General features: G+C 37.7%; 2 protein-coding genes across 2 annotated transcripts; one reads left to right on the top strand and one right to left on the bottom strand.

Annotated features, from left to right (window-relative positions):
- Window positions 1–24,755: 24,755 nt before the first annotated feature.
- LOC117341019 lies at window positions 24,756–44,007 on the bottom strand. Its single transcript, XM_033902823.1, has 9 exons — window positions 43,899–44,007; window positions 42,250–42,456; window positions 40,637–40,805; window positions 40,220–40,347; window positions 35,560–36,341; window positions 34,103–34,249; window positions 30,904–31,082; window positions 30,246–30,392; window positions 24,756–28,461 (listed from the first exon to the last, which is right to left on the bottom strand). The coding sequence occupies exons 2-9, from the start codon at window positions 42,445–42,447 to the stop codon at window positions 27,518–27,520; spliced, it is 2,694 nt and encodes an 897-aa protein (XP_033758714.1). The 5' UTR covers window positions 42,448–42,456; window positions 43,899–44,007; the 3' UTR covers window positions 24,756–27,517.
- A 17,771-nt stretch (window positions 44,008–61,778) lies between these two features.
- Window positions 61,779–127,082, top strand: LOC117341022. The gene is made up of 13 exons (XM_033902829.1): window positions 61,779–61,909; window positions 80,813–81,357; window positions 84,181–84,389; window positions 106,828–106,993; window positions 107,339–107,565; window positions 108,401–108,582; window positions 110,447–110,543; window positions 110,836–111,019; window positions 111,235–111,360; window positions 116,937–117,091; window positions 120,323–121,037; window positions 122,388–122,553; window positions 123,055–127,082. The coding sequence occupies exons 2-13, from the start codon at window positions 80,817–80,819 to the stop codon at window positions 123,203–123,205; spliced, it is 2,919 nt and encodes a 972-aa protein (XP_033758720.1). The 5' UTR covers window positions 61,779–61,909; window positions 80,813–80,816; the 3' UTR covers window positions 123,206–127,082.
- The last annotated feature ends 17,097 nt before the right edge of the window (window positions 127,083–144,179 follow it).

The raw sequence follows: 144,179 nt of genomic DNA, 5'->3' as shown, positions 1-144,179 counted from the left end.
GGGTGATATCACACATTCTGTACCCGGAGTGTTATCTCACATTCTGTACCCGGGGTGTTATCACACATTCTGTACCCGGGGTGTTATCACACATTCTGTCCCCGGGGTGTTATCACACATTCTGTCCCCGGGAGTTTTATCACACATTCTGTACCCGGAGTGTTATCTCACATTCTGTACCCGGGGTGTTATCACACATTCTGTCCCCGGGGTGTTATCACACATTCTGTCCCCGGGGTGTTATCACACATTCTGTACCCGGAGTGTTATCACACATTCTGTACCCGGGGTGTTATCACACATTCTGTACCCGGGGTGTTATCACACATTCAGTACCCAGGGTGTTATCACACATTCTGTACCCGGGGTGTTATCACACATTCTGTACCCGGGGTGTTATCACACATTCTGTACCCGGGGTGTTATCACACATTCTGTACCCGGGGTGTTATCACACATTCTGTACCCGGAGTGTTATCACACATTCTGTACCCGCGGTGTTATCACACATTCTGTACCCGGGGTGTTATCACACATTCAGTACCCTGGGGTGTTATCACACATTCTGTACCCTGGGGTGTTATCACACATTCTGTACCCGGGGTGTTATCACACATTATGTACCCGGGGTGTGTAATGAACAGTCCCTCGATAAGTTAAAGTAATATACTAATAGGACGTTAAACAAAAGCAAACAAACAAACAAATAACGCGGTGTGTGTTTTGAACAGTCCCTTGAGAAGGTAGATTTATATACGTATAACCCCTGACAATATCAAAATCTGTTTATGTTATAAAGGATCAAATAACACCAGACAATACACGAGGTCTTGTTTTATGAGTTTGAATACATACGTCTGTATTACTGAAGGTGAGAGTAGACATGTTCCGTGACGGATTCGGTCTGATTAAGTCACTTTATACTATCAACCTGCCATGTCACCGTCCCAGGATATCACTGTCAAGTCTGTTGTCACCGTCCCAGGATATCACTGTCAAGTCTATTGTCACCGTCCCAGGATATCACTGTCAAGTCTATTGTCACCGTCCCAGGATATCACTGTCAAGTCTATTGTCACCGTCCCAGGATATCACTGTCAAGTCTATTGTCACCGTCCCAGGATATCACTGTCAAGTCTATTGTCACCGTCCCAGGATATCACTGTCAAGTCTATTGTCACCGTCCCAGGATATCACTGTCAAGTCTATTGTCACCGTCCCAGGATATCACTGTCAAGTCTATTGTCACCGTCCCAGGATATCACTGTCAAGTCTATTGTCACCGTCCCAGGATATCACTGTCAAGTCTATTGTCACCGTCCCAGGATATCACTGTCAAGTCTATTGTCACCGTCCCAGGATATCACTGTCAAGTCTATTGTCACCGTCCCAGGATATCACTGTCAAGTCTATTGTCACCGTCCCAGGATATCACTGTCAAGTCTATTGTCACCGTCCCAGGATATCACTGTCAAGTCTATTGTCACCGTCCCAGGATATCACTGTCAAGTCTATTGTAATCCTGGGCAGAGTAGTGAACCGGGCAGCAATTTAAATGGTGTTTGACTTGAAAATTGATTTTTATAATTGAAATTAAACTAAATAAGAGACAAACGAAAATAATTCCCTGCATTAAGCGACTTTATCTAACAGTTTACAATGACAGTTGATATCTCCCAAGATCGAAACACATCATACAATTTTGGAGTAGAACAGATTCCGTGAAATGAATGTTTTTATCCTCTGTCTTAAGATGGAAGGGTTAGTCTGAAGCCTAGTTGTAACTTTCGTGTAATGTCGACTTCTCTACCGTGAACACCAACAGTTCGATGAGCACTTTAGGAGGATTTTATCTGATCAATCATTTCACGTTACAGCCATTCAAAGTATACGTAATTAAATAACTGTTCCACACCAGACATCACTCTGTAGGTAGTCAGATGTTCACATACATAGCGTACCATTTCATATATTCGTCAGATTCCAATGAAAATTATGGAAAAAACAAATTCTGAATACTAGAGTTAATATTACTAAATTATCATAGTGGTAGAATGATTGCAAACATTATCTTGATAAACATCATTAAACACGTTCTCTAGGTTGGGAAGTATAAATGTAGATAATTATTGACTGATTGAGGGGGTGGGGTGGGGGAGGGGCACTCGTAAGCTGAAAGGCCACAGGGCCTTGATAGCGGAGGTAAATTTAGATAATAACGAAATATAGGTGACAGTGTGGTTACCAAAACCTCACAATCAAACACTACACTGGTTGTGATATACCAAAGTCTTTTACTGGTCAATTTTCTGATGAAGGTGACAGTGTAGTCACCAAAACGTCATACTCAAATCAGACACTGGTTGTCATATACCAAAGTCCATTCACATTACTGTTTTTGTAGCATTATAATTAAGCGCTTACATATCAAAAGAAGATTGTCGATAATTGCTTACTTTTCGCGTTCGAACAGTAGATATTTAATTAGTTTTAAACGTTGTGACAAGAGACATATCACAATATGTATATCTGTACTGTATTGACCACCTGATTTTAGTGTAGAGTCACGGAACGTGTTATTACCGGGAACATACTTAATGACAAACTGGAATTTACTCCAGCCTTATTTGATGTATGAGAATGATAGAGAAAGTTATTATACAAATGTAAGCTAGGAGGGCATTGTTTATCGTAAAGTATAAAGTTGTGTCGCGTGCGGACAACTCGTTTCTGTGACAATCGCCTCAATCGTCCAATAGAGTTGACTTCTGTGTCTATGTCAAATGTCAGGCGACACAAACAAACTAAGACACATCACATGACCTCTCTCATCCTAACAAACTAAGACACATCACATGACCTCTCTCATCCTAACAAACTAAGACACATCACATGACCTCTCTCATCCTAACAAACTAAGACACATCACATGACCTCTCTCATCCTTAGTCATTCTCTGTCTCCACGAAGGTGACAGTGATAATGTCGGACAGTGTGTTGTTTCATTAACTTTGGCGAGACGGCTAGATACCAAATCACCAAGTCTAGAAGTGGCGTTACGTAGAAATATCACGAATGTAAATTTATTAATAGATATACAAGATAATTCGTCAGGTACTAACCGTACTCGTCTCTATTGTCGTTGTACTCTTCTGAAATTCAGAAAAGGGCAGAGGGGCACAGTAATCTTACTGAGAATAACCAGAAAACTTTACTTTGACATCAAATCATCACAAAATATCATTCACTATCACAATACATTGTATCAAATTTGACTATACAATAGAAAATGTAATGAAATCATACTTTAAAATGTCTTCAGGTAAGACTGTTAATTTACAGCTGGAAGAGAACAAACATCACCGGACATTACACAAGTAAACATCTCGTGAAGAAGAGGCTGATAATAGGTATAATAGAGGAACAGGCGATAATGTTTTTCATGTTTGATTTCTGAATAATGAAACTGATCCGTAAAGAGGACTACAGCATGATGTGATACATAACACTCGAGGATGGTTATAATGGCGGCGGGAATAACCCTGTATAATCACGGATGTGTTCTATAATAACCCTGTATAATACTGGATGTGTTCTATAATAACCCTGTATAATACTGAATGTGTTCTATAATAACCCTGTATAATACTGAATGTGTTCTATAATAACCCTGTATAATACTGGATGTGTTCTATAATAACCCTGTATAATCATGGATGTGTTCTATAGAAACCCTGTATAATACTGAATGTGTTTATAATAACCCTGTATAATACTGGATGTGTTCTATAATAACCCTGTATAATCATGGATGTGTACTATAATAACCCTGTATAATACTGGATGTGTTCTATAATAACCCTGAATAGTCATGGATGTGTTCTATAATAACCCTGTATAATCATGGATGTGTTCTATAATAACCATGTATAATGCTGAATGTGTTCTATAATAACCCTGTATAATCATGAATGTGTTCTATAATAACCCTGTATAATACTGGATGTGTTCTATAATAACCCTGTATAATACTGAATGTGTTCTATAATAACCCTGTATAATACTGAATGTGTTCTATAATAACCCTGTATAATACTGAATGTGTTCTATAATAACCCTGTAAAATACTGAATGTGTTCTATAATAACCCTGTATAATTATGGATGTGTTCTATAATAACCCTGTATAATACTGAATGTGTTCTATAATAACCCTGTATAATACTGAATGTGTTCTATAATAACCCTGTATAATACTGAATGTGTTCTATAATAACCCTGTATAATACTGAATGTGTTCTATAATAACCCTGAATAATCATGGATGTGTTCTATAATAACCCTGTATAATACTGAATGTGTTCTATAATAACCCTGTATAATACTGAATGTGTTCTATAATAACCCTGTATAATCATGGATGTGTTCTATGATAACCCTGTATAATACTGAATGTGTTCTATAATAACCCTGTATAATACTGAATGTGTTCTATAATAACCCTGTATAATACTGAATGTGTTCTATAATAACCCTGTATAATCATGGATGTGTTCTATAATAATCCTTTATACTACTGAATGTGTTCTATAATAACCCTGTATAATACTGAATGTGTTCTATAATAACCCTGTATAATCATGGATGTGTTCTATAATAACCCTGTATAATACTGAATGTGTTCTATAATAACCCTGTATAACCATGGATGTGTTCTATAATAACCCTGTATAATACTGGATGTGTTCTATAATAACCCTGTATAATACTGAATGTGTTCTATAATAACCCTGTATAATACTGGATGTGTTATATAATAACCCTGTATAATACTGAATGTGTTCTATTATAACCCTGTATAATACTGAATGTGTTCTATAATAACCCTGTATAATACTGGATGTGTTCTATAATAACCCTGTATAATACTGGATGTGTTCTATAATAACCCTGTATAATACTGGATGTGTTCTATAATAACCCTGTATAATACTGGATGTGTTCTATAATAACCCTGTATAATACTGAATGTGTTCTATAATAACCCTGTATAATACTGAATGTGTTCTATAATAACCCTGTATAATACTGAATGTGTTCTATAATAACCCTGTATAATACTGAATGTGTTCTATAACAACCCTGTATAATACTGGATGTGTTCTATAATAACCCTGTATAATACTGGATGTGTTCTATAATAACCCTGTATAATACTGAATGTGTTCTATAATAGCCCTGTATAATCATGGATGTGTTCTTTAATAGCCCTGTATAATACTGAATGTGTTCTATAACAACCCTGTATAATACTGGTGTGTTCTATAATAACCCTGTATAATCATGGATGTGTTCTATAATAACCCTGTATAATACTGGATGTGTTCTATAATAACCCTGTATAATCATGGATGTGTTCTATAATAACCCTGTATAACCATGGATGTGTTCTATAATAACCCTGTATAATCATGTATGTGTTCTATAATAACCCTGTATAATACTGAATGTGTTCTATAATAACCCTGTATAATACTGGATGTGTTATATAATAACCCTGTATAATACTGGATGTGTTCTATAATAACCCTGTATAATACTGGATGTGTTCTATAATAACCCTGTATAATACTGAATGTGTTCTATAATAGCCATGCAGGTACCCGTAAGTGGCCAACAGAGTTTGGTTTCTATACTTTATTTTATTCGTTTCTAACTCTCTGAAATCGTACTTACTTATATATGTATAAACAAAATATATCATTGTTATTGGAGAGCCAATACCAATACTTTGTCATCATTATAAAGTCAGTCAGTCATATAATGACATCATGACAAGTCAATAAGTCAGTGATTAATTGGTGCTGTTTAATTGGAAATACACAGATATTAATTATATCTCGGGGTTTTAACATTAGACTCCCTCAACACCTGACATTTTATTGAAGTAATACATAATGATTTGAACGGATTAAAATGATAAAAAAAAAATAACATACACAAAACGTATTTTTGTTCTATTTTGATTTCTCGTACTATTAAGAAGATCCCTAAAGTCCAGTTGTATTGTCGTGGTACACACTCTTATTGTAAGTGAAGCTGGATCAGCTATATTAACAGTAAAACAATGAGTCACGTTGAATATGCTCCCAGTTTAAGAAGTTTACCTTATACCTTATAAATGACACTTATAAACAAAAATAGTTAAATACATTGGGCCAGATACACATCCTAACACGTAAATTATGTCAGCTGAGAAATTAATCTCTGCTTGTAAATAGAAAAAAATCATTTGACATGATTTTTATTTGCGTACACCACGGGTGTTTTGTCCATCTGTACTGTATATCAACTAAAGAAATCCGGGTATATTTAACTCCACTTAGGTACGTTACGCAATAAGTTTAAATTCTTATTTGTAAAATAAATAAGAACATAAAAGGTTTGAACACTGGCCCAGATTTACTGATAAACACTCACTGTATACAATACATTGGTACCCTGACACGCCAATGAGTCAGCATAGTAATTGATTCAAATTTAAAAAGGAAATCCAAATGTCTACATGAATTCCATCTAGACACCACTTTCAGTTTCAGCTTCATGTTTATATTCTATCCTGAGTTATTCTGTCAACTACACACAAAAAAATGTGTCAACTATTGACATGGCAGTTAATCTTAAAATGTTACTTATTTCTTAGTGTTATTAAAAAATACCTTTTGCAGTTTTTTGAAGGTATCAAATGTGATGTTACTTACTAATAATAAAATGATAAAAATGTACATTTGGTTGAATTAAAATGTTCTCATTAATAATACACACACATACATATCTCGTCCTAAACAAGTATTTGAGACCAGCACTGATGTCTTGTATGACTCCCCTCCCCTTATCCAAATTTCGACATTCATCTTGACCGGTTTTAACATCCTCGGTCGGCTTCACGGCATCATCGCCATAGGCCATTAATATCTAGTTGGACGAAGCAGCTGTTGATTGTAGTTAATTGTTTTGGTTTAACAGTAACTTTGTGTGACTTATTCTCCCTCATTTTGTCGATTTTTAATTTGACCATTTCGTTTACCTGTCAGTTCCGTTTTAATACATCAATGACAATACGTCACTGACAATACATCACTGACAATACATCAATGACAATACATCAATGACAATACGTCACTGACAATACATCACTGACAATACGTCACTGACAATACATCAATGACAATACGTCACTGACAATACATCACTGACAATACATCACTGACAATACGTCACTGACAATACATCTCGTGTACAGAAATGTCTTCTGCTTTCATACCACATTCAGTTTATATAACTATTTATATGTCCGATGTCACCGTCATAGCCGTGTTACTGTAAATACCCGATATTAGTTGGACTACATTAATGAATGCAATTTAATATGATTAGGTGTCAGACTGTCATTCTATGGTAAGATTCAATTAATGTTAAGAATATTTGTATACAAAAAAAAAACTGTACATGAATGAGATATATCAGGAGGCTGATCTCAAATCACAAACATTCCTTTCTCCTTTGACGACGTATAAATTGAATTCGTCATCCCAATATATAGAACACACAGTTACAGGAATGTGTGAAATAAATTATATAGAAAATGATTCTGATTCGTTCGTTGCATTTTTAGATAGCAAGAAAGATTTGATACTGTTTGACACAAAGGGTTACTACTAAAAAAAGTTATAAATTAGGATCTACGGGCAAATCTGGACTATATTCAAAACATATATACCTGTTTTGTAAGTCATGTCACCTTTAAGAGTTTCTTATGTTCTTATGAGGAGAGGGGGTCCTTAACTGATGTACCTGGTTTTTATTAACGATTTACTAAATGATGTCGAATCGTCAGGAAAGGGCCTTTTATTACTGATACTAAGGTTAATATCCCCATATCTACAATATTACGGAATGGTTCACACTAAAGAGTTATACAATATTACGGGATGGTTCACAATAAAGTGTTCTACAATATTACGGGATGGTTCACAATAAAGTGTTCTACAATATTACGGAATGGTTCACAATTAAGTGTTCTACAATATTACGGGATGGTTCACAATAAAGGGTTATACAATATTACGGAATGGTTCACAATAAAGGGTTATACAATATTACGGAATGGTTCACAATAAAGTGTTCTACAATATTACGGAATGGTTTACAATAAAGTGTTCTACAATATTACGGGATGGTTCACAATAAAGTGTTATACAATATTACGGAATGGTTCACAATAAAGGGTTATACAATATTACGGAATGGTTCACAATAAAGGGTTATACAATATTACGTAATGGTTCACAATAAAGAGTTATACAATATTACGTAATGGTTCACAATAAAGAGTTATACAATATTACGGGATGGTTCACAATAAAGGGTTATACAATATTACGTAATGGTTCACAATAAAGTGTTGTACAATATTACGGAATGGTTCACAATAAAGGGTTATACAATATTACGGAATGGTTCACAATAAAGGGTTATACAATATTACGGGATGGTTCACAATAAAGTGTTCTACAATATTACGGGATGGTTCACAATAAAGAGTTCTATAATATTACGGAATGGTTCACAATAAAGGGTTATACAATATTACGGGATGGTTCACAATAAAGGGTTATACAATATTACGTAATGGTTCACAATAAAGAGTTCTACAATATTACGGAATGGTTCACAATAAAGTGTTCTATAATATTACGGGATGGTTTACAATAAAGGGTTATACAATATTACGGAATGGTTCACAATAAAGAGTTATACAATATTACGGGATGGTTCACAATAAAGTGTTATACAATATTACGGGATGGTTCACAATAAAGTGTTCTACAATATTACGGGATGGTTCACAATAAAGTGTTCTACAATATTACGGAATGGTTCACAATAAAGTGTTCTACAATATTACGGAATGGTTTACAATAAAGTGTTCTACAATATTACGGGATGGTTCACAATGAAGTGTTATACAATATTACGGAATGGTTCACAATAAAGTGTTCTATAATATTACGGAATGGTTCACAATAAAGTGTTATACAATATTACGGGATGGTTTACAATAAAGGGTTATACAATATTACGTAATGGTTCACAACAAAGAGTTATACAATATTACGGAATGGTTCACAATAAAGAGTTATACAATATTACGGGATGGTTCACAATAAAGGGTTATACAATATTACGTAATGGTTCACAATAAAGAGTTATACAATATTACGGGATGGTTCACAATAAAGAGTTCTACAATATTACGTAATGGTTCACAATAAAGAGTTCTATAATATTACGGAATAGTTCACGATAAAGAGTTCTATAATATTACGGAATGGTTCACAATAAAGAGTTCTACAATATTACGGAATGGTTCACAATAGAGAGTTCTATAATATTACGGAATAGTTCACGATAAAGAGTTCTATAATATTACGGAATGGTTCACAATAAAGTGTTCTACAATATTACGGGATGGTTCACAATAAAGTGTTCTACAATATTACGGAATTGTTCACGATAAAGAGTTCTATAATATTACGGAATGGTTCACGATAGAGAGTTCTATAATATTACGTAATTGTTCACAATAAAGGGTTATACAATATTACGGAATAGTTCACGATAAAGAGTTCTATAATATTACGGAATGGTTCACGATAAAGAGTTCTATAATATTACGGGATGGTTCACAATAAAGGGTTATACAATATTACGGAATGGTTCACAATAATACATTTTACAACAAAACGGGATGGTTCCCAATTATAATATAACTCCTAATAAATGGCAAACGAATCTACAATATAACCGAATGGTTAACAATTGAAAAATACCTTCAATAAAATGCTTACCGAGTCTATAATATTATCGATTGGTTTACAATTAAACTATCTCCCAGAAAATGGTAAATGATTCTACATATTACCGAATGGTTTACAATAAAACGTCGAGAACAATGGTGGACGATCCCTCTATTGATATTTATATACATTTGTATATACTGTTTTGTTTTGATGACTGGATACTCCGGGTAATTTATTTGACCGGCGTTAAAGATTCAATATCAAATTTAAATGGCATTCACCCCAAGTTTGAAAATGAAGTAATAATAATTTTAAACAATCAATGCCCAAGAATTAAATTTAAAAACATTAACTGAATAATTACTGATTAACTGAAACACCGCAGAAATATATTAAGGTGCTTTGTCTTACCTTGTACGTCGTTGAAAGTGAGGACTGTCAGCAGCAGGTACACTGCAGGCACACAGCTTCGCCACGGAGGCCCCATCGTGTCAAATGTCTCTATCGAAACTGATCGTTATCGTATCTACCTCCCCTAGTCAACCTCTGTATAAAGACACGGTGACTAGCTACCCGATAAATAGTGTTTAAAATGATAAAAAAGTATTGTCCAATATTTAGGCGTGCTGTGCTCCGCTGGTCAGGTTAATAGGCATGTTCGGTAGTATTTTATACATAATGGGATAACTAGGTAAGGCTGGGTAAATTCCCCGCCATGTTCAATAAACCCTGACTTGTTAGACTTCGTGTGAGTGGTGTATAAATAAAGATATATCTATTACAATGGAAATATAGGATATCACGGTATAGTTAACGTAAAATCTCAGCTTCACATGAAGTCATTTTATATTGCGGACGCTACAATGCATAATTTTTTTTTTAGTTTTATTTAATGTCAACTTCACAAGAATACTTTATTTAGTTGCGATGTTAAATAAACATAGAAATCTGTTGAGAACAGATTACAGCTAGAAACAGCATCAATAAAAGTAATGAGAATATGATGAAGTGAACAATGGTTTATGACTTGATTAGACTTGGTCCGTCTGAGAGTACCATTTGAGGTTACATTTTGTTTTTATATCCATTTTTTGGTTTGTTTTTGTTTAACGTCCTATTAACAGCCAGTGTCATTTAAGTACGTGCCAGGTTTGGAGGTAGAGGAAAGCCGGAGAACCCGGAGAAAAACCACCGGCCTACGGTCAGTACCTGGCAACTGTCCCACGTAGGTTTCGAACTCGCAACCCAGAGGTGGAGGGCTAGTGATACAGTGTCGGGACACCTTAACCACTCGGCCACCGCGGCCCCTTTTTATATCCAACATAACATATTAAGGTAACATAGTTCAGTCATATTTCCTTGTAGAATTCAGTTAGATATGGGTTGGTATAAGTTATATCTTAAAGCACAAAAACTTACATTCAATGGCGGTGTCTACGTGTGACGAACGCTATTTATATAGTTGAATATTATAATGTAACTAAAATGATCAGAAAGGCAGCAATCAAACATGTGAAGCTAACAATGCTTTGTGGTAGTTGATGTCACTTTATCCGGGTATAAACACCTTGGAAAGGTATATTTGACATTTTGTTAACTATCTAAATATGATGTCTAAATCTGCTGCTGATTTGAAATAATATATAGAGGATATCTAACAGTGTCCTCAGTAATACCTAATATATTTCACGAGTGGGGCTAATATTTTGATATTTTTCACGAGTGCGCAGCACGAGTGAAAAATATCAAAATATTAGCCGCACGAGTGAAATATATTTGGTTTTTCTGAAGACACTGTTAGATATTCTGTTTATTACATTTTTTATCAACGAAAACCCTACCCCGTATGCTAACTAGGACTACAGCGATAATTTGTAAACAAAAAAAAAGCAGTTTCCCCTGTCCAGGTGCTGACATATATGTCGGGCTTTCTGATTGGTCAATTATTTTGGTATTTTCTAATCATTAGTTTGATTGGTCAAATCAGCAAAAGTGATATTTTTCACTAGTGAAAAATATGATATTCTTCACTAGTGAAAAATATCACTTTTATAGAATGAATAATTTTTGATATTTCACTGGTAAAAATGTAATAAAAAACGTCTTTAATTAACTGTTCTTCATGGCATGCATAGTCGTTTGATTCCGATATAAAACAGTCCAACACTGCATTCGGTAAACAACATCTGATGTCTACACGTTTGATGGCGACTTGTAAAATATCTATCTAGAGATATAAACAACCTGACAGTGTTTCGTGACATAGGAAACATAATTTGATCCTGGTAAAAACACAATCCAGCGTCACAGTTTGTTCCAATCTCAAGATATGATGTCTATGTCTGATGGTGATGTTTTCCATATCTCCGATAGTATTTAACAAAGCGAGTTAAATACTAGCCCGCACGGAGTTCGGCTCCCTAGTGTGGTAGTATTGTTAGTCTCAGACCCTGTAAATTAGAGTCAGATAAAGTTCACTGACCATACAACTTAATACCAGCATGATATTTAATAACACATATATCCATCCCAATAAACAAATCATAAACAAATCCTGTCAAGGTTGTATTTTTTGACAGACATTCCAAGGTGTACAGAGTAAATAAGGACGCAGATTTCATGGTAATTATTGAATGGGTCAGAATCAACATTGCTAGTTGAATGCAAGACCTCTCCTGGAATTGAACATCCCTGGGTTAATGTTGGATCAGGATATTCTCTGGGACTCCCTTGATAGTTCGATTATAATGTGGGTATTCTTTGTTATAATGATGGTTTGGTTATTATGTCGGTATTCTTTGTTATAATGATGGTTTGGTTATTATGTGGGTATTCTTTGTTATAATGGTTTGGTTATTATGTCGGTATTCTTTGTTAGAATGGTTTGGTTATTATGTCGGTATTCTTTGTTATAATGATGGTTTGGTTATTATGTCGGTATTCTTTGTTGGAATGGTTTGGTTATTATGACGGTATTCTTTGTTATAATGGTTTGGTTATTATGTCGGTATTCTTTGTTATAACGATGGTTTGGTTATTATGTCAGTATTCTTTGTTATAATGGTTTGGTTATTATGTCGGTATTCTATGTTAGAATGGTTTGGTTATTATGTCGGTATTCTTTGTTATAATGGTTTGGTTATTATGTCGGTATTCTTTGTTAGAATGGTTTGGTATTATGTCGGTATTCTTTGTTATAATGATGGTTTGGTTATTATGTCGGTATTCTTTGTTATAATGGTGGTTTGGTTATTATGTCGGTATTCTTTGTTATAATGGTTTGGTTATTATGTCGGTATTCTATGTTAGAATGGTTTGGTTATTATGTCGGTATTCTTTGTTAGAATGTTTGGTTATTATGTCGGTATTCTTTGTTAGAATGGTTTGGTTATTATGTCGGTATTCTTTGTTAGAATGGTTTGGTTATTATGTCGGTATTCTTTGTTAGAATGGTTTGGTTATTATGTCGGTATTCTTTGTTATAATGGTTTGGTTATTATGTCGGTATTCTTTGTTAGAATGGTTTGGTTATTATGTCGGTATTCTTTGTTAGAATGGTGGTTATTATGTCGGTATTCTTTGTTAGAATGGTTTGGTTATGTCTTTGTTAGAATGGTTTGGTTATTATGTCGGTATTCTTTGTTAAATGATGGTTTGGTTATTATGTCGGTATTCTTTGTTAGAATGGTTTGGTTATTATGTCGGTATTCTTTGTTATAATGGTGGTTTGGTTATTATGTCGGTATTCTTTATTGTTAGAATGGTTTGGTTATTATGTCGGTATTCTATGTTAGAATGGTTTGGTTTATTATGTCGGTATTCTATGTTAGAATGGTTTGGTTATTATGTCGGTATTCTTTGTTAGAATGGTTTGGTTATTATGTCGGTATTCTATGTTAGAATGGTTTGGTTATTATGTCGGTATTCTTTGTTATAATGGTTTGGTTATTATGTCGGTATTCTTTGTTATAATGGTTTGGTTATTATGTCGGTATTCTTTGTTATAATGATGGTTTGGTTATTATGTCGGTATTCTTTGTTAGAATGGTTTGGTTATTATGTCGGTATTCTATGTTAGAATGGTTTGGTTATTATGTCGGTATTCTTTGTTAGAATGGTTTGGTTATTATGTCGGTATTCTTTGTTAGAATGGTTTGGTTATTATGTCGGTATTCTTTGTTAGAATGGTTTGGTTATTATGTCGGTATTCTTTGTTAGAATGGTTTGGTTATTATGTCGGTATTCTTTGTTAGAATGGTTTGGTTATTATGTCGGTATTCTTTGTTAGAATGGTTTGGTTATTATGTCGGTATTCTTTGTTAGAATGGTTTGGTTATTATGTCGGTATTCTTTGTTATAATGGTTTGGTTATTATGTCGGTATTCTTTGTTAGAATGGTTTGGTTATTATGTCGGGTATTCTTTGTTAGAATGGTTTGGTTATTATGTCGGTATTCTTTGTTAGAATGGTTTGGTTATTATGTCGGTATTCTTTGTTATAATGATGGTTTGGTTATTATGTCGGTATTCTTTGTTATAATGGTTTGGTTATTATGTCGGTATTCTTTGTTATAATGATGGTTTGGTTATTATGTCGGTATTCTTTGTTAGAATGGTTTGGTTATTATGTCGGTATTCTTTGTTAGAATGGTTTGGTTATTATGTCGGTATTCTTTGTTAGAATGGTTTGGTTATTATGTCGGTATTCTTTGTTATAATGGTTTGGTTATTATGTCGGTATTCTTTGTTAGAATGGTTTGGTTATTATGTCGGTATTCTTTGTTAGAATGATGGTTTGGTTATTATGTCGGTATTCTTTGTTAGAATGGTTTGGTTATTATGTCGGTATTCTTTGTTATAATGGTTTGGTTATTATGTCGGTATTCTTTGTTAGAATGGTTTGGTTATTATGTCGGTATTCTTTGTTATAATGATGGTTTGGTTATTATGTCGGTATTCTTTGTTAGAATGGTTTGGTTATTATGTCGGTATTCTTTGTTAGAATGGTTTGGTTATTATGTCGGTATTCTTTGTTAGAATGGTTTGGTTATTATGTCGGTATTCTTTGTTATAATGGTTTGGTTATTATGTCGGTATTCTTTGTTAGAATGGTTTGGTTATTATGTCGGTATTCTTTGTTAGAATGGTTTGGTTATTATGTCGGTATTCTTTGTTATAATGGTTTGGTTATTATGTCGGTATTCTTTGTTATAATGATGGTTTGGTTATTATGTCGGTATTCTTTGTTAGAATGGTTTGGTTATTATGTCGGTATTCTTTGTTAGAATGGTTTGGTTATTATGTCGGTATTCTTTGTTAGAATGATGGTTTGGTTATTATGTCGGTATTCTTTGTTATAATGATGGTTTGGTTATTATGTCGGTATTCTTTGTTAGAATGGTTTGGTTATTATGTCGGTATTCTTTGTTATAATGATGGTTTGGTTATTATGTCGGTATTCTTTGTTAGAATGGTTTGGTTATTATGTCGGTATTCTTTGTTAGAATGGGTTGGTTATTATGTCGGTATTCTTTGTTAGAATGGTTTGGTTATTATGTCGGTATTCTTTGTTAGAATGGTTTGGTTATTATGTCGGTATTCTTTGTTATAATGATGGTTTGGTTATTATGTCAGGTATTCTTTGTTAGAATGGTTTGGTTATTATGTCGGTATTCTTTGTTAGAATGGTTTGGTTATTATGTCGGTATTCTTGTTAGAATGGTTTGGTTATTATGTCGGTATTCTTTGTTATAATGATGGTTTGGTTATTATGTCGGTATTCTTTGTTATAATGGTTTGGTTATTATGTCGGTATTCTTTGTTATAATGATGGTTTGGTTATTATGTCGGTATTCTTTGTTAGAATGGTTTGGTTATTATGTCGGTATTCTTTGTTAGAATGGTTTGGTTATTATGTCGGTATTCTTTGTTAGAATGGTTTGGTTATTATGTCGGTATTCTTTGTTAGAATGGTTTGGTTATTATGTCGGTATTCTTTGTTATAATGGTTTGGTTATTATGTCGGTATTCTTTGTTAGAATGGTTGGTTATTATGTCGGTATTCTTTGTTAGAATGGTTTGGTTATTATGTCGGTATTCTTTGTTAGAATGGTTTGGTTATTATGTCGGTATTCTTTGTTATAATGGTTTGGTTATTATGTCGGTATTCTTTGTTATAATGATGGTTTGGTTATTATGTCGGTATTCTTTGTTATAATGGTTTGGTTATTATGTCGGTATTCTTTGTTATAATGGTTTGGTTATTATGTCGGTATTCTTTGTTAGAATGGTTTGGTTATTATGTCGGTATTCTTTGTTATAATGATGGTTTGGTTATTATGTCGGTATTCTTTGTTATAATGGTTTGGTTATTATGTCGGTATTCTTTGTTAGAATGGTTTGGTTATTATGTCGGTATTCTTTGTTATAATGATGGTTTGGTTATTATGTCGGTATTCTTTGTTAGAATGGTTTGGTTATTATGTCGGTATTCTTTGTTATAATGGTTTGGTTATTATGTCGGTATTCTTTGTTAGAATGGTTTGGTTATTATGTCGGTATTCTTTGTTATAATGATGGTTTGGTTATTATGTCGGTATTCTTTGTTATAATGGTTTGGTTATTATGTCGGTATTCTTTGTTAGAATGGTTTGGTTATTATGTCGGTATTCTATGTTATAATGATGGTTTGGTTATTATGTCGGTATTCTTTGTTAGAATGGTTTGGTTATTATGTCGGTATTCTTTGTTAGAATGGTTTGGTTATTATGTCGGTATTCTATGTTAGAATGGTTTGGTTATTATGTCGGTATTCTTTGTTAGAATGGTTTGGTTATTATGTCGGTATTCTTTGTTAGAATGGTTTGGTTATTATGTCGGTATTCTTTGTTAGAATGGTTTGGTTATTATGTCGGTATTCTTTGTTAGAATGGTTTGGTTATTATGTCGGTATTCTTTGTTATAATGATGGTTTGGTTATTATGTCGGTATTCTTTGTTATAATGATGGTTTGGTTATTATGTCGGTATTCTTTGTTATAATGATGGTTTGGTTATTATGTCGGTATTCTATGTTAGAATGGTTTGGTTATTATGTCGGTATTCTTTGTTAGAATGGTTTGGTTATTATGTCGGTATTCTTTGTTAGAATGGTTTGGTTATTATGTCGGTATTCTTTGTTAGAATGGTTTGGTTATTATGTCGGTATTCTTTGTTAGAATGGTTTGGTTATTATGTCGGTATTCTTTGTTAGAATGGTTTGGTTATTATGTCGGTATTCTTTGTTAGAATGGTTTGGTTATTATGTCGGTATTCTTTGTTAGAATGGTTTGGTTATTATGTCGGTATTCTTTGTTAGAATGGTTTGGTTATTATGTCGGTATTCTTTGTTAGAATGGTTTGGTTATTATGTCGGTATTCTTTGTTAGAATGGTTTGGTTATTATGTCGGTATTCTTTGTTAGAATGATGGTTTGGTTATTATGTCGGTATTCTTTGTTAGAATGGTTTGGTTATTATGTCGGTATTCTTTGTTAGAATGGTTTGGTTATTATGTCGGTATTCTTTGTTAGAATGGTTTGGTTATTATGTCGGTATTCTTTGTTAGAATGGTTTGGTTATTATGTCGGTATTCTTTGTTAGAATGGTTTGGTTATTATGTCGGTAGTCTTGTTAGAATGGTTTGGTTATTATGTCGGTATTCTTTGTTAGAATGGTGGTTTTGGTTATTATGTCGGTATTCTTTGTTAGAATGGTGGTTTGGTTATTATGTCGGTATTCTTTGTTATAATGGTTTGGTTATTATGTCGGTATTCTTTGTTATAATGATGGTTTGGTTATTATGTCGGTATTCTTTGTTAGAATGGTTTGGTTATTATGGTCGGTATTCTTTGTTTATGAATGGTTTGGTTATTATGTCGGTATTCTTTGTTAGAATGGTTTGGTTATTATGTCGGTATTCTTTGTTAAATGATGGTTTGGTTATTATGTCGGTATTCTTTGTTAGAATGGTTTGGTTATTATGTCGGTATTCTTTGTTATAATGATGGTTTGGTTATTATGTCGGTATTCTTTGTTATAATGGGTTTGGTTATTATGTCGGTATTCTTTGTTAGAATGGTTTGGTTATTATGTCGGTATTCTTTGTTATAATGGTTTGGTTATTATGTCGGTATTCTTAGTTAGAATGGTTTGGTTATTATGTCGGTATTCTTTGTTAGAATGGTTTGGTTATTATGTCGGTATTCTATGTTAGAATGGTTTGGTTATTATGTCGGTATTCTTTGTTAGAATGGTTTGGTTATTATGTCGGTATTCTTTGTTAGAATGGTTTGGTTATTATGTCGGTATTCTTTGTTAGAATGGTTTGGTTATTATGTCGGTATTCTTTGTTAGAATGGTTTGGTTATTATGTCGGTATTCTTTGTTAGAATGGTTTGGTTATTATGTCAGTATTCTTTGTTAGAATGGTTTGGTTATTATGTCGGTATTCTTTGTTATAATGGTTTGGTTATTATGTCGGTATTCTTTGTTATAATGATGGTTTGGTTATTATGTCAGTATTCTTTGTTAGAATGGTTTGGTTATTATGTCGGTATTCTTTGTTAGAATGGTTTGGTTATTATGTCGGTATTCTTTGTTGTTTTTTATACACTTTATTGCTTTTCTGAAGGCAGACGTTACATAGGTCTGTATCATTTACAAATAAGAAAAATGGTTACTTTGATAAAAAGAGTTTATTTCTCAGTTGTCTCTCACAGCGTAACAAATCAGAGACTACATAAGTAACAGTACTAGGTGTACCTCACATTCTCAGTACACGTGCACCTGTTGATAACAATATCTCATCTACAATCTACAATCATGGGCAACACGCCCATCAACAAATCTCGTGAGTTCAACTTCCGATATTACGTAGTAAACAAAACCATTTTAATGGTCATTTGCATATTTACATCACAATATATAAAATGCTTGATTTGTACATAAACTTAATAATGTTTAGTAGCAAGTGGGCACTCATTATAACCACAAGTGTGTTTCACTAACCCTAAATACTCATTAGTCCAAGTCGTCAATTCGTAAAGTTACAAAGCTGATTGTGAACTATCTAATTGTTATATTGATATTTGTGCCAAATTTAAAGTTTCTGGTTATATTAGCAGTCATTCTTCAGTAAGTCCATACTTCGGAAAATCACTTTCGGACAAGATTTTAAAATTTGATAAAATACACTAAAACCGTCTCCGTAAAAAATGTCAAGTTATCAGAGGGTATATAACTCCCAAGGATACATCACATTATTATATATAGTAACTCCCGTTGTGTTATATCTCCATAGAGTACACCACCTGTTGTGTTATATCTCCATACATAGAGTACACCACCTGTTGTGTTATATCTCCATACATAGAGTACACCGCCTGTTGTGTTATATCTCCATAGAGTACACCACCTGTTGTGTTATATCTCCATAGAGTACACCACCTGTTGTGTTATATCTCCATACATAGAGTACACCGCCTGTTGTGTTATATCTCCATAGAGTACACCACCTGTTGTGTTATATCTCCATAGAGTACACCACCTGTTGTGTTATATCTCCATACATAGAGTACACCGCCTGTTGTGTTATATCTCCATTGAGTACACCACCTGTTGTGTTATATCTCCATAGAGTACACCACCTGTTGTGTTATATCTCCATAGAGTACACCACCTGTTGTGTTATATCTCCATAGAGTACACCACCTGTTGTGTTATATCTCCATACATAGAGTACACCACCTGTTGTGTTATATCTCCATAGAGTACACCACCTGTTGTGTTATATCTCCATAGAGTACACCACCTGTTGTGTTATATCTCCATACATATAGTACACCACCTGCTGTGTTATATCTCCATACATAGAGTACACCACCTGTTGTGTTATATCTCCATAGAGTACACCACCTGTTGTGTTATATCTCCATACATAGAGTACACCACCTGTTGTGTTATATCTCCATAGAGTACACCACCTGTTGTGTTATATCTCCATACATAGAGTACACCACCTGTTGTGTTATATCTCCATACATAGAGTACACCACCTGTTGTGTTATATCTCCATAGAGTACACCACCTGTTGTGTTATATCTCCATACATAGAGTACACCACCTGTTGTGTTATATCTCCACACATAGAGTACACCACCTGTTGTGTTATATCTCCATACATAGAGTACACCACCTGTTGTGTTATATCTCCATAGAGTACACCACCTGTTGTGTTATATCTCCATACATAGAGTACACCACCTGTTGTGTTATATCTCCATACATAGAGTACACCACCTGTTGTGTTATATCTCCATACATAGAGTACACCACCTGTTGTGTTATATCTCCATACATAGAGTACACCACCTGTTGTGTTATATCTCCATACATAGAGTACACCACCTGTTGTGTTATATCTCCATAGAGTACACCACCTGTTGTGTTATATCTCCATACATAGAGTACACCACCTGTTGTGTTATATCTCAATACATATAGTACACCACCTGTTGTGTTATATCTCCATACATAGAGTACACCACCTGTTGTGTTATATCTCCATACATAGAGTACACCACCTGTTGTTATATCTCCATACATAGAGTACACCACATGTTGTGTTATATCTCCATACATAGAGTACACCACCTGTTGTGTTATATCTCCATAGAGTACACCACCTGTTGTGTTATATCTCCATAGAGTACACCACCTGTTGTGTTATATCTCCATACATAGAGTACACCACCTGTTGTGTTATATCTCCATAGAGTACACCACCTGTTGTGTTATATCTCCATACATATAGTATACCACCTGTTGTGTTATATCTCCATACATAGAGTACACCACCTGTTGTGTTATATCTCCATAGAGTACACCACCTGTTGTGTTATATCTCCATAGAGTACACCACCTGTTGTGTTATATCTCCATACATAGAGTACACCACCTGTTGTGTTATATCTCCATAGAGTACACCACCTGTTGTGTTATATCTCCATAGAGTACACCACCTGTTGTGTTATATCTCCATACATAGAGTACACCACCTGTTGTGTTATATCTCCATACATAGAGTACACCACCTGTTGTGTTATATCTCCATAGAGTACACCACCTGTTGTGTTATATCTCCATAGAGTACACCACCTGTTGTGTTATATCTCCATACATAGAGTACACCACCTGTTGTGTAATATCTCCATAGAGTACACCACCTGTTGTGTTATATCTCCATACATATAGTATACCACCTGTTGTGTTATATCTCCATACATAGAGTACACCACCTGTTGTGTTATATCTCCATAGAGTACACCACCTGTTGTGTTATATCTCCATAGAGTACACCACCTGTTGTGTTATATCTCCATACATAGAGTACACCACCTGTTGTGTTATATCTCCATAGAGTACACCACCTGTTGTGTTATATCTCCATAGAGTACACCACCTGTTGTGTTATATCTCCATACATAGAGTACACCACCTGTTGTGTTATATCTCCATACATAGAGTACACCACCTGTTGTGTTATATCTCCATAGAGTACACCACCTGTTGTGTTATATCTCCATAGAGTACACCACCTGTTGTGTTATATCTCCATACATAGAGTACACCACCTGTTGTGTTATATCTCCATAGAGTACACCACCTGTTGTGTTATATCTCCATACATATAGTATACCACCTGTTGTGTTATATCTCCATACATAGAGTACACCACCTGTTGTGTTATATCTCCATAGAGTACACCACCTGTTGTGTTATATCTCCATAGAGTACACCACCTGTTGTGTTATATCTCCATACATAGAGTACACCACCTGTTGTGTTATATCTCCATACATAGAGTACACCACCTGTTGTTATATCTCCATACATAGAGTACACCACCTGTTGTGTTATATCTCCATACATAGAGTACACCACCTGTTGTTATATCTCCATACATAGAGTACACCACCTGTTGTGTTATATCTCCATAGAGTACACCACCTGTTGTGTTATATCTCCATAGAGTACACCACCTGTTGTGTTATATCTCCATACATAGAGTACACCACCTGTTGTGTTATATCTCCATACATAGAGTACACCACCTGTTGTGTTATATCTCCATACATAGAGTACACCACCTGTTGTGTTATATCTCCATAGAGTACACCACCTGTTGTGATATATCTCCATAGAGTACACCACCTGTTGTGTTATATCTCCATACATAGAGTACACCACCTGTTGTTATATCTCCATACATAGAGTACACCACCTGTTGTTATATCTCCATAGAGTACACCACCTGTTGTGTTATATCTCCATACATAGAGTACACCACCTGTTGTTATATCTCCATACATAGAGTACACCACCTGTTGTTATATCTCCATACATAGAGTACACCACCTGTTGTTATATCTCCATACATAGAGTACACCACCTGTTGTGTTATATCTCCATACATAGAGTACACCACCTGTTGTGTTATATCTCCATAGAGTACACCACCTGTTGTGTTATATCTCCATACATAGAGTACACCACCTGTTGTGTTATATCTCCATAGAGTACACCACCTGTTGTGTTATATCTCCATAGAGTACACCACCTGTTGTGTTATATCTCCATAGAGTACACCACCTGTTGTGTTATATCTCCATACATAGAGTACACCACCTGTTGTGATATATCTCCATAGAGTACACCACCTGTTGTGTTATATCTCCATAGAGTACACCACCTGTTGTGTTATATCTCCACAGAGTACACCACCTGTTGTGTTATATCTCCATAGAGTACACCACCTGTTGTGTTATATCTCCATACATATAGTATACCACCTGTTGTGTTATATCTCCATAGAGTACACCACCTGTTGTGTTATATCTCCATACATAGAGTACACCACCTGTTGTGATATATCTCCATAGAGTACACCACCTGTTGTGTTATATCTCCATAGAGTACACCACCTGTTGTGTTATATCTCCATAGAGTACACCACCTGTTGTGTTATATCTCCATACATATAGTATACCACCTGTTGTGTTATATCTCCATAGAGTACACCACCTGTTGTGTTATATCTCCATAGAGTACACCACCTGTTGTGTTATATCTCCATACATATAGTACACCACCTGTTGTGAGATATCTCCATACATAGAGTACACCACCTGTTGTGTTATATCTCCATAGAGTACACCACCTGTTGTGTTATATCTCCATAGAGTACACCACCTGTTGTGTTATATCTCCATACATAGAGTACACCACCTGTTGTGTTATATCTCCATAGAGTACACCACCTGTTGTGTTATATCTCCATAGAGTACACCACCTGTTGTGTTATATCTCCATACATATAGTATACCACCTGTTGTGTTATATCTCCATAGAGTACACCACCTGTTGTGTTATATCTCCATACATAGAGTACACCACCTGTTGTGATATATCTCCATAGAGTACACCACCTGTTGTGTTATATCTCCATAGAGTACACCACCTGTTGTGTTATATCTCCATAGAGTACACCACCTGTTGTGTTATATCTCCATACATATAGTATACCACCTGTTGTGTTATATCTCCATAGAGTACACCACCTGTTGTGTTATATCTCCATAGAGTACACCACCTGTTGTGTTATATCTCCATACATAGAGTACACCACCTGTTGTGTTATATCTCCATAGAGTACACCACCTGTTGTGTTATATCTCCATAGAGTACACCACCTGTTGTGATATATCTCCATAGAGTACACCACCTGTTGTGTTATATCTCCATAGAGTACACCACCTGTTGTGTTATATCTCCATAGAGTACACCACCTGTTGTGTTATATCTCCATACATAGAGTACACCACCTGTTGTGTTATATCTCCATAGAGTACACCACCTGTTGTGTTATATCTCCATAGAGTACACCACCTGTTGTTATATCTCCATACATAGAGTACACCACCTGTTGTGTTATATCTCCATACATAGAGTACACCACCTGTTGTTATATCTCCATAGAGTACACCACCTGTTGTTATATCTCCATACATAGAGTACACCGCCTGTTGTGTTATATCTCCATAGAGTACACCACCTGTTGTGTTATATCTCCATAGAGTACACCACCTGTTGTGTTATATCTCCATAGAGTACACCACCTGTTGTGTTATATCTCCATACATAGAGTACACCACCTGTTGTGATATATCTCATACATAGAGTACACCACCTGTTGTGTTATATCTCCATACATAGAGTACATCACCTGTTGTGTTATATCTCCATAGAGTACACCACCTGTTGTGTTATATCTCCATAGAGTACACCACCTGTTGTGATATATCTCCACAACATATAACAAACCAAAATATATTACAAGTTACTTTGGAAAATGATCCCTTTATGTGACTGAATGTCCTAAACAAACCTATTTGAGGATTTTAAAGTTCTTTCAAATTTTTATGATATACTCAAATTCAATTTACCATACACAATGTGATCCTAATACAATTTAATGATGAACTCCTTCCTCACAGTAATGATCACACACTGCTGTATCAGCCCGTCAGGAGAGACATGTTTTATGGGGCGATGACATAAATTTTAAGCCAATAAAAAAATGCTTGTTACAAGCAACATTAAATTATCCTTAACAAACATAATGTCTGACACAACCAGTTAAACATATGTAGGTGGCTAGTATGATATGTATCATATCATTTCTAACTACTGACATGTGAATGTGGTTGTTTTTGTGGGGGTTCATTTTGTGATATGAAGGACTCGGTGATATTGACATAATTTTTACTTTTACAGTATTCACAAGATGACAACCAAACTGGAAGGTTATAAATTAGCTTTACTTTGAGTATATATACTCTGCTTCAAATATTTACAAATGGCAAACTCACTGGTCACATTTGCTAAAACTAGTCACAGTGACTACAGACTGGTCACAGTGGCCACAGACTGGTGAAAGTGACTACAGGCTGGTCACAGTGACTACATACTGGTCACAGTGACAACAGACTGGTCACAGTGACAACAGGCTGGTCACAGTGACTACAGGCTGGTCACAGTGACAACAGGCTGGTCACAGTGACAACAGATTGGTCACAGTGACAACAGACTGGTCACAGTGACTACAGATTGGTCACAGTGACAACAGACTGGTCACAGTGACAACAGACTGGTCACAGTGACTACAGATTGGTCACAGTGACAACAGACTGGTCACAGTGACTACAGACTGGTCACAGTGGCCACAGACTGGTCACAGTGACTACAGACTGGTCACAGTGACTACAGACTTGTCACAGTGACAACAGACTTGTCACAGTGACAACAGACTGGTCACAGTGACTACATACTGGTCACAGTGGCCACAGACTGGTCACAGTGACTACAGGCTGGTCACAATGACTACATACTGGTCACAGTGGCTAAAACTGGTCACAGTGACTACAGGCTGGTCACAGTGACTACAGGCTGGTCACAGTGACTACAGACGGGTCACAGTGGCCTCAGACTGGTCAAAGTGACTACAGACTGGTCATGGTGACTACAGACTGGTCAGTGACTACAAACTGGTCACAGAGGCCACAAACTGGTCACATTGGCTAAAACTGGTCAGAGTGACTACAGACTGGTCACAGTGACTACAGACTGGTCACAGTGACTACAGACTGGTCACAGTTGCCACAGACTGGTCAGAGTGACTACAGACTGGTCACAGTGACAACAGACTGGTCACAGTGACTACAGATTGGTCACAGTGACGATCTTATTAACTTGAAAAAATAACAATCGTTGATATTCATGTGTGTCATTCTAAGAAGCTGAAAACAGTTTGAACCTCTGAAATGAAATTAAAAAGCAGTATCACTAACAAAGAGCTAATAAAAAATCACATTTAAAAAAGGTGGACACACAAATAACTACACCAGGTATGATGTTTTAGGTTGATAAATACTGGGTCCAGAATCAACAGATTCAATGTAACAATAGCATTGTGTAAAACTAAATTAAATAGCACTTAAAGACTTTCCAAAACATTGAATGGAAATGCATCAACAAAAAGTTATATGTATATCACAATAACTAAACAAGTTGTGAACGTACCACAAAAATACATGCTTGTTAATCATAAAAATAAATTCATCTGTCCAACTGGGTTTTCTACAGTCCCTGTACGTTCTGACCCAGGAAATATTTGCTTTCACCAGTTCAGAGTACATTTCCGAAGCGAAGAAATTATAAGTGATCATAACAGTTGTATTGTAGAAACGTGACCATTATTAGTAAAATCTGATTCCTTGTGTTAATTTCATCATTTAAGTTTTATAATATTAACTTCCACAATCTCTTAATTAATTTCATTATCATATAAACAACATCCATATCAAAGCATTGTTTACCCCACCAGAAACAGTCATATTTGTGCAGTGTTAATTTCAATATTCTACCAATAATGTGATCAATACAATTCTCCATGGTTTAATTCATTACTATAAATACTATGTTTATCTGCTACAGAAGTTGCTTTACTTACACAGGCCACCTTTACTAATCATAGATTCTCAGGAACTCAACTTTTACCTTATATATAATTATATATATAACCAGCCAAATTCAGCATTAAATACTGTAATATCAATAAATATGAGTGCTTAAAAAGTAAACATTTAAACAGGATTAAAACAACTTAGTTCATGATGCTAAAAAGAGTATATCTTGAGACTGGATAGGGTGCGGTTTCCTCGGAAACATACTCCTGTACTTTACACACACTTGTTGAGATGGAAGCGTTAGATTTGCCCTATGTTTCCAGGTTAATAACAGAAAGACTTAACTAAGGAAGTTACATACAGTCAAACACACATACCACGCTCGACATTTTAAAATACTAGGATATACATTTACAGTGAATATATGGACGATCACCAGTAGAGGGCAAATACTGTCAAATAAACTGTCTAGAGGAATTTAACAGAATGACATTATTGCCCTCTTTTACAAAAGATGCTGTTAATTTACACAGTGATTAAATTATTGTACTATACAGTATGTAAAAGTTTAAATGTTTTTGGCATCATGAAACTTCATTTTGAAGTTTTTACTGAAGGAACTCTGGATTGTTAATGATTTTCAGATGTAATTAAATAACAGCTTTGTAATCACTGACTGACATACAAAGACATGTACAGGAGATAATACTTGGTAATTTTTTTTCAAAATCGTTAACTTATTTTGAGAAATCAACAAAACCACAGGCAGGGTGATATGTATGTTATACATGACTTATCTCCCTTTACCAAAACCTACAATAACATGTGAAGGATGGTCCACCAGGGAACGGTATTAACTCAGCATTCACAAAACCTTCATTCCTTGATTGGCCCAAATCAAACATGGTTTGTAACAATTTAAACTCATCTTTAACAGACTGCCCTAGCTATGTAATTCTACTTTCTGCACTCATTTTGTAAATATGATTAAGCAATTTAATTTAGAGAGAAAATATCTTATATATAAAGAACCTTTTCCATTGACAATCCTTCAGTTGAATCCTTGGAACACAGTCGGCCCCGACTCCCTGTACTACGAGTTGACAACAGCCACTTGCTGTGGGGGATTCACCTTATATTCCTGTCCTGTGACACACGGCACGTCCGACATGTAGGAGCCACCTGGCACACTAGTGGTCCCCATGGTGATGGAGGCATGAACAGACGAAACATCACTATTGTCTACTTTGGTGTCTGGTAATGTCTTATCAATGGACGAATTGTCAAATGGTGAAGAGTTATTTCCCTTGGTTTGGGTGATACAGGTGGCAGCACTATCTCCCCTGGTTTGGGTGATACAGGTGGCAGCACTATCTAACGTTTTAACAGGTGTGACAGAATTATTGGCTTCTGTGGGTAAAATGCATAGAGAATGCTGACCTCCTTTGTCAGCTGTTTTGATGTTAGTGAAACCTTCACACTCTGACGAATCAGACTTGGTCAGTAAAGAGGAAACATCAATGCTGGTAGTTGGTGGAGAGGAGTTAGTTTTTGTGGCAATTATTTCTGATGTAAGGGAGATAACTCCTGTTTCTTTGACAATGTTCTGTGAAGTAACTGAGGAATCCTGTAGTGAATCATTCCTGTAGTTATCTTGTCTATCCTCACGGTTTGTCCCACTATCTGGTGATGATTCCTCCTTCTGGTCGGCCAGCGACACCAGAATATTGTCTATCATATTGCACGCACTCAGAGAATTGCCACTCGGTGAACTTATTCCCTCTCTGACCTTTACCTCTGACCTCTGACTCACATTCTCTCTTTCCACTTTTATCTCCGTATTTTCTGATTTGATCACATCCTGCGTTGAATCGACGTTCGATTTTGGAGTTGGACTGTTCTCAGGGGCAGTATGTGGTGGATTTGGACTGTTCTCAGGGGCAGTATGTGGTGGACTTGGACTGTTCTCAGGGGCAGCATGTGGTGGACTTGCTTCAGTTTTCTTCTCTACTTTTGTTTCTTCATACTTTGTCTTTTCTGAAATAATAAAGAGCCAATGATTATTATTTACAACTGACAGACATCTCCTACTCCCATGTCAATATCACCAGGTAACAAATGTACGAACACTTTATATTGTCACATAAGGAATTGATGACTTTCTATCTATAAATAAAATGTATATATATATGTATACCATGTTCCCGAATCTCAAAGTCCATTTAACCAAAACTGGGCAAAACACAAATCTGTATAGCAATGCACGCTGAATTAAGATATATACAACAGACTTATGTATCATTTCAATGTTGATCTACAGTAAAACACACTATCATTATTAACCTGTTGTTATACACAGTAACATGTACATGACAGTACTTATCTTGTATACTGGGTTGGGGCCTGACAATTTGTGGGTGAGTGACAGAGTGTATACTGGGTTGGGGCCTGACAATTTGTGGGTGAGTGACAGAGTGTATACTGGGTTGGGGCCTGACAATTTGTAGGTGAGTGACGGAGTGTATACTGGGTTGGGGCCTGACAATTTGTAGGTGAGTGACGGAGTGTATGTAGACAGTACTTATCTTGTATACTGGGTTGGGGCCTGACAATTTGTGGGTGAGTGACAGAGTGTATACTGGGTTGGGGCCTGACAATTTGTGGGTGAGTGACAGAGTGTATACTGCGTTGGGGCCTGACAATTTGTAGGTGAGTGACAGAGTGTATGTAGACAGTACTTATCTTGTATACTGGGTTGGGGCCTGACAATTTGTGGGTGAGTGACAGAGTGTATACTGGGTTGGGGCCTGACAATTTGTAGGTGAGTGACAGAGTGTATGTAGACAGTACTTACCTTGTATACTGGGTTGGGGCCTGACAATTTGTAGGTGAGTGCGGAGTGTATACTGGGTTGGGGCATGACAATTTGTGGGTGAGTGACAGAGTGTATACTGGGTTGGGGCCTGACAATTTGTAGGTGAGTGACGGAGTGTATGTAGACAGTACTTATCTTGTATACTGGGTTGGGGCCTGACAATTTGTAGGTGAGTGACGGAGTGTATACTGGGTTGGGGCCTGACAATTTGTAGGTGAGTGACAGAGTGTATGTAGACAGTACTAACCTTGTATACTGGGTTGGGGCCTGACAATTTGTAGATGAGTGACGGAGTGTATACTGGGTTGGGGCCCGACAATTCGTAGGTGAGTGACAGTGTATGTAGACAGTACTAACCTTGTATACTGGGTTGGGGCCTGACAATTTGTAGATGAGTGATGGAGTGTATGTAGACAGTACTTATCTTGTATACAGGGTTGGGGCCTGAGAATTTGTAGGTGAGTGACAGTGTATGTAGACAGTATATCTAGTACTTACCTTGTATACTGGGTTGGGGCCTGACAATTTGTAGATGAGTGACAGTGTATGTAGACAGTACTTACCTTGTATACTGGGTTGGGGCCTGACAATTTGTAGGTGAGTGACGGAGTGTATGTAGACAGTACTTATCTTGTATACTGGGTTGGGGCCTGACAATTTGTAGGTGAGTGACGGAGTGTATGTAGACAGAACTGACATTGTATACTGGGTTGGGGCCTGACAATTTGTAGGTGAGTGACGGAGTGTATACTGGGTTGGGGCCTGACAATTTGTAGGTGAGTGACGGAGTGTATGTAGACAGTACTTACCTTGTATACTGGGTTGGGGCCTGACAATTTGTAGGTGAGTGACGGAGTGTTTGCGTGCCTTACGACGCTGACCTCCAGTGACAGGTTCTGCCTGTTTGTTAGGTTTGAGGTGAGGTGTGTATGTAGACAGTACTTACCTTGTATACTGGGTTGGGGCCTGACAATCTGTAGGTGAGTGACGGAGTGTTTGCGTGCCTTACGACGCTGACTTCCCGTGACAGGTTCTGCCTGTTTGTTAGGTTTGAGGTGAGGTGGGACTGTTAACACCACCTCAGGAACATCAGCTGTCAGTCAATAAAACAAAGTCATTGGTAACAAACTCGGCACATCTCATCAAGACAGCATCAATACTATATTTAAATGTCGGCCCTTTACAGAGACGGCATAAATACTATATTTAAATGTGAGCCCCTTTACAGAGACGGCATAAATACTATATTTAAATGTGAGCCCCTTTACAGAGACGGTATAAATACTATATTTAAATGTCGGCCCCTTTACAGAGACGGTATAAAGACTATATTTAAATGTCGGCCCCTTTACAGAGACGGTATAAAGACTATATTTAAATGTCGGCCCCTTTACAGAGACGGTATAAAGACTATTTTTAAATGTCGGCCCCTTTACAGAGACGGTATAAAGACTATATTTAAATGTCGGCCCCTTTACAGAGACGGTATAAAGACTATATTTAAATGTCGGCCCCTTTACAGAGACGGTATATAGACTATTTTTAAATGTCGGCCCTTTTACAGAGACAGCATAGATAAGATCTTCCATAGTCACCCAAATTACCTGGAGTTGAGGTCGAGGTGATGGTTGGGGAATCTGAGGCGGGTTCCAAGACATTGCTAGGTCTTCCACAGCTTTCACTCATTGAGCGGACTTTCCCAGCTGGACGTTTGGAGTTCCGTGACATCTTCTCCAGGGAACAGGCCGGTAGTGTGGCGATGTGAGCCTCAAGGTCAAAATCCCTGTAAGTATTTGAAATGTCATTCCAAGTTAACAATTTATAATTGTTGTGAATTTCAGTAATTTCGGATTTGGTTCAGACCACAATAAGTCTAAGCTGGAGGAGACCGAGGCTTGAGAACCTGGGCTGTGGTTCTGGGGCTACAAAACAACATATCCATCCCAAGGAATCCATAAAGAAATTCTATTCTAATGGGCGCTGGAGAAAACGCAGCCTATCATACAATACTGTATGTATAAAGTAACTTATATGGGTGGCCCATAATTAATGTCTATGGTGGCCCCTAATTAATGTCTATGGTGTTCCCTGTTAAATGTCTATGGTGGCGCCTAATTAATGTCTATGGTGGCCCCTGTTTAATGTCTATGGGTGGCCCCTAATTAATGTCTATGGTGGTCCCTGTTAAATGTCTATGGGTGGCCCCTAATTAATGTCTATGGTTAGTCCCTGTTAAATGTCTATGGGTGGCCCCTAATTAATGTCTATGGTTAGTCCCTGTTAAATATCTATGGGTGGCCCCTGTTAATATCTATGGGTGGCCCCTAATTAACGTCTATGGTGTTCCCTGTTCATGTATATGGGTGGCCCTTAATTAATGTCTATGGTGTTCCTGTTTAATGTCTATGGGTGGCCCCTAATTAATGTCTATGGTGTTCCCTGTTTAATGTCTATGGGTGGCCCCTAATTAATGTCTATGGTGGTCCCTGTTCATGTCTATGGGTGGCCCCTAATTAATGTCTATGGTTAGTCCCTGTTAAATGTCTATGGTGGCCCCTAATTAATGTCTATGGTGGCCCCTAATTAATGTCTATGGGTGGCCCCTAATTAATGTCTATGGTTAGTCCCTGTTCATGTCTATGGGTGGCCCCTAATTAATGTCTATGGTGTTCCCTGTTCATGTCTATGGGTGGCCCCTAATTAATGTATATGGTGTTCCCTGTTCATGTCTATGGGTGGCCCCTAATTAATGTCTGGTTAGTCCCTGTTAAATGTCTATGGTTAGTCCCTGTAAATATCTTTGAGTGGCCCCTAATTAATGTCTATGGTGTTCCCTGTTCATGTCTATGGGTGGCCGCTAATTAATGTATATGGTGGTCCCTGTTAAATGTCTATGGTGTTCCCTGTTAAATGTCTATGGTGTTCCCTGTTAAATGTCTATGGTTAGTCCCTGTTCATGTCTATGGTTAGTCCCTGTTAAATGTCTATGGGTGGCCCCTGTAAATATCTTTGGGTGGCCCCTAATTAATGTCTATGGTGTTCCCTGTTAATATCTATTGGTGGCCCCTGTTTAATGTCTATGGTGTTCCCTGTTAAATGTCTATGGTTAGTCCATGTTAAATGTCTATGGATGGCCCCTGTAAATATCTTTGGGTGGCCCCTAATTAATGTCTATGGTGTTCCCTGTTAATATCTATTGGTGGCCCCTGTTTAATGTCTATGGTGTTCCCTGTTAAATGTCTATGGGTGGCCCCTAATTAATGTCTATGGTGTTCCCTGTTAAATTTCTATGGGTGGCCCCTGTTTAATGTCTATGGGTGGCCCCTAATTAATGTCTATGGTGTTCCCTGTTAAATGTCTATGGTTAGTCCCTGTTAAATGTCTATGGGTGGCCCCTGTAAATATCTTTGGGTGGCCCCTAATTAATGTCTATGGTGTTCCCTGTTCATGTCTATGGGTGGCCCCTAATTAATGTATATGGTGTTCCCTGTTCATGTCTATGGGTGGCCCCTAATTAATGTCTATGGTTAGTCCCTGTTAAATGTCTATGGTTAGTCCCTGTTAAATGTCTATGGGTGGCCCCTGTAAATATCTTTGGGTGGCCCCTAATTAATGTCTATGGTGTTCCCTGTTAATGTCTATGGGTGGCCCCTAATTAATGTCTATGGGTGGCCCCTAATTAATGTATATGGGTGGCCCCTAATTAATGTCTATTGGTGGCCCCTAATTAATGTCTATGGTGTTCCCTGTTTAATATCTATGGTGTTCCCTGTTCATGTCTATGGGTGGCCCCTAATTAATGTATATGGTGTTCCCTGTTAAATGTCTATGGGTGGCCCCTAATTAATGTCTATGGTTAGTCCCTGTTAAATGTCTATGGTGTTCCCTGTTAAATGTCTATGGGTGGCCCCTAATTAATGTATATGGTTAGTCCCTGTTAAATGTCTATGGGTGGCCCCTGTTTAATGTCAATGGTGGCCCCTAATTAATGTCTATGGTTAGTCCCTGTTAAATGTCTATGGGTGGCCCCTGTTTAATGTCTATGGTGGCCCCTAATTAATGTCTATGGTTAGTCCCTGTTAAATGTCTATGGGTGGCCCCTGTTTAATGTCTATGGGTGGCCCCTAATTAATGTCTATGGTTAGTCCCTGTTTTAAAAATGTCTATGGGTGGCCCCTGTTAAATGTCTATGGATGGACCTGTTTTGACACCTATAGTGTCTGCTATAAGAGTTGCTATTTCGTTACTATTTCCTATTACACAGGTGTTTTTGTCCACAATTACAGTCCTCAGAACTCTTGACAGATGTTCTTACAATTTCAGCTACCAGGCAACAGCATTCAGTTCAGTTCAGTTCTGTTACATCAACTTGAAACCCCTTAAAAATATAAACTCACTTCATCAACCCCCTTAAAAATGTAAACTCACTTCATCAAATCCCTTAAAAATGTAAACTCACTTCATCAAATCCCTTAAAAATGTAAACTCACTTCATCAAACCCCTTAAAAATGTAAACTCACTTCATCAAATCCCTTAAAATGTAAACTCACTTCATCAAACCCGTTAAAAATGTAAACTCACTTCATCAAACCCCTTAAAAATGTAAACTCACTTCATCAAATCCCTTAAAAATGTAAACTCACTTCATCAAATCCCTTAGAAATGTAAACTCACTTCATCAAATCCCTTAGAAATGTAAACTCACTTCATCAAACCCCTTAAAAATGTAAACTCATTTCATCAAACCCCTTAAAAATGTAAACTCATTTCATCAAACTATCAATGATTGTAGCCTGTCTTACCCAGTTTTGTATCGCTGCATGTCTTCATGAAGCGAGCGTGTTTTCTCCGACTCTGAACATGTTCGCTTGCGAATCTGCCTTGGGTACACTGACAGGACATCAAAGCCAAGATCACCAAGAGGTCTGGGAGCCATTTCCTCTTCACTACTGTAAAATATAATATTACAATCCAGCTATACTGGTTCTGTAGTAGTGTTAGGGCAACAACACATCAATTCTGACTCTACGTAGGAATGCTGGGAAATAACATAAGTCAACATCCAAGATGGCTCCCTGCCAGCCATTTTGTTTTTCTGATCAGATTCAAAATTGAATAGGCACAACTAGGGACCAAGGGGAACCTACATGTAAAGTTTGAGAAATAGCACTCCAGTAGTTTTCAAGAAATAGTGGCAACAATGATTGTTTACAAATTCCACGAGTGTGATCATATGAGTGTGGAACATGTTTGGCCTGACAAAGATAAATTATAAATCCCTGATAATATACAATTTACAAGAATCTGACCAGCAAAGCCCTGTTCCTGTGTATAGTGCGCGGTGGATTTTTTCACTTGTCATTTTTTTTTTAAAGTCTGCTCTATGCCAATATTTACAGCAGCCCACCATCAAGGGATGGAGGACTAATAACTGAAATGTATTTTAATTTAGCCCACCATCAAGGGATGGAGGACTAATAACTGAAATGTATTTTAATTTATTAAACACAAAGACATCAGGAAGGAGTGTTTGTCAACACTCAACAGCTTCAAAACATAAGTAAGCTTAGAAACTGTTATTTCTTGCCGACCGGTTTCGCCAGTTAAGGCTCGTAATTTATCAAACATATATATTTCATTTATTACAATGTAAACAGAAAGTAGATTTTGTCATGTCAAGGTATGAACTGTACAGACTTGATAACAGCCAGGTCTCATGGTAAGTTTGTGACAGATTTCAAGTCTGCAATGTACAGGTGAATGTACCAGAGAAACTGGTAGTTTTCTTATATAAACACAGTTCCTGGAATGTATTGAAATGTAGTACACTATTTTACCTGTCCTGTTATGTTAAGTTTACCTGTCCTGTTATGTTAAGTTTACCTGTCCTGTTACATTAGGTTTACCTGTTATATTAAGTTTACCTGTCCTGTTATATTAAGTTTACCTGTCCTGTTACATTAAGATTACCTGTCCCGTTACATTAAGTTTACCTGTCCTGTTACATTAAGTTTACCTGTCCTGTTACATTAAGTTTACCTGTCCTGTTATGTTAAGATTACCTGTCCTTTTAAGTTTACCTGTCCTGTTACGTTAAGTTTACCTGTCCTTTTAAGTTTACCTGTCCTGTTACGTTAAGTTTACCTGTCCCATTACATTAAGTTTACCTGTCCCATTACATTAAGTTTACCTGTCCTGTTACATTAAGTTTACCTGTCATGTTACGTTAAGTTTACCTGTCCTGTTATGTTAAGTTTACCTGTCCTGTTCATTGCGGCTGTTCTCCGTCTCCACTTTGATCACAGCCATTCTTTCCTTCGAGGGTTGGATTATCCCCTCGTTGATGAGCTCCTGATATCGCTGTCCCCGATTCCGTCTTTTCGACTTCCGGACCGGATGTAGCGCGTCCTCTGTCGCATCACCCTCCCCAAACTCTCTCTCCATTGATTGGTCGTAGGTTTCCCCTGTACCGTTGCTACCCATCAGTATTCCAGGTAACTTCCTACTCTCTGCATAGATATCAACACTTGTTTCTGAATAGCATCTCTTTCGTCCACTAAAACCACCGTCTCCCCTCATCAACTCATCATGGTCGGATCTTTTAGTGAGGAAGGAAGGGAGACCAGAAAGGTGTTTGGTTGGATCTTTAAGTCTGGTCCCTGATAAGGCGGTCATCTCGGGGGATGACACGAGCCCTGATGACTCGGCTATACGTGTTCCTGTACTCACAATGTCACTCTGCTGTACATTATCTGTGTACAACTTATCTATGATGTTGTCCACCATAGTCTGCCCAGACGATTGGCTGTTACTCCCGTCACTACCCGGCAGTTTGTCATCTCTGGAGACATGTTCTCGGTTGTTATTCCAGCCTCTCTCAGCATCACTGGAATCACCTGAACTGTCCACATTTCTCACTTTCTCACTATCAACACTAGTTTTTCTCTTGGTGGTGAGGTCAAGGACTCTGTTGCTAGGGTCATCACTGTTTCCATGGTGATCGGACATCATCTGATCATCGCTGAGCTCAGAGCTGCACATCTGAAACAGTTACAACATACACCGATTTGTGTCTAAATGTAATATTTGTAGAGAAACATCAGTTCTGATTGGTTACCTACTAGAGGTGATCAACCAATCATCATAATCTTCCTTACATAAATACAACACATATATTTGGCAATTTCTTATTAATTTTACGTATTAAACAAGAGATCCCAGAGGGATCTTGGCGCCAACCATTGAATGTTCTTCATAGGTTCCATGTCAGATTGATCTTTTCTCTACTTTTCTCTTCTTCTAAGTCTTACTAATCTGTGTAAATTCAGAAGAAGCCTCTAGTACTTTTCAAACAAAGGAAACCTATATATAAAATTTAAGATTAAGGCACCAAGGGGAACCTATATATGGAATTTGAGAAAGATTCCTTCAGTACATTCTGAGAAATAGCGATAATAAACTTCAATTGTCAAAATCCAAGATGGCTGCCTGTTGGCCATGTTGTTTTTCCGATTTGTCTCAAAATACAATATGCATAACAAGGCACCAATGGGAACCTACATATGAAATTTCAGGAAGATCCCTTCAATACTTTCTTAGAAATAGCGATAACAAACTTCAATTGTCGAAATCCAAGATGGCTACCTGTGGGCCATGTTGTTTTCCGATTGGTCTCAAAATGCAATATGCATAACTAGACGCCAAGGGGAACATACATATGAAATTTCAGGAAGATCCCTTCATTGGTTTCTTAGAAATAGCGATAACAAACTTCAATATTCAAAATCCAAGATGGCTGCCTGTCGGCCATGTTGTTTTCCGATTGGTCTCAAAATGCAATATGCATAACTAAGCATCAAGGGAAACCTACATATGAAATTTGAGAAAGATCTCTTCAGTGCTTTATGAGAATTAGCGATAACAAACTTCAATTGTCAAAATCCAAGATGGCTGCCTGTTGGCCATGTTGTTTTCCGATTGGTGTCAAAATGCAATATGCATAACTAGGCACCAAGGGGAACCTACATGTGAAATTTGAGAAAGATCCCTTCAGTACTTTCTGAGAAATAGCGATAACAAACTTCAATTGTCAAAATCCAAGATGGCTGCCTGTCGGCCATGTTGTTTTTCCGATTGGTCTCAAAATGCAATATGCATAACTAGGCACCAAGGGAAACCTATGTATATGAAATTTGAGAAAGATCCCTTCAGTACTTTCTGAGAAATAGCGATAACAAACTTCAATTGTCAAAATCCAAGATGGCTGCCTGTCGGCCATGTTGTTTTCCGATTGGTCTCAAAATGCAATATGCATAACTAAGCACCAAGGGGAACCTACATATGAAATTTGAGAAAGATCCCTTCTGTACTTTCTCAGAAATAGCGATAACGAACTTCAATTGTCAAAATCCAAGATGGCTGCCTGTCGGCCATGTTGTTTTCCGATTGGTCTCAAAATGCAATATGCATAACTAGGCACCAAGGGGAACCTACATATGAAATTTGAGAAAGATCACTTCAGTACTTTCTGAGGATTAGCGATAACAAGAATTGTTTACGGACGGACGGAGGGACGGACGACGGACCACGGACGCAGGGCGATTTGAATAGCCCACCATCTGATGATGGTGGGCTAAAAAAATAACCAGATATGTTTAAGTGTTTCAATTAATTGATTTTGTGTAAAAAAAAAAAGTTGAATAAACAAACTTTGATCAGTTTCATTAGCAATGTATTGTCAGTCGAGTCGATAAATCATCAATAGGTCGAGTACCTTACCATAGCTAAATCATTAACCTGCTGTCATTAGTCGAGTACCTTACCATAGCTAAATCATTAACATGCTGTCGTTAGTCACCTTACCATAGCTAAATCATTAACATGTTGTCGTTAGTCACCTTACCATAGCTAAATCATTAACATGCTGTCGTTAGTCGAGTACCTTACCATAGCTAAATCATTAACATGCTGTCGTTAGTCGAGTACCTTAATTACCATAGCTAAATCATTAACATGCTGTTGTAAGTCACCTTACCATAGCTAAATCATTAACATGTTGTCGTTAGTCACCTTACCATAGCTAAATCATTAACACGCTGTCGTTAGTCGAGTACCTTACCATAGCTAAATCATTAACATGTTGTCGTTAGTCACCTTACCATAGCTAAATCATTAACATGCTGTCATTAGTCGAGTACCTTACCATAGCTAAATCATAAACATACTGTCGTTAGTCGAGTACCTTAATTACCATAGCTAAATCATTAACATGCTGTCGTTAGTCACCTTACCATAGCTAAATCATTAACATGCTGTCATTAGTCGAGTACCTTACCATAGCTAAATCATAAACATACTGTCGTTAGTCACCTTACCATAGCTAAATCATTAACATGCTGTCGTTAGTCACCTTACCATAGCTAAATCATTAACATGCTGTCGTTGGTCACCTTACCATAGCTAAATCCTTACCATAGCTAAATCATTAACATGCTGTCGTTAGTCGAGTACCTTACCATAGCTAAATCATTAACACGCTGTCGTTAGTCGAGTACCTTACCATAGCTAAATCATTAACATGCTGTTGTTAGTCACCTTACCATAGCTAAATCATTAACATGCTGTCGTTAGTCGAGTACCTTACCATAGCTAAATCATTAACATGCTGTCGTTAGTCGAGTACCTTACCATAGCTAAATCATTAACATGTTGTCGTTAGTCGAGTACCTTACCATAGCTAAATCATTGACATGCTGTCGTTAGTCACCTTACCATAGCTAAATCATTAACACGCTGTCGTTAGTCGAGTACCTTACCATAGCTAAATCATTAACATGTTGTCGTTAGTCACCTTACCATAGCTAAATCATTAACATGCTGTCGTTAGTCACCTTACCATAGCTAAATCATTAACATGCTGTCGTTAGTCGAGTACCTTACCATAGCTAAATCATTAACATGCTGTCGTTAGTCGAGTACCTTACCATAGCTAAATCATTAACATGCTGTCGTTAGTCACCTTACCATAGCTAAATCATTAACATGCTGTTGTTAGTCACCTTACCATAGCTAAATCATTAACATGTTGTCGTTAGTCACCTTACCATAGCTAAATCATTAACATGCTGTCGTTAGTCACCTTACCATAGCTAAATCATTAACATGCTGTCGTTAGTCGAGTACCTTACCAAAGCTAAATCATTAACATGTTGTCGTTAGTCACCTGACCATAGCTAAATCATTCACATGTTGTCGTTAGTCACCTTACCATAGCTAAATCATTAACATGCTGTGGTTAGTCGAGTACCTTACCATAGCTAAATCATTAACATGCTGTCGTTAGTCACCTTACCATAGCTAAATCATTAACATGCTGTTGTTAGTCACCTTACCATAGCTAAATCATTAACATGCTGTCGTTAGTCGAGTACCTTACCATAGCTAAATCATTAACATGCTGTCGTTAGTCACCTTACCATAGCTAAATCATTAACATGTTGTCATTAGTCACCTTACCATAGCTTAATCATTAACATGCTGTCGTAAGTCACCTAACCATAGCTAAATCATTAACATGCTGTCGTTAGTCACCTTACCATAGCTAAATCATTAACATGCTGTCGTTAGTCACCTTACCATAGCTAAATCATTAACATGCTGTCGTAAGTCACCTAACCATAGCTAAATCATTAACATGCTGTCGTTAGTCACCTTACCATAGCTAAATCATTAACATGCTGTCGTTAGTCACCTTACCATAGCTAAATCATTAACATGCTGTGGTTAGTCGAGTACCTTACCATAGCTAAATCATTAACATGCTGTCGTAAGTCACCTAACCATAGCTAAATCATTAACATGTTGTCATTAGTCACCTTACCATAGCTAAATCATTAACATGCTGTCGTTAGTCACCTTACCATAGCTAAATCCATGAGGGATGCGACAGAGGACGGAGCAGTCGCGGCTGACTTAGTTATCTTGTGACCGTCGATGAATGCTGATTTATCCACCAAAAGGTTACTCAGGCCACCCATATTACTAGGATCTGGAGACAAAATTTATAAGAAATGTAACTCAGTTTTGATTAAAAAGAAATGATGTATATAAAAATATCTGACCCGGCCTTAGATTTGTGTTGTTAATTTTTCGCCGAGTTTGATAAGGATTTATTCCAGAATAATGTTGATAATGTTAATAATCAGATCTTGTAACTTGTATATTATGCCGTTTTAAGGTAATTTCTTGTCATTAATTGGTCTTCAATTATAAATTTTGATGATTTCTAGCAATGATACTCTCCTCCATGAAAATTAAAAACAAAAATAAGACTTTACCTGCCAATTTCCCCGGTGTAATTGATCCCTCCAGGGGGAGCTCACTCTCGTCTCTGCCCAGGCGAATGTTTGATGGTCGGGTGATGGGTTTACCGGTCTGACAATGAGTTAATCGGTCCGGGTTGTGCCACTTGTAGTCTGGGTTAGCCTTCATGAAGGCGTCCTTGTACTGTACAAACAAACTTAATGAATTAGTTTCCATTTTCTAATGACAGAGAAATGGCATTGCTCTTCAGTTCGGTTAGTTTTAAATAACTATATGAGGAGCGTGTTGATTCATGAATGACTACTTCACTTTCACAACATTTGAAATGTACGTATCCCGAGGTCATTGCTCTAACACATGGATTTACTCCAGTTATCTCCAGGTCTGAGCTAATAACATGTACACCACAACCAGTGTACTAACTGTACACCACAACCAGTGTACTAACCGTACACCACAACCAGTGTACTAACCGTACACCACAACCAGTGTACTAACTGTACACCACAACCAGTGTACTAACTGTACACCACAACCAGTGTACTAACCGTACACCACAACCAGTGTACTAACTGTACACCACAACCAGTGTACTAACCGTACACCACAACCAGTGTACTAACTGTACACCACAACCAGTGTACTAACTGTACACCACAACCAGTGTACTAACCGTACACCACAACCAGTGTACTAACTGTACACCACAACCAGTGTACTAACTGTACACCACAACCAGTGTACTAACTTTACACCACAACCAGTGTACTAACTGTACACCACAACCAGTGTACTAACTTTACACCACAACCAGTGTCCTAACTGTACACCACAACCAGTGTCCTAACTGTACACCACAACCAGTGTCCTAACTGTACACCACAACCAGTGTACTAACTGTACACCACAACCAGTGTACTAACTGTACACCACAACCAGTGTACTAACTGTACACCACAACCAGTGTACTAACTGTACACCACAACCAGTGTACTAACCGTACACCACAACCAGTGTACTAACCGTACACCACAACCAGTGTACTAACTGTACACCACAACCAGTGTACTAACTGTACACCACAACCAGTGTACTAACTATGTCAATAGGGATGGGATAAACCAATCTCACACCGGGCAAGAAAAGGCAACTGGCACTTCGTATGACGATACCCAAAACAGCGTAACATCATCATTATATGTAGTGTAATCCTGGCACGACGTATGACGATACCCAAAACAGCGTAACGTCATCATTATATGTAGTGTAATCATGTCACAGATTGATTTAAACCTTCAATCTGACATGAGGGTACAGTGTATCAGGGAGTTAAAGAGAAATCAGGGTCCAGTAGACCCTTGAGAATTTGTGAGATCCGACTCTTGAGATTAAGGACACAGGTCTTCTGTGACTACGTTTTGACCTTTAGATTTCTGAGAAATAGTTTTGACTTCTGATCTTGCTAAAAGTCAGCGGGATGCCCTGAGAAATCAGCATCGCCTTGTTCATGGTGATCTGTATTTCATCTCGAAAAAGCATCATGAAAAACATCAGTTTTGTTTCAATCTAATTTCATACCCTTCCTACTTTCCTCCAGAATTACATACAGACCACTATGAATGCTTACCTGTTTAGCCAGATCTGTGTACTGCGACTTTTCTTCCTCCTGAAGGTTAGCCCAGAGGTCACCAAGGATCCGTGTCACGCTTCGGTTGTCAAGGTGAGGGTTCTTTTCCCGTACCATCGTACGATGCCGTTTACAGAAAATGAGGAACGCATTCATTGGTCGGCGAACCTCCTTCCTGTCAGCGTCTGGAACCTCCATCTTGCTCCACTACAAAAATAATGTACGTTTTTTACAAAGTTACTGAAGAACTAGACATTTGTAATGCCATTATAAATTAATTTGTACTTCAATGATATTAGATAATTGAAATTCAAACAGTGTTCAACACACAAGAAGGATTATCTGTTGAATACCGGTACCATACAGTATCTACCCGAGATTGAATACCAGTACCATACGGTATCTATCTGAGATCAGCGCCATTTAAAGTTACAGGACCGTTGGTTCTTTATTTCCTACTTTGGGTAACCATCTACATACTCCTAAGGCCTCTATGACGCACGTATGCATGTATTCTAATTCATTCAATTTATGTCACAAATCATTATTCATGACTTTCTAATGCAGATTTTATTAAAACTACTTATGCGAAATATGTGTTCTTAAATCCATTGATTGTTATGTTTCAAGAAATGAAAACAATAGTTTCATTTTCATGGATGTCATGATCAGTCATATTCAGGCATTAAGGATCAGGTGATCTAAATGTTAACAGTTTAATTTAAATCAACGAAAAATGTCAAAATTAAATCTTACACAATTAAATCATCGATATGAATACTTCAAATAAATAATCAAGTTAATGAATAAAATCATGGTTAATTTATTTTTTGTTAAATTTTGCAAAAATGAAACAAAATATCCCTCTTGGTGCCCCTTACCGGAGGTTTAACATTTAAAATTTAACAGCGAAACGTAACATGTTTCAGCCAACAACATCGTTGGTACAAGCCATCTATCAATGACAAGTTGTTATAAATAACAAAATAAGTGTGATTTCTGTACTAATATCGAATGTAACTGTCCCGTTATCCGAGGTTCCGGGAACCGCTGAATGGAAGTTCCGACTTCAACAAAAGCCACGCACTCAAAAATTAACGGGGTCACATGCTCAGAGGGTGACTCGATTTAAAATCAAAATAATCACGGGAAATGAGTTCATGCCAACAATCGTATAGGTGATCAATTATAATCACGCTTTTGTGATCAAAACGGTGCTATTTTTAACGGTTGTCGTGTTTAAAAGAGACTGATTAGAGCCAATGTTTTCATTGCATGACTCGGTGTATGGATATCGTAATGGCGACTCGAGCGGCCGGGTGTAACCCACCACGTGCTGTAAACTGTTGGCCAAATACACCGAAATAACAGTTCCTACCGCGAAGTACATGACTGTAAACTTATAAATATTGATTCCTTTAACCATTTTACAGTCATCAAATTTGTCGTCATTGATTATTTCAACCTAGAAGTGATAAAATGTGCCGACCTAATTAAAAATTCGAAGGGCGCAGGCTCGGATCAGACATGGCTGCCAGTGTTGGACTAGCGGTGGAGCAAGGGCCGACCATGCGGTTCACAGCATGAAGAAATGTGCAGTGAAATGTCAGTCTGAGGCCGTCAGTATCCATCAGAAAGTGTGTACTTACCGAATCTACACTTAACAGGCACTACTCCAGTTGGTTTGTGGTCAATCGGTTACCAGAATTCCATCCCCCGGACGTCCAAAAGTAAACAAGCCTCGTTAGTTTCTGCTCGATGTAGGTCAAGGTTGTTTCACGTTGTCATTTTCGGTATCAACAGAAGAAAATGAGCGTTAAAACATAGCTTTTCGAGGAATAAAATCGCTCTCATGACATCGACAAGTCTTTTAAATTAAAATTATTTTGTTATTTGCTATTACAAGCGAACGATTTTCAAAGCTGATATATGTATTTCAATAATATTGTTTAATGAAAATAAATTAAAATTGGGACTAGTGCAAGTCTATAATAATTTGACCGATTTTTCCACTGCGGGTTACGAACAAGAATAGATTGTTTTGTACTTTACCAAACAGTGACCAAATCGGGAAACGATTTGTTTGGACCAATTCAATTCTAATAGGCAATTTCTGATTGTATAATTTAATAGTAAACGTGCCTAAAACTGAAATATTTTTGTATTAAACATGTTATTTTTATGTTTCTGATTTCAACACAATGTACAATGGTAAAAAAAAAACAGAACACAGCGATAGGCCTACACGTGGACAGTAATCAATATAAGATAATTATATATATACCTTATACTGAAATAGAGAGTTTTATTCCAACAAGTAGCAGAAGTTCATTTATAATTTCACCTGTCGACATTTTCATCTCTTAACCAAAAGGCCCATTGAGCCTGCATCTCTGACTTCCGTGCTAAGTTATGTGACCTTGGAGATAGACCAATGTCAATTGTGTTTAGACTTTTTAAACTTCATCCCATTAAGTAACTCAATTCAAATTCTTATATAATTCATCATTCATTCTACAAAATAGTACTTACTCTCTTCATATACCTCAACAGTCAACAAAAATAAGTCTTACAACAATTTTAAAGAACAATAACAAATAATATATCGTTAATCTAATAAGTTGAAAATGAACATACATAATTATTTTAATTAGGATTTGATAACAAATCTTTCCTACGTTTATTTGCTAGTGATAGATATTTTCCTAAATTGTTTAGTTCTTTTGTATTTTCTACGTTGAGTAATTGAATAAAGTCCATCCATGGGTTGGGATGATACACGAACGGTCCAAATGGTTTGGAGGACTACAATTTTGGTTTGGTTTGTTTTTGTTTAACGTCCTATTAACAGCCAGGGTCATTTAAGGACGTGCCAGGTTTTGGAGGTGGAGGAAAGCCGGAGTACACGGAGAAAAACCACCGGCCTTCGGTCAGTACCTGGCAACTGCCCCACGTAGGTTTCGAACTCGCAACCCAGAGGTGGAGGGCTAGTGATAAAGTGTCGGGACACCTTAACCACTCGGCCACCGCGGCCCCGTGGAGGACTACAACACAAGCTTGTGGTTGGATACAAGATACAAGACATTTTATTTTGTGTCTTTAGTATGGTAACATGAACGTTAGCTCTGAAGAGCTATTACTACGACAAACTTATGGTTAACAAAATTATCAATAATAATAAACATGTACAGCACATAAATAAAATCAAGGAGTTACATGAGTATGATAACTCTCATGCAAAATCATTAGGTAATTAAAAGCACATGGCTATATATACTAGTATATGTAAACATAAATGACACAACAAGGCAATTCCGGTTGAATATCGCTAACGTTTTCAAGCCGTGTATCGGCTATCTTCAGGCGATTACTTTTTAATGCTTAGTAACAACATTATGATATATATATATTATATATATACTAGTATATATATGGCTAACGTAGCAAGATGTAAGAACTGACCGGATAGGCACTACTGTCCAGAGAGTATGGAGCATGATAAATAAAGGTAAACAATCACATCAAAAGTGGATGTATTAACTACATTTACTGTACATGTAATTAAACTTTATAAACTATTTCTACCACAATACCCCGTGTTTTTAACTCTCAGATCATCAGTTAATCATTACAGCTGTTGATTAACAATCTGTTTATACCACACGTGGTATAAACTCTGTATGCATTTTGATTGGCTAACACGGTGAACTTTGATCCAAGCTGCAATTGTTACTGACGTCATCAATAATCTAATGACGTCACATCACCGGGTCCCGGACGTCACCGGTACACTTTATTTGCATACGCGAAATTATACTTGGCCACGTTTCCCTTTGATTCAAACCGATATTATTGTGGTAGAAACAGGTCACACGACTCGAAATTGCTGGATATGGAATTTATTTCACACGAGTAAGTTATTTTTTAAAAGTTGCAAAAATTACTCGCTAAAGCTCGTGTCTTTTGTAACTTTTAAAAAATAACTTACTCGTGTGAAATAAATTCCATATCCAGCAACCACTCGTTGTGTAACCTCTATATAAACAACATCACAAAACGTCAGCATTGACTAGGTATACTAGTTCTATATGCGACATGGCATTTAAAAATCACAGAGTGGACAATAGAAATAAAAATAAGGAGAAAGCTGCAGTGTAGTGTGAAGACAAGGAGAAGTTGTAGTGTAGTGTGAACACTACCATATACATGTACACAACAGAAGTTGTAGAGAGAGTCAATACCGGATAGCTGTCTTCCATGACTTTTACTTCAGAGCATGATATACAAAGTTGGCCATAATCAAGTATTGCAATAAAACAGGACACGATGTGAGTTATACGGCCTCCATTAATTAGGATGATTCCGTACGTTAAAATTATCCACGAGACTTTGACACAACAGGTGCCAACATTATTTGACCTTAAGTGAAATTAAGAAACCATTTCATATTATTACCAAATAATTGTTTCTGAAGGTCACTTAGTTACTTAGTTTACTTAGTTAAGTACGGAGATGGCAGCTGTCAAATAACGACACAAATGTGTTTTTGTCCATATCTGTTTTTTAACAAAGTACTTTAAACACATCAAACAAAAACAAGCGTTATACCACCGGAAACAATTCAACGCTTCTTTATAATCCGACAGATAAATGTATCAGTTGGAAATTTACGTAATACATGTTTATTATAATATATACTATATTGTATGTATATTATATAGACCTATATAGTGTACACTTTAATCTATGTATGTTATATAATATATACATGTACTATAATCTATGTATGTTATATATGATATATATTATAATGTATGTATAGTATATACACTATATCTAGTATATACTGGTGGTGACACCAGACCGGTTTACGTTGTGTGTGACACCAGACCGGTTTACGTTGTGTGTGTCACCAGACCGGTTTACGTTGTGTTGACACCAGACCGGTTTACGTTGTGTGTGACACCAGACCGGTTTACGTTGTGTGTGTCACCAGACCGGTTTACGTTGTGTGTGTCACCAGACCGGTTGACGTTGTGTGTGACACCAGACCGGTTTACGTTGTGTGTGACACCAGACCGGTTGACGTTGTGTGTGACACCAGACCGGTTTACGTTGTGTGTGTCACCAGACCGGTTGACGTTGTGTGTGACACCAGACCGGTTTACGTTGTATGACACCAGACCGGTTTACGTTGTGTGACACCAGACCGGTTTACGTTGTGTGTGTGACACCAGACCGGTTTACGTTGTGTGACACCAGACCGGTTTACGTTGTGTTGACACCAGACCGGTTTACGTTGTGTGTGTGACACCAGACCGGTTTACGTTGTGTGTGACACCAGACCGGTTTACGTTGTGTTGACACCAGACCGGTTTACGTTGTGTGTGACACCAGACCGGTTTACGTTGTGTGTGACACCAGACCGGTTTACGTTGTGTTGACACCAGACCGGTTTACGTTGTGTTGACACCAGACCGGTTTACGTTGTGTGTGACACCAGACTGGTTTACGTTGTGTGTGTCACCAGACCGGTTTACGTTGTGTGTGACACCAGACCGGTTTACGTTGTGTGACACCAGACTGGTTTACGTTGTGTTGACACCAGACCGGTTTACGTTGTGTTGACACCAGACCGGTTTACGTTGTGTGTGTCACCAGACCGGTTTACGTTGTGTTTGCACCAGACCGGTTTACGTTGTGTTGACACCAGACCGGTTTACGTTGTGTTGACACCAGACCGGTTTACGTTGTGTGTGACACCAGACCGGTTTACGTTGTGTGTGACACCAGACCGGTTTACGTTGTGTGTGTCACCAGACCGGTTTACGTTGTGTGTGTGACACCAGACCGGTTTACGTTGTGTGTGACACCAGACCGGTTTACGTTGTGTTGACACCAGACCGGTTTACGTTGTGTTGTCATCAGACCGGTTTACGTTGTGTGTGACGCCAGACCGGTTTACGTTATGTGTGTCATCAGACCGGTTTACGTTGTGTGTGACACCAGACCGGTTTACGTTGTGTGACATCAGACCGGTTTACGTTGTGTTGACACCAGACCGGTTTACGTTGTGTGTGTCACCAGACCGGTATACGTTGTGTGTGACACCAGACTGGTTTACGTTGTGTTGACACCAGACCGGTTTACGTTGTGTGTGTCACCAGACCGGTTTACGTTGTGTTGTCATCAGACCGGTTTACGTTGTGTTGTCACCAGACCGGTTTACGTTGTGTGACACCAGACCTGTTTACGTTGTGAGTGACACCAGACCGGTTTACGTTGTGAGTGACACCAGATCGGTTTACATTGTGTTGATACCAGACCGGTTTACGTTGTGTGTGGCACCAGACCGGTTTACGTTGTGTTGACACCAGACCGGTTTACGTTGTGTGTGTCACCAGACCGGTTTACGTTGTGTTGACACCAGACCGGTTTACGTTGTGTGTGACACCAGACCGGTTTACGTTGTGTGACACCAGACCGGTTTACGTTGTGTGTGACACCAGACCGGTTTACGTTGTGTGTGACACCAGACCGGTTTACGTTGTGTGTGACACCAGACCGGTTTACGTTGTGTGTGTGACACCAGACCGGTTTACGTTGTGTTGTCACCAGACCGGTTTACGTTGTGTGACACCAGACCGGTTTACGTTGTGTGTGACACCAGACCGGTTTACGTTGTGTGTGTCATCAGACCGGTTTACGTTGTGTGTGATACCAGACCGGTTTACGTTGTGTGACACCATACCGGTTTACGTTGTGTTTGTCACCAGACCGGTTTACGTTGTGTGTGATACCAGACCGGTTTACGTTGTGTGTGACACCAGACCGGTTTACGTTGTGTTGACACCAGACCGGTTTACGTTGTGTGTGACACCAGACCGGTTTACGTTGTGTGACACCAGACCGGTTTACGTTGTGTGTGTCACCGTTTACGTTGTGTGTGTCACCAGACCGGTTTACGTTGTATGTGTTGACACCAGACCGGTTTACGTTGTGTGTGACACCAGACCGGTTTACGTTGTGTGTGACACCAGACCGGTTTACGTTGTGTGCGACACCAGACCGGTTTACGTTGTGTTGACACCAGACCGGTTTACGTTCTGTTTGTCACCAGACCGGTTTACGTTGTGTGTGACACCAGACCGGTTTACGTTGTGTTGACACCAGACCGGTTTACGTTGTGTTGACACCAGACCGGTTTACGTTGTGTGTGTTGACACCAGACCGGTTTACGTTGTGTGTGACACCAGACCGGTTTACGTTGTGTGTGACACCAGACCGGTTTACGTTGTGTGTGACACCAGACCGGTTTACGTTGTGTGCGACACCAGACCGGTTTACGTTGTGTTGACACCAGACCGGTTTACGTTCTGTTTGTCACCAGACCGGTTTACGTTGTGTGTGACACCAGACCGGTTTACGTTGTGTGACACCAGACCGGTTTACGTTGTGTGTGTCACCGTTTACGTTGTGTGTGTCACCAGACCGGTTTACGTTGTATGTGTTGACACCAGACCGGTTTACGTTGTGTGTGACACCAGACCGGTTTACGTTGTGTGTGACACCAGACCGGTTTACGTTGTGTGCGACACCAGACCGGTTTACGTTGTGTTGACACCAGACCGGTTTACGTTCTGTTTGTCACCAGACCGGTTTACGTTGTGTGTGACACCAGACCGGTTTACGTTGTGTTGACACCAGACCGGTTTACGTTGTGTTGACACCAGACCGGTTTACGTTGTGTGTGACACCAGACCGGTTTACGTTGTGTGTGACACCAGACCGGTTTACGTCGTGTTGACACCAGACCGGTTTACGTTGTGTTGACACCAGACCGGTTTACGTTGTGTGTGACACCAGACCGGTATACGTTGTGTTGACACCAGACCGGTTTACGTTGTGTTGACACCAGACCGGTTTACGTTGTGTGTGACACCAGACTGGTTTACGTTGTGTGTGACACCAGACCGGTTTACGTTGTGTGTGACACCGTTTACGTTGTGTGTGTCACCAGACCGGTTTACGTTGTGTGTGACACCGTTTACGTTGTGTGTGTCACCAGACCGGTTTACGTTGTGTGACATCAGACCGGTTGACGTTGTGTGTGACACCAGACCGGTTTACGTTGTGTGTGACACCAGACCGGTTTACGTTGTGTGTGACACCAGACCGGTTTACGTTGTGTGTGACACCAGACCGGTTGACGTTGTGTGACACCAGACCGGTTGACGTTGTGTGACACCAGACCGGTTGACGTTGTGTGACACCAGACCGGTTGACGTTGTGTGACACCAGACCGGTTGACGTTGTGTGACACCAGACCGGTTGACGTTGTGTGACACCAGACCGGTTTACGTTGTGTGACACCAGACCGGTTTACGTTGTGTTGACACCAGACCGGTTCACGTTGTGTGTGATACCAGACCGGTTTACGTTGTGTTGACACCAGACCGGTTCACGTTGTGTGTGATACCAGACCGGTTTACGTTGTGTTGACACCAGACCGGTTTACGTTGTGTGACACCAGACCGGTTGACGTTGTGTTGACACCAGACCGGTTTGCGTTGTGTTGACACCAGACCGGTTGACGTTGTGTGACACCAGACCGGTTGACGTTGTGTGACACCAGACCGGTTGACGTTGTGTGACACCAGACTGGTTTACGTTGTGTGTGTCACCAGACCGGTTTACGTTGTGTGTGACACCAGACCGGTTTACGTTGTGTGTGACACCAGACCGGTTTACGTTGTGACAACGTTGTGTACATGTATATCCGGTTTGTTAAAATATGTGTGAAACTTTGTTGCTGATTTTAATTAGTTTATTAACAACCAAAAGTTGTGATAAATTGTGTACCAAAGCCCTGTAAGATACATGTATAACAAATCGTCGAATAGATTTGATATTTATGTACACACAATGTACATTTAAAAATAATTATCATCGGGAAATGCAGTTTTTACCTGATGTAAAGTTTGTGTTAGTGTTAAGTACCATACACTTTTTCAATGTAACTATTTTTTCCTACCTGTATTAAAGTGGCTTTGATATCAAATGCATGTAATTTTGGATGTATAGCACGGCGTTAATGTAATTACGAAAGACGATACTTCAATCAAATTCATTGTATCATCTGTATCTGTAAGAGACGCTTTACTAAATTAGCAATTTTTCTTATTTTCCATTTGTATTTTGTACACGAAATCATCTATATCAACATGCTTGCCTTTTAAAACAAATTTTGAAAACATTTCAAGATGAGATAAAATTCTACTTCGACATTATTTATATGAAGTACACAATTTCAAGTGTCACTGAATATTTCGATAAAAACGATGCATTTTCTGCATTGAAATTATGAACTGAAATCGAATTTTAGTAACCCGTTGAGGTATATCTCAGTAATGATTTTCAGGAATAATTTTACATATTAAATTCACATGATAAGTATGCAATGTTGTCTTTGACGGTAATGTGTTGTGTACAGAATTATCTGTAAATACAGCAGATATCTGAAAGGCTGTCTTTAATTATAACATAAGAGATAGTATCAATGTTTTCTGTTTGTCATCTATAACCTACACATATATAATTCATTCTTGATATTTAACACCCATTTACACAGGCAATATTTCTTCACGTGAATTTCACGTGAATTTTTTCATGTGAATTTCACTTTTTAACCCTTTTCACGTGAATTTCACGTGCATTTCACGTGAAGGAATATTGCCTGTATATATCGTTATGTTTTTTGGGGTTTTTTTTTATTGTTAATTTTATCCAATACTTTACAGGTATAATAACGTAACCAAGTAATCAAATACATCACACAGCTTGGTAAAGATGTATCTAAGGATTAACTTGAGTATATATAATGGATATTATGGAGCTATGATACAAACATCTCAATGTATTCTAAATATCCAGTTGAGCGGCCTTGGTGAGAGTACGCTCCAGTTGTTTGAGTGAAGTCTTCGTAACATAAAAGATATATTCAACTTAATCCTAATTATCTACTGTAATCTACACAATCACTGTGGACATCCACTCTCTTAGAAATCATTTCTCAGTCAAAAGCGACGTTACAAATGACAACGCCATGATTGACCAATACTATAATTTTGCCGATGAAAATGATTGTTACAAGCGATATTACAATATTTCTCCCTAACACAGAGAAATGTAAAAAAAAAAAAATTAATTAATTAATTAATAACAGACTAGAAGTAACAATTATAGAGGCGGGACACGTTATAATTACCGTGGTAATTTATTAATTACTTACAGATAGATATACATGTACCTTATCTTACGTTATGACCGGATACGTAACTCGCACTACTTAATTGTTATTCGGTAATTCATACTTTGTGTGTCGTCAGATCATGTTCATTGGCAAATAAACAGCCATAACAGTAGACAGAGTCTCAGTTAACATTAAAAGAGAAGCTGGACACGCCAAGAAAACATACACTGAAACAGAGTTATCGCCCCTACAATGACGTGAAACACGAGGCCTTATATGCGTGTATACGCCTGGAGGTAGATTAACAAATCTGTTGATATTCATAGAGGGGCGTATTTAAGTCAATTTCGGGTTTAGTATTAAACACTATATAGAGTTCCATCTGGTATTGCAAAGATCATGTGAGATTTGGTTTCAATACGAAATATACGAGATTAGAATAAGATTATGGTAACGGCATTAACAATGTTTAAGTAATAAATTAATAAGAACGCAACTAATATCCATGGATATTCTCTCGCTACAAATGACCGTTTCAATTCTCTATTGTAAATATCAGCAAGACCCACCAGTCACCAAATCATTTGAATTCAGAAAAGAATATAATATAAAAAATAACAATAGCATCCTTATCTAACCAGGGTTACGTCTTTAGACAATGTCTAGTTACCAATGTGGCCCTACATCATAGTGTCATCAGATTTAGCACAGTCGTTTAAACTTATTTTATTGTCATTTGAACAAACAAAAACAACGACAAAACTCGGACTTAATGTAACCACCGTTTAAGACATCTTATTCGTCATATGTGTGTGTCGTTATACGTATTTAAATTAAAACAGCAAAGAAGCCTATCTGTATGTAATTACTGAAAGTAAATAATAGTGACCAGGTTGAGACTTAAAGTTCTTTTGAAACCAATCACTGGAAATGATTGAATGTATTGTATTATGGCTTTATTTATTGATTTTGGTTTATAGTTTCTATGGTCACTGTAAGTCTCTAGATTTACTGACGAGATTTAAAATACCAGACAACAGTTTGATACAGTTTATGTTATATTGGCTCCTACTGTGTCTACATGTAACTCTAGGATTGTACCGAACGACAATATCCTGTCTGTCAATTGCTAGATACACGTGCGGACGGTATTTTTATTTACTTTGTGACGTGTTCTGTATTACCATACGATATGACGGAACACTTTATACTTGGAGGGACTGCTGTAACTCCAATGGTTTCCGGAAACATCTCGTGTGAGGTGTTAAGTTTCGTTAATTAGTTCTGATTGTTTCCGGTCTGTATACGGTGAACGGTGGGAATATATACTGTCACGTGACCGGCACTTTTTTATCAATGAACTGCATAAGTCATGTCACTCATGAGAATATAAATATCTAAATTATATTTTATAATTATACCCCATAAATGGTTCTGTTTTTGTGATATTGAGGTCGGGTTATCACACAGTGTTTATGTATCGAAACAACCTTCGGGAATAAGGAGCAAAAACAAATGTCGAAGTAGACCGAATCGGTGACACACGTATCTACATGTATCATGGAAAGGACGTGCATTCTTATCGACGTCACCACGTGACCATTGTAATAATTGGTAACATTTCACTGGGGACAACTGATTGGATCACAACTGGCTATCACCGATGACAGGGTATGTATACACACTAGTTAGGATTACTCCGTCAATGAGGTAAGATTACCCCGTCAATGTGGTAAGATTACCCCGTCAATGTGATAAGATTACCCCGTCAATGAGGTAAGATTACCCCGTCAATGTGACAAGTTTACCGCGTCAATGTGGTAAGATTACTCCGTCAATGTGATAAGATTACCCCGTCAATGAGGTAAGATTACCCCGTCAATGTGACAAGTTTACCGCGTCAATGTGGTAAGATTACCCCGTCAATGTGATAAGATTACCCCGTCAATGAGGTAAGATTACCCCGTCAATGTGGTAAGATTACCCCGTCAATGTGGTAAGATTACCCCGTCAATGTGGTAAGATTACCCCGTCAATGAGGTAAGATTACCCCGTCAATGTGACAAGTTTACCGCGTCAATGTGGTAAGATTACTCCGTCAATGTGACAAGATTACCCCGTCAATGAGGTAAGATTACCCCGTCAATGAAGTAAGATTACCCTGTCAATGTGGTAAGATTACCCCGTCAATGTGGTAAGATTACCCCATCAATGAGGTAAGATTACCCCGTCAATGAGGTAAGATTACCCCGTCAATGAAGTAAGATTACCCCGTCAATGAGGTAAGATTGCCCCGTCAATGAGGTAAGATTACCCCGTCAATGAGGTAATATTACCCCGTCAATGTGGTAAGATTACCCCGTCAATGAGGTAATATTACCCCGTCAATGTGATCAGATTACCGCGTCAATGAGGTAATATTACCCCGTGAATGTGGTAAGATTACCCCGTCAATGAGGTAAGATTACACCGTCAATGAAGTAACATTACCCCGTCAATGAAGTAAGATTACCCCGTCAATGTGGTAAGATTACCCCGTCAATGTGGTAAGATTACCCCGTCAATGAGGTAATATTACCCCGTCAATGTGATAAGATTACCGCGTCAATGAGGTAATATTACCCCGTGAATGTGGTAAGATTACCCCGTCAATGAGGTAAGATTACACCGTCAATGAAGTAACATTACCCCGTCAATGAAGTAAGATTACCCCGTCAATGAAGTAAGATTACCCCGTCAATGTGGTAAGATTACCCCGTCAATGAGGTAAGATGACCCCGTCAATACGGTAACATTACCCCGTCAATGTGACAAGATTACCCCGTCAATGAGGTAAGATTACCCCGTCAATGTGGTAAGATTACCCCGTCAATGAGGTAAGATTACCCCGTCAATGAGGTAAGATTACCCCGTCAATGAGGTAAGATTACCCCGTCAATGTGACAAGATTACCCCGTCAATGAGGTAAGATTACCCCGTCAATGAGGTAAGATTACCCCGTCAATGAGGTAAGATTACCCCGTCAATGAGGTAAGATTACCCCGTCAATGTGATAAGATTATCCCGTCAATGAGGTAAGATTACCCCGTCAATGTAGTAAGATTACCCCGTCAATGAGGTAAGATTACCCCGTCAATGAGGTAAGATTACCCCGTCAATGAGGTAAGATAACCCCGTCAATGTGACAAGATTACCCCGTCAATGAGGTAAGATCACCCCGTCAATGTGGTAAGATTACCCCGTCAATGTGTTAAAATTATCCCGTCAATACGACAGAGCGACAGGACTTTTGTGTGTCGCTGGTACCCGTGCGTTCATTTTGTTACTTGGTTTATCGTCGCTCGGAGGCGCCAATGGCTGAGTACTAATACAACAAAGTGCTTAGGACTGTGTGTCGTTTACATACCGGGTATAATGTACCGACCGGGCGACGCTGATTACGCCCAGGACCTTGTGTAAATAAAACATTCCAAAATGCAAAGTTGTTCGCGGAACCAGAGAATGATTCCCCTGTGTATCGAACAAAGAAAGTTTAGTAATAGCTTACAAGCGTTTCGCTCACAGATGGGCTGAACGTCAACCTCAAAAGTTAATAAGTTTGTTGAAAGGCTTGAGAAAAAATAAAGAGTGTATGGGATTTGTTGTGTCCGCCATGTAAAATATTTGCTGTTTGACCTCTTGTAACACACACGTGTGTGTCTGAGTGATACCCGGTACAGGTCCGGCGTTCTGTTAGTTGTTATCACTGTCCTGTTACATTGATAGGTTGGGGACAGACTTGATCAATCGATGTTGTAATAGTGTATCGATTTGATGTGTAAACACAATGATCTCGTAATGTCCACTTTACGGTAGCTTGATTAGCCTACCACACGATTAGAACCTTAAATAGATTTTCCCATCACGCATAACTACGTCATTAGCACGTCCTCGTCGGATTTACCGTTATAATTATCTTATCGTCGTCGTTCTTTACACAAGAAATCGTACCAGACACATAAAACAGGCAGGTCGGGATAGGAGCGGGCGACACGTGATCACAGGAGACGACACTCCAGACTGTAGCATTAGACACGTGATCACAGGAGGTGACACTCCAGACTGTAGCATTAGACACGTGATCACAGGAGGCGACACTCCAGACTCAGAATTAGACACGTGATCACAGGAGGCGACACTCCAGACAGTAGAATTAGACACGTGATCACAGGAGGCGACACTCCAGACTCAGAATTGGACACGTGATCACAGGAGACGACACTCCAGACTGTAGAGTTAGACACGTGATCACAGGAGGTGACACTCCAGACTGTAGAATTAGACACGTGATCACAGGAGACGACACTCCGACTGTAGAATTAGACACGTGATCACAGGAGACGACACTCCAGACTGTAGAATTAGACACGTGATCACAGGAGGCGACACTCCGACTGTAGAATTAGACACGTGATCACAGGAGGTGACACTCCAGACTGTAGAATTAGACACGTGATCACAGGAGGCGACACTCCAGACTCAGAATTGGACACGTGATCACAGGAGACGACACTCCAGACTGTAGAGTTAGACACGTGATCACAGGAGACGACACTCCAGACAGTAGAATTAGACACGTGATCACAGGAGACGACACTCCAGACTCAGAATTGGACACGTGATCACAGGAGACGACACTCCAGACTGTAGCATTAGACACGTGATCACAGGGGACGACACTCCAGAATTAGACACGTGATCACAGGAGGCGACACTCCAGACTTCAGAATTAGACACGTGATCACAGGAGACGACAATCCAGGCTGTAGCATTAGACACGTGATCACAGGAGGCGACACTCCAGACTTCATAATTAGACACGTGATCACAGGAGGCGACACTCCAGACAGTAGAATTAGACACGTGATCACAGGAGGCGACACTCCAGACTCAGAATTGGACACGTGATCACAGGAGACGACACTCCAGACTGTAGAGTTAGACACGTGATCACAGGAGACGACACTCCAGACTGTAGAATTAGACACGTGATCACAGGAGGCGACACTCCGACTGTAGAATTAGACACGTGATCACAGGAGGTGACACTCCAGACTGTAGAATTAGACACGTGATCACAGGAGACGACACTCCGACTGTAGAATTAGACACGTGATCACAGGAGACGACACTCCAGACTGTAGAATTAGACACGTGATCACAGGAGGCGACACTCCGACTGTAGAATTAGACACGTGATCACAGGAGGTGACACTCCAGACTGTAGAATTAGACACGTGATCACAGGAGGCGACACTCCAGACTCAGAATTGGACACGTGATCACAGGAGACGACACTCCAGACTGTAGAGTTAGACACGTGATCACAGGAGACGACACTCCAGACAGTAGAATTAGACACGTGATCACAGGAGACGACACTCCAGACTCAGAATTGGACACGTGATCACAGGAGACGACACTCCAGACTGTAGCATTAGACACGTGATCACAGGGGACGACACTCCAGAATTAGACACGTGATCACAGGAGGCGACACTCCAGACTTCAGAATTAGACACGTGATCACAGGAGACGACAATCCAGGCTGTAGCATTAGACACGTGATCACAGGAGGCGACACTCCAGACTTCATAATTAGGCACGTGATCACAGGAGACGACAATCCAGGCTGTAGCATTAGACACGTGATCACAGGAGGTCACACTCCAGACTGTAGCATTAGACACGTGATCACAGGAGGCGACACTCCAGACTTCAGAATTAGACACGTGATCACAGGAGACGACAATCCAGGCTGTAGCATTAGACACGTGATCACAGGAGGTCACACTCCAGACTGTAGCATTAGACACGTGATCACAGGAGTCGACGCTCACATCGCAGAATTAAACCTTGAATCGATTTTAACTGATACGGTCACTTCCGGTGTTTGGCGACGTTAATGATTTCTGTTACAGGGGTACTAGGAAACAAATGTTTGACTAATTATAAAATACGACACAGATGAATTGATTTTTAACTAGAACGGAAAAGACTTAATATCGACTCACATGAATGATGCTTTAGGACACGAAACATGAAGTGTTTATGTGGACCCCCCCCCCCCCCCCCCTCCAAAAGAACCCCCCCCCCCAAAAAAAACCCCCCAAAAAACACACACTCCAACCGTCTGACACTTCTATAAGACATGGTATCCCCTATTCTTCCCGTATACTGTTTCTTTCTCTGTCCATGTGTGCCTCCCTGACACTATTGTTAACTGTTACAGGGGCGTTAAACCCCGTAATATTCTCTCCCATTTATCCCGACATCTTCATCGCACAGTGACACCAAGGAGGGTTCACCTGTTAATAACCAATGATGTTCTCAAACAAAATCTCATTAAAGGCGAATTAACAGATTGTCGGCGACAAATTGAGGTTAATCAATTCTGAAATGAGTGGGGTTTTTTCTTGTACACGAATTTTACTTTCTTCAACTCGACTGTATTTCCTTGTTTCGTTATAATGAAATGAGACTCTAAATAGAGGTGGTGGTATGTCGGGAAAATGTAGGCTTTTTTAAAATCGTTCTTCTGTGTGGATTAAAAAACAATTGGAAACGTGGATTTAAAGCATCATAGCATCATTGGTAGATAGAGGTGCTTTGTTGTATAAATGAGGATGAGGTTGGTAGATAGAGGTGCTTTGTTGTATAAATGAGGATGAGGTTGGTAGATAGAGGTGCTTTGTTGTATAAATGAGGATGAGGTTGGTAGATAGAGGTGCTTTGTTGTATAAATGAGGATGAGGTTGGTAGATACAGGTGCTTTGTTGTATAAATGAGGATGAGGTTGGTTGATACAAGTGCTTTGTTGTATAAATGAGGATGGGGTGGGTTTATAGAGGTGCTTTGTTGTATAAATGAGGATGAGGTTGGTAGATACAGGTGCTTTGTTGTAAAAATGAGGATGAGGTTGGTAGATAGAGATGCTTTGTTGTATAAATGACGATGAGGTTGGTTTATAGACGTGCTTTGTTGTATAAATGAGGATGAGGTTGGTAGATACAGGTGCTTTGTTGTATAAATGAGGATGAGGTTGGTAGATACAAGTGCTTTGTTGTATAAATGAGGATGAGGTTGGTTTATAGAGATGCTTTGTTGTATAAATGAGGATGAGGTTGGTTGATAGAGGTGCTTTGTTGTATAAATAAGGATGAGGTTGGTAGATACAGGTGCTTTGTTGTATAAATGAGGATGAGGTTGGTTTATAGAGATGCTTTGTTGCATAAATGAGGATGAGGTTGGTAGATAGAGGTGCTTTGTTGTATAAATGAGGATGAGGTTGGTAGATAGAGGTGCTTTGTTGTATAAATGAGGATGAGGTTGGTTGATAGAGGTGCTTTGTTGTATAAATGAGGATGAGGTTGGAAGATAGAGGTGCTTTGTTGTATAAATGAGGATGAGGTTGGTAGATAGAGGTGCTTTGTTGTATAAATGAGGATGAGGTTGGTTGATAGAGGTGCTTTGTTGTATAAATGACGATGAGGTTGGTAGATAGAGGTGCTTTGTTGTATAAATGACGATGAGATTGGTTGATAGAGGTGCGTTGTTGTATAAATGAGGATGAGGTTGGTTGATAGAGGTGCTTTGTTGTATAAATGAGGATGAGGTTGGTTTATAGACGTGCTTTGTTGTATAGATGAGGATGAGGTTGGTTTATAGACGTGCTTTGTTGTATAAATGAGGATGAGGTTGGTTGATAGAGGTGCTTTGTTGTATAAATGAGGATGAGGTTGGTTGATAGAGGTGCTTTGTTGTATAAATGAGGATGAGGTTGGTAGATACAAGTGCTTTGTTGTATAAATGAGGATGAGGTTGGTAGATAGAGGTGCTTTGTTGTATAAATGAGGATGAGGTTGGTTGATAGAGGTGCTTTGTTGTATAAATGAGGATGAGGTTGGTAGATAGAGGTGCGTTGTTGTATAAATGAGGATGAGGTTGGTTTATAGAGGTGCTTTGTTGTTTAAATGAGGATGAGGTTGGTTGATAGAGGTGCTTTGTTGTATAAATGAGGATGAGGTTGGTTTATAGAGGTGCTTTGTTGTATAAATGAGGATGAGGTTGGTTTATAGACGTGCTTTGTTGTATAGATGAGGATGAGGTTGGTTTATAGACGTGCTTTGTTGTATAGATGAGGATGAGGTTGGTTTATAGAGGTGCTTTGTTGTATAAATGAGGATGAGGTTGGTTTATAGAGGTGCTTTGTTGTTTAAATGAGGATGAGGTTGGTTGATAGAGGTGCTTTGTTGTATAAATGAGGATGAGGTTGGTTTATAGAGGTGCTTTGTTGTATAAATGAGGATGAGGTTGGTTTATAGACGTGCTTTGTTGTATAGATGAGGATGAGGTTGGTTTATAGACGTGCTTTGTTGTATAGATGAGGATGAGGTTGGTTTATAGAGGTGCTTTGTTGTATAAATGAGGATGAGGTTGGTTTATAGACGTGCTTTGTTGTATAGATGAGGATGAGGTTGGTTTATAGACGTGCTTTGTTGTATAAATGAGGATGAGGTTGGTTGATAGAGGTGCTTTGTTGTATAAATGAGGATGAGGTTGGTTGATAGAGGTGCTTTGTTGTATAAAGGAGGATGAGGTTGGTTGATACAGGTGTTTTGTTGTATAAATGAGGATGAGGTTGGTTGATAGAGGTGCTTTGTTGTATAAATGAGGATGAGGTTGGTTGATAGAGGTGCTTTGTTGTATAAATGAGGATGAGGTTGGTTGATAGAGGTGCTTTGTTGTATAAATGAGGATGAGGTTGGTTGATAGAGGTGCTTTGTTGTATAAATGAGGAGAGGTTGGTTGAGGGCATAATGAGGGCAGATATCAAACCAATTTAAAATGATAAACGAATAAACAACAAATGGCCAGGAAATGTCATTGGTTCCTGGTTATCTAAGAGAGCGATACAGGTCCCAGGGGTCTCTTGTTTTTAATGGCAACATGCTCTATTGTTTCACAAAAGGCCTGTTTTCGTGTAATCCAATTACAAACATTGAGTACACCTACTGTTAATAACACATAGTTGGTTGACGTGTTGGACACAACTAGCTACACGACTTAGCAGTAGAAGCAGTAACAAGCCGTCCACGTGGATTTGAATTGTCACGGCTACCGCCCACCGACTCCGATCGATCATCCCGCACGCATTCGTTACTGAGAAACTCTACACACCAATGTTTGCCGATAATGTCAATACCCAACTCTCGTCATTCAACATCGGTGCCGAGACTTCACCTGGGCAACAAAACAAACGTTTGCATGATTACGAATGTGGAAGGTACCAATGAAAGAATACGGACAGTTGACTATATGATGCCGAGGTTTCTGTAGATGGACTCCTAAGGACAGTAACACCAGTAGGTAAGTGATGATATGTTGCAGTGTTTAAAGCTGGAATCCGCGTTTGTTTAAGAGACATATATCGACCGGCGGGCGGATCGATACCTCGGTATTACTGGAAGTAGCCGCCGTGGAGGACGAGTTCGGAACGATGGGTCGGTGATAATACGTAGTATTAAATATCGTTGTTCTGTCCAGTAAACATTCTAGCTATAGTCATATATAACTCTCTACCACGCCCGCCATCCGAATGTGTCGGCGGGACGTCATACCGCGGTAACCCGTCATCCACATGTGTCGGCGGGACGTCATACCGCGGTAACCCGTCATCCAAATGTGTCGGCGGGACGTCATACCGCGGTAACCCGTCATCCAAATGTGTCGGCGGGACGTCATACCGCGGTAACCCGCCATCCAAATGTGTCGGCGGGACGTCATACCGCGGTAACCGTCATCCAGATGTGTCGGCGGGACGTCATACCGCGGTAACCGTCATCCACATGTGTCGGCGGGACGTCATACCGCGGTAACCCGTCATATAAATGTGTCGGCGGGACGTCATACCGCGGTAACCCGTCATATAAATGTTTCGGCGGGACGTCATACCGCGGTAACCCGTCATCCACATGTGTCGGCGGGACGTCATACCGCGGTAACCTGTCATCCGGATGTATCGGCGGGACGTCATACCGCGGTAACCCGTCATCCACATGTGTCGGCGGGACGTCATACCGCGGTAACCCGTCATATAAATGTGTCGGCGGGACGTCATACCGCGGTAACCCGTCATCCACAGGTGTCGGCGGGACGTCATACCGTGATAACCCGTCATCCGAATGTGTCGGCGGGACGTCATACCGCGGTAACCCGTCATCCACAGGTGTCGGCGGGACGTCATACCGCGGTAACCTGTCATCCGGATGTGTCGGCGGGACGTCATACCGCGGTAACCCGTCATCCACAGGTGTCGGCGGGACGTCATACCGCGGTAACCTGTCATCCAGATGTGTCGGCGGGACGTCATACCGCGGTAACCCGTCATATAAATGTGTCGGCGGGACGTCATACCGCGCTAACCCGTCATATAAATGTGTCGGCGGGTTGGTTTGGTTTTATTTGTTTAACGTCCTATCGACAGCTAAGGTCATTTAAGGACGGCCTCCCTTGCGTGCGATATACATGCGTGTGATGAGTGGGTATGTGTGTTTTAATAGGCTGCGGTATGTTTGTGTTAAGTCTCCTTGTGATAGGCCGGAACGTTTGCCTATTTACGGTGCTACCTCGTTGAAGCATACTGCTGAAGACACTCCACCCGGTCACATTGGTCTTCATACCGCGGTAGTCCGTTATTCTATAACAAGTGAGTTTGGTTTTTTTTTTTGTCTCCGCAGTTTCGTACCTTATGTCTACACGGTATGTAAATTCAAGAGAGATAGATATATAGTGTTCTGCCTGAGTAGTATAGTCCTATCTGTGAACACCCAATCCTTATAACGTTACACTTGACAACAATTATACCGGGGATATTGAACGTCTATCAGCACCTTTCTTAACAACTTTCTTCTTCCTAATGCCTCCCTTGACAATGCCTAACTTTTGGCCTTTAGTTGAGCGATCGCCCCTGTGAGGAAGGCTTTGGGTTCTGTCCCCCGGCCGAGACATACCAGAGTCTTTAAAAATGGTAGTTGATACCCGTACTTAGCGCTCAGCATCTTGAGAGTGGGTGTGACCGGGTGGAGTGTCCTGCTGAGTGTCTTCGGTAGTATGTTTCAGTGAGGTAGCACTATAAAGTATAGAGGAGAAAAACACAAAGATGGAGTCTCCCAAGATTCATTTATTTCTCATCCAACTTAATGTTACAGTGATATTTCATCAATGTATTTGATATTTATATATTTGTGTGTTCAGAACAGCATATATTGTAGTTTTTGATTTACACAGGAGAATAGTTCATAACAGAAGAATATTTCAAAATATTAACACTTTCACAGTAGTATATACCAAGTAAATTTCTTCTTTGTATATTAAATTCTGGACATCGTAAAATATCATGAAATTCATCACTAGTTTTATTACCTCTACATAATGTACATAGCCTTTGAGCTCTGGGTATTGTGATCTCCTTCAGGACACATATACACAATATGATGCGCCTCGCACACATTAAATGACATTAGCTGTTGATAGGACGTTAAACAATACAAAACCAATCTATTGATGGTATAACAGTCTGTAACATACAGTTGCCCCGGGGGTCAGCAACAGGGTGCGTGTCCCGGGGGTCAGCAACAGGGTGCGTGTCCCGGGGGTCACCGATAGATGACTTCCGTCGATTACCCCGGAGACAATATGCAGTCTGATATAGGTTTTTATTAAGTTGATAATTTTTTACATTTCACTGACCAAATTAACCAAACTAATCACTTTTTATGTTGTGTGTAGATCGGGAGAACGACCAACATACTAACTATGTTACTGTGACAGTGAGGTGGAGTTTGACGGCCTGTAGTACCGCGGGCTTTCTTTTCCAAATAACCATTTTAACACAAACGTTTAATGTCTCCTCCGTCCTCCCACACAGCGTATTTTGTCTACCTCTATAGACACCCACCCCCTACTATAGACTAACTTGTAGGAGGCGGTACACTTTGATCATCCATTTTATCTACATGTTTTTGTTTTACGTCTACTTTAGTGAGTCTACCTCACGCTGTTCCGTATAAGACCCTTGTCAGCTATAACGGTCGAGGTTTCGTTTTTATTGAGGCGGCGGATTTTGTGAGCGAGAATTCTAGTGATTTAAGGTTTGGAGTTAATATTACCGCTGTCATTTGTCCAAGACTTCGTAAAAACCAAATATAGTGTGTAGGTGTATTTGAATAAACATTTTGTTTCGTGTCTGTGTTTTCTCCTGACGGGGACCCTCGGGACAAATATCCTGTCGATAACCCCCGGGACACCCGTCCTGTCATTTACCCCCGGGACACCCGTCCACATGTAGCTTCTGCGAGAGCGCCACGCTCCTATGTGACATCGGCAGCTGTTGAATTCTTATTAGAATTGCAGAGCCATAAAAAACAATGGCAACATTAACGCAACACAACTCGCGTTTTCGTTGTAATAGGGAGGAGTAATGGACAATAACCAGCCCGCGCTGGGACTCGAACTACCGACCTCTCGCTCTAAAGATAATCACCCGACCAGTAGTCTGAGGTGACCTATACTCTCCACTTTACATCCTGATACACCAAGCGCACACGAGACTATGTCCACATACATACATAGTGAGTTACGGAGACGCTTGGATTGCAGGGTCGTTTCGATACCTCCCCGGGAATTCTGAAACGCGAGAAATCACACCTAGAGCCTTAATCTAGAACCAGCCATTATCACCAATTATTCAAAGCTGCGGGGAAAAACCACGATATTAACACTATGTAAACTGTTTAAACCCTTTAACTTCCGTTGTTACCGATCCATCATCACAATGTGTTTAATCACAGTATATTGAAAATTCTTAATCTGACCAAAGCCTCGCCCCCTATTGTGTCCCTCGTTACTACAGTTTACTATTGATTTTAATTAAAGTTCACTTTACTATTGATCTAAAGTTTGGAGACATGTTATTGAGTTTCCCTCTAAGTATAGACTGTTTGTGTTATTACTATATCACTCCAATAAGGATTTGTTTTACTGCAAATTGCGTGCGTTAATGCTTTAGTATGTCGCCATATTGTGGACACGATCAATATAGAGTCAGGTACACGTGTACCCAATACATATCTTACTGATCGCGATGAGTCTTATGTTATACTTTTGTCAGGATTTCACCACAGTCACGTGGTGTTAGGCTATCAGGATTTCACCACAGTCACGTGGTGTTAGGCTATCAGGATTTCACCACAGTCACGTGGTGTTAGACTATCAGGATTTCACCACAGTTACGTGGTGTTAGGCTATCAGGATTTCACCACAGTTACGTGGTGTTAGGCTATCAGGATATCACCACAGTCACGTGGTGTTAGTCTATCAGGATTTCACCACAGTTACGTGGTGTTAGGCTATCAGGATATCACCACAGTCACGTGGTGTTAGCCTATCAGGATTTCCCCACAGTCACGTGGTGTTAGGCTATCAGGATTTCACCACAGTCACGTGGTGTTAGACTATCAGGATTTCACCACAGTTACGTGGTGTTAGGCTATCAGGATTTCACCACAGTTACGTGGTGTTAGGCTATCAGGATTTCACCACAGTCACGTGGTGTTAGGCTATCAGGATATCACCACAGTCACGTGGTGTTAGGCTATCATGATTTCACCACAGTTACGTGGTGTTAGGCTATCGGGATTCCACCACATTCACGTGGTGTTAGGCTATCAGGATTTCACCACAGTTACGTGGTGTTAGGCTATCAGGATTTCACCACAGTCACGTGGTGTTAGGCTATCAGGATATCACCACAGTCACGTGGTGTTAGGCTATCAGCATTTCCCCACAGTCACGTGGTGTTAGGCTATCAAGATTTCACCACAGTCACGTGGTGTTAGGCTATCGGGATTCCACCACAGTCACGTGGTGTTAGGCTATCAGGATTTCACCACAGTCACGTGGTGTTAGGCTATCAGGATTTCACCACGGTCACGTGGTGTTAGGCTATCGGGATTCCACCACAGTCACGTGGTGTTAGGCTATCAGGATTTCACCACAGTCACGTGGTGTTAGGCTATCAGGATTTCACCACAGTCACGTGGTGTTAGGCTATCAGGATATCACCACAGTTACGTGGTGTTAGGCTATCAAGATTTCACCACAGTCACGTGGTGTTAGTCTATCAGGATTTCACCACAGTTACGTGGTGTTAGGCTATCAGGATATCACCACAGTCACGTGGTGTTAGGCTAGCAGGATTTCCCCACAGTCACGTGGTGTTAGGCTATCAGGATTTCACCACAGTTACGTGGTGTTAGGCTATCATGATTTCACCACAGTTACGTGGTGTTAGGCTATCAAGATTTCACCACAGTTACGTGGTGTTAGGCTTTCAGGATTTCACCACAGTCACGTGGTGTTAGACTATCATGATTTCACCACAGTCACGTGGTGTTAGGCTATCAGGATTTCACCACAGTTACGTGGTGTTAGGATATCAGGATCCCCCCCACAGTCACGTGGTGTTAGACTATCAGGATTTCACCACAGTCACGTGGTGTTAGGCTATCATGATTTCACCACAGTTACGTGGTGTTAGGCTATCAGGATTTCACCAAAGTCACGTGGTCTTAGGCTATCAAGATTTTTGTGGTGTTAGGCTATCAAGATTTTCCCAAAGTCACGTGGTGTTAGGCTATCAAGATTTCACCACAGTCACGTGGTGTTAGGCTATCAGGATTTCACCAACAGTCACGTGGTGTTAGACTATCAGGATTTCCCCACAGTCACGTGGTGTTAGGCTGTCAGGATTTCACCACAGTTACGTGGTGTTAGGCTATCAGGATTTCACCACAGTAACGTGGTGTTAGACTATCAGGATTTCACCACAGTTACGTGGTGTTCGGCTATCAGCATTTCACCACAGTCACGTGGTGTTAGACTATCAGGATTTCACCACAGTTACGTGGTGTTAGGCTATCAGGATTTCACCACAGTTACGTGGTGTTTGGCTATCAGGATTTCACCACAGTCACGTGGTGGTAGGCTATCAGGATTTCACCACAGTAACGTGGTGTTTGGCTATCCGGATTTCACCACAGTCACGTGGTGTTAGGCTATCAGGATTTCACCACAGTCACGTGGTGTTAGGCTATCATATCAGGATTTCACCACAGTTACGTGGTGTTAGGCTATCAGGATTTCACCACAGTCACGTGGTGTTTGGCTATCAGGATTTCATCACAGTTACGTGGTGTTAGGCTATCAAGATTTTCCCAAAGTCACGTGGTGTTAGGCTATCAAGATTTCACCACAGTTACGTGGTGTTAGGCTATCAGGATTTCACCAGTTACGTGGTGTTAGGCTATCAGGATTTCACCACAGTCACGTGGTGTTAGGCTATCAGGATTTCACCACAGTTACGTGGTGTTAGGCTATCAGGATTTCACCACAGTAACGTGGTGTTAGACTATCAGGATTTCACCACAGTTACGTGGTGTTAGGCTATCAGGATTTCACCACAGTCACGTGGTGTTAGACTATCAGGATTTCACCACAGTTACGTGGTGTTAGGCTATCAGGATTTCACCACAGTTACGTGGTGTTTGGCTATCAGGATTTCACCACAGTCACGTGGTGGTAGGCTATCAGGATTTCACCACAGTTACGTGGTGTTTGGCTATCCGGATTTCACCACAGTCACGTGGTGTTAGGCTTTCAGGATTTCACCACAGTCACGTGGTGTTAGGCTATCATATCAGGATTTCACCACAGTTACGTGGTGTTAGGCTATCAGGATTTCACCACAGTCACGTGGTGTTTGGCTATCAGGATTTCACCACAGTTACGTGGTGTTAGGATATCAGGATTTCACCACAGTTACGTGGTGTTAGACTATCAGGATTTCACCACAGTCACGTGGTGCTAGGCTATCATGATTTCACCACAGTTACGTGGTGTTAGGCTATCAGGATTTCACCACAGTCACGTGGTGTTAGGCTATCAGGATTTCACCACAGTTACGTGGTGTTAGGCTATCAGGATTTCACCACAGTTACGTGGTGGTAGGCTATCAGGATTTCACCACAGTTACGTGGTGTTTGGCTATCCGGATTTCACCACAGTCACGTGGTGTTAGGCTATCATATCAGGATTTCACCACAGTCACGTGGTGTTAGGCTATCATATCAGGATTTCACCACAGTTACGTGGTGTTAGGCTATCAGGATTTCACCACAGTCACGTGGTGTTTGGCTATCAGGATTTCACCACAGTTACGTGGTGTTAGGCTATCAAGATTTTCCCACAGTCACGTGGTGTTAGGCTGTCAGGATTTCAACACAGTTACGTGGTGTTAGGCTATCAGGATTTCACCACAGTTACGTGGTGTTAGGCTATCAGGATTTCACCACAGTTACGTGGTGTTAGACTATCAGGATTTCACCACAGTCACGTGGTGTTAGACTATCAGGATTTCACCACAGTTACGTGGTGTTAGGCTATCAGGATTTCACCACAGTAACGTGGTGTTAGACTATCAGGATTTCACCACAGTTACGTGGTGTTAGGCTATCAGGATATCACCACAGTCACGTGGTGTTAGGCTATCATGATTTCACCACAGTTACGTGGTGTTAGGCTATCGGGATTCCACCACATTCACGTGGTGTTAGGCTATCAGGATTTCACCACAGTTACGTGGTGTTAGGCTATCAGGATTTCACCACAGTCACGTGGTGTTAGGCTATCAGGATATCACCACAGTCACGTGGTGTTAGGCTATCAGCATTTCCCCACAGTCACGTGGTGTTAGGCTATCAAGATTTCACCACAGTCACGTGGTGTTAGGCTATCGGGATTCCACCACAGTCACGTGGTGTTAGGCTATCAGGATTTCACCACAGTCACGTGGTGTTAGGCTATCAGGATTTCACCACGGTCACGTGGTGTTAGGCTATCGGGATTCCACCACAGTCACGTGGTGTTAGGCTATCAGGATTTCACCACAGTCACGTGGTGTTAGGCTATCAGGATTTCACCACAGTCACGTGGTGTTAGGCTATCAGGATATCACCACAGTTACGTGGTGTTAGGCTATCAAGATTTCACCACAGTCACGTGGTGTTAGTCTATCAGGATTTCACCACAGTAACGTGGTGTTAGGCTATCAGGATATCACCACAGTCACGTGGTGTTAGGCTAGCAGGATTTCCCCACAGTCACGTGGTGTTAGGCTATCAGGATTTCACCACAGTTACGTGGTGTTAGGCTATCATGATTTCACCACAGTCACGTGGTGTTAGGCTATCAAGATTTCACCACAGTTACGTGGTGTTAGGCTTTCAGGATTTCACCACAGTCACGTGGTGTTAGACTATCATGATTTCACCACAGTCACGTGGTGTTAGGCTATCAGGATTTCACCACAGTTACGTGGTGTTAGGATATCAGGATCCCCCCCACAGTCACGTGGTGTTAGACTATCAGAATTTCACCACAGTCACGTGGTGTTAGGCTATCATGATTTCACCACAGTTACGTGGTGTTAGGCTATCAGGATTTCACCAAAGTCACGTGGTCTTAGGCTATCAAGATTTTTGTGGTGTTAGGCTATCAAGATTTTCCCAAAGTCACGTGGTGTTAGGCTATCAAGATTTCACCACAGTCACGTGGTGTTAGGCTATCAGGATTTCACCAACAGTCACGTGGTGTTAGACTATCAGGATTTCCCCACAGTCACGTGGTGTTAGGCTGTCAGGATTTCACCACAGTTACGTGGTGTTAGGCTATCAGGATTTCACCACAGTAACGTGGTGTTAGACTATCAGGATTTCACCACAGTTACGTGGTGTTCGGCTATCAGGATTTCACCACAGTCACGTGGTGTTAGACTATCAGGATTTCACCACAGTTACGTGGTGTTAGGCTATCAGGATTTCACCACAGTTACGTGGTGTTTGGCTATCAGGATTTCACCACAGTCACGTGGTGGTAGGCTATCAGGATTTCACCACAGTTACGTGGTGTTTGGCTATCCGGATTTCACCACAGTCACGTGGTGTTAGGCTATCAGGATTTCACCACAGTCACGTGGTGTTAGGCTATCATATCAGGATTTCACCACAGTTACGTGGTGTTAGGCTATCAGGATTTCACCACAGTCACGTGGTGTTTGGCTATCAGGATTTCATCACAGTTACGTGGTGTTAGGCTATCAAGATTTTCCCAAAGTCACGTGGTGTTAGGCTATCAAGATTTCACCACAGTTACGTGGTGTTAGGCTATCAGGATTTCACCAGTTACGTGGTGTTAGGCTATCAGGATTTCACCACAGTCACGTGGTGTTAGGCTATCAGGATTTCACCACAGTTACGTGGTGTTAGGCTATCAGGATTTCACCACAGTAACGTGGTGTTAGACTATCAGGATTTCACCACAGTTACGTGGTGTTAGGCTATCAGGATTTCACCACAGTCACGTGGTGTTAGACTATCAGGATTTCACCACAGTTACGTGGTGTTAGGCTATCAGGATTTCACCACAGTTACGTGGTGTTTGGCTATCAGGATTTCACCACAGTCACGTGGTGGTAGGCTATCAGGATTTCACCACAGTTACGTGGTGTTTGGCTATCCGGATTTCACCACAGTCACGTGGTGTTAGGCTTTCAGGATTTCACCACAGTCACGTGGTGTTAGGCTATCATATCAGGATTTCACCACAGTTACGTGGTGTTAGGCTATCAGGATTTCACCACAGTCACGTGGTGTTTGGCTATCAGGATTTCACCACAGTTACGTGGTGTTAGGATATCAGGATTTCACCACAGTTACGTGGTGTTAGACTATCAGGATTTCACCACAGTCACGTGGTGCTAGGCTATCATGATTTCACCACAGTTACGTGGTGTTAGGCTATCAGGATTTCACCACAGTCACGTGGTGTTAGGCTATCAGGATTTCACCACAGTTACGCGGTGTTAGGCTATCAGGATTTCACCACAGTTACGTGGTGGTAGGCTATCAGGATTTCACCACAGTTACGTGGTGTTTGGCTATCCGGATTTCACCACAGTCACGTGGTGTTAGGCTATCATATCAGGATTTCACCACAGTCACGTGGTGTTAGGCTATCATATCAGGATTTCACCACAGTTACGTGGTGTTAGGCTATCAGGATTTCACCACAGTCACGTGGTGTTTGGCTATCAGGATTTCACCACAGTTACGTGGTGTTAGGCTATCAGGATTTCACCACAGTTACGTGGTGTTAGGCTATCAAGATTTTCCCACAGTCACGTGGTGTTAGGCTGTCAGGATTTCAACAGAGTTACGTGGTGTTAGGCTATCAGGATTTCACCACAGTTACGTGGTGTTAGGCTATCAGGATTTCACCACAGTTACGTGGTGTTAGACTATCAGGATTTCACCACAGTCACGTGGTGTTAGACTATCAGGATTTCACCACAGTTACGTGGTGTTAGGCTATCAGGATTTCACCACAGTAACGTGGTGTTAGACTATCAGGATTTCACCACAGTTACGTGGTGTTAGGCTATCAGGATTTTACCACAGTCACGTGGTGTTAGACTATCAGGATTTCACCACAGTTACGTGGTGTTAGGCTATCAAGATTTCCCCAAAGTCACGTGGTGTTAGGCTATCAAGATTTCACCACAGTTACGTGGTGTTAGGCTATCAGGATTACACCAGTTACGTGGTGTTAGGCTATCAGGATTTCACCACAGTCACGTGGTGTTTGGCTATCAGGATTTCACCACAGTTACGTGGTGTTAGGCTATCAGGATTTCACCACAGTCACGTGGTGTTAGGCTATCAGGATTTCACCACAGTCACATGGTGTTAGGCTATCAGGATTTTCCCACAGTTACGTGGTGTTAGGCAATCATATCAAGATTTCATAAAAAAAAGTAATGCTCACATCCTTAACCGTATTTCTAAACAAAAGTCGACGAAAAGAGACCCAAACAAGATAGATATTCCATGTCAATAGATGAGATGATGTTCCAGTCCTGACATCATATCAACTGTGACGTAATCAAACCCTGTTTCCTTGCTGACTTCCTGGTTTCCTTTGTGGCATATGTCTGTGATCGGGCTATATTTGGTTGCATTGTCGTAATAATTGCGACAAATCTTGTTTATGTATTTTGTTTTACTTAACCGGCCCCTTTTAAAATGAAACATGGCATGTAGAGATCACTCATTTCGATCGACCAAGTTCAACAGTCGATATTTAAGCGACACGATTTGCCAAAATACTTCTAAAATAATAAGTCATAATCGTCCGTACCAGTGATGCCGACACGACAATACCCCGGGGGTAGAGGGAACTGTTATAGATTGAACGTTCCGTTACCTGGGATGTCGACACGACAATACCCCGGGGATAGAGGGAACTGTTATAGATTGAACGCTCCGTTACCTGGGATGTCGACACGACAATACCCCGGGGGTAGAGGGAACTGTTATAGATTGAACGTTCCGTTACCTGGGATGTCGACACGACAATACCCCGGGGGTAGAGGGAACTGTTATAGATTGAACGTTCCGTTACCTGGGATGTCGACACGACAAATACCCCGGGGGTAGAGGGAACTGTTATAGATTGAACGTTCCGTTACCTGGGATGTCGACACGACAATACCCCGGGGGTAGAGGGAACTGTTATAGATTGAACGTTCCGTTACCTGGGATGCCGACACGACAATACCCCGGGGGTAGAGGGAACTGTTATAGATTGAACGTTCCGTTACCTGGGATGTCGACACGACAATACCCCGGGGGTAGAGGGAACTGTTATAGATTGAACGTTCCGTTACCTGGGATGTCGACACGACAATACCCCGGGGGTAGAGGGAACTGTTATAGATTGAACGTTCCGTTACCTGGGATGCCGACACGACAATACCCCGGGGGTAGAGGGAACTGTTATAGATTGAACGTTCCGTTACCTGGGATGTCGACACGACAATACCCCGGTGATAGAGAGGGAACTGTTATAGATTGAACGCTCCGTTACCTGGGATGTCGACACGACAATAACCCGGGGGTAGAGGGAACTGTTATAGATTGAACGTTCCGTTACCTGGGATGCCGACACGACAATAACCCGGGGGTAGAGGGAACTGTTATAGATTGAACGCTCCGCTACCTCTCTCGGTGGTAATCTGTCCCCAGGTAAAACAAGGTCGGAAGCCTGACGAGGAAATACACATCGATCCGTCCCGTATCGCGTTAATCAATCAGGTCCTACGGATTAAAACACGTGCCGGGACGATAATATCGGGTTAACCAATCAGGTCCTACGGATTAAAACACGTGTCTTCTATTAGAGAACATCGAAAATCGATAATCTCTCATCACAGCATCACTCATAATCTTAATGTTTTCATTGCTGCCCTATCTACAGCCAACAGAATACGGACTATAGTCGGTGAGACGAAACCTATATAACAGGCGGAGTGATTTAGGCGGTAAACCAGTAACTATCTACAGCCAACAGAATACGGACTATAGTCGGTGAGACGAAACCTATATAACAGGCGGAGTGATTTAGGCGGTAAACCAGTAACTAACTACGTTTGACTATAGTCGGTGAGACGAAACCTATCATCAGGCGGAGCGATTTACGCGGTAAACCAGTAACTAATTACAGCTAACAGAATATTGGCTTAAAGCTGACAGTGCAAGTTAAAAAGCATTCAATTGAGATTTAAAAAAAATAATACATGTACAGATTTCCAAAAATCGTTTCCGAGACATCCCCCAATTATGGTTATGTCGTATCTAAGGACGGGCAAACATTTTTGTTTTTTGTTATGCGTAGATACGAGCCGCTATAAAAGCGCGTGCGTTCATTGAGACAAGTATCAGTCTATCGATACATGCGCATAGCGACACATCTCTCCATTATACATAGTATACGTTCTCAATACAAACGCAAATGAGTTTTTGTTCACATTACGGAACTTGAATATGGAATTTGAAGAGGTAACTATATATATATACATATATATTTTATTTTATAATAAAAGAAAGAAAAGAAAGTATTGACAACACAAACTATTTGGGCCCCAACAAAACATGTACCTAATGAAATTATAAACAGAGTAAATATAAGTAAATTCCTACCTGAGTCTTTCCAGTGGGATATGCAGCAAGAACAACTTTACAACTGTTACATCATTATATCCATAGTTTCCATCGAAATATTTGCCGTGTCTTCGTACAAATGTATTATTTGTGCACGTGCCATAACGCAATTAAAACGTGATAAAACCGCACAACAACCCTAGTGTAGTGTAGACAATAGGAAAACATCCGAGGAGTGCTAGTGTAGGATACGAGTAAAAATCGGAACTCCTCGGACTGTTTACTTGTTATGAAAATGGCTGCACCCACGAAAAACACGTGAGAAGATGGATAGAGTATTTGGGATTAATTCGTTATGCATTTTCAAGCATTTATTTGGAGACTTTATTTTCAGCAAGATTTGAAAGATAATTGAGAGACACTGACCATCTTTCTGCTCAAGTTACAGGTAAGTGCTTCTGTTTGGTGTCGTTCGCGAATACAGTTGTAGGTCACGTGGTGTACAGATATAGTGTAGAAGATACAGGTGTGTCACCGTGAACACCTGAGGTTAGAGTGAATGCGAGTGTGACGAAGCACGTTCTTTTTATAGCAGCGGCGGCTTGGTTGTATCCACGCATAACAAAAAAGAAAAATGTCTGCCCGTCCTTAGATACGACACTACCATAAATGGGGATTGTCTCGGAAACGATTTTTGGAAATCTGTACATGTATTTTTTTTTTAAATTTCAATTGGATGCTTTTTAACTTGCACTGTCAGCTTTAAGTCGGCGAGACAAAACCTGGCAACAGGCGGAGTGATTTGGGCGGTAAACCAGTAGCTATTTACAGCCGACAGAATACTGACTATAGTCGGCGAGACGAAACTTAACAACAGGCGAAGTGATTTAGGCGGTGAACCAGTAACTAAGTGGCCAGTGAAGAATGCGAACTTTCTTTAAGGCTTTGTTGAATCACGGTATAATAAAAACCTAGAAATAAATACAACAATCACCAACATTCTGGAAATTGACTGGAGTTAAGTGAAATGAACAAGAAATCGCCCACAACAGAATCCCAAGTCAGTACTAAGACGGGGTACATTGTCTACCCTACTGAAATCTCCAGGCGACTAAATATGGGCGCCGTACAGAATATTGGGATTTCCATTGACTCTGTTACCCGTAGGACGCTGAATATAAATAGGTATGCCCCATCGCTAGGACACTTAAAGATTTAGACGTGTTTGGCCCATCTCTAGAACACTTACAGGTTTAGACCTGTATGGCCCGTCGCTAGGACACTTAAAGATTCAGACGTGTTTGGCCCATCTCTAGGACACTTACATATTTAGACGTGTTTGGCCCATCTCTAGAACACTTAAAGATTTCGACCTGTATGGCCCCTCTCTAGAACACTTACAGATTTAGACCTGTTTGGCCCGTCGCTAGGACACTTACATATTTAGACCTGTATAGCCCGTCGCTAGGACACTTACATATTTAGACGTGTTTGGCCCATCTCTAGGACACTTACAGGTTTAGACCTGTATGGCCCATCTGTAGGACACTTACAGATTTAGACCTGTATGGCCCGTCGCTAGGACACTTACAGATTTAGACGTGTTTGGCCCATCGCTAGGACACTTACAGATTTAGACCTGTTTGGCCCATCTCTAGGACATTTACAGATTTAGACGTGTTTGGCCCATCTCTAGGACACTTACAGGTTTAGACCTGTTTGGCCATCTCTAGGACACTTACAGATTTAGACGTGTTTGGCCCATCTCTAGGACAATTACAGATTTAGACCTGTTTGGCCCGTCGCTAGGACACTTACAGATTTAGACGTGTTTGGCCCATCTCTAGGACACTTACAGATTTAGACGTGTTTGGCCCATCTCTAGGACACTTACAGGTTTAGACCTGTATGGCCCATCTCTAGGACACTTACAGATTTAGACGTGTTTGGCCCGTCGCTAGAACACTTACAGATTTAGACGTGTTTGGCCCGTCGCTAGGACACTTACAGATTTAGACCTGTATGGCCCGTCGCTAGGACACTTACAGATTTAGACGTGTTTGGCCCATCTCTAGGACACTTACAGGTTTAGACGTGTTTGGCCCGTCGCTAGGACACTTAAAGATTCAGACGTGTTTGGCCCATCTCTAGGACACTTACATATTTAGACGTGTTTGGCCCATCTCTAGAACACTTAAAGATTTCGACCTGTATGGCCCCTCTCTAGAACACTTACAGATTTAGACCTGTTTGGCCCGTCGCTAGGACACTTACATATTTAGACCTGTATGGCCCGTCGCTAGGACACTTACAGATTTAGACGTGTTTGGCCCATCGCTAGGACACTTACAGATTTAGACCTGTTTGGCCCATCTCTAGGACACTTACAGGTTTAGACGTGTTTGGCCCATCTCTAGAACACTTAAAGATTTAGACGTGTTTGGCCCATCTCTAGGACACTTACAGGTTTAGACCTGTTTGGCCCATCTCTAGGACACTTACATATTTAGACGTGTTTGGCCCCTCTCTAGGACACTTACAGATTTAGACCTGTTTGGCCCATCTCTAGGACACTTACATATTTAGACCTGTATGGCCCATCTCTAGGACACTTACATATTTAGACGTGTTTGGCCCATCTCTAGGACACTTACAGATTTAGACGTGTTTGGCCCATCTCTAGAACACTTACAGGTTTAGACCTGTTTGGCCCATCTCTAGGACACTTACAGATTTAGACCTGTATGGCCCATCTCTAGGACACTTACAGGTTTAGACCTGTTTGGCCCGTCGCTAGGACACGGGTTTAGACCTGTATGGCCCGTCGCTAGGACACTTACAGGTTTAGACCTGTATGGCGCGTCGCTAGGACACTTACATATTTAGACCTGTATGGCCCATCTCTAGGACACTTACAGGTTTAGACGTGTTTGGCCCGTCGCTAGGACACTTACAGATTTAGACGTGTTTGGCCCATCTCTAGGACACTTATAGATTTAGACCTGTATAGCCCATCTCTAGAACACTTACAGATTTAGACCTGTTTGGCCCATCTCTAGGACACTTACAGATTTAGACCTGTTTGGCCCGTCGCTAGGACACGGGTTTAGACCTGTATGGCCCGTCGCTAGGACACTTACAGGTTTAGACCTGTATGGCGCGTCGCTAGGACACTTACATATTTAGACGTGTTTGGCCCGTCGCTAGGACACTTACAGGTTTAGACGTGTTTGGCCCGTCGCTAGGACACTTACAGATTTAGACCTGTATGGCCCGTCGCTAGGACACTTACAGATTTAGACGTGTTTGGCCCGTCGCTAGGACACTTACAGATTTAGACGTGTTTTGACCGTCGCTAGGACACTTACAGATTTAGACCTGTATGGCCCATCTCTAGGACACTTACAGATTTAGACCTGTATGGCCCATCTCTAGGACACTTACAGGTTTAGACCTGTATAGCCCATCGCTAGGACACTTACAGATTTAGACGTGTTTAGCCCGTCGCTAGGACACTTACATATTTAGACCTGTATGTACTTGATGCACGATAGAAAGGACGATTGATGATTTAGACGTGTATGCCGTATCGCCACACTTTGATCACGTTTTACTTTTTGTCCCTCCTCCCCCTCCTCTTCCTGAACACACATATCCGTCCGTGACAATCTGTAGTGAGATAAAGGTAGTCCTCTGTACTACCGGCAAATCGATACACATTTAATACCAATTATCGGAACAGTTTCCCCACCCACACATGTAGATACCGAACATTTGTCATTTAAAATAATCAGTTCTCGTTTAAAGCCAACACTTCCTGTCCTCAAAACCAAACCTAACGCTTAAATTAGAGATCCTGTCTGTTTTGTGATTGTTTCAGTCGATGTCTCCAAGTCCCTACAGTACACGCTGGTTTATTCCGGCGTTTAAGCGACTGTACAAACAGAATACGGCAATGATATTTTTTACAGTAATGGGATATAGAACTTAAACCACGTGGTTCAGGACGGGAGGATGAGATGTATACTACAATATGGTGGCTCATTCTAGCTCTGTCGGACTGTCACATTGGTGTCCGAGCCTGCGAAGAGTGACGCGCCATGTCATATATATATTTTTTAACTATTTCAGATTGTCGACTTTGTATTTGTCTCAGATTGTCGAGTTTGTTTTTGTCTCAGATTGTCGAGTTTGTTTTTGTCTCAGTCAGATTGTCGAGTTTGTATTTGTCGCAATCAGAATGTCGAGTTTGTATTTGTCTCAGATTGTCGAGTTTGTATTTGTCTCAGTCAGATTGTCGACTTTGTATTTGTCGCAATCAGAATGTCGAGTTTGTATTTGTCTCAGATTGTCGACTTTGTATTTGTCGCAATCAGAATGTCGAGTTTGTATTTGTCTCAGATTGTCGACTTTGTATTTGTCTCAGTCAGATTGTCGAGTTTGTATTTGTCTCAGATTGTCGAGCTTGTTTTTGTCTCAGATTGTCGACTTTGTATTTGTCTCAGATTGTCGAGTTTGTATTTGTCTCAGATTATCGAGTTTGTTTTTGTCTCAGTCAGATTGTCGAGTTTGTATTTGTCGCAATCAGAATGTCGAGTTTGTATTTGTCTCAGATTGTCGACTTTGTATTTGTCACAGATTGTCGACTTTGTATTTGTCGCAATCAGAATTTCGAGTTTGTATTTGTCTCAGATTGTCGAGTTTGTATTTGTCTCAGTCAGATTGTCGAGTTTGTATTTGTCGCAATCAGAATTTCGAGTTTGTATTTGTCTCAGATTGTCGAGTTTGTATTTGTCTCAGTCAGATTGTCGAGTTTGTATTTGTCGCAAACAGATTGTCGACTTTGTATTTGTCACAGATCGTCGAGTTTGTATTTGTCTCAGTCAGATTGTCGAGTTTGTATTTGTCTCAGTCAGATTGTCGAGTTTATATTTGTCACAGATTGTCGAGTTTTTATTTGTTGCAATCAGATTGTCGAGTTTGTATTTGTCACAGATTGTCGACTTTGTATTTGTCTCAGTCAGATTGTCGAGTTTGTATTTGTCACAGATTGTCGAGTTTGTATTTGTCTCAGTCAGATTGTCGAGTTTGTATTTGTCTCAGTCAGATTGTCGAGTTTGTATTTGTCTCAGATTGTCGAGTTTGTATTTGTCTCAGATTGTCGAGTTTGTATTTGTCGCAATCAGATTGTCGAGTTTGTATTTGTCTCAGTCAGATTGGTCTGGTTAATAAGTTATATTTAAAGTTAAATGCCATACCCTCCGTGATCATGACGGCCCATCACCTAGTAAAGATCATTCGCTAACGGGCACAAGACAGCGACTATGTTTGTCCTTATAGTAACAATCGTGTGACGTCATCAATCATTAAATATCTTGCTATAATATAGGTATATCGTACCGAGGAACAGGCCAATTATATGATACAATCTGATCAAACGTGTCATGATAAATGTGTGTCCTTCATATTTGCCTTTGCTTGATTGATTAGGATTTAGGATTATTGAAATGTCGGTATGCGTACTTTGATGACACAACAAAATCAGAACGACAAACATTCACATAAAGTTTGGACAATGACACCAATTTAGTTTAACAGTTAGGGCCGACTTAAAAAAGATCACTTAAACAGTTAGGGCCGACTTAAAAAAGATCACTTTAACAGTTAGGGCCGACTTAAAAAAGATCACTTTAACAGTTAGGGCCGACTTAAAAAAGATCACTTTAACAGTTAGGGCCGGCTTAAAAAAGATCACTTTAACAGTTAGGGCCGACTTAAAAAAGATCACTTTAACAGTTAGGGCCGACTTAAAAAAGATCACTTTAACAGTTAGGGCCGACTTAAAAAAGATCACTTTAACTGTTACGGCCAACTTAAAAAAAGATCAATTCGTTTTTAGCCAAACTACAATATCAGTAATATAATAACGAATCGATAATTGTTTTCTATCTATGTAGAGCATCTAGTATGAATGAGCGAGATAAACGTTTAATGCTTAATCTACCTTACACGGATTGCTTCGCTGAGAAATTAGTGCGCAGCTGTTCTCCCCGGTCAATAATGTGGTTAATATTGCTGTAATATTACATGTATATTGAATGTAGTCAATGTAAATGATTTCAGTATTATGTTAAATGTGATTATCGGTCTGTTTCAGGTCAATGGAGGAGACAAGGGTGATTTTCAGCAAGAAAGGACTCAAGCAGAACGGCTACACAACACATGATGACGTAGACAACAATTATCATGACGTAGACAACCATTATGAGGACTGGGAACGAGAGTACTACTCGGATGAAGATGACGTTTTCATGGAGGGGCCGAAAATGGACAGAGTCTCCGCATCAAAACCACTCATGCATCCTCGACAGAGGCCAAAGGTCAAAAGCCGTACACCGAACTGTCGATGTCGCAAACAGTTGAAGACGATCACGTGTTTCTTAGTAATTGTATTATCTTTAGGGTCGCTTATGACATTAATAATATATCTTTATAACAAACATCCGGAGAGAACGAAAGATAAACAGGGACCGGAAATAGAATCACAATCTGCTAATATACCGGACGTAATAGGCTGTGATTCTCTAAGTGTTGAGGATGTCTGGGTGATGGGGTTTCCAAAACTTATCACAGAATCTGCCTTCCGTTTAGTGGACGTAAACCAGGACGGTGTCCTTGACGTCATCTTGGGATTCGGTACAGGTGAGTTAACACTCCTAGAGTACAAAAAACAAATGTTCTCAGTCAGAGTAGGTCAACCACCAAATATTCTCAGTCAGAGTAGGTCACCCACCAAATATTCTCTGTCAGAGTAGGTCAACCACCAAATATTCTCTGTCAGAGTAGGTCAACCACCAAATATTCTCTGTCAGAGTAGGTCAACCACCAAATATTCTCTGTCAGAGTAGGTCAACCACCAAATATTCTCTGTCAGAGTAGGTCAACCACCAAATATTCTCTGTCAGAGTAGGTCAAACACCAAATATTCTCTGTCAGAGTAGGTCAACCACCAAATATTCTCTGTCAGAGTAGGTCAAACACCAAATATTCTCTGTCAGAGTAGGTCAACCACCAAATATTCTCTGTCAGAGTAGGTAAAACACCAAATATTCTCTGTCAGAGTAGGTCAAACACCAAATATTCTCTGTCAGAGTAGGTCAAACACCAAATATTCTCTGTCAGAGTAGGTAAACACCAAATATTCTCTGTCAGAGTAGGTCAAACACCAAATATTCTCTGTCAGAGTAGGTCAAACACCAAATATTCTCTGTCAGAGTAGATAAAACACCAAATATTCTCTGTCAGAGTAGGTCAAACACCAAATATTCTCTGTCAGAGTAGGTCAAACACCAAATATTCTCTGTCAGAGTAGATAAAACACCAAATATTCACTGTCAGAGTAGGTCAGACACCAAATATTCTCTGTCAGAGTAGGTCAACCACCAAATATTCTCTCTTAGAATAGGTCAAACACCAAATATTCTCTGTCAGAGTAGGTCAAACACCAAATATTCTCTGTCAGAGTAGGTCAGACACCAAATATTCTCTGTCAGAGTAGGTCAAACACCAAATATTCTCTGTCGGAGTAGGTCAAGCACCAAATATTCTCTGTCAGAGTAGGTCAAACACCAAATATTCTCTGTCAGAGTAGATAAAATTCCAAATATTCTCTGTCAGAGTAGGTCAAACACCAAATATTTTCTGTCAGAGTAGGTCAAACACCAAATATTCTCTGTCAGAGTAGATAAAACACCAAATATTCTCTGTCAGAGTAGGTCAAACACCAAATATTCTCTGTCAGAGTAGGTCAAACACCAAATATTCTCTGTCAGAGTAGGTCAACCACCAAATATTCTCTGTCAGAGTAGGTCAAACACCAAATATTCTCTGTCAGAGTAGGTCAACCACCAAATATTCTCTGTCAGAGTAGGTCAAACACCAAATATTCTCTGTCAGAGTAGGTCAACCACCAAATATTCTCTGTCAGAGTAGGTAAAACACCAAATATTCTCTGTCAGAGTAGGTCAAACACCAAATATTCTCTGTCAGAGTAGGTCAAACACCAAATATTCTCTGTCAGAGTAGGTAAACACCAAATATTCTCTGTCAGAGTAGGTCAAACACCAAATATTCTCTGTCAGAGTAGGTCAAACACCAAATATTCTCTGTCAGAGTAGATAAAACACCAAATATTCTCTGTCAGAGTAGGTCAAACACCAAATATTCTCTGTCAGAGTAGGTCAAACACCAAATATTCTCTGTCAGAGTAGATAAAACACCAAATATTCACTGTCAGAGTAGGTCAGACACCAAATATTCTCTGTCAGAGTAGGTCAACCACCAAATATTCTCTCTAAGAATAGGTCAAACACCAAATATTCTCTGTCAGAGTAGGTCAAACACCAAATATTCTCTGTCAGAGTAGGTCAGACACCAAATATTCTCTGTCAGAGTAGGTCAAACACCAAATATTCTCTGTCGGAGTAGGTCAAGCACCAAATATTCTCTGTCAGAGTAGGTCAAACACCAAATATTCTCTGTCAGAGTAGATAAAATTCCAAATATTCTCTGTCAGAGTAGGTCAAACACCAAATATTTTCTGTCAGAGTAGGTCAAACACCAAATATTCTCTGTCAGAGTAGATAAAACACCAAATATTCTCTGTCAGAGTAGGTCAAACACCAAATATTCTCTGTCAGAGTAGGTCAAACACCAAATATTCTCTGTCAGAGTAGGTCAACCACCAAATATTCTCTGTCAGAGTAGGTCAAACACCAAATATTCTCTGTCAGAGTAGGTCAACCACCAAATATTCTCTGTCAGAGTAGGTCAAACACCAAATATTCTCTGTCAGAGTAGGTCAAACACCAAATATTCTCTGTCAGAGTAGGTCAACCACCAAATATTCTATGTCAGAGTAGGTCAAACACCAAATATTCTCTGTCAGAGTAGGTCAACCACCAAATATTCTCTGTCAGAGTAGGTACAACACCAAATATTCTCTGTCAGAGTAGGTAAAACACCAAATATTCTCTGTCAGAGTAGGTCAAACACCAAATATTCTCTCTTAGAGTAGATCAAACACCAAATATTCTCTGTCAGAGTAGGTAAACACCAAATATTCTCTGTCAGAGTAGGTCAAACACCAAATATTCTCTGTCGGAGTAGGTAAACACCAAATATTCTCTGTCAGAGTAGGTCAAACACCAAATATTCTCTGTCAGAGTAGGTCAAACACCAAATATTCTCTCTTAGAGTAGATCAAACACCAAATATTCTGATATATTGACTCGACAGCGGGCAGATTTTAATTACATAGGCAATCTGAATACAATGTAGTTGTGAATTTATGTACACTATCGATAGATAACATTGATGTAGATTCTGAACTATGAAAGGTTTTCCCCAATGATAAGTTCAACAACAGATATATACCATTCTCCTTGAATACAGATGTTCGGGTTTAAATTGATGTTTTGATATTTTGAATTCCCCGGACTAGAGATTGATGTTTTCCTTACACAGGAGCTGACGGGTATTACCTCCCAGACATCGTATGTGATATATATTTTAATGGGACACACCCTTGTTTCGGTGGACTGATGGCACTAGAGGGCGCCACTGGGCGCGAACTTTGGCGCCATTATTCGCCGCACGAGCTGTTTGGCGTGAATTGTAACGCTGATTTGAACAAGGACGGCGTTCTGGATTGTTTGGCCGGCGGACGCGCAAATGTAGGTATCGGATTCATGTACAGAGAAGTATCGGATTCATGTACGGAGAGGTTCTATATTAATCAGGACATTGACTAGGTATCGGATTCATGTACAGAGAGATTCTATATTAATCAGGACATTGACTAGGTATCGGATTGATGTACAGAGGTTCTATATTAATCAGGACATTGACTAGGTATCGGATTCATGTACAGAGGTTCTATATTAATCAGGACATTGACTAGGTATCGGATTCATGTACAGAGAGGTTCTATATTTGTCAGGACATTGACTAGGTATCGGATTCATGTACAGAGAGGTTCTATATTTGTCAGGACATTGACTAGGTATCGGATTCATGTACAGAGAGATTCTATATTAATCAGGACATTGACTAGGTATCGGATTGATGTACAGAGAGGTTCTATATTTGTCAGGACATTGACTAGGTATCGGAGTCATGTACAGAGGTTCTATATTTGTCAGGACATTGACTAGGTATCGGATTCATGTACAGAGAGATTCTATATTAATCAGGACATTGACTAGGTATCGGAGTCATGTACAGAGATTCTATATTAATCAGGACATTGACTAGGTATCGGATTCATGTACAGAGAAGTTCTATATTAATCAGGACATTGACTAGGTATCGGATTGATGTACAGAGAGATTCTATATTAATCAGGACATTGACTAGGTATCGGATTGATGTACAGAGAGATTCTATATTAATCAGGACATTGACTAGGTATCGGATTGATGTACAGAGGTTCTATATTAATCAGGACATTGACTAGGTATCGGATTCATGTACAGAGAAGTTCTATATTAATCAGGACATTGACTAGGTATCGGAGTCATGTACAGAGGTCCTATATTAATCAGGACATTGACTAGGTATCGGATTGATGTACAGAGAAGTTCTATATTAATCAGGACATTGACTAGGTATCGGAGTCATGTACAGAGGTTCTATATTTGTCAGGACATTGACTAGGTATCGGAGTCATGTACAGAGGTTCTATATTAATCAGGACATTGACTAGGTATCGGAGTCATGTACAGAGAGGTTCTATATTAATCAGGACATTGACTAGGTATCGGATTCATGTACAGAGGTTCTATATTTGTCAGGATATTGACTAGGTATCGGAGTCATGTACAGAGATTCTATATTTGTCAGGACATTGACTAGGTATCGGATTGTGGGGCAAAGGATTATAAATTTTTAACAAGGGGGGGGGTTTATTTTGTTTTTTTAAAAGGAATTAAGGGAGGTTTTTAAAAGTTTTTTTTGTAGGCTTGAAAGGGGGTTTTTTAAAAGGGAAAATTTTAATTTTGGCATGAAAGGTTCATTTCATTTTGGGTTTTTAAAAAAAATTCTATTGGGTTTTAAATTTTTAATTTCAGGATTATAAACGGATTTATGACAGGGTTTTATATTAATCAACTCTGGTTCGGATTATGTCAGAGAATTTTTTTTCGGACTTTGGGGATCGGATTATGTACAAGGGTTTTATATTAAACAGGGATGGGGTTGGTCAGGGAATTATTTAAAAATGTGGTTGGAAAAGGGGTTATTTTTCAGGAAAAAAATATCGGATTAAAGGTTTTTTTTTTTCAGGTTATAATCGGAAAGAAAAAATTTATTTTCAGGATTTATTTCGGATTTTAAAATTTTATTAAAAATTATAGGGTTTTTCGGGTAAAGGGGTTTTTTTAGGGCATTACTAGGTAGGTCATTACAAGTTTATTTAATCAAATTATGGTTTTTGAGTTTATTTAAAAGACAGGTTTTTCTTTAGATTTATTTTTCGGGAATTTACAGGTTTTATGTTTTTAAAAAATCGACAGGGTTTTCAGGACAAAGGGTTTTTTTTCGGACATTACAGGAGGGGTTATTAAATTTTAAATTTTAGGGCATTATAAGGGGTTCATGTAAAGGGTTTTAATTAAAAGGTTAACAGATGATTCAAATTTAGGCTTATTTTTCTTTTTGGTTGATCTTAAGGGGGTTTTTTATTAATGGACATTGACTAGGTACGGGGTTCATTAAAGGGAATTTTTTCAGGACATTATTACGGTTTATTCAGGGGGTTTTATTTTAGGTTCTATGGGAAAAAAGGGTTCTATATTTCGGATTTTATTGGGTTTACAAATTTTTATTAAAAACATTGATATACGGTTTTTAAAGGCTTAAATTTTTGGAATTTAAAGAATTTAAGGTTTTAATTAACAGGACCCCACAGGGAAGGAATTTTTAAATTTTAATTTAGGCGGGGGGAGAGAAAAAAGTTTTAAAAAAAACATTAAGGAGGGTTTAAAAAGGAAGTTCTATATTTCGGACTTACTGGTTTTCTGTAAGGGGTTTTATTTTGGGGCATTGACTAGGTTGGGGGAGTACAAGAAGTTCTATATTTCAGGGCTTTTAGGTATCGGGTTAAAAATTTTTTTTAACAGGGGCATTGACTGGTTTTCGGTTATTCAGAAGTTTTTTTTCAGGCATTGACTAGGATGGTTATTTCAGAATTTATATTTTAAACAACTTGACGGGATCATTTATTAAAAATTTTTAATTCAGGGCATTTTGGGAATTTTTTTTCAGGGTTTTTTTTAAAGGGATTATTTAGGGGGAATTTAAAGGTTTTATTTTTTCAGGAAGGGTTTATTTTAAAAAAAATTTTTAAAAAATAAAATAAAAAAAGGATGGAAGGGTTTAAAAAATTTAAATGGGGGTTTTCGAGTTTAATTTTAAATTAAAAAGGAGGGGTAGCTTTTAAAAAATAAATTTCCCTTTTCGGGGGACAAATTTTTTTTTTTAAAAAGGCTTTTAGGAAAAAAAGGGGTTCTTATTTCAGGGTTTGGGGATCGGTTTGTTTTTAAAAGTTCTATTTAAACCGGACTTTGGGGGAGTTTCAAAGGGGGGTTTTTTTAAAAATTTACTAGTATCCCGGGTTTTTAAAGTTTTTTAAACAGGGCATTTTGGGGAAATGACAAGGTTCTATTAAAGGAATTTTTTAAATTATTTAAAGGGTTTATATTTTCAGGACTTGACAGGTATCGGATCATGTACAAGGATTCTATTAAAAGGGCTTGCGGATAGCAAAAATTTAATTTTAAAGGAATTGGTTATTTTTGGTTTTAAAGGGGATTTTTGGAAACCCGGAGGTTCTTTTTTTTATTTAAAAAATTTAGACGGCAGAAGGGTTTTTTTTGGGCATTTACTGGTATGGATCATTTTAAAGTTTTAAATTATCAGGCTTGATAGGTTTTAAATTTAAATTTACATAAGGGATTTAAAGGGTTTTTTTGTCAGGGAAAAGCTGGGGATTTATTAAAGGGTTTTGGCAGACCCCGGGGGGATCGTCAGAAAGGTTTTATTTTGGGAAAATTGACTAGGTTAAGGATATGTAAAAAATTCATATTTTCAAAAATTACTGGTTTGGATTGTAAGGTTTTTAAATGGCCTTTACTAGGAAAAAAAGGAATTTTTAAAAAAAATTTTTTGGGGGTTAAGGGTTTTTTTTTATCAGGAATTCTATATCGGACAACAGGTTCTTTTAAATTTTCAGGGGTTGATTTTACAAGGTTTTTTTTTAACGGAACAAGGGTGGGAAAAATTCTTTTTGGAATTTAGGAGTTTTATTACAGGAATTTATACGGAATTTTTTACAGGAATTTTTTTTAATTTTCAGGTTCTTTGGAAATTTTTTTTTTAATTAAGGTTGTTTAAAAATTTAAAAAAATTTTTAAAATTTAAAAGGGAAAATTTTTTGGACATTCTAGGTATGGGTTTTACAGAGGGTTTTATACAGGGAATTCTAGGATCGGATTTTTGGGGGTTTAATTTAAAAATTGAAGGTTTGGGGTCGAAAGTTCTATATTTAGGGCCTTGACAGGGTTTAAGTCAGAGGGGGTTTTATACAGGATTGATAGAGGTTTTTGGGGTTTAATTTTTTTAAGGTTGGGTAGGGAAGGGAAATTAAAATTTTAATTAAAAGGCTTCTGGAGGGTTTTACGAGGTTTATTTTTAACTTGACTAGGGATCGGGTCATGTCCGGGTTTTTTAAAAAAGGGCATTGCTAGGTATCGGTTTGGTTTAATTTTAAAAATTATAGGATTCCGACGGGGCATTTTTAAAAAATTTAATATTTTCAAAAAAGATATAATTTGGGGCAGGGAATTTTAAAAATTAATTCGGGAAATTTTAAAAGGTTTATTTCGGACTTGACTAGGGCTTTTAAAATTCTAAATTTCAGGACTTTACTATTTTTTAAAATTTTTTTAATCAGGACATTGACTGGTTATTTTGGGAAATTTATTTGGGCATTTTGGGGGTTTTTTTAAAGGTTTTATTTTGGAATTTGGGTTTTAAAGGGTTTTATAAATTTTCAGAATTTGGTGGATCCGAAAATTTTTTTTTGGGGCCCCGGTATCGAATGAAAATTCTATATTAAAGGACAAGACTTGGATTTGGGGAAAAATTATTTTTCATAATTCGGATGATATTTTGATTCATTTACCGGGTTTATTTCGGTTTAAGGACATTTATTAACAAAATTTATTTCGGAAACAGGTTTTTTTAGACGATTATTGAAAAAGGTTCATATTTTCCGGGGGCTATTTCGGAAATTTTAAAGGGTTTTTTTATCGGGAAAATTTTTGACGAATTTTTTTGGAATTCTATATCGGATTTTAAAAAGGGTTTTTTTTTAACAAATTTTTGGTTTGGGAATTTTTAAAAAATCAAGGGGAAATTCTATTAAAAAAGGAAAGGTTCTATATTTTAAAAATTATATAGGTTTTACAAAAGGGTTTTTTAAAAAAGGGGAATTATTGGAGGTTTTTTTGGGGGTTTTTTAAAGAATTATATCGGACATTTTCAAATTTTAATTTTTTAAAATTTTTTTAGCAAAGGTTTTTTTGGGGAAAAGGAATTGAAAAAGGTTTAAAAAATTTGGGTTTTTTTACAGATTTTTTAAAGGCATTAAGGTTTAATTAAAAGGTTTAATTTAAAATTTAAAGGGACGGGGGAAAAATTTAAAATAAGGTAGGATCGGAAAGTTGGGGTTTTTTTTTTAGGACATTGACTAGGTATCGGGTTTTGTAAGGTTTTTTATTTAAAGAATTTAAATATTAAAGGGGAAAAAGGGTTTTTTTTTTGGAATTTTTAAATTTTTTAAAGGGGTTTTTAAAAACGGCATTACAGGTTATTTTAGAGTTTTAAAATTTCGGAAAATTACGGTTAATTATTAAAAGATTTTTATTAAAAGGTTATGGGGATTTTAAAAAGGTTTTTTTCAGACAGTTTGGAAAGATTTTGTAAACCCCTTGAAAGGGATTTTTCAGGGGTTTAATTTAAAAATTTTAATAAAGGGTTTATTTAAAGGATATTTTAATTGGGAAGGGGGGTTATTTAAAAAATTTTTTACAGGGGAAAAAAATTGGCAGAAATTTTATTATGGACAGCGGGGGTTTTTTACGATTTTTTTTTAAAAAAGGGGCGGAAAAAAAATTCAATTTTAATGAAAGGGGTGGATTAAAGAGGTTTTATTTTAAGGGCAGACTAGGTGGGGCAAAGAATTTTATAACGGAAATTTCGGTTTGGGTTTTTACAAAATTTTTAATTTTCAGGGAATTTTTTAATTTTAAAAGATTTGGAATTCAGGAGGTTTTAAAAAAATTTAAGGAATTGTTTTTCGGGGGTTTTTAAATTTAAATTAACGGCCCGGGGGAAAAAAAATTTTAAAAAATTAAATTCGGATTTTACAGAGTTTTTTAAAAAAAGGGGAAGGGGAAAGTACAGAGAAAACTTTTTTCGGGCTTGACAGGTTCGGATTTAGTCGGGTTTTATTTCAAAGGGGTTTGGAAAAAAAAAAAGGAAATTATTTTTCGGATTATGTACGGGGTTTATTAAGAAAAAGGGGATATTTTTAGAATTTATTTTTCAGAATTACATTCGGGTATTACAGGTTTTTTTTTTCGGTTGGTAGGTTTGGGTTAACAGGGTTTAAAATTGGGCTGAAATTCTTTTTTCAAGGTTTTTTGGATTGAAGGTTCATTGTCGAATTCTTATGGGATTTAAAGGTTAAATTAAAGGGCATTTAAATTTAACAGGAGGGAAAAAAGGTTTTAAATTTTTCGGTTTTTTATATAGACAGAAGTTTTAAAAAATCAGGGTTTTTTATCAAATTACAAAGGTTTTTATTTCAGGGTTTATATCATGTTAAGGTTCTTTTTTTTAAAATTGTTATAAAACAGGGGCAATTCTATTTTAATAGGGAAATTATAGGATCGGAATTTTGGGTTTTTTTCGGGTTATTTAACGGATTCGTAAAAGGGTTTTTTTTAAACAGGATTCTTTCGGGTTATGTAGAGGGTTTAAATTTAAAAGGTTTTTATTGGATTAAAGGTTTTTTTAACAGGTTTATAGGCTTGGGGGTTTATTGGGTTAAAATTTTTAAAATTCAGATTTATTTATTAAAAGGGTTTTTATATTCAGGGGGCCCCGGGCATGAAGAGGATTATTAACGGTTTTATATCCGATTCAGTCCAGGGGTTTTAAAATTTTTTCAGGACATTACTAGGTAATTCATGTAAGGGTTTTAATAGGACATTTATAGCCCGGATTCATTTTCCGGGGTTTTTTAAATTAATAAATTTTGGGATGGGTTTTTAAATTTAATTAAAATACAAAAAGTCAAAATTTTTTAAATTTTGGTTAATAGGGATCGGATTGGGTTATTAAAAGGTTTTTTTCGGTTTATTACGATTTTAAATTTTTAAATTCTTATTTAAAAGGACTTTCAAGGTTTAATTTAAAAAGAATTCTAATTGGAATTCTAGGGGGTTTATTACGAAATTTTTAATTTCGGAAAGACAGGTTCTTTTTGAAAGGGTTTATAAACCCAAAAAAGGATATATTAAAGCATTAAAGGAAATTCGTACGGGGTTATTAAAGGAAATTTTGGGGATTGGAAAATTTTTATTTTAAAGATTTCGGGGTCTTTTAAAATTTTAATTATGGACTTGACTAGGGACGGATTACAAGATTCATATTAATCAGGAATTTACTAGGTTCGGATTTTGAAAAAAATTTTTTTAATGGCATTGACTGGGGCGGAATTTTTTAAAGGGGTTTTAATTAAAAGGAAATTAAAATTTTTTGTAAGAAGTTATTTGTCAGGAATTCTATATCGGATCTGCGGGGTTTTTTCATGAATTTTTTTTGGGAAAAATTTATATTTTCGGAATGAAGGTTTATTCAGATTCTAATTTTTTTGGACTTTGGGGGGTTTTTTTAAAAGGGGGTTTTTTTCAGGCATTACAGGTTCAAAATTTCAGGAAATTCTATATTAATCAGGGTTTTATAGGGGCTGAAAGGAATTTTTTTTTTGACAGTATATTTTGGGGATTTTATTTAAAACAGCAGGGCTAGGGTTCGGCATGACAGATTTTTTTTTATTTAAAGGGCTTAAGGGGAAAATTTGATTTTTTTTTAAATTTAAAGGGATTTATAAGGGTTCTTTTAAAGGGGGCATGACAAACGGATTCATGTAGAGGTTTAATTTTTTTGACTAGGTTTGGAACATGCCCAGGTTCTATTTTTAAATTTGGGATCGGATCATGTAAAGGTTTTATTAAAAAAGGGTTAAGGAATTTTTAAAGAATTTTTTTTAAAAAATTAATTTAAAAAAAAATTTTTTTTCCCGGAGGGGAAACGGGGCCGGGGCAATTTTAAATTTTTCGGAGGTTTCAAAAAACAAAATTTTTTTAATTTTCAGAGGGAAATTTTAAAAATTTTATTAAAGGCATTTAAGGTTTAAAAAAATTTTTTAAAAGTTCTATATTTCGGAATGGGTAGGTAGGTTTTACAAAGGCTTATTTTAAAAAACTGTAGGATGGATTATAAAGAATTTTTATCGGAAAGGGGTTATCAGGGGGTTATAATTTTTCGAATATTTGGGTTATAACCCGGAAAAATTTGGCCGGGATTATGGGAACAAAGATTTTTTTATTTAAAAGGACATTGCTGGATCGGAGTATGTCAATTTTAAAATTTTCAGGAATTGACGGTATCGGATTTTTGAAAGGGGTTCTTATTAACAGGATTTTATAGGAGGGGTAAGGGTTTTTAAAATCAGGAAACTAGGTACGGTTATTTAAGAGATTCTATTAATCAGGCATTTACTAGTTTTGGATTTACAGATTTTTTTTTAAATAAATTCGGGTTGAAGGGTTTTTTGGAATTCTATTCGGACATGCGGGTTTATATTACGGGGATTCTATATATCAGGACAGAGAGGTTTTAATTTTTTTTTAGGTTAAATTTTTTTGGATTTTGAAAAAAATCATTAAAAAAGGGGGGGGGAAAAAGACAGGTTTTAAAACGTTACGGTGGGTCTTAAATTTTTTTTGTTTCGGTTTAAAATTTTTTTGGGGCAAACCCGGGTTTTTTTGGGAATTAAGGTACGGAAATTTTTTTTTTAAACATTAAGGTAAGGGGGGGCCCGGGTTTTATTTCAGGACCAGGTATCGGATTCATGTACAGAGGGTTTAATTTAAAAGGCTGATAGGTTTTGGAATGTACAGAGGTTCTAATTTAAACAACATTGCTAGGTATCGGATTTGTACAAGGGGTTTTAATTTCAGGAATTTACTAGGTAAAATTTTTCCCGAGGTTTCTTATTACAGGACATTACGGGGGGAAGTTTAGGTTTTTTAATCAGGACCAAATTTGGGTTTTGTCAGAGGGTTTTTTAAAAACAAATTAATTTTTCAGGGTTTTTTTAAAATTAAGGTTTGGGTTTTAAAGGGTTTTATTTTAAAACATTGACTGGGTTGGCTTAAAAGGGGTTTATTAAAGGACATTGAATAAATTCAAAAGGGTTTTATTTTCGGGCATTGACTAGGGCGGATTTAAAGGGGTTTTATTTTTCGGGGCTTGACTAGGGTTTGGATTCCGGGGGGTTTTTTTTGGAAAAAAATTTATTATTTTAGAGGTCTATTAAAAAAAACATTAAATTGGATTTTTACAGGGACTATATTAAAAGGAATTAAAAGGAATCATTATAAAGGGGTTTTAAATTTTTTCGGGAAAAGACTAGGATGGTTATTCAGAAATTTTTTTTGGAAGATGGTACGGATTTATTAAAGGAAATTTTCAGGAAAGATAGGGGGTATTAAATTTTTAAATTTTAGGAAAGAATTCGAATTTATACAGGAAATTCTGGGGGTATTACAGATTTTTTAAAAGGAAAAATTTTTTTTCAGGACAAATTTATATATCCGGGGTACGGGAAAAAAAGGGTTTTATTTAAAAGGGCATTGTGGTTCGGATTTTTTCAAAATTTTTTAATTTAAAAAATTTTTGGGTTTTTTTTAAAACAGGACAAAGGGGGGGTTTTAAAAGGGTTTTTTTAAAAAAACGGGGGTTTTTTGAGGGTTTTTATAGACCATTAAAATTTAAATTTTTAAATTAAAGGATGGTAGAAAAGGGGGAAAGGGAAATTTTTAGGGATAAGGGAAAAGGGAATTTTTTAAAAACTGTTGGATTATGTACGAGTTTTATATTTCAGGGGCATTACTATTTTCGGTTTTTTCAGAAAATTTATATTTCAGAATTTAAAAGGTAAGGAAAACATAAAGGGGTTTTTTAAACATTCAGTTAAAAATTTTTCAAAATTTATTTTCAGGACATTGACTGGGTTTTTCTGTCAAGGGTTTTTTTTTCAGGGCCTTTACTAGGGAGGTTAGTGGGGTTTATTTTCGGACATTGACTGGTATCGGTTATGTACAGAAATTTTTTAATTTAAAGGGGTAGGGGGGATTTTTACAGGGGTTATATTTTTGGAAACGGGGTTTTTTTACAGAGGGGTTATTTTTTTAAAAGGAATTTAAATATGGAAGTGGGGAATTTTAAAACATTAAGGACGGGATGGGGGTTTTTATTTTTGGGCTTTACGGACGGGATATTTACAGAAATTTTTTATATTTAAAAAATTGACTGGTTCGATTTGTAAAAAATTTTATAAAAGACATTGAATATAGGAATCTTTTAAAAATTCTATTTTCGGGAAAGCTAGGGCAAACAGACAGAGGGGTTCATTACGGGAAAATTCTAATACGGGCATTACAGGGGTTTTTTAAAATTTTTTTCGGATATTAAAGGTTCAATTTTAGGAATTTTTTTCGGATTTTTTGAAATTTATTTAAAAGAAGTTCATATTACAGAGATTTATTTTGGAATTGACAGGTTCAAAATTAAAAAAATTTAAAGGATTTTTACGGAAAACATTAAAGAATTTAATTCAGGACATTTTTTATCGGAATTCCCAGGTTTTTATTGGGAATTTATTTCGGAATTATGTACGGGTTCATTAAAGGGGAAAAAGGTATGGTTTATTCAGAAATTCTATTTTTAGGGGTGTAATTTTGTCAAAGATTTTATTAAAAGGGGAAAGAAGGGAAGGTCAGTAAAGAAGGGTTTTTATTTCGGGCATTTGGGTTTTGGGTTTGTACAAAAGTTTATATTTTCAGGGGCATTACTAGGATCGAATGTACAAGGTTCTATATTTCAGGGCTTGTATTTTGGATTATGGAAAAAATTTTTAAAATTTTAGGAATTGACAGGTATCGGATTATTACAAGGCTATATTAATCGGGTTTTATGGAGGAAAGTAAAGGGAAAATTTTTTTTAAAAAGGTGGATTTTTGTACAAGGTTTATTAACGGACATTGACTAGGATCGGATTATTAAGAGTTTTTTTTCAGTGACTAGGAAATCGGATTTATTTACAATTTTTTTTTTTCAGGCTTGATAGGTATCGGGTCATTAAAGATTATTTTGGGCATTGAATATTTTTACAGAAGTTCTATTAAAAACTTTATAGGGATCTTTTTAAAGGTTCTATATTAATCGGTGACGGGATCGGGGAATTAAAAACTTTTTAAAAAAAGGAATTTACTAGGTATCGGTCTTAAAGAGGTTCTATTAAAAAGGACATTCGGAAGATTCAGGAAAGGGTTTTTTTTTGGGCATTTATAGGGAAACATGTACAGGGTTCTTTTTTAAGGGGTTTTATTTGGAAGATTTAAATTTTTTAAAATTTAAAAGGTTTAAACCCTTTTAAAGGGGTTTATATTATCGGACATTTAGGGATCGGGTTTTCAGAGGGTCTATATTAATCAAAATTTGTATCGATTATTAAAATTTTAAATTTTGGGTTCTGTTCGGGGTCTTTAAAGGTTTATATTAATCAGGAAATTTCTAGATCGGATTTTGGGGGTTTTTTTTGGGCTTGGTTGGATTCTGTACAAGTTCTATAATTTTAGGAATTTATAGGTATGGAATTTAAAGGGGTTTTTTTCAGGACTTGAAGGGATCGGTTTTGTCAAATTTAAATTTAAAAGGGTTTACTAGGTATCGGATTCAGTACAGAGGGGGGCTTTTTTAAAGGGATAGGTTTTTTTACAGAGGTTTATAAATTTTGGGAATTTACTAGGGATCGGTTGTACAAGGTTTTTATTCAGGAATGACGGCGGAAATTGGGGGTTCTAATTAATAAAATTCTAGGTCGGGTTTATTAAAAGGGTTTTTTATATTTTCGAAATTGTGGTATCGGTTATTAAAAATTTCTAATTTTTTAAAAAAATATTTTTATGACAGAGGTTTTAAAATTTCAGGTTATATAGGAATTACAAATTTTTAAAAAGACATGGGTATATTATTTGACAAATTTTTTTGGCATTTACAGGTTTTTTCAGGGGGAGGTTCTTTTTTTCGAAGCTATATGGAAAATTAAAGGTTCTATAAAAAGGTTTATTTCGGAAGGAAACTATTTTCAGGGCTTATGGGAGGAAGCAGGGTTTTTTTATGGGAAAAATGGGAATTTAAAAGGTTTAAAAATCAGGCAAGGTTTCTTTTTTAAAAAATTCTAATTTTCGGAAATTTATGGGACGGGGTCATTACAGGGTTTTTAAAATTTTTAAAATTCTATTCGGACATTACAGGTTTATTTTTCAGGATTTAGGTTTGGACATGTACAGGTTTTTTTCAACGAAAGGGGCGGGTTATGACAAAGGGTTTATTTTCGGTTTTACAGGGGGTTTTAAGGGGAAATTTTTTGGTTTTAAATAGGGTTTTTTAAAAAAACTATATTTCAGGGCATTAAAGGTTCGGTTTTTTTTAAAAATTTTTTTTTTTTCGGGGACTGAAAGGGGTTTTTAAAGGGAAAAATTACAGGAGGGTTTTTTAAAAAGGGTTTAATTTTTAGGCTTTAGGGGGTTTTTAGGAAATTTTTTCGGGTTGAAGGCAATTAAAAAAAAAAGGGGGTTTTTAAATTTTAAAAAGGGGGGTACGGGTTTAAAAATTTTTTAACATGCGGAAATTCAATTTTTGAAAAAGGGGATTTGGATTTTCAGTTTATATTGGGGGTTTAATTTAAAACATTTCGGGTTTGGTAGCGGGTTTTTTTAAAAGGGGGATAAGGGGGGTAAAATGGATAAAGGGAATTAAAGGATTAAATTAAAATTTTTAAATTTGATTTTAGGGGAATTTAAAAGGGTTTTCCAGGTTAATATTTTTGGGGTTATATTCAAATTTACAGGGAAAAAAAAAAATTTTTTTTAGGTTTTAATTTGGGGAAATTTTATTTTAAAAAAAAAGTACGGAATCATTACAAAAATTCTATATTTTGGGTTAAAGATTTATTTACAGGGGTTCTAATTTTTTTGGATTCAGGTTCATATTACAGAAATTCTAATTTTTGGGCATTTACGGGGTTTATTACAGAAATTTTTTCGGACTTCAGTATATCATTTAAAAAGGGGGGAAAATTTTATATTTAAATTTTGGGGATTAGACGGGTTTTTTTTTTTGGAAACTGATCTAGGAGGTCATTTAAAGATTATTTTTCGGTTTCAGGAAATCATATTTCAAAATTATATATCGGTTTAGTACGGGATTTATTTTTTAAAGGAAATTTTAATTGGAAAAGAAAGTTTTTTAAAGGGGAATCCGGGGGGGCATTACAAAGGTTTTTTTTAAACATTTTTTAAAGGGGGGGTGGAAAAAAGTTTTTTTTCAGGAATTTTTTGTCAGAAAGAAGTTCTTTTTAAGGCATTATAGGTATGGGTATTACAGGGTTTTTTTTTTAAATTTTTGGGATCGGATATTTGAAAAATTTTTTAATAGGCATTAATAGGGAAATTATTAAGAGTTTTTTTAAAGGGGAAATTTACTATCCGGGTTTTTCAAAAAATTTAAATTTTGGAGGGTTTGTCGAAATTTTTTAAAAAAAGAAATTCAATTTTTGGGTTTAAAATTTTAAATTAATTGGTTTTTAACAAAAAATTTTTTTTTTTCGGACATTGACTAGGTATCGGATTCATGTACGGGTTTTTTTAAAAATTTTTTGAATGGGTCTTTTTTAAAGGTTTTTTTTCGGGCGGTTGGATTCTTCAAGGGGTTTTAAAGGCCAATAAAAATTTAAAGGTTCAATAATAACAGACTAAGTATCATCAGACAGAGGTTTTTTTAATTTTTCCTTTTACTAGGTCGGAATTTTTCAGATTTTTTAAGGACTTTGGGGATCGGGTTTTTAAAATTCCTAAAACAAAATTATTTTTCGGATTTATGTAAGGGTTTAATTAATCAATTTTCTAGTATCGGACATTAAGGTTTTCTATATTTTAGGCATGACTAGGTAAATTTATGTACGGGTTTTTATTTTCAGGACTTAATTTTTCGGGTCATTCCGAGTTTTTTTTCAGGACTTAAGGTACGGATCATGTACAAGTTTATATTTTCAGGACATTGACTTTGGGTTAAGAAAAGGGGTTTTATATTTCAGGGCATTTACAGGGAAAAGAAAAAGTTCATAAACAACTTGATAGGTATGGGGTTTTTAAAAAAAAATTTTTTAAAAAAAATTTAAAATTTTTTTACGAAATTTTAAATTTTGGTTTCGGGCTTAAAAAGGGTTCTATATTAAAAAAAGATTATTTTAAAGGGGTTTTAAATTTTACGTTTTGGGTTTGGGGGGAAAAAATAAATTTTAAAATTATAGGTTGGAATTTTTTGGGGTTAATTTAAAAATTCAATGGGTTTGTACAAAATTTTAATTTAAATTTTCGGGAAGTAAGGGTTTTTTATTATCAATTGACGGGGGTCTTAAAGGTTTATTTAAAAGGAATTGAAGGTATGGGGATTAAGAGGGTTTTTTAAAAACTTTAAAAGATTGGGGCAATTACAGGACATTCAGTACGGATATTCAGAATTCTATTTTTGGCAAATTTTGGGGGGTTTTTGTTTTTTAGGAGATTTCAATTTTTTGGGGAATTGAAAACTGGGTAGGGACGGGGGGCAAAATTTTTTTAAAAATAAATTCAAAGGTTAAAAAAAAAATTTTTTTAAAAAACTTAGGATTTTAAAAGGGGTTTATTTTCAGGGCAAGTATTAAAACAAAATTAGGGTTCAGTTGGGTTTATTTCTTTTTTTTTTGCAGGTTATAGGTTATTTTCAGAATTTAATATCGGCATGTGGATATTTTTCAGAGGTTCTTTAAAAAACGAAGGCGGAAAACTTACAGGGTTCTATTTCAACAGCTAGGGGGGGTTTAAGGGGTTCAAAAACAGGAAATTTATTTTTGGTTCGTAAGATTTAAAAAACTTATAGGAATTCATAAAGGGGCTTTAAAACTTATATAGGGTTTACGAAATTTTTTAAAAAAATTTTAAAGGTTTTTTGGGGTTTTTAAAAAATTCATATTTCAGGAATTTGGGGGATCGGAATTTTTCAAAGTTTATTTTAAACAATGGGGATTTCAGAGGGTTTTATATTTTGGCATTGTGGGGGAATTTATTCAAGGTTTTATTTTCAGGACATTGAATATCGAATTTAAAGTTTATATTAATCAGGGCATACTGGTATCGGAAAGTACAGAAAGGTTTTTTGGGGGGCCCCCGGGGCATTAAAAATTTTTTTTTTCGGGGGGGCCCCTTGAAGAAAGGTTTTATTTTCAGGAATTATTTCGGATTGTAGGAAAAATTTATTTTCAGAATTAAATTTGGAAGGCAGGAAAGGGTTTATTTAAAAGGATTCTATTTCGAGGTCTAAAACCCAAAACAGGAATTTTATTCTTTTGGAAAGACAGGTTATTATGGGGTTTATATAAAAGGCTGACAGGATCATGATTAAGAGGGTTTTTAAAATTTAAAAAAAGAAAAGTAGGTTAACAGGGGGAAAATTTAAAAGGACATTGACAGGTTATTATTACAAATTTTTTTATCAGGACAAAAGTATTTGGAGCTGACAAAAAGGGTTTTTAAAATTTTCAGGGTTTTTTTTTATCGGGAATTCAGGAGGGTTTTTTTTTTTTGGATTCTATAGGGGCATCAGAGTTTATTTTAAAAGGGCTTAAATTTGGTTAAAAGGTAATTTTTGTAAAGGGGGTTTTTAAAAAAAATTCCTTTTTTAAAAAATTAAGGGGTTTTTAAAATAGAAGATTTAATTTTAGCATTCCAGGGGTCAATTCAGGAATTCTATTATAGGGGGAAGGGAATTATCAGGGTTCTATTTTTGGGATGACAGATTTAATATTAAAAAAATTTTATTGGAAAATTGGGCAGAAGGTTTATATTAAAAAAGAAGGGATTATGAAGATTTTTATATTAATAGGACATTGATGGATTTTAGGGAAAGGTTTTTAAAGGCAGACTGGAGGGGTTATGAAGGGTTTAAAATTAACAGGACTTTGGGACGGTTGTAAAAGAGGTTTTATATTTAGGACATTGATAGGGGGATTTTAAGGTTCTAATTTTCAGGACATGGGGGTTTTCGGATTTATTGGGTTCTTATTTTGGACAAATGATCGGATATGTCAAATTTTTTTAAAAAATAAGGTTTCGGGGTTTTACGGGGGTTTTTTTTAAAAAAATTTTTAAAGTACGGGGTTTTTTTTAAGGGCATTGACTAGGGGGTTGTAAAGGTTTATTTTCGGGCATTGACTAGGGATCGGATCTTAAAGGGGGGTTTTTATACAACATTATGGGTTTTCGATCATTAAATTCAATTAAAAAAATTGACGGTTTTCGGGTTTATTACAGGTTATTTAATCGGCTGTAGGAAGGGTATTACGAGGGATATTTTTCGGAATAAAGGTTTTTCGAAGTTTTTATTTAAATTTGGGATCATTAAAAGGGTTTTTTTTTTTTCCTTTTTCAGGTTATTATTGGGGGTTTTAAAAAGGGGCGATATTCGAAATTTTAAAAATTTTTTAAAAAAGCTTTATGGATTTGGAAAGGGTTTTTTTAAGAATTTCTATAACGGTATGTAAAAGGGTTTTTTTTTAAGAAATTTTTTTAAAAAAAGGCTTTTAATCGAATTAAATTTTTGGAGTCATTAAAGGGCTTAAAAGGCTTGCTTGGGGAGAAAATTTTTTTAATCGGACATTTAAAGGTATCGGAAATTTTAACAGAATTCTATTTTCAGAAAAGGGGTTTGATCCCGTACAGAGGTTCTTTTTAAATTTTGACTTTACAGGTTCGGATCATGTACAAGGTTTTTAATAAAATTTTGGGCCCTTTGTGGGTTAAATTTTAAAAACTATAAAAATTTAAAGGGTTTTTTTTTTTTTTTTTTTTTTTTTTTTTTTTTTTTTTTTTTTTTTTTTTTTTTTTTTTTTTTTTTTTTTTTTTTTTTTTTTTTTTGTTTTTTTTTTTTTTTTTTTTTTTTTTTTTTTTTTTTTTTTTTTTTTTTTTTTTTTTTTTTTTTTTTTTTTTTTTTTTTTTTTTTTTTTTTTTTTTTTTTTTTTTTTTTTTTTTTTTTTTTTTTTTTTTTTTTTTTTTTTTTTTTTTTTTTTTTTTTTTTTTTTTTTTTTTTTTTTTTTTTTTTTTTTTTTTTTTTTTTTTTTTTTTTTTTTTTTTTTTTTTTTTTTTTTTTTTTTTTTTTTTTTTTTTTTTTTTTTTTTTTTTTTTTTTTTTTTTTTTTTTTTTTTTTTTTTTTTTTTTTTTTTTTTTTTTTTTTTTTTTTTTTTTTTTTTTTTTTTTTTTTTTTTTTTTTTTTTTTTTTTTTTTTTTTTTTTTTTTTTTTTTTTTTTTTTTTTTTTTTTTTTTTTTTTTTTAGGTCATAATGATTCTATATTAATCAGGACATTGACTAGGTATCGGAGTCATGTACAGAGAGATTCTATATTAATCAGGACATTGACTAGGTATCGGATTGATGTACAGAGGTCCTATATTAATCAGGACATTGACTAGGTATCGGATTCATGTACAGAGTGATTCTATATTAATCAGGACATTGACTAGGTATCGGATTGATGTACAGAGGTTCTATATTAATCAGGACATTGACTAGGTATCGGAGTCATGTACAGAGAGGTTCTATATTAATCAGGACATTGACTAGGTATCGGATTGTTGTACAGAGAGATTCTATATTAATCAGGACATTGACTAGGTATCGGAGTCATGTACAGAGGTTCTATATTAATCAGGACATTGACTAGGTATCGGATTGATGTACAGAGAGGTTCTATATTTGTCAGGACATTGACTAGGTATCGGAGTCATGTACAGAGAGATTCTATATTAATCAGGACATTGACTAGGTATCGGAGTCAGAGGTTATATTAATCATGACATTGACTAGGTATCGGATTCATGTACAGAGGTTCTATATTAATCAGGACATTGACTAGGTATCAGATTCATGTACAGAGGTTCTATATTAATCAGGACATTGACTAGGTATCGGATTCATGTACAGAGTGATTCTATATTAATCAGGACATTGACTAGGTATCGGATTCATGTACAGAGGTTATATATTAATCAGGACATTGACTAGGTATCGGATTCATGTACAGAGGTTCTATATTTGTCAGGACATTGACTAGGTATCGGATTCATGTACAGAGGTTCTATATTTGTCAGGACATTGACTAGGTATCGGATTCATGTACAGAGGTTCTATATTTGTCAGGACATTGACTAGGTATCGGAATCATGTACAGAGAAGTTCTATATTAATCAGGACATTGACTAGGTATCGGAGTCATGTACAGAGGTTCTATATTAATCAGGACACTGACTAGGTATCGGAATCATGTACAGAGAGATTCTATATTTGTCAGGACATTGACTAGGTATCGGAATCATGTACAGAGAAGTTCTATATTAATCAGGACATTGACTAGGTATCGGAGTCATGTACAGAGAAGTTCTATATTAATCAGGACATTGACTAGGTATCGGATTCATGTACAGAGAAGTTCTATATTTGTCAGGACATTGACTAGGTATCGGAATCATGTACAGAGAAGTTCTATATTAATCAGGACATTGACTAGGTATCGGATTCATGTACAGAGAAGTTCTATATTAATCAGGACATTGACTAGGTATCGGATTGATGTACAGAGGTTCTATATTAATCAGGACATTGACTAGGTATCGGATTCATATACAGAGAGATTCTATATTAATCAGGACATTGACTAGGTATCGGATTCATGTACAGAGGTTATATATTAATCAGGACATTGACTAGGTATCGGATTCATGTACAGAGAAGTTCTATATTTGTCAGGACATTGACTAGGTATCGGATTCATGTACAGAGGTTTTATATTAATCAGGACATTGACTAGGTATCGGAGTCATGTACAGAGAAGTTCTATATTTGTCAGGACATTGACTAGGTATCGGATTCATGTACAGAGAAGTTCTATATTAATCAGGACATTGACTAGGTATCGGAGTCATGTACAGAGGTTCTATATTAATCAGGACATTGACTAGGTATCGGATTGATGTACAGAGAGATTCTATATTAATCAGGACATTGACTAGGTATCGGAGTCATGTACAGAGGTTCTATATTAATCAGGACATTGACTAGGTATCGGATTGATGTACAGAGAGGTTCTATATTTGTCAGGACATTGACTAGGTATCGGAGTCATGTACAGAGAGATTCTATATTAATCAGGACATTGACTAGGTATCGGAGTCATGTACAGAGAGGTTCTATATTTGTCAGGACATTGACTAGGTATCGGATTGATGTACAGAAGTTCTATATTAATCAGGACATTGACTAGGTATCGGATTGATGTACAGAGGTTCTATATTAATCATGACATTGACTAGGTATCGGAGTCATGTACAGAGAGATTCTATATTAATCAGGACATTGACTAGGTATCGGATTCATGTACAGAGGTTCTATATTTGTCAGGACATTGACTAGGTATCGGAGTCATGTACAGAGGTTCTATATTAATCAGGACATTGACTAGGTATCGGATTCAGGTACAGAGGTTCTATATTAATCAGGACATTGACTAGGTATCGGATTCATGTACAGAGGTTCTATATTAATCAGGACATTGACTAGGTATCGGATTCATGTACAGAGGTTCTATATTAATCAGGACATTGACTAGGTATCGGAGTCATGTACAGAGGTTCTATATTAATCAGGACATTGACTAGGTATCGGAGTCATGTACAGAGGTTCTATATTAATCAGGACATTGACTAGGTATCAGATTCATGTACAGAGGTTCTATATTTGTCAGGACATTGACTAGGTATCGGAGTCATGTACAGAGGTTCTATATTAATCAGGACATTGACTAGGTATCGGATTCATGTACAGAGGGGTTCTATATTAATCAGGACATTGACTAGGTATCAGATTCATGTACAGAGGTTCTATATTAATCAGGACATTGACTAGGTATCGGATTCATGTACAGAGTGATTCTATATTAATCAGGACATTGACTAGGTATCGGATTCATGTACAGAGGTTATATATTAATCAGGACATTGACTAGGTATCGGATTCATGTACAGAGGTTCTATATTTGTCAGGACATTGACTAGGTATCGGATTCATGTACAGAGGTTCTATATTTGTCAGGACATTGACTAGGTATCGGATTCATGTACAGAGGTTCTATATTTGTCAGGACATTGACTAGGTATCGGATTCATGTACAGAGGTTCTATATTAATCAGGACATTGACTAGGTATCGGATTCATGTACAGAGAGATTCTATATTAATCAGGACATTGACTAGGTATCGGATTGATGTACAGAGAAGTTCTATATTAATCAGGACATTGACTAGGTATCGGATTCATGTACAGAGAGATTCTATATTAATCAGGACATTGACTAGGTATCGGATTGATGTACAGAGAAGTTCTATATTAATCAGGACATTGACTAGGTATCGGAGTCATGTACAGAGTGATTCTATATTTGTCAGGACATTGACTAGGTATCGGATTCATGTACAGAGGTTATATATTAATCAGGACATTGACTAGGTATCGGAGTCATGTACAGAGGTTCTATATTAATCAGGACATTGACTAGGTATCGGATTCATGTACAGAGAGATTCTATATTAATCAGGACATTGACTAGGTATCGGAGTCATGTACAGAGGTTATATATTAATTAGGACATTGACTAGGTATCGGATTCATGTACAGAGGTTCTATATTAATCAGGACATTGACTAGGTATCGGATTCATGTACAGAGAGGTTCTATATTTGTCAGGACATTGACTAGGTATCGGAGTCATGTACATAGAGGTTTTATATTTGTCAGGACATTGACTAGGTATCGGAGTCATGTACAGAGAGGTTCTATATTTGTCAGGACATTGACTAGGTATCGGATTCATGTACAGAAGTTCTATATTAATCAGGACATTGACTAGGTATCGGATTGATGTACAGAGGTTCTATATTAATCATGACATTGACTAGGTATCGGATTCATGTACAGAGGTTATATATTAATCAGGACATTGACTAGGTATCGGATTCATGTACAGAAGTTCTATATTAATCAGGACATTGACTAGGTATCGGATTCATGTACAGAGGTTCTATATTTGTCAGGACATTGACTAGGTATCGTATTCATGTACAGAGGTTCTATATTTGTCAGGACATTGACTAGGTATCGGATTCATGTACAGAGAGGTTCTATATTAATCAGGACATTGACTAGGTATCGGATTCATGTACAGAGGTTCTATATTAATCAGGACATTGACTAGGTATCGGAGTCATGTACAGAGAAGTTCTATATTAATCAGGACATTGACTAGGTATCGGATTCATGTACAGAGAAGTTCTATATTAATCAGGACATTGACTAGGTATCGGAGTCATGTACAGAGTGATTCTATATTTGTCAGGACATTGACTAGGTATCGGATTCATGTACAGAGGTTATATATTAATCAGGACATTGACTAGGTATCGGATTCATGTACAGAGAGATTCTATATTAATCAGGACATTGACTAGGTATCGGAGTCATGTACAGAGGTTATATATTAATCAGGACATTGACTAGGTATCGGAGTCATGTAAAGGTTATATATTAATCAGGACATTGACTAGGTATCGGATTCATGTACAGAGGTTCTATATTAATCAGGACATTGACTAGGTATCGGATTCATGTACAGAGAGGTTCTATATTTGTCAGGACATTGACTAGGTATCGGAGGCATGTACATAGAGGTTTTATATTTGTCAGGACATTGACTAGGTATCGGAGTCATGTACAGAGAGGTTCTATATTAATCAGGACATTGACTAGGTATCGGAGTCATGTACAGAGAGGTTCTATATTAATCAGGACATTGACTAGGTATCGGATTCATGTACAGAAGTTCTATATTAATCAGGACATTGACTAGGTATCGGATTCATGTACAGAGAGGTTTTATATTAATCAGGACATTGACTAGGTATCGGATTCATGTACAGAGGTTCTATATTAATCAGGACATTGACTAGGTATCGGAGTCATGTACAGAGAGGTTCTATATTTGTCAGGACATTGACTAGGTATCGGAGTCATGTACATAGAGGTTCTATATTTGTCAGGACATTGACTAGGTATCGGATTGATGTACAGAGGTTCTATATTAATCATGACATTGACTAGGTATCGGAGTCATGTACAGAGAGGTTCTATATTTGTCAGGACATTGACTAGGTATCGGAGTCATGTACATAGAGGTTCTATATTTGTCAGGACATCGACTAGGTTGAAATTCATATAATTCTAAACTTTTCATATCAAACGATGAACTCCTTATTTCATATTGAAACTGATGAAATCTAAAACTATTTTTACACAGTAAACTATAAAAATTTAAACAGGTATATATATAAACGAGAACAAATGGTTGATATTCAGTATTCAGGTATAATTTAAGATATTTGCTTAATGGCCAAGCTAACCAAACCAATTAACACGACGGGACAAAACAGCAGTAATTAAATATAAGCACTTACACAATGCATACATGTTCATCATGATAACTAGAGGGATGGAAGTGAACCGATACTATTCTGTCTACTGTACAAGGGAGGTAACTCTAACTTTATTATGTACAAGGCCTTCCAGGCAGTCAGCGGACGGGATGGCTCTCTGTTGTGGAACTTTGACTACGGCAAGGAGGACATCATGAACCTGTACACACCTCAGATCATCCGTGACCTCGACGGAGACGGAACAGTCGATATCCTCACCATGCACGGGGGCGATCCTCTACAGGAACCAGGTTAGTGCGCATGCGTAAGCTTTAATGTATTTGGCTTAATTCCGATAGTGAAGTGATCAGTGGCTTAAATATAATGAAAGAGGGAGAGGATACATATTACTCAGAAACCTTGTTTCTGATTATTACATCTCCAATGATGTCCTAGTAAACTTTGATTTGTGAATTATCTTCATTAAATACTTCTACTTCAACACGATTTTGTCATCACCCGAGACATAGGAGAACGATTATTATGTTTTTCATGTATATCGACCCTGAGTCCTTATTATAAAGTAATATTATCAATGTGTTTTCATTAATGTACAGATCGATAGTATCTAGATAATATTAGTATATCTGTTACAGGAAGTAAATATAGACTATCAGCACGAATTATATTGTTCAGCGGAAGGACAGGACAGATAATAAAGAAAATCGGCGTGCCTGATTACCGCGAGTCATATTACTCCCCACAGCTGTACACGATGGGTGACGGCACGGATATCGTTCTGTTTGGGACCGGTGGCGAGACACATCCGGGTAGTTTGTGGAGCATCACGCTAGACAAACTGTACCGCGGAGATATAAAAAGTGTAAGTTAACACATCACTATTGAATTGTACGGAACCTACCACGACTTAATATGTCTTATCTGACTTAATATATCTTATCTGACTTAATATGTCTTATCTGACTTAATATATCTTATCTGACTTAATATGTCTTATCTGACTTAATATGTATTATCTGACTTAATATGTATTATCTGACTTAATATGTCTTATCTGACTTAATATATCTTATCTGACTTAATATGTCCCATGGTCGAAGGAATAACTCGTTAACTCTAGTATTCTTTGCAGTTAGAAACGTTTAATCAAAGATGGCGGTAAACTGTAACAAGTAGTATTAACCTGACATTTCCTAGTCACGTGGTATCAGTAACCGTGGTATACATGTGTCAAGTTAACTACATTGTATATGTATACAAACAAAACGTGTCTTCTGCCATTTTACTACAATATCACTAAATCAAACGTGATTAATTTGAATATGACGTGTGTACAATGAAACATGCTGATCTCACTAAACCAGAGTTCTATCTACTGTATATAGTTTATCTACATATGATGTATAGCGGACAATATATTTATGTGTTTAAGTATGAATTCCTTTGTTGTTTAGAGTTCGTTATATGACGACAAGGAATTGGCAGATTTTCCATCTGATGTTTGTCTAATTTATCGCCACTCCTCAGTGGGTCGACCTGGTCTCGTTATCGAGTCTTTATCTGATTAATTCGTATTTAAATAAAAGAGGTAAATTATGTATAACAATCGTTTAAACCACCCATATACTCTCACACAAAATTGGTCTCTGGGAACTAGACTTTTAATTTCCGTGTTATGACGTCACTTCCGTTTCCAGTCCCGGCTAGTATACACCGACAAGTTTAAGGGCATTATGACGCCGCCGGTTTTGTTGGACCTGACGGGAGATGGTGTGGATGATATCGTCATGGCGATGTTTAACTCTTCTGTGATGGCGATAGATGGCACTACATACAACGTGCTTTGGAACAGAACCTTTCCGTCGTCCGAATCGTACAAGTAAGTTTATTGTAAGAAGGTCAGATTGTCAATGTCAGGCTAGGTTATTGTGATATAACGCTATTTTAACTACCGTTGTCATTCGCTGGTAATCATATGTAATGGAATAGGGAATACTACAGAGCTACATGTGTTAATGACTATTGTGTTTAAGAGACCCATTACTTTCCCAAGCTTAACTAAGGGCAAAAGGTGAAGTAAAAAGAAACAAACTAGACAAGGTCCCGATATTTGTCGTCTGTTGCGAATTATGCAATGTAATTATGTTGTACAGTATACAGTATTGTTACAGGTTTGGGTTTCCGCTCAAATGATAAGACGAAATCCTGTGTTAAGTTCGGACGATTTATTTAAGTATATCCTAGTTGTGATGATATATATACCAGACTCTACAAAACAGAAATATAAAACACTATAAGTACAGTGGACGTTACGTTAACAGACTCTCACAGTGTAGACAAACACTACGTATTAACGTGTTACAGTACCGACGGCACATCGTACTAAACCTTTTACTCTCTCCTAACTGATGATACAATATATACAATATATGATATAGAACTTTACATGACTCCTGTAGGTAGTACATACCAATTACATTACACACATACATAAACATCTCGCAATGCATATTTATAATACATAGATGTGTCCTAAGTAAATTCGGACGTACACATAATCAATATAGTACAGATAGATATTACAACTATCTCTATATATATATATTTAAATGTTTAACTGGGTTAACTGTAATTTTTTTTTACGTTATTGAGCAATAACACAAAACACTGGGATGTACTCTGAATAAACCGCGAAGCGGTTTAAGAAAAGAGTACACTCCAGTTGTTTGTGTTATTGCTCAATAACGTAAAACAAATATGACAGTTAACCCTTATAATTTAATTAACAACGATAAGAAACATTTTCATTAAGTTTAACATGTTTAATTTGCTCCAGATATTTAAAAACACATCGATAAATACAAAATCCCGTGAACAACGATTACTCCGCTACTTCCGGTATAACTGAAAGTAGTTCCTTTTATTTTTTTTATGTTATGAGATGATAACAATTTTTTGAGCCAATGAAAATGCTTGTTACAAGCAAAATTAAATTATATACAATATAAAAGTAAAGTTACCTGCGTGTGACACAAAGTCTAAGATACTCATGGTATCGTCATACTGGCGACTTGAAAATATTACATCAGGACTGTATCTGTAAAGTTACAAATAAATAAAGATAACCGATAGCATATAGCATTATGTAATAATAACACTGACATAAAGGAATAACCTTTGCAGAAGAAGATCAAATGTCTTAATTTGAACTCTTGGCGTTATATATAGATCGCCATGTAAAAATACATGTAAAAATCTGAAATTCGCTACCATAGATAAAAATTAGATTACATTGAACATACTATAATATCTATATATATCTTACAAAACAAACATGGGAAGAGTGGCAAATATAAATAATTCAACTTACATTCAATGTTTGGCCAGTGCGACAAAAAAGTACAGTCCGACCTCAGGTTGTCACGATCGTAAATTTGACAATGACCGGAAAACCGATCTGGCGCCAAAACATTGGACCAATTAAAACGTACATATCTCTATGACGTAAGACAAAAGACTTGATCATTAACCATAGTACATATTACGGACGGGCGAGAATATAACGAAACGATATAACATTACATTTTGAACATAAAAATACTTATTACAACTAGGTAACTACAGAACCATTTAAATACAAAATATACATAAAAATAATCCTGCCACAGTATTATGGGCGTACGTCAGACAGAATAACGAGCCCGACACTACACTTACAATGAACTTTCCGTTTTTGTTGGTAGTACACCAGCTCCCGGATTCTATAATGCCGACAATGTTCCGGACTTTATGGTTAAGTACGCTCATGGACCGGGATTTCCTATCTACTACCGATCACAGGTACGTCACTTCCTGTATAACTAAGATTCACTTCCGGTAACAGGTATAAGTCCTTTTTCGCTTCAACCACGTACACTATCGGAAAGTTTGGTTTCTGTGTATTTGTGGCACATTGTTGAACGGTTCATCGTCAATAAAAACAAAGAAAAAAGCTGACGATAAAGTAACAAATATGTCTGAACGTTAAAATCAATAGTCATGGTCATTGTAGTTAGAGTTTGATCCATATATAAACAGAATATTGTGATATTTAATCCCCGAGAGTGTCACCTACTATGACTATATGTTACAGACGACGATACTGGACGGCCGGACGGGGAAACCCCTACTGGAACAGTCCTTGTGGGATACTATAGGGGCCCAGGCTTCCCCACTCACCGTCAGCATGGAAGGAACCGGAAATGACGTATTCCTCTACTGGATATCGGACTGTCTGGGACACGAGGGAGAAGGCGGACAGTTTAAATTTGTAGAGGGTTTGTACATTTATTGTATATCTAATTTTGTATCCATATCAGGAGATTTAGACACGTGGTCTTCTCAAAGATATCGATATTTATGTTATGTCAATGAATATCGCGATAATAATTTGAGTTTGTAACTATTGCAAGAGTTTATAATTGTGAATGAGAGTTCGACATTGATAGATATTGAATACGTGAGGCATTGTTATCATTTCTATCTCAAACAGGTACAAACGTTCACGAGCAGTCCCGGGCCGATTTCTGTCGACTTCGATTTAAATCGCAGGGATACAGTAAAATTCTGGCCCTGAGTCGGAATATCAAATCACCAGGAAATACAGTGTATTACTCCGGTAGGTAACAGACATACAGTGTATTACTGTGGTAGGTAACAGACATACAGTGTATTACTCCGGTAGGTAACATACATAGAGTGTATTACTCCGGTTGGTAACAGACATAGAGTGTATTACTCCGGTAGGTAACAGACATACCGTGTATTACTCTGGTAGGTAACAGACATACAGTGTATTACTCCGGTAGGTAACATACATACAGTGTATTACTCCGGTTGGTAACAGACATACCGTGTATTACTCTGGTAGGTAACAGACATACAGTGTATTACTCCGGTAGGTAACAGACATACAGTGTATTACTCCGGTAGGTAACATACATACAGTGTATTACTCCGGTAGGTAACATACAGTGTATTACTCTGGTAGGTAACATATATACAGTGTATTACTCCGGTAGGTAACAGACATAACGTGTATTACTCCGGTAGGTAACAGACATACAGTGTATTACTGTGGTAGGTAACAGACATACAGTGTAATACTCCGGTAGGTAACATACATACAGTGTAATACTCCGGTAGGTAACATACATACAGTGTATTACTCCGGTAGGTAACATACATACAGTGTATTACTCCGGTAGGTAACATACATACAGTGTATTACTGTGGTAGGTAACATACATACAGTGTATTACTCTGGTAGGTAACATACATACAGTGTATTACTCCGGTAGGTAACATACATACAGTGTATTACTGTGGTAGGTAACATACATACAGTGTATTACTCTGGTAGGTAACATACATACAGTGTATTACTCCGGTAGGTAACATACATACAGTGTATTACTCCGGTAGGTAACATATATACAGTGTATTACTCCGGTAGGTAACAGACATACAGTGTATTACTCCGGTAGGTAACATACATACAGTGTAATACTGTGGTAGGTAACATACATACAGTGTATTACTCTGGTAGGTAACATACATACAGTGTATTACTCCGGTAGGTAACATACATACAGTGTATTACTCCGGTAGGTAACATATATACAGTGTATTACTCCGGTAGGTAACATACATACAGTGTATTACTGTGGTAGGTAACATACATACAGTGTATTACTGTGGTGGGTAACAGACATACAGTGTATTACTCCGGTAGGTAACATACATAGTGTATTACTCCGGTAGGTAACAGACATACAGTGTATTACTCCGGTAGGTAACAGACATACAGTGTATTACTGTGGTAGGTAACATACATACAGTGTATTACTCCGGTAGGTAACATACATACAGTGTATTACTGTGGTAGGTAACATACATACAGTGTATTACTCTGGTAGGTAACATACATACAGTGTATTACTCCGGTAGGTAACATACATACAGTGTATTACTCCGGTAGGCAACATATATACAGTGTATTACTCCGGTAGGTAACAGACATACAGTGTATTACTCCGGTAGGTAACACACATACAGTGTATTACTCTGGTAGGTAACATACATACAGTGTATTACTCCGGTAGGTAACACACATACAGTGTATTACTCCGGTAGGTAACATACCGTGTATTACTCTGGTAGGTAACATACGTAGAGTGTATTACTCCGGTAGGTAACATACATACAGTGTATTACTCCGGTAGATAACATACATACAGTGTATTACTCCGGTAGGTAACATACCGTGTATTACTCTGGTAGGTAACAGACATACAGTGTATTACTCCGGTAGGTAACACACATACAGTGTATTACTCTGGTAGGTAACATACGTAGAGTGTATTACTCCGGTAGGTAACATACATACAGTGTATTACTCCGGTAGATAACATACATACAGTGTATTACTCCGGTAGGTAACAGACATACAGTGTATTACTCCGGTAGGTAACATACATACAGTGTATTACTCTGTTAGGTAACATACATACAGTGTATTACTCTGGTAGGTAACATACATACAGTGTATTACTCCGGTAGGTAACAGACATACAGTGTATTACTCCGGTAGGTAACATACATACAGTGTATTACTCCGGTAGGTAACATACATACAGTGTATTACTCCGGTAGGTAACATACATACAGTGTATTACTCCGGTAGGTAACAGACATACAGTGTATTACTCCGGTAGGTAACACACATACAGTGTATTACTCCGGTAGGTAACATACATACAGTGTATTACTCTGGTAGGTAACACACATACAGTGTATTACTCCGGTAGGTAACATACCGTGTATTACTCTGGTAGGTAACATACGTAGAGTGTATTACTCCGGTAGGTAACATACATACAGTGTATTACTCCGGTAGATAACATACATACAGTGTATTACTCCGGTAGGTAACATACCGTGTATTACTCTGGTAGGTAACAGACATACAGTGTATTACTCCGGTAGGTAACACACATACAGTGTATTACTCTGGTAGGTAACATACGTAGAGTGTATTACTCCGGTAGGTAACATACATACAGTGTATTACTCCGGTAGATAACATACATACAGTGTATTACTCCGGTAGGTAACAGACATACAGTGTATTACTCCGGTAGGTAACATACATACAGTGTATTACTCTGGTAGGTAACATACATACAGTGTATTACTCTGGTAGGTAACATACATACAGTGTATTACTCCGGTAGGTAACATACATACAGTGTATTACTCCGGTAGGTAACATACATACAGTGTATTACTCCGGTAGGTAACATACATACAGTGTATTACTCCGGTAGGTAACATACATACAGTGTATTACTCCGGTAGGTAACAGACATACAGTGTATTACTCCGGTAGGTAACATACATACAGTGTATTACTCCGGTAGGTAACATACCGTGTATTACTCTGGTAGGTAACAGACATACAGTGTATTACTCCGGTAGGTAACACACATACAGTGTATTACTCTGGTAGGTAACATACGTAGAGTGTATTACTCCGGTAGGTAACATACATACAGTGTATTACTCCGGTAGATAACATACATACAGTGTATTACTCCGGTAGGTAACAGACATACAGTGTATTACTCCGGTAGGTAACATACATACAGTGTATTACTCTGGTAGGTAACATACATACAGTGTATTACTCTGGTAGGTAACATACATACAGTGTATTACTCCGGTAGGTAACATACATACAGTGTATTACTCCGGTAGGTAACATACATACAGTGTATTACTCCGGTAGGTAACATACATACAGTGCATTACTCCGGTAGGTAACATACATACAGTGTATTACTCCGGTAGGTAACAGACATACAGTGTATTACTCCGGTAGGTAACATACATACAGTGTATTACTCCGGTAGGTAACATACATACAGTGTATTGCTCCGGTAGGTAACAGACATACAGTGTATTACTCCGGTGGATAACATACATACAGTGTATTACTGTGGTAGGTAACATACATAAAGTGTATTACTCCGGTAGGTAACATACATACAGTGTATTACTCCGGTAGGTAACATACAGTGTATTACTCTGGTAGGTAACAGACATACAGTGTATTACTCCGGTAGGTAACATACAGTGTATTACTCCGGTAGGTAACATATATACAGTGTATTACTGTGGTAGGTAACATACATACAGCGTATTACTCCGGTAGGTAACATATATACAGTGTATTACTGTGGTAGGTAACATACATACAGTGTATTACTCCGGTAGGTAACATACATACAGTGTATTACTCCGGTAGGTAACATACATACAGTGTATTACTCTGGTAGGTAACATACATACAGTGTATTACTCTGGTAGGTAACATACATACAGTGTATTACTCTGGTAGGTAACAGACATACAGTGTATTACTGTGGTAGGTAACATACATACAGTGTATTACTGTGGTGGGTAACATAATACAGTGTATTACTCCGGTAGGTAACAGACAGTGTATTACTGTGGTAGGTAACATACATACAGTGTATTACTCCGGTAGGTAACATACATACAGTGTATTACTCCGGTAGGTAACATACAGTGTATTACTCTGGTAGGTAACAGACATATAGTGTATTACTCCGGTAGGTAACATAGATACAGTGTATTACTGTGGTGGGTAACATACATACAGTGTATTACTCCGGTAGGTAACAGACATACAGTGTATTACTCCGGTAGGTAACATACATACAGTGTATTACTCCGGTAGGTAACATACATACAGTGTATTACTCTGGTAGGTAACATACATACAGTGTATTACTCCGGTAGGTAACAGACAGTGTATTACTGTGGTAGGTAACATACATACAGTGTATTACTCCGGTAGGTAACATACAGTGTATTACTCTGGTAGGTAACAGACATATAGTGTATTACTCCGGTAGGTAACATACAGTGTATTACTCTGGTAGGTAACAGACATATAGTGTATTACTCTGGTAGGTAACATACATACAGTGTATTACTCCGGTAGGTAACAGACATACAGTGTATTACTCCGGTAGGTAACAGACATACAGTGTATTACTCCGGTAGGTAACATACATACCGTGTATTACTCCGGTAGGTAACAGACATACAGTGTATTACTCCGGTAGGTAACAGACATACAGTGTATTACTCCGGTAGGTAACATACATACAGTGTATTACTCCGGTAGGTAACAGACATACAGTGTATTACTCCGGTAGGTAACAGACATACAGTGTATTACTCCGGTAGGTTACACGGATACGTACCTCTGTACACCAGACTTGTTGAAGTATTGACATATCGGAGAACGTTTCCATTGTTTAGTATATAATATATTAGTGTAACAATATATGAACACTCTACTGACATCTGGCCGTGCGATTTTAATCAGAACGCACGTGTTTCCTGGGACTAATCGTCCGTTCGACATTCTGGGTGGATAGTACACAGTTTCGTACAATCGGATGTGGCCTCGATAGTCCAGTCGATTAGAGTGCCGGCCATGTAACTTCAGGTGAAAATCGGATCTGTGGGGTTCGACAATCTCTACCCGTGTCGGTTTGTTTCTCATGAAACTGTTAAACGGGTACGACTTTGCTGTCATGTTTTGTGCCCTTTGACAAGATACTTATCCTAATTAATCTGAATGGTATATGACGGACATCTCGTATGTTTCTTAGTGAGGTAGTCACCTACTACTACAAGGAGACCCCGCCACAAAATGACACTGACATTTGACTGGGCGATAACCCAGACAAACAAGCCATACAAGGTACACACAATGGACAGTATCGCGGTTATATATACAATATGTACCTTGTTGAGTAATACAATGTGAGTGAAACCTCAAACTAATGAAGCTAAGTGTGACGTCACGATAAAGTATCTGTCGAGAAGATATCGTTGATGCTGGCAATAAAACCTGTCAGTTCCAATAGTCATTTAGAATTAAAATATCACTGATTTATTAGGAAATTGGTCCCCTTGATCTTTATTTAGGGAAAAAAGTTTATTTAAATTGCAATCATCTAAAATAATTGATGCTGAACTATAAGCTTGTCATCCGAGGCTACGGCCCTTGGCACCAAAATATTTATATTACCGTCACGTGATCAGAGCTGTGTCAGTATAACATTACCTTTATATATTCTACATTGTTTGTAGACGAGCGGAAGGAAGTAGAAAAGAGTAAATGGATCAACACATCCGCCGAGGCGCTGGATTTTCTACGTTCACATCCGGAACTGCTCCAGAGCTACTTGGACCTCCAGGAGGAATCACGTCAGTCGGAGTTGGAAAGGCCGGTAAATAAATTCAAGGTATACAAAAATAGACACGGGGAATCCAATAAATAAAGATAAATAAAGGAAACCCCAGAAATAAATACCGTTAATCCCACTTATAGAAGTAGACGTGGTCGATCTCACCAATGAAATAGATAGACACCGGGAATCTCCACTATCAAAGATAACGTAAATACGGGAATCCCTACTATCAAATATAACGTAAAAACGGGAATCCCCACTATCAAATATAACGTAAGCATGGGAATCCCAACTATCAAATATAACATAAATACGGGAATCCCCACTATCAAATATAACTTAAACATGGGAATCCCCACTATCAAATATAATGTAAACATGGGAATCCCAACTATCAAATATAACATAAATACGGGAATCCCCACTATCAAATATAACTTAAACACGGGAATCCCCACTATCAAATATAATGTAAACACGGGAATCCCCAATATCGAATATAACGTAAACATTGGAATCCCCACTATCAAATATAACGTAAATACGGGAATCCCAATTATCAAATATGACGTAAACACGAGAACCTCCACTATCAAATATAACGTAAACACAGGAATCCCAACTATCAAATATAACGTAAACAAGGGAATCCCCACTATCAAATATAACGTAAACATTGTAATACCCACTATCAAATATAACGTAAACATTGGAATACCCACTATCAAATATAACGTAAACATTGGAATTCGCACTATCAAATATAACACAAACACGGGAATCCCCAATATCAAATATAACGTAAACATGGGAATCTCCACTATCAAATATAATGTAAACACAGGAACCCCCACTATCAAATATAATGTAAACATGGGAATCCCCACTATCAAATATAACGTAAACATTGGAATACCCACTATCAAATATAACGTAAACATTGGAATTCCCACTATCAAATATAACGTAAACATTGGAATACCCACTATCAAATATAACGTAAACATTGGAATTCCCACTATCAAATATAACGTAAATTAGGGAATCCCCACTATCAAATATAACGTAAACACGGGAATCCCCACTATCAAATATAAATTAAACACTGAAATCCCCACTATCAAATATAACGTAAATTAGGGAATCCCCACTATCAAATATAACGTAAACACGGGAACCCCAACTATCAAATATAAGACAAGCACGGGAATCCCCACTACCAAATATAATGTAAACACGGGAATCTCCACTATCAAATATAACACAAACACGGGAATCCCCACTATCAAATATAACGTAAACAAGGGAATCCCCACTATCAAATATAACGTAAACACGGGAATCTCCACTATCAAATATAACGTAAACAAGGGAATCTCCACTATCAAATATAACGTAAACAAGGGAATCCCCACTATCAAATATAACGTAAACATTGGAATCCCCACTATCAAATATAACGTAAACAAGGGAATCTCCACTATCAAATATAACGTAAACAAGGGAATCCCCACTATCAAATATAACGTAAACATTGGAATCCCCACTATCAAATATAACGTAAACAAGGGAATCTCCACTATCAAATATACCGTTAACATTGGAATCTCCACTATCAAATATAACGTAAACACGGGAATCCCCACTATCAAATATAACGTAAACACGGGAATCCCCACTATCAAATATAACGTAAACAAGGGAATCTCCACTATCAAATATAACGTAAACAAGGGAATCTCCACTATCAAATATACCGTTAACATTGGAATCTCCACTATCAAATATAACGTAAACACGGGAATCCCCACTATCAAATATAACGTAAACACGGGAATCCCCACTATCAAATATAACGTAAACAAGGGAATCTCCACTATCAAATATAACGTAAACAAGGGAATCTCCAATGTCAAATCTAAGGTACCAGTTCAATGTATGAAAGTTCACAAAACAAAAAACCATCAAATTTAAAACGTTATCACCTCCATCAAGATTGACTGCAGGAATAATTATCGCCAGACATATAATAAAGAATATGGATTGAAGTTCTAGATCCACTCATTTTTTTATATTAATAAGCAGATAGTGACTAGGGAATTATCCCGACAGCAGATAGAGTTAAGACAGACTAGAAGGTTCTAGAATTATATAATCGGGAAATTTGAATATGTGGATTGTTTGTTGGTTTAGAATATATAGACACGTGTTAATATGTGGATTGTTTGTTGGTTTAGGATATAGACACGTGTTAATATGTGGATTGTTTGTTGGTTTAGGATATAGACACGTGTTAATATGTGGATTGTTTGTTGGTTTAGGATATAGACACGTGTTAATATGTGGATTGTTTGTTGGTTTAGGATATAGACACGTGTTAATATGTGGATTTTTTGTTGGTTTAGGATATAGACACGTGTTAATATGTGGATTGTTTGTTGGTTTAGGATATAGACACGTGTTAATATGTGGATTGTTTGTTGGTTTAGGATATAGACACGTGTTAATATGTGGATTGTTTGTTGGTTTAGGATATAGACACGTGTTAATATGTGGAATGTTTGTTGGTTTAAGATATAGACACGTGTTAATACGTGGATTTTTTGTTGGTTTAGGATATAGACACGTGTTAATATGTGGATTGTTTGTTGGTTTAGGATATAGACGCGTTAATATGTGGATTGTTTGTTGGTTTAGGATATAGACACGCGTTAATATGTGGATTGTTTGTTGGTTTAGGATATAGACACATGTTAATATGTGGATTGTTTGTTGGCTTAGGATATAGACACGTGTTAATATGTGGATTGTTTGTTGGTTTAGGATATAGACACGCGTTAATATGTGGATTGTTTGTTGGTTTAGGATATAGACACGCGTTAATATGTGGATTGTTTGTTGGTTTAGGATATAGACACATGTTAATATGTGGATTATTTGTTGGTTTAGGATATAGACACGCGTTAATATGTGGATTGTTTGTTGGTTTAGGATATAGACACGCGTTAATATGTGGATTGTTTGTTGGTTTAGGATATAGACACGCGTTAATATGTGGATTGTTTGTTGGTTTAGGATATAGACACGTGTTAATATGTGGATTGTTTGTTGGTTTAGGATATAGACACGTGTTAATATGTGGATTGTTTGTTGGTTTAGGATATAGACACGTGTTAATATGTGGATTGTTTGTTGGCTTAGGATATAGACACGTGTTAATATGTGGATTGTTTGTTGGTTTAGGATATAGACACGTGTTAATATGTGGATTGTTTGTTGGTTTAGGATATAGACACGGTCCGACAAACAGAAGGAGAGTATGTATATAATCCACCGTCCGCCCACGAACGATTGACAACTTCAAAGAAAGGCCCACCGATCAACTCCCCTTACAAACCAGCCTCGTTTCCATCCGCTGGCGTCAGGGAACAGACCGGCAGTTATATGGACCCAACTCTATATGACGACATCAGTGACGTCATACAAAACGTTGCTAGTGATGATTATACAGATGAATCAGAATTACCTTACTATCAGAAACCTTACCGAAAAAGCTACCCTGGGTATGGCCGCCCGCGTTATAGGTCACGTGGTCGTGTAAATGATGACCACGAGTCAAATAGAAAACTGGATAAAATCGAACATATGAGGCAAAGACGAATAACTAGAGATATCTTAAATACAGAATTCGAAAAGAAATTAAATCATTTTATTAATTCTAAAAAAGTAGCAAATTCTGATAAAAGGAAAAATAGTCATCGGAAACGGAAACGGCGCCATATTGGACCACACGACGAAGATGGCCTTCAGCGACTGTTGTCCACCGGAACACTTGCGCCAACAACTTTACCTCGAAACCACCCAGACTTTAACCATTCCATAGACTTGGTGTTCGCGACATACTGGTTCTTTCCCGCCAAAACTCAGGTTATTCTTCCAACGGACCAGAAATGTATCGACGACAGTATGGCGAGGGAGAAGATTAGATTCAGCCCGACAAGTAGGTTGGATTATTTAATTGCAGTGAAAATGCCCGTTTTCATGTTTAATTTACGTTTGTGTTAGATATTTATCACATTTGGCAAAAAGGCGTCAAACGAAAATGTAAGAAGAGGCCGAGAGGGCCTGTATCGGTAACCTGGTTGGATTTGACCCAAAGTCAAAATAATGATCATGATCAATTCGCTGATAACTATATTTGTTTATGTCAAACAGTGCTATATATTTGGTTATGTCCCGTGGATGAGATATCACCCGTATAAAACGTAGTCGAGACTCCCTGCGGGAGTGAAAAGTCCCCAGGGATTATTTTACAACATTGTTGTGTTTAAAGAAGCCACGTCCCTAGGGAAGGGGGAAATATCCTTGGACCTATTTTACAGCAGGTTGTGTTTATTTCTTGATGCCCAACAATGCTATACATGTTCATGGGGTTGGTATCCTAAGACTTGTGTTTATCCCGTAATGTCAAGCAATGACACATATGGTGATGGGATTGGGATATTAATGGGTTCGAACATATAACCAAGAAACTACTGTTAAATCCTTACTAGTTTGGGAAGACCCTATGACCTATTTTTACACCATGATTGTGTTTATCTCTTGATGATCAGGTATCTCAACAGTTTAAAAAATGCAAGTAGCGATTAAAAGGACCAAGATCTACTGAGCCCGTCACTCTGGCCCCAGGGGAGTCAGTCACGTTTTCTGCAAAATCTGTTCCATTCCCAAAGGATGTTTTTGATTTAATCTTTTCTGTTCTTTATTACTAGTGGCAATTTAAAGAATTTTACTCTATTTCTCGTATCCATTCTCCTTCCCGTAGTATGTTTCTAAATTTGGTAAAAATCTATTCAGTACTTTATGACTAGTAGCGATTTAAAGGACTTACGTCTATTTGATCCCGCCGCTCTGGCACTAAAGGGCCACAGTCACCATTTATGCAAATCCTCTGTGCCTTCCGCGAAGGATCTCTATGACCAGATTTGGTTCAAATCCATTCAGGTCTTTTTTACTAGCTCGGTGTTAAGAAAATGTTGACGGACGACAGTCGGACGGATGACGCGCCATGTTTAAAGTCACCGGCATTTCCAGCCAGATCAGTTAAAATACATCGGAATACTCACGTATAGGTTTAGATAAATATGACTGTAAAAATCGAACAGCTTTTAAAAAGTTCCTAATGCGGTATATGGTAAGAGATTCGAGAAGGTTAAGAAATCTTTTGTTAATATAGAACCTTCCGATCGTAGGTTGGAGATCGTTCTAATTAACGTGTGTCATATATTTAATTAAGTGCAATGAAAAATAGCATCCATAGACAATTATCCTAACCGAGTGTCTGTTATAGGTAAGTACTACGGGCTCGACCACGACAAATACCAACATGTGGTCACCCAGGAGTGTCTCCGGGCTTCCGGTCATGCGCACTCAGACGACCATTCACAAACTACATTCCAGAGCCTGGAGACGTTCAATCCCTACAAGATCAACATGGGTCAGATGACAGTGTACAGGTACTTATACAGATACATAATCTGATACTTGTCGAACCATTGGATGTCACAGTAATGCCCCTAACTACAATATTTACCTACAGTATGACAATAATGGCCACCCCAAATACTAAATATAAAGGTTTACATGAAGTATGGCAAATTGATCCTCTCATCTACAAAATAAAAACTTTTAAATGGATTATGACAAATTGTCCTCCCACGTACAAGACATAACATTTACATAGTTTCACAAAACGGTCCTCACGCATACAAATATTAACAATTACATACAGTATGACAAACAATTACAGTATGACATAAACAATTACAGTATGACATAAACAATTACAGTATGACATAAACAATTACAGTATGCCAAATTGTCCTCTTACGTACAAAATATAAACATTTACATACAGTATGACAAAAATTATCATAAAATAGGAAAAAAAAATTCACGAGATCTTCACTTGGAATTAAAACTTCGGTGGTAATCCATCACGTTTTGATTGTTGACAGGTTACGCCTGACGTGTAAGTGTAGCAGTGTACCTAACAACAGTACAACACAGCGATGTGGCCGGACATTACCGTTCGACCAGCAACAATGGTCAGCCTACATGGGAAGTAAAGGCGACAGTCACTGGAGACCTACAGACAGTAGGGTCTAAACAAACCGAACAGAAACTCGAGATTTTAACACGGGAGGAGGGTCAGAACCATGACTTGAGTTATCTAAACCGGGAACTTAATGTTGAAAGTATATATGAATAAAAAATATTTAAACGTATATTACACCTGTCAGACGGGACATACTAACCCACGTGACCATTGTACACCCGTCTGACAGGACATATTAACCCACCTGATCATTGTACACCTGTCTGACGGGACATACTCACCCATCTGATCATTGTACACCTGTCTGACGGGACATACTAACCCATCTGATCATTGTACACCTGTCTGACGGGACATACTAGCCTACCTGATCATTGTACACCTGTCAGACGGGACATACTAACCCACCTGATCATTATACACCTGTCTGACGGGACATACTAACCCATCTGATCATTATACACCTGACTGACGGGACATACTAACCCACCTGATCATTATACACCTGTCTGACGGGACATACTAACCCACCTGATCATTATACACCTGTCTGACGGGACATACTAACCCACCTGCTCATTGTACACCTGTCTGACGGGACATACTAACCCATCTGATCATTATACACCTGTCTGACGAGACATACTAACACACCTGATCATGGTACACCTGACTGACGGGACATACTAACCCACCTGACCATTATACACCTGTCTGACGGGACATACTAACCCACCTGACCATTATACACCTGTCTGACGGGACATACTAACCCAGGTGATCATTATACACCTGTCTGACGGGACATACTAACCCACCTGATCATTATACACCTGTCTGACGGGACATACTAACCCACCTGATCACCGTACACCTGTCTGACGGGACATATTAACCCACCTGATCATTATACACCTGTCTGGCGGGACATACTAACACACCTGGGTATCGTTTCATAAAGGTTCGTAGCTTACGAATGATCGTAAATATTTACGAAAAAGTTACGCAAAACTTACGAATTTCGTAAGTGCGTTTCACAAAAGTGTTCGTAACTTTTTTCGTATCTTACGTCAAAATCATACGTTCTCCCTGTAAAAATATACCACTCTCTAACTTGGAGGTAAAAAAGGACGACACTTCTGGGGTGAAAATTGTACGCCGGTCCTCTTCCCGGGTCACGTACACAGACTATGAACTTTATTTTGTTCTATCAAAACCGTATTATTGATAGAAGAATTTTTTTTCTTTAAAATTCCAATTCTTATTGTTTATCATGCGTTTACCCAAACAGTTACAACGCAATTTTGATAGATTTTGCTCAATGCCCAAAGACATACATAATGTTCTTAAAATAGACCATATGTTGTCACAGTCTGCGAATATACGTACAATTAGTTTCATGACAATCTGTATTTTGCCGGCATCCCTCCTCGACTTTCAAAACCCAGTTTCCACCTCGAAACAATCGCTCACAAGGCATAGTCGTTCTCTTATGCTAATTTGTAAATGAGTACGACGTCATTTTCTGTTCAAAAGGGCATGCCTGCGCACGATTTTAAATTGTTTTCGTAAGTTACGCAAGGTTTTTGCGTAACTTACGAACATTCGTAAGTTACGCAAGGTTTTTGCGTAACTTACGAACATTCGTAAGTTGGGAGGTTTTTGTGAAACGCTTAGTTATTCGTAAATGTGACTTACGCAAATTTCGTAAGTTACGAAGCTTTGTGAAACGATACCCTGATCATTGTACACCTGTCTGACGGGACCTACTAACACACCTGATCATTGTACACCTGTCAGACGGGACATACTAACCCATCTGATCATTGTACACCTGACTGACGGGACATACTAACACACCTGATCATGGTACACCTGTCTGACGGCACATACTAACACACCTGATCATTGTACACCTGTCTGACGGCACATACTAACACACCTGATCATTGTACACCTGTCTGACGAGACATACTAACACACCTGATCATGGTACACCTGACTGACGGGACATACTAACCCATCTGATCATTGTACACCTGTCTGACGGGACATACTAACCCACCTGATCATTATACACCTGTCTGACGGGACCTACTAACCCACCTGATCATTGTACACCTGACTGACGGGAAAAACTAACCCACCTGATCATTATACACCTGTCTGACGGGACATACTAACCCACCTGATCATTGTACACCTGTCTCTCGGGGCATATTAACCCACGTGACAATTGTACACCTGACTGACGGGACATACTAGCCCACCTGATCATTGTACACCTGACTGACGGGACATACTAGCCCACCTGATCATTGTACACCTGTCTGACGGGACATATTAACCCACGTGCGTGAAATCTGCACTTGATGTAGGAAACTAATATTTCCAGATGCATATTGTTTGTTTATCCTAAGGAAATACGATACGATGAAAAAATCATGAATTATTATTGCAGTCATCCAAAATATTTTCCTTCTGCAGAAGCATGAGTTAATCCCCATTGATATTTATTATGTTGCTCTGTCATTTCCATGGTATCATAGCGGGGCTTAACTCTACGTAGGTCTACTGTTTGATTCGTCCCCTTTTTTACGGGTAAGAAATTTTAATGAATGTTCATAATTACTCTTTCTATAAGACTTGACACAAACACCCGAGACAATGCTGCTGGAAAATCTCTAATGCGGTGTTCCACTCTCTATATGTAAATGAGCTGCGGAAAATGTCACACATACAGCTCAGTTCATTGTAACCTTGAGCTTAACCGCTCAAAATACATACACAGAAATAAACAATACCTGGTAATATTCACGCGTCATTCTTTTTCACACACAAATAAATACACTGTAGAGACATACTCTCGTTCTCAGGGTATTCCTCGTTCCTTGTTACACCTCCCGATTTCAATATCAAATTTTCGAGATGACAATCTAATTTACGCTATTTCTTTTGTATTTGTAGCACCTATTGGTGATTATAAATATAGTTTAATCAGACGTATCTGTTGCTAATGGGGAGAAAGTGGTGGGCAAGAGTAATCAATGACCTTCACACAACACCAACACACATATGACGTAATATCTAACGCTTAGGGTAGAGAATGATCAGAACACCATATTGTAAATTAATAAATATACCTTGACAATTGCACTTTACAGAATAATTCTCGGCCTGTCGATATAAAGCAGACATGTATATGCTACACCTCTACACACTTATATATAGATATACACGTACGCCTCATATACAACTTAAATTATAGTCACCGCGACACAAAACTGTTAGACAAAAATAAAATAGGGTTTAGACGTGAAAAGCTACCATGAATGGACAGTGTGACTTGGAAGTTGGTATGAACAAAAAATCCTGTTTATCATCCGGAAATGTAACACTAGGCGTTCATGTTCTAACTATCAATGTTTATCATTTCCTTAACTCATGAATTGCTTAAGCTACTGATTAGTTTTGAATTAAATGAACATAAACCCACAAGAACATATAAGTTTAGCATGACAAAATCTTGCATCTGAAAACGTAAACAATAAAAAACCCTCAAGTGTCCAGTTATGATCAAGTCACGAATTATACCCGACAGTATTTAATTCACTATTAAGAGATAAAAGGCCCATATGGTCTTAATCGCTCACCTGGATAGGGAAGTTCTTACGAGGAAACATTTCCACAGAAGAAATCTTGTGAAGAATTCCTACATTTCCCCTATTTTGCTCCGACCCTCACACCGCTTTAACCAGGGGATAAACTAATTGGTATTTTATGAGGAAATAAAAAGTGTTACGATCATGATGAACTTGTTTACGAAGATTTTATCAATGACGTCACAGAGACTAATGCATATTGTCTGTGTGCGAGGGTGTAAGCAATTATTCTATAAATATATAAAATAAAATATTTATTTTCAGATACAGTCTCTTCTTCTTTGTACATTTTGTTGTAAAAACTGCATATTCGTTTTCCCGCGGCATTGAGACCAATCAATTTCGAAAACGAGGCTAGAAATGCAAGCAAACTGGAGAGCATCGCAAAACACACAATGTCATTTACAGGGAGCGCTGTATACAATGTATACATGTGTACCGACGTGTGCACAAGTGGTGCAAGATTAATCTGATCAATGTTCAATAAACTATCTGGGCAGAGTATTAATTTCTTAAGATTTGGAGAGACCAGGGAAGGAAGTAAGACCGTACAGTCGTCTTTCGTTCAGAGCTATGGGGCTACCTTGTGGCAAGGCCAGAGTGCAGGCTACTGTAAATCACTTAAATGGACTGATAGATAGCCGTCATGACGATGGTTAAGGCCCAACAAGGGACCAGGTATAACATGAACCTAGCTCCTGGTTTTACTGTGGTTGTCAATGCACCAGTTAGTTGATCGTGTACGTTTGGACATGTAGACCGTAGAACATGTTGTCTATTTCACAGTGATATCCAATGTTTGTCATCCCAAATTGTAGCAAGTTACGCAAGTATATGAAACCACTGCACTTTTAAAGTAGAAGAACGAAAAGAATCAAGTCTTGAATATTATACAGGAAATGAATAAACATAATCAATCAAATGGATATTTCGGTAATCATGGGAAAATACATTAATTTAAACTACAAATATGGAATTGAGTTCCTACGTTTTGTTGCTTCTCCCAACAATGGTTCACAGTTAATATTGACAAACCAATTTGTCACCAAGACCAAGGACCTCAGATTTTTCGTAACGATTCCTTTCCTTTATTGGGCCCTCGCTCCGGTCCCAAGGGAGCCAAACCCTTATTTTTATGCAATACAAGATCTCTTTTGTCCAATAATGCTCCTGAGCAAATTTCAACAATACTATTTGTCGTTCTAGGGATGTCCGTTATCCCATAGGATGTCGCCTGTAATAACAAAGTACATGATTGGTTGACGCCGCCATAGTTGAGTTGATCTGGTATGTCATGTCAGGGGGTCCTGATATTTGTGACATTTTGGAGACGAGGAAAATGACATCGGACATGGGAACATTGGTTTGGTTTGGTTTATTTTGTTAACGTCCTTTTAACAGCTAAGGCCATTTGAGAACGGCCTCCCATTCGTGCGACATGGGAACATAACACTGAACGTCTGGGACAGTGTTTTGTAGCAAAGGACATTATATTGTCACTAGACAGGTGACGTACTGGTGGCGTAACATCCGCCAACTCTCGATGAAATACGACCCTTTTTCAAAACCCTATTGTGGCCGTTCTATGAAAAATATAGAAAAAAAACTAAAGATACGCTTTTCTTCAGAACTATTTCTTCTTATTATGTTTGGAGTTTCAAATTTTTGGATTGAAACGCTGATTTTTAAGGACCGGTTAAACAGAAGCTACCGGTCAAAGTGACGATTTTGGCATGTTTGACCCAAAATATCTCATAAATACCAGACCTAGATCGAGCCGAGTTTTACAATGGTTCAAAACCCTATCAAAATTGTATGTGTCATTTTTTCCACCCCCAAATCGCTACAATAGCCGGCAAAAATCGCGAATTAGCTCATACTATCATTACGTTCCGTAAGGAACGATAACGAGTTATCGCCCCTTACTACACTTCATTCTTTATCTACCCTAAAATTTTTAACGTCAGGGTGCCTTTGGCACCTGCCGTTATAGGCGTGGTGGGAAAAGGTTGTTACTGATAGATCTGTTCCGGCTAACTATTCCTCTTTTCTGTCAAACAAATGATATACTTCCGCAGCCAAATATAATTCCTATTTTGATAGCAATTATTGACACAATTTAAGTGATGTAAACCGTGTTTACTGCAATTATTTAAAATGAAATGTTAATGTTTGGTGTTCTAGACTATTTTAGAGTATAATTATTAACCTTTTTCCTCGTCAGTATATGCAATTTTGTTGGCGTAGGATTACGCAGTTCTGTCTCGATACTGCCGTGAAAACGAAAGTAGAAAAATCAGTTTGATCGTCGTAGAAATTTACATGCATTCACAGAGAAACTATCCACATCTGTTCATCCCGAGTTCATATGCAGGAACATTTGATAGCTTAAAACCAATCATATTTACGTAGTCAAATGCACCCGAGCATTCCACGAGATAACTTCAGCTGTCACGTGACTCTTCACGACACTAGTCAGCCAAAATGGCGGTTATGTCTACTGTAACCAAACCAACGACCGTTCGCAGTTTCATATTCATTTGTAAGTCGCTAGAATACGCAAGAAATATGACCAGGAATTGAAGGCAAGTTGTAACAAACTACATTGCCGTTTTTCGTGAGGATTTTATTAAATACGGTTATTATGTGTTGTTTGAAAAGAATCTAATGATTATGATCCGTGACTGATGTACTGGCGGTGTCAAAACTAGACATGTCTCGTCGGACAACGCGACCGCAATTTTCTATCAGAGTTAAAATGTGTTACCTAAGGGGTCATAAAATAGACGTTTGATAGGCCTTATTAATAACTTATATTATAAATAAAATAAAAAACTTCGGCTGTGTACATCTTGGATTTTATCTTTAGTTGTAGTTACTTGACAACATGTTCTGTTAATAGACAGATTTGTCGCTCAGTTGATTCTTTTTTCAAAGTTTACAAGCAGCTTTACTGATTCAGGAGTATATCAATAATCTTCCACAAGCATTAAAGAAATGGGGAAAGAACTATGCTCAGCTATTGTAAAGTTGTCAGCTGATATATGTTATACATGCTTTCTTGAATATATATAGAATAGAAATACCAGGGCCAGATGAAGACATTTCATCTGGTACAAATGTAACTGTCTGACTATAAAATCCAATTTTAAATTTCTTATAATATGACCTCAGACCCTGACGTTTCTCAAGGCCTTTGGCCCTTTGATCCATCATGTTACAGGAAACACAAAGTAAAATTCGGACAACAAATCTGATTTCAATATGGCCGTTTATTATATCAAATGACGGTTATTCATTCATATGTATTGACACAAAAAATCTTAGATGGGGATTAAATCCCGCCATATCTGAATATCTAAATATACCAAATGATATCAATCTTAGAAAAATCAGAAAGAAGGCATGAAAGGGATGGTGGAGGGCAAAACTTTTGTAATATAAAGGTCTTTATCAGATATTTGCCTATTTTGATATATTATTAAACATCAATAATTGGCCTTAACCGTGTGCACCTCGTTCCTCCATCTTATCTTTAACTTCTGAATGTAGACAGCTTTGTCATTCGCTTTTATAGCGTTCTAAAGGACCTGTTGCAGGATGGCCCACGAAGGAATTCTTTGTAAAACATTTTATTTTGATAAAAGATGTCAAAATACACATGGAATGGCCTATCATTTTTAATTTTTATTTTTGGTGCGATTACAGCGCCACCTTTTACTGATTTCGATTGAAAATTTTACCAAGAGATTTCAAATGGCGCTAGTATCTTAATGAAAAAATAGTTTCTGTCTTACCATAAACACACTCGACCAAAATGAACTATTTTTTAATATTGTATGCCCGACTTGTGAATTTATTTTGCATAATTTACATAATACATGAACATGGGTGGCAGACAGGGATACTTTTTTCGTCATTTTGATTTCAGTAATTCAGAAAAATATCAACAGATGTATCTAAAATCCCGAGTGCAGACATTGAAAGTGTTTTAAAAATATCTTTGATATCCTTGTGAAACATAACAAAAATATCAAGATAGTAGGTCGCTGGCAAGTAAGAGAAATATCATGTTTATCTCCCCTACCCCCAAAAATCACAAAAAACGGGGAAAATATTCAATGGCTGCTAGCACCTAAGTGAGAATATATTTTTTTACAAAAGATGATTTATAATAAACCTGAATGAACTAGCTTTGAGTATCATACGCCAGACTTGTGAAAGAGAAATATTATGTTTATCTCCCCTACCCCCAAAAATCAACAAAACCCGGACAAAAAATTCAAAAGCTACTAGTGCCTTAATGAGAGATTATTTGTTCCCAAAGCATGACTTTCTTCAGCAAAATGAACTAGTTTTGAAGAAAATATGACAAAATTATGAATTTCTATTGCATAATATATGTTTTATTTGAAACTTTTCTTCGTTAAATCTGTGGAATGACTAAAAACGATTCAAGTACATGTATTAAACCCCGAGTACAATTTTTCTACGTGTTTCAAACTTTTCTGTCGTGTCATTGTGACAAAATATGATAGAATGAACAAAGTAAATGACTTTCCTGTGAGAGTTTTCACTAGTTATTTATTTATATGTATATTTAAGGAAGCGTCCAAAGTCAGAGCCCATGGTAGATGACTCAAATACATATGAGTCTAAGAAGAGCAACTACAATCCTGTTGAGGAAGAAAGTGTCTCAATCGGTCCTACGGTTGATGACCTCTTTTTCACTCCATCCTCTCACAGGAAATGTTGCCTTTGCCTTTCATATACTGAACAAACTGCCACAATTCCTGAAAAGGCTAGGTTTCAATTGATCTTGTTTCACAGGATATGGGTCTCTAAGTCTGCGATATCATGCGCAGACCACTTTATTGGGAAAGACTTGGATCCTAATTTTCCAATTACTGCTGCTGGAAAGGAAAAGTTGTCACTCTATCTTCCAGATAAACATGACGAGGTGATCGATGATCTTCTGAGATTATCGTACCAACTTGGTAGTGGAAAGGCATCCTTTTCTTTCAATCTGAAAAATATGGATGACCAAGACTGTCTGGCTTGGACTCGGTGGAACATGGAGCAGCTGCAAGAGCTTCATAGCCGATGTGCACATCTAATATCTTCCCAGTGTTTGTCAACAGAAGATTATATTATCTCCTCTTGTTTTGGGTCAAACTCGAAACGGATATATCCTATACACAGTTGGCATCCCTATTCAACCTGCATAAATCCTGTGTCAGTAGAATATTCAACATTGTTGCTCAATCTCTCGAGGCGACAGTTGTTCCCTTGTATCTGGGATCTGAACATATTTCTAGAGAAAACGCCATCAATCATAACACTGCATTCACCAAGACTTTCTTTAGTGATAATGTCACAGTTGTTTTAGATGGAACGTACATCTATATTGGAAAGAGTGGCGATCACGAGTTTCAAAGAAAAAGTTACTGCGGGCAGGAAAAAAGAAACTATATTAAATTGATGGTGTAGTTTTCCCAGATGGATACATCTTTGACACGGTTGGGCCATTTTTTGGGAGTGAAAATGACGCCAGGACAACCAAGAAAATCCTTGACGGAATTGAAAGCTTGAATCCTCTCCTGCAGCCAGAGGACCATATCATCGTAGATCGTGGATTCAGGGATGTTCTGAAAGACATCTCTGAAGTGGGATAAGGACATCACATGTCATCCTTTCTCCAGCCAGGAAAGAGCCAGCATGATTCTCTTGAAGCCAACACTGATAGATGCATCACAAAAACGAGATGGGTTGTTGAGAGCTAGCTTTCACGCAAGATTTAAGAAATTTAAATTCTTTCAGACAGAACTCTCATCTAATCACTTCACTGACATCATTGCAACACTCGTAAAGGTTGTAACCGCTTCCCTGAACTTCCTCCGTGGTTCTATATATGAACCTTCTTCTGAACAGGTGCTGAAAGACAGGGCAATGGCTGAACAAATGAAAGGGTTATCAACTAAGGTTAATGAGCTTGCACAAAGGGTGAAGAATGAACCGGCGTTATCCAAACGTGCCCAATATTACTGGCAAAAGCTTGCAAAAACTTAATAATGGTATTACTACTATGCTGTGCTATGCAGAAGCATGTTTTTATTTCAATCAAGGCTGTTTTTACACATTTCACTTCAAATTCACTTTACATTCTTTTACTCTGGACAGTAGACATACCAACAGAATACCTGAAAGATTTATACACATTTCTTACATGCTTTATATGTTGTCATTATTTACTCGCATTACATCTAATCCCATTTAAAAATGTGATAGGCCAGTCTCTGAAGTCAACGTAGTCCATGTCCGTTGTCCTGATTTTCGAATAGTTGAAGTGGTCTCCGTAGGTAAGCCCGTTTGAAGAGCACGACAAACTGTGGATATATTTCACTGTTCAGCAGTCCAACAGACATATTACCCAGGTAGCTAGCTTCAGAGACATGGTCATTATTGGTGTATAACAACTCATGCACGTGATTGCACATAAACGAATTCAGAGCTGCCATTATCATCAGACTTAACCTTAAGGTGTAAGTGTCTAAACAATGCATCGCAGTGCAGAACATATAGCTCTATATCCAGGTGTTCTATACGAACCCCGTCGTTTAGCACTTTGGGAAGTAACTAGTGAAACCGCTGACAACAGGCGAACCAGTCGTCCCACTCCTAATATGCTGAGCGCTAAGCAGGAGCAGCAACTGTGGTATGTCTCGGCTAGGAGACAGAACCTAAAGCCTTCCTCACAGGGGCGAACGCTCAACTAAAGGCCAAAAGTGAGGCAGTGTCAAGGGAGACATTAGGAAGAAGAAAGTTAGTATGAAAGAAGAGAAAAGATAAGATCCCAAATTTAGTCGCCTCTTACGATCATGCAATGGGGGCAGCAGGTACAATCGCCGCCTATCACAAGGAGACTTAACAAGAACATACCGCAGCCTCCCAAAACATACATACGCACTCACCACACTCATACATGTCGCACGCACGGGATGCCGTCCTAAAATGACCTTAGATGTTAATAGGACGTTAAACAAAATAAACCAAACCAAACCAAATTATCATCACATAGATATATTTCCACCTCATACCAAATTTCTTGGTTCTAAGAAGGTATATTTCAAATTGTTAGTGTTACCATTTGGTCTATCTACCGCTCCATATATTTTTCTAAAGTAACCAGAGCGTTCATTAAAAAATGAATAAAAAATAAAAATGAATCAAAGTACTGAAGACACAGGGGTCAGGGGTGCACATGTTTTTTTTTTTTTGCAGTCATGAGAGAGGTAGGCGGAGCTTATTCTGGGTGTTGTAAGATGTAGTAATGTAATTTGAAAAGTCGAGTACTCTACTTCACCCAAATACTATTTTCGTGACTATGATAATGAAAATAATTGCATTATTTCATGGATTCAAAATGTTTTTTTTATATGATAAAATGGTAACTGGCTTATATTGAAAACTAGAAATGGCATTTACACCTCTAGCATATTTAAAGGGGAAGTAACTCCATACTATAAGGATTGTAAGGTTTGCACAAATTTGTTTCAATATATACACTCATAAGCAAACAATACTTGTTGTGTTGATTACATCTTTGCTATCATATATATATAATAAATATAATGATTATGTAATATATGTATCCACACAGTGTACTGGTGAATTAACCTACTGAATTTGTTGTTAGGCAATACCTTGGTACACTAATACCAAAATAATATATTGATAGTGCAAGTAGTAGATGGTTTATGCTACAAATTCCAACATTCTACACATATCTGCCGGAAACGGGTGATTTGTTTTTAATTTCTGTTTGCAACAAGTAATTGCTATAAAAGCCAAGAACATTTTTAACTCATAGGCAAGGTAACGGATCAGTCATATAGGCATTAGGACTATGCTGAAAATAGCACAACAGAATGCAGGGACACATCGAGATTAAATGTCCCATCACAAAATCAAATTCGACAAACTGAAATCCTCAGAAGGAGGGAGGATTTCCATGTCTTGCAGACATATTTCTAATTTCCAAAAAATGAATCCTTTCTTTATATATGTGTCTTTACATGCATGAGAGAATAAGAAGATATCTCAATTTTGTCCACATCATACATACTGTACCTCTTAAACAAGAGGCCCAATGGGCCTGTACCGCTCACCTGGCTCTACACCAACTTTGACGTTGATTGAGGTAATTTCTACACATACTATGCTGATTACCTCTTTTTTCATATCAAAGAATTTTCTAGTCCTTCATTCCAGCATAATATTTGCCTAATGTCAGGCTTCAGAGACTCTTGGCTATCGCAAAATTATTGTGTACAGATTTAAGCCAATTTCACCCCTGTGACCATGAATGAAGGTCAAGGTCATTTATTTTAACAAATTTGGTAGCCCTACAACCCAGCATGCTACAGGTCCAATATCACGTCCCTGGGCTCTTTGTTATTGAGAAGAAGCTGTTTGAAGATTATAGCCTATTTGACCCATGTTACCTTGAATGAAGTTCCCATGTGACCTTGAATGAAGTTCAAGGTCATTTATTGGAACAAGCATATGCATGGTAGCCCTTCACCCCAGCATGGTACAGGCCCAATTTTAAGTCCCTGGGCCCCATGCTTATTGCGAAGTAGTTGGAAGATTATAGCCTATTTGACCTCTGTGACCTTGAATTCCGGTCAAAGACATTTATTTGAACAAACGTGGTAGCCCTTCACCCCAGTATGCTACGGCCCAATATCAAGTCCCTGGGCATCTTGGGTATTGAAATGAAGTTGTTGGAAGATTATAGCCTATTTCACCTCTGTGACCTTGAATGAATGTGAAGGTCATTCATTTGAACAATCTTGGTAGCCCTTCACCAGCATGCTACAGGTCCAATATCAGGTCCCTGGGCCTCTTGCTTATTGAGAAGAAGTCGTTGGAAGATTATAGCCTTTTTGACCCATGTGACCTTGAATGAAAGTCAAGGTCATTTCTTTGCTACACGTGTAATATCAAGTCCTCGGGCCTCTTGGTTATTAGCAGAAGTTGTTTAAATGAAAAATTGACGCCGGACGGACGGACACCACACCACGACATAAGCTCACTTGCCCTTCAGCCAGGTGAGCTAAAAATAAAACTACTCAGTAAAAAAATTGCAGTGTTTATGTTTAATACTTTTTGCTTCAGTGGCTTCTTGACATAAAAAGTAAAATATCCGAGTGCGAGATCTTTGCACACACCATTAAATGATCTTTATTGGTCAAATGAAAGATCCGGTTAAGCACTGTTATAATAATTGGTGCATGCGCAAGAAACACAAACCAGTCCAGTCAGGCTATCTCTTATCTGGTTTCTATTCTATGGAGATCATTTGACTACAATGCTTTGATATTATATTTAGATTCGCTATTGGTATTATTGATATTGGATAATTCTAAGTATGGAGTTTACTGTGAGTGGATATGTATACTGACTATGTAATATTTTGTGATCTGGAACATGTCAAAACAGTCATTGAAAATTTGAAAGAGGTGTTTAAAATGCATGACAGTATAAGTCACTGCTTTGAATAATTTTTTGAATTTTATTAGCTCGTTTTTTTCAAAGAAGATGTAGAGCTGGAATCATTTTTTAATTTCATTAGTTAATTTCTTCAAAGAAGATGGAAAGCTAACGTTGTCACCCCAGTTTCGGTTACGTTGGTTTTCAATGTTAGTAGTTTTGGTGTTAGCTGTTTATCAATACATGTGAATGGCACATGACTAGTACAGTTGATCGATAAACGTCAATGTCATATGACTAGCACTGTTTATCAATGGATGTCACATGTCAAATTGATAGATTTTGTGACAAAAAGCTGCTTTTTGACATGCTTTAAACTTTATCGATTATGTGAAAACAAATTCTTTTTGGTGCACGTCTAAGAGTTAAAAGGTGTCAAAACATTACTTTACAGATATTCGGCATATATAACGTTTTGAATTTACATTATCCCTTCGAATCCCCAAAGCCAAATTAAATGGGCTTTGTTGTCGTCATTCACAATTTTTGAGTAACAGTATTGCATTTTTGCCAAATATGGTATTATTTTCAGAGAATGGACCTAAATGTTCTTCATGTTGCACAACTGTATTGTATGTAAAATAGTAGGGGTTTATTTGACCGAGAAGTACTTCAAATTAGTTTTTGTAATCATTCATGAATCACGGCCCAATTGCCGTCTGAGTTGGATATTAATCTTTTAATGTAAGACATAAATCAAAATATTGAAGACACTTGAATAAAATGTATATGATTCAATAATCAACACAAAGGTTGCTTATCATTCAACTTTTTAGAATCTTTATATTTATGCTATAACATAACGCTTTCACTTATTTATGTTTTATAATTCCAAAATCCTCATTATGCAAATTAAATTCCACATGAACTTGATAACACAAAATAAGAAAAAAATGATTTAAGATATTATCAATGGTTAATTACATGTTACAAAATATGCAAGAAATTGTGAGTGCAGGGCACAGTAAAATGTGATGATTTCCATTCTTATGTGGTCTTCTATAGATCTATATCTTTAAAAAAAAAAAGTGACGCCATCACCAGTTAATATTATTGCTTTTCCTTGATGTAACATTATGAATTATATATGATTGACTAATTAGATTCAATTTGTTGTATGAAATATTTGTTTGCTTTCCCTTGCTATCATAGTTTGTGTTATATAGATTTACTGGACAATAAGACATATTTCTTACTCCATCCTCTTTTAGCCACCTAATACATGCACAGTTATGGAAGTTATTTCTACCATATTTTAAGATTAATTCCTCACACTTGGGAAGATGTAATCAACATGCCAGTGTAAATCTTTTGCACTTTGACCAGTGTATTGAAAGATTCCCTGAGGCCTGAACTGTCCAGGTAATAAAAGGGTGTCGCACCCTATCAGCAGGGGAGGGGGAAGGGAAGGCGGGAGGGGTTGAATAATAACCTATAGAGCTCAATGTTTCACCTGCATGATATACACATAATTTTAATTCCTAAGACTGTCTTTATGATAACATAAACTAGATGTTAATCATCTTTGACTATAGGTTTAAGGTTTCAGTATCTATCATTTTGTATCGGATTAAAAAACCAGCTACTGAGCTAGTTACACTTCATTTCCATTAAAACATATTCAATTGTGTAATTAATATATAAGCACTTCATTTCCATTAAAAAATATTCGATTGTGTAATTAATATATAAGTACAAAAAAACACCTGGGTATGCTCGAGAATGCGGATGTAGACAGGGCAGGGTATACCATTATATATACGGCATATGCATTGGCATCACTGGCGGGCACATCAAACTAATTTATAATTAGCATTCAAAACTTAGAATTACATGCTCATATCAGCTCAGACTTGTTATACTTGTTATTAGAGTGAACATGATTTTCATATAGCACTCTATGTTATATGTTTACACTCCATACTGTGTAGCTACTAATTACCTATACAAAAACCACATTCATTCACATGTACAGTTCAAATCAATTTGAAGTGGAATTTTGTTTTTAACTTATATCTTTTTTGTAAGTACATTACATCAAATATTCTCCACAATAGTATATGTACCATATACATAATTGTAGCTGCATGATACATATGTATGTATATTTAATGTTAATTTATGTTAGTGAGATCTGAATGTAGCTATAACTTACTTAATTTTGAAATTAATGATATCAAATCATCAATTTCAAAATTAGAAAGCCCAACTGGATGAACTGTACATGTAGCAGCATTGAAACATATCTTAGTTAGCAAAGATGCAAGAGGTTGTGGCTCTAAAAGCTAGAATTAAAGGCAATGTTTTTTTGTGCAAGATCTAGACCACCTTTCATTTATTTTATCCTATTGGGTTTATTTGGTATGGCGACGTTATAACTAATCAGCTAGGCCTAATAAAAATAGAATGATGTCAAAAAATTACGGTAGATATAGGTCGGTTCTTATTTCTATTCTATTTTTCTTTACACTATAATCTAGATTTGAGATATAAAATTTGCATTTCCAAAAATAGACTTTTTTAAAATGAAATTCATGTGTATCAGGTGTTTTAATCTAGATTAAAATGTCAACTCATAAAATAATACAAATTAAAGTGTTGATATCCCATTTAATTAGGCATTTATCACAAAGAAATTGAATGAAAAACGTAGATCTCAAACGGTTTGTTAGCATCAGGCTATTGTGTATAATATCATTATTACGGGGTGTTATTCTATTCAAAAGGATATATATATATATATATATATGCTTGTCTGTAGGCAGTATGATTACACAATCAGAAATCATCAATGACAGCGAAGTACCGCTGTAAAATATCACCAGTACAGTATAGTACTGGTATCGATCTTTTCGAGTTCGAAATTCTGCTCAGGCCAATTATAAACGGAAATGTTTTGATGAATGAGAAAACAATGTCTCACCTGCCTAGTTCACTGTTGATAAATTCTAATAAAGGTATTATGTATTAGCCTTCCCGGTGTGTTTTTGTTTTAATTTTGACCAAATTCCAAACAGGTAAGTCCGTACACGATGTGTTGAAAAAAGCCTGCCGCCTAACGGCGTGGGACAAATCCCACGTTAACCGCATCGTTTGCATTTTCACAACAGCACACATCTCTGAAAATAGCTACCAATATATAATTATCGCATTGCATAGTATTCTGATCTTGCATAGTATTCTGATCAGGAAGATTCTATATTACAATCACAAAAGAAAGTCTACGACGGTAAACAAGATGGGTGAAATATGTCTCGATGAACATACGGGTCACCAGGCAAAACTGACACACAAACCAGCGACCGGGTCAAATGTCCGGATACATTTAAACTGTGATATTCCATTTAATAAAGCAAACACAATAATTAAAAGATATTTCTAATAAAAGCTACACACAAAGTTGCGTAAGTTTACACGCTTTTAGCGTTTAAATAAAATAATGAGTAAATAAATTAGGCCACTTATATTTTTATGAGTATAGTACTGGGTAATATTACTCAGCTGATGACAAACTGTATCAGTTTGTGTATCTTACAAGCCCAGTCGTTGAATGACAGAATGCATGAGTTAGTCAGTGCCTATGTCGCTCGAAAATACAACTTTTGTGCTTATGTTCTTATCCTATTGGATAGTTTAGAAGAGAAAAAGCATTATCCTCATAGACAGAGGATGCCACGTGCGGTGGGTGACGCATCCCCTGGATCCGCCTCTGTATTACACATATATCATGCATTTCAGCTGAAATTTGAGTTGGAATCAACCATACCAATTAGATTTGTGATGAAGGACGGGTGTGAGGTGGACGACGACACATTTGTAACTCTGCCTGCTGTGATTGATTTGTATTACCTGCTTCCTTGAGAACAAAACACTTCAAACCCAGGTAGTACTATATTAGTATATTACCCAAAACCAATGCAATCATTACATAAACGATGCTAAATGTAAATGTTGATATTCTTTAAATTAAAGGTGTAAATGTACTGACAAGGAAAGACATTGTCGTGATAGTTTCTCGAGGATTGAAGAATTAAGGTCTCTGTGCAACAAGGTTCAGATCCTTGCTTTGACCGCAACTGCAGAACCAACAGAAAGAAGACCATCATGCAGAGTCTGCTTCAGATCAGAATTAGACGTTCTCGATTCTCCAGATATACCAAACATCAAGATCACCACCATTTGTATTCCTAACAATGATGATCTTTCAAATGTGTTTAAATTCTTGCTTGACGACTTTCAAAAACAATCGCGTTTCCCAGGCATGTGATCTGTTGTGAAGTATAGCAAATGTTTCTAGGGTGTGTTTAACTTTATTTAAACATGACGGACAGCTGCATAATCATTTTGAAATGTACCACAGCAAACCAAATGACAAAATCAAGGAATAAATTATAAAAGACATGTCAGAGTTCTGATTTGTACGAATTTAGCTGGTATTGGGGTGAATGTTCAGGATGTGAACAATATCATCCACTACGGCTTGCCAAGAGAAATGGACACTTGTGCAGCAAATAGGTTGAGCTGGATGAAGCTGCACAAAGGACATCTATGTAGAGTGGAGGGTGAATTAGTTAAAGTTAATATGATGTCACATGCAGGCATATTGCACCTAAACATAAATGTTGTGATGTTTGTGAGGAATCCTGCCCCGACATCCATAAAGTGTTCACAGTTCATGATGCTATAGAGGATGAAGATGTTTGAATGGAGAGAGATGGTTTGGTTTGGTTTATTTTCTTTAACGTCCTTTTAACATCTAAGGTCATTTAAGGACGGCCTACCATGCGTGCGACATGTATGCGTGTGGAGAGTGCGTATGTGTGTTTTGGGAGGCTGCGATATGTTCTTGTTAAGTCTCCTTGTGATAGGCCGGATCTTTTGCCGATTTAGAGTGCTCCTCACTGAAGCATACTGCCGAAGACACCCAGCAGCACATCCCACCCAGTCACATTATACTGACAACGGGCGAACCAGTCATCCCACTCCAAATATGCTGAGCGCTAAACAGGAGTAGCAACTACCATTTTTAAAGACTCTGGTATGTCTCGGCCAGGGGACAGAACCCAAAGCCTTCCTCACAGGGGCGAACGCTCAACTAAAGGCCAAAAGTGAGGCATTGTGAGAAGAGAAAAGATAAGATCCCAAGTTTAGTCGCCTCTTACGATCATGCAATGGGGGCAGCAGGTACAATTCTTACGCCCTACCTGCAGGGCAGATGGAGAGAGATGTGACAGATAAAGACAAAAAAAATACTGAAACATAAACTTTATGTGTTGAAGTTTGGTTTGGTTTGGTTTATTTACTTGAATCGGATCTAAGCAACATTGTGATGAAATCAGAAATACTGCATTGAATAATAGACCAAGTCATTGAAGACGTTGTGTCAAACTGTCATGCAATTTTTACATCCGACATTTTGAAAATGTTTCCAGTTTGGTCGTTTGAAGTCGCTGTGGAGATTATGAGTTATACATACTGTTACACGGAGATGTACAATATGCTCTCGATGAGTGATGAAGTTTCAGATGTTGATGAGTGAGACTTTTTACATAGTACTTTTTTTATAATATGTACAAAGCATCAAGGGAATTCATTTGTTCTATTTTTTTTCCTGTACGAGTCATATTATGGCAAAATATAAATTGTATATCACTAAGTTGTCACAGCATTTATTCTTAATTAATGAACAGCTATCAAAATTGCTGAAAAAAGAACAAAATTTAATTATAATAAATTGCAAAACAACAGGGCTTGCTTCCAACACTACATTTTATTATCAGTAAAATCAACAACAAAATTAATGTGTTGTTGCATTGGAATGGATACAAGTTTAGACAATACATTTAATACTATATAGAAAGTTGGAAATTCTTACACAACAAACAGTATTGATCTTGACAAAGTATGAATGTAAGTGAATGATTCATTACTTAATAATTCTACCTGTTGTTTTAATATAATTTTACCTGATGCTTTAATTACAATTTATTACAAACTATAGGTGACTGAGTACAAAATATTACCACTGAAATTTGGATTATCTTTATATGGCCAGTACATATTTGTCTGCATTGAATATATTACATGAAGTTGAGATGTCAACATTTCGTTTTGCATTTTATGGAAAATTTCGTTAACAGATGAATAGACATTTTCATGAACAGAGATGACAAGTGTAACATTTCATCATAGAGACCACATGCGAGATCAAATAGTACACGGATGTACTTTAAAATACAACGTGTCAAAAGTCTTATACTTTGATAATACTAAGACATTCCTAAAATGAAATAGTGATGCCATCATGCATCTTATGCAATCCTTCAACTAAAAGTCGTTCTTTGCATGTGTTACCCTTGAATAAATGTCCTTAAAGCCAAGGAATGAATGGAATTCACGATTAATTTGTCAACCATAAGACTAACATCGGCAGCTTTTGAAACTACATGTCTTTTTTCCAGACTTTTTTGCATGGCCTTGATTTGCTATATTTTGCTTTATAACATCTTGTACTTGCACAGTGAGTGCAGTTTTTCTTGCACTTTTATAGGTTGCATTAGAACCCTGTGATTTCACTTTGTTTTCTTAATTGTTTGCACTTGCAGTTCAACAAGGTTGTCAATTGGTATGTTATGTCCTATGCCACCATGTAAGTTGGATGTACAATTCAATTTGTATTCAAAGGACATTCTTGGTGAAAGAATTACATCGATATAGATGAAGTTCCGGCCTATCACAAGGAGACTTAACACGAATATACCGCAGCCTCCCAAAACACGCATACGCACTCACCACACTCATACATGTCGCACGCACGGGAGACCGTCCTTAAATGACCTTAGATGTTAATAGGACGTTAAACAAAATAAACCAAACCAAACCATAGATATAGGCCAAAAACTTGAACAGCCAGAGTTGATATTTTTTGTGCCTCCAAACAGTAGTTGGAATTTGGCCGTTTCTGTAATTCTGTCACCATCCCCCATTTTATAGGCATCCTCAATGTCCCGCAACAGCAATGCACACTTCATAAAGGAAGCTCTGTACAGGGAGATGTGATCAGATGAATGACCATCTTGTCTGTCCAAATGTCCATTCATATTCCCTGCTAAGATGTCTTTTCAAAAACCCAACTTTCTTGAAGATTTTGTTTTACAATAATTTCAGTTTTCAACTAAAAATTCTATTGAAACGACTTTATCTTGTTTGTAATCCTTGAAAACATCGGGAATGCAATATTGAGAAAATATAATAACAGTGTTTCAAATTTTGAAGGACTAAGTCCTATTGAATGTGGGCCTCTCTCTCCCTTCCTGGACAGTCTTATTACTCACAGAGAAGGTGAAGAAACTATACAGTTTGCACAAGGATTGAAATGGACTGGAATAATGCATGTGTATAATATATGATAGCAGCTTTGTTATTATCCACTGTATCCATTTTATGATTGCTGTAATGTCTAATATAAGTCTACTATCAAGTCAATTGTTTATATTTACTAGTGGTTGATCAATATATCTATAAACCGGTATATATCGGTAAAACATGTCCTTTCGGTATATCGATACACAACGTCGGCTGAATCGATATACGGCACGTTTCTGAAAAGTTACTTTCACTTTGCGTGTAGGTCGCCAAAACGTGTGTAATGCACGCTTATTAAAGCGTCTGTGTGACCGTGACGCGCGAAAACGTGAACATGCCGCCTGCGAAATCCAAGGTGTTGGCATATTTTAAGAAGATCAACAATGATGTTGCGAACTGCGACATTTGTAAGCTCAAAGTGGCCACGTCAAGGGGGACTGCA

This window comes from Pecten maximus, chromosome 13 (assembly GCF_902652985.1).
Source record: "Pecten maximus chromosome 13, xPecMax1.1, whole genome shotgun sequence".
Taxonomy (NCBI): domain Eukaryota; kingdom Metazoa; phylum Mollusca; class Bivalvia; order Pectinida; family Pectinidae; genus Pecten; species Pecten maximus.
The sequence above is the reverse complement of the archived record's forward strand: the minus strand, read 5'-3'. Positions and strand labels throughout refer to the sequence as shown.

What these genes read in the sequence shown, in the direction of transcription:
- LOC117341019 (XM_033902823.1), bottom strand. Translation starts at nt 42,447, where the DNA reads ATGGAGGTTCCAGACGCTGACAGGAAGGAGGTTCGCCGACCAATGAAT. An exon ending in TACACCGGGGAAATTGGCAG is followed by an intron (nt 40,348 to 40,636) that starts GTAAAGTCTTAT and finishes TTTTGTCTCCAG; the next exon opens with ATCCTAGTAATATGGGTGGC. An exon ending in CCCTCATGGATTTAGCTATG is followed by an intron (nt 36,342 to 40,219) that starts GTAAGGTGACTA and finishes TAACTGTTTCAG; the next exon opens with ATGTGCAGCTCTGAGCTCAG.
- LOC117341022 (XM_033902829.1), top strand. Translation starts at nt 80,817, where the DNA reads ATGGAGGAGACAAGGGTGATTTTCAGCAAGAAAGGACTCAAGCAGAAC. An exon ending in CTATCTACTACCGATCACAG is followed by an intron (nt 110,544 to 110,835) that starts GTACGTCACTTC and finishes TATATGTTACAG; the next exon opens with ACGACGATACTGGACGGCCG. An exon ending in GGTCAGATGACAGTGTACAG is followed by an intron (nt 122,554 to 123,054) that starts GTACTTATACAG and finishes GATTGTTGACAG; the next exon opens with GTTACGCCTGACGTGTAAGT.